Raw genomic sequence first — 144,179 nt, 5'->3', positions numbered from 1 at the left:
ACCTCATTTGTGAAAATATTCAATAAAAATGAAGAAACAAATAAAATTATTAGCATGTTAATCCAGTTAAGGGACCAGAACACACCGGACTTGCATAAACAAAAATGCAAGACAACAAGACAAATGCAACAGCACCCAGTCTGAACCTCAAATGAGCAGTAGACTTTGTCCCTTAACAATGCTAAATAATACATAATCTGATACTTGATCTTTAAAGTAAACAGAAAAAATGGAGCAAAAGCAACATCATCCAAATAAATTACAGGTCCAAGAAAAGTACCTGAAAATAAAATGTTTTCCTTAAATAGGATACAACCATTTAAAAAGAAAATAAATACTATTTTGCTATAGAAACAATAGCATAATTTAGCAGGAGTAGAGATAGCCCCATTAAATTGGAGAACCCTCAAAATTGAATTTAACTGCCGGCAAAGAATATAATTTAAAACCTTTGAAGAAAATTGTCAGCCTATTCCATTCCCTAGTATGAAGGAATGGAAAAAAACCTCTGAAGACACAGAAGATAAAATAAGCAGAAATAAAATGTTAGCTAGTTTTGAAAAAGAACTAGTTACCTCAATATCCAAAATAATCAACACCTTTTCAACAAAAAAAACAAATGTACTCTAATAAAAAATAAAAAAGTAGATTTGTTAGTGTCAATATCTGATGAAGAAAAGTTCTGAAAGAGAAAAAACATCACCAGAGAAGGATAATTCAGTATGTTGTTGGTCATTTGAAACTTCATCAAAAAGAAGTTTGAAAAAGACCTAAACATTTTTTAATAGAAGGCGCAGACAAAGCCTTAACCTAGAATCAGAAAAATATTCTTATAAATTTTCTAAGTATACCTTGTACATAAGATGTAAAAAGAAAAGCAATACATAAAGCATAAATACTAATGGATTCTGCATGTAAAAGTTTATCATGATAACTTATTACAAACCATAGCTAAAAATAAAGATTCATAACATTTAAAATAAATGAACTTAGCTTTGGTAGGACTTCTTAGTCAACAGGAATCCCTCAGTATGTTCTGATCCAGGAATAATTTATGGAAAATCTTGCAATATGTAATAGAAAAAAACAACAACATATAAAGCAAAATTATCAAATTCCTTAAATGACAGTTTCAGGAATGGGGAAAAATGCAAAACAAACAAGCCTCTAGCAACCAGAAGCAACAAAAAAGTGAGACTTAAATAATGTGAAAAAAAGTGGCGCCAAGTATGGCGCCCACATTTTTTGGCGCCAAATATGACGCCCACATTTTTTGGCGCCAAGTATGACGCCCACACTTTTTGGCGCAATAAAACGTCTGTAACACACATGCGTCAAAAATTACGCAACCACGTGTAAACTTCCGGCGTCAACTATGGCGCCGGAAATGACAAAATTTTGCGCCAAAAAAGTTCGCGCCAAGAATGACGCAATAAATTGAAGCATTTTCTGCCCCCGCGAGCCTAACAGCCCTCAAGGAAAAAAGTCAATTAGAAAACTTCTTTAAGGTAAGAAAAAATATTTTATTCATATGCATTTTCCCAAATAATGAAACTGACAGTCTGAAAGAAGGAATACTGATTATCCTGAATCATGGCAAATATAAGTTTAAAGACATATATTTAGAACTTTACATATAAAGTGCCCAACCATAGCTTAGAGTGTCACAGAAAATAAGACTTACTTACCCCAGGACACTCATCTACATGTTGTAGAAAGCCAAACCAGTACGGAAACGAAGATCAGCAGAGGTAATGGTATATATATAAGAGTATATCGTCGATCTGAAAAGGGAGGTAAGAGATGAATCTCCACGACCGATGACAGAGAACCTATGAAATAGACCCCGTAGAAGGAGATCACTGCATTCAATAGGCAATACTCTCTTCACATCCCTCTGACATTCACTGCACGCTGAGAGGAAAACCGGGCTCCAACCTGCTGCGCAGCGCATATCAACGTAGAAATCTTAGCACAAACTTACTTCACCACCTCCATAGGAGGCAAAGTTTGTAAAACTGATTTGTGGGTGTGGTGAGGGGTGTATTTATAGGCATTTTGAGGTTTGGGAAACTTTGCCCCTCCTGGTAGGAATGTATATCCCATACGTCACTAGCTCATGGACTCTTGCTAATTACATGAAAGAAAGAGGAGGGGTTACTGTAGGTATAAAAACTGTCGGGAAACGACACTACGCTACAGTTTTTTTATATTGCTCTTGAGAGGCACAGAAGAAACTAACACAATGCATTTTTGTAAGCTACTTTATTGTGATTTTTTTTAAATATGTGTTTGCTGATACTTTTGAGTATATTGAGTTTATTCTATTAATTGGCTATTTATGAAGCATGGGTTTAAACCGCTACTTTCTAAATCCTCTTAGAGTTGTCAGATTAAAATCACTTGAGACTGATCTGGATGAGATGATTCACAAGCTCTGGTCTCCTGCAACCAATTGCGTCAGCACATGATAAATATGGGTTACAAATGCGCACTGAAATTTGCAATCTTGGGCAGACAGGTTCCCTACCTGTAAACCTTGTCCTTCTGACAATGATAAATCTGCTCATTAGTATTCTCCTGGGTGTATGAACTGCTACAGTATGTCCTGTTTTCCTTTTGCCTGAGGTTACTCACTGAAAGCAACAGAAAACAGCTACCTACAGATAAGTAGATCTTGAAACTGTGGATAATAACTACTTTGGGATTTAATTTATTGCACATTTTATATATTTTGTTTCTTTTTGCTGCTCTCTTTTTATTATTCTTGTATTTTTTTCCCTATCTGCTTCAGTGAATTGAATAGTCGCAGACTTGCTTCTGCTGAGAGAATAAGTACACAGACTGCTCGCTGAGACACAGACACAGGCAGCAGAGAGGAAAAAAGCTGTTGACACAAATTGTGAGCAAGGAAAGCTGAATGGAACCACTGAGCGTAAGTGCTCTAATCTTAACCTTTTTACACAGTGCCAAAAGCTACAAGGACAGTTTTTGGCAGCATTTGGGAACCACAATCTGGTAATCTTCACATGGAATTCTCAGCCACTTTTGTGAAAGACACTGTACTAAGATAAAAAAAGGGCAGCACAAACTATTAAAATATATATTTTCATGAAAAAGGATGTTTACATGTATATTGAAACTAACCAGAAATAATGTGTATGCAAAAATAAGTATCAATTGCTCATCTATAACATAATCGCGTTTGTAATGTGTCCGTCGCCATCGCCAGTTGTGCGTGCAGCCTGCAGCGTGATACAGCTTCAGGAGCTCCAGCTCTCAGCTGTAACATAACAGCTGAGAGCTGGAGCGCCTGAAGCTTCAGGCATCTGCTGCATATGAAGCCGGAGTGCGATTGGTGCTCCGCCTCCTTATGAGGCCAGATGCCTGATAGTTACGGCGATACTGTGTGTGTCACTGTCTGTAATGATCTTCTGCTGGTGCCGGCGGAAGGTGAGGAGGGAAGGGAGTGGGAGTGCCCTACTACAGGAAAAAAAAAAAAGGACAGGGAGGGATGGGGCAGCTACAAAGGGAAGGGGAGAGAGTGGGAGTGCCCTACTACAGAAAGAAAAAAGGACAGAGAGGAATGGGGCAGCTACACTACAGAAAAGGGGGTTTGGAGGTGGGGGGACCACTACACTACAGAAAAAAAAAATAAAAAAAAATAGAAGGCTCGCCAGAAACATGGGACATCAAGCTCCATATGGAGCTTGATAAACAGGCCCCATAGCATTTTCTATAGCTGCAGCAATATAATTCTTTACATCTGCAGGAATAACAGGTATATTAGATGTTGAAGGAACAACAGACAATGTATTTGTACTAAAATAAACATTATCAGCATTCAACAAGCTTGTAATGACAGATGCCACATAATTAAGTTGATGAAATAATATCAGCTAATTTACAACAGACACACTTAGCTTTGGTAGAACTGTGTTCAGGCAGCATGGTTTCTACAGCAACATCAGAGGCAGGATCAGACTGAGACATCTTGTAAAATGTAAAAAGAAAAAAACAAAATTTAAACAAAATATCCAGTTTCCTCATATAGCAGTTTCAGGAATGGGAAAAATGTTTATGCTAAAGTAAGATGCAGGAAAATAAGCATCATAGCTCTTAAAAATATAAAGAGAACCAGAAGCATTAAAGGAAGTGATGCATGACGCAAAAGGAAGTGAACATTTTTTGGCGCCAACGCTAACACCAGAAAATGACGCAACCCGCGTCATAACAAGCACAACTTTGCGGCAAAAGAACTAACGTCAACAAAGACGCAGGAAATTATGAGACTTGCGTCGCTATAGACGCAACTTTGCGCACAAAAAAAATTTGCGCCAAGAATGACCCTATAAAAAACGGTATTTTGCATCCTTGTGAGCCTAATTTGCCCGCGAAAATCTTTGGTAAACAATGTCAAATTAAACTGGAACCCCAGGTAAGAAAAAAATTATTTTCCCAAACATAATTTCCAAACTGAAGCTGATAGTCTGCACAAAAGGGGAAATATACATAGACCTGACTCCTGGCAAATATAAGCAAACACATATACAGTAGTTCTTTCAAAATTTGCAACAACTGTTGCAATACTAAGTTAAAACCCCTTTTCTAAGCAGATCTTTGTATTAACTTGCTAACATTCCAGTATCGTTCTACATAAACGCTTATAAGCAATTCATTTCTGTTCTGTTTTATATATAACTATACAGAATTTTTTCAGAATATTTTCAGTTCTACTCTATATTTAAGACCTCTATATAGCTGTTTTTTTAATTAAATGTTTTATTGATTTTTCAAAGTAGGAAACAAATAAACAAATGAAGAATAAGTTCAGATCACTCACATTTGTCACAAAAATAAACAAAAAGAAAAAGGGTTGAAATCGTACACAATAAATAACATGTAACACATCGTCTTATACAGAGAATTATAAGCTTACATATAGCATTGTCAGAGATATTCCAGATTTTAAGCTTTACATTTCCCCACTTTACAGGTAAATAGATAGAACTCTCACAGGATTTTTTGCTCCCATAAGAAAAAAACATCAGCGAAAAAGTCTTGCTTCCCAATATACACATAATGTAATCTTTCTAGCGCTAAAACATGATGTACTTCAGTTAACCACATAGGTAGTGTAGGGAGCACAGGTTTCTTCCATAGCCTGGGTATTAAACGCTTTGTGCAGTTAAGCATACAGTGGAATAATCGTTCCCTATATATGCAGGATATGTGTGGTGTTTGGTTAAGTAGAATAATAGAGGGTGAAAGTGTTATTGAGGTGCCAAGTACAGTGTTAATGCTCCTAGAGATGTCTGCCCAAAAAGTGCTTAGTAGGGGGCAGGACCACCAGATATGGGATAGTGTACCCACCCCTCCACAGTGTCTCCAACATAGTGATGAGGAATTCGGAAAGATACTGTGAAGGCGGTGCGGTGTCAAGTACCATCTGGAGAGCAACTTATAATTCATTTTGGCTATATTTATGGAGATGGATTACTTTTTTTATCTCATTAAATATGTGGCTCCATTGGGACTCTGACAGGTTGGCTTTTAGCTCGGCTTCCCATTTAGAAATATGGGAGGGCTTCTTATCAGGAAAGGAACCTCTTAGTATTTTGTAAATTATGGAGATATGGGACCTGGTTATAGAGGGGGAAGTACATAAGGTTTCGAAGGGAGTAAATGGTCTGGTGAGGTCCTGTTTGTGGGGGCTAGTGAGTATGGCATGTCTAATCTGGAAGTAAGGAAACTTAGGTGAAAAGGTGGCCCTAGTAGTTGGGAGAGTGCCAGTTGTGGAAGTACTGTTCCTCGGTCTAACAGTATAAACTGTGATATTTGTGGGTAAACCCACAACACATGGAGTCTGAATAGTGTGAGAATCTAACAGACTCGGGTTATTGAGGAGAGGGGTTAGGGGGGATATTGAGCTAGATAATGTTTTGTTTTGGGCTACTAGTCTGTCCCAAACTCTCAGGGTAGTCGCAATAAGATAATTTGTACTAGTTCTAGGGGGTCTTGCGTTAGGGGGAATCCAACACAGGTCACCTATGTTGTGGCATCCTATCAGACTATATAGCTGGTTTTATAGATCTGCTCTGTAGCATAGGCTTCACCGAAGTCACACGATTCAGTCTCCTTTTTCTCCCCCTTAGTATGTTAGCACCCTTGTGGATACTTAGATTTTTTTTTATACTGGTCTTTACAACTATTTTTGGTTAACAATAGGATATGGTCTGGTTTAGTTTATAATTATTCAACTATTCCATTTATTCCTTTGAATTTATATTTTATGTTTTCTACAAGTCCATCTCTTTACTTTGTATGAATTTTTGCATATTGAATGTTTTTAAACACATATGTATATTCATATTTGTATATATAAATCTGCTAACTGGTGTTATAACATTGTCATTTAGTAATTGTTTAGTTCACCTGCTAAAATTGTGTATTTATCGATTTGTTTATTTGCCAATTTATTTAGTTCTAATTTCTTCATTCTCTATTACATGTTTTTCATATACATGCTATATCCCTCTTCTTAAAAGCTTAGAGTAATAAGTTTGTTTTTAACTATGCTCTTTTATACCACTCCCACTTGGGGAGTGGTTAACAGGTACATAAGGTGCTCTCTTAGAACACCTGTTAACTGTCTATGACTACGGCCACGCTGTGCCGAAACCGGTCAGACCTTTCTTACTGTTCTCTTTGCTGAGATTGCTTTGATCATGTTTTATCCCTTGGAATATATATAATAAAGGCTTGCTTTTTATCTTTTTACATTTGGATATCGAGTGACTTTATCCCTTACCTTGGACGAGCATTGGATACTCTTTTTCCCCCACAATTTAACATGTTATATTTTTAATCTTTTTTTAGTAAAAGACTGAATACATTTATAGCATACGCTGTCTCAAATATATTTTATTATTAGCTAATCCAAATATACCCATTATGGATGTATATGCTTAAAGGGTCTAAAAAGTACAATAACAAATCATAGCGTTCAAAACCATCGCTATATATTATTTATATTGCAAGATATTCACTAGATTACAAGCCGTATAATACATACGTACTAAGCCGTTTTTGTGGAGCTCCTTCTTTCAATAACTTTTTTCTTTTTGACTTGAAATGACCACGTTGGGCAGTCGTTTTTTTTAGAAGGTGAGCAAGTACGTCTATTTTTTGGCGGTGTCCACTACGCCTAACCTCTTTACGAAAATCCTTAGTCACCTGCAGATAAAACTTTAAGGCATGAACCACGTCCTAATTGAGAAGAAGCCGTTTCTTCTGAGAAGAAGGATTAGGACACAAGGAAGGAACAACAATCTCCTGATTAATGTACCGATCAGAAACAACTTTAGGAAGAAATCCTAATTTAGAACGTAAAACATAATTTATGTAAGAACTTACCTGATAAATTCATTTCTTTCATATTAGCAAGAGTCCATGAGCTAGTGACGTATGGGATATACATTCCTACCAGGAGGGGCAAAGTTTCCCAAACCTTAAAATGCCTATAAATACACCCCTCACCACACCCACAATTCAGTTTAACGAATAGCCAAGAAGTGGGGTGATAAGAAAAAAGTGCGAAAGCATATAAAATAAGGAATTGGAATAATTGTGCTTTATACAAAAAAATCAAAACCACCACAAAAAAGGGCGGGCCTCATGGACTCTTGCTAATATGAAAGAAATGAATTTATCAGGTAAGTTCTTACATAAATTATGTTTTCTTTCATGTAATTAGCAAGAGTCCATGAGCTAGTGACGTATGGGATAATGATTACCCAAGATGTGGATCTTTCCACACAAGAGTCACTAGAGAGGGAGGGATAAAATAAAGACAGCCAATTCCTGCTGAAAATAATCCACACCCAGAATAAAATTTTAATGAAAAAACATAAGCAGAAGATTCAAACTGAAACCACTGCCTGAAGTACGTTTCTACCAAAAACTGCTTCAGAAGAAGAAAACACATCAAAATGGTAGAATTTAGAAAAAGTATGCAAAGAGGACCAAGTTGCTGTTTTGCAAATCTGATCAACCGAAGCTTCATTCTTAAACGCCCAGGAAGTAGAAACTGACCTAGTAGAATGAGCTGTAATCCTTTGAGGCGGAGTGTTACCCGACTCAACATAGGCATGATGAAATAAAGATTTCAACCAAGATGCCAAAGAAATGGCAGAAGCTTTCTGGTCTTTTCTAGAACCGGAAAAGATGACAAATAGACTAGAAGTCTTTCGGAAAGACTTAGTAGCTTCAACATAATATTACAAAGCTCTAACAGCATCCAAAGAATGCAATGATTTCTCCTTAGAATTCATAGGATTAGGACATAATGAAGGAACCACAATTTCTCTACTAATGTTGTTAGAATTCACAACCTTAGGTAAAAAATTCAAAAGAAGTTCGCAGCACCGCCTTATCCTGATGCAAAATCAGAAAAGGAGACTCACAAAAAAGAGTAGATAATTCAGAGACTCTTCTGGCAGAAGAGATGGCCAAAAGAAACAAAACTTTCCAAGAAAGTAATATAACGACCAAAGAATGCATGGGTTCAAAAGGAGAAGCTTGAAGAGCCCCCAGAACCAAATTCAAACTCCAAAGAAGAGAAATTGACTTAATGACAGGTTTTATACGAACCAAAGCTTGTACAAAACAATGAATATCAGGAAGATTAGCAATCCTTCTGTGAAAAAGAACAGAAAGAGCAGAGATTTGTCTTTCAAGAAACTTGCGGACAAACCTTTATCTAAACCATCCTGAAGAAATATAAGTCTTCCAGACTCTATAATATATCTCTCTAGATACAGATTTACGAGCCTGTCACATAGTATCAATCACAGAGTCAGAGAAACCTCTTTGACCAAGAATCAAGCGTTCAAACTCCACACCTTAAAATTAAGGTTTTGAGATCCTGATGGAAAAAACATAATTTATGTAAGAACTTACCTGATAAATTCATTTCTTTCATATTAGCAAGAGTCCATGAGCTAGTGACGTATGGGAATGACGTATGGGATATACATTCCTACCAGGAGGGGCAAAGTTTCCCAAACCTCAAAATGCCTATAAATACACCCCTCACCACACCCACAATTCAGTTTAACGAATAGCCAAGAAGTGGGGTGATAAAAAAGTGCGAAAGCATATAAAATAAGGAATTGGAATAATTGTGCTTTATACAAAAATCATAACCACCACAAAAAAAGGGCGGGCCTCATGGACTCTTGCTAATATGAAAGAAATGAATTTATCAGGTAAGTTCTTACATAAATTATGTTTTCTTTCATGTAATTAGCAAGAGTCCATGAGCTAGTGACGTATGGGATAATGACTACCCAAGATGTGGATCTTTCCACACAAGAGTCACTAGAGAGGGAGGGATAAAATAAAGACAGCCAATTCCTGCTGAAAATAATCCACACCCAAAATAAAGTTTAACAAAAAACATAAGCAGAAGATTCAAACTGAAACCGCTGCCTGAAGTACTTTTCTACCAAAAACTGCTTCAGAAGAAGAAAATACATCAAAATGGTAGAATTTAGTAAAAGTATGCAAAGAGGACCAAGTTGCTGCTTTGCAGATCTGGTCAACCGAAGCTTCATTCCTAAACGCCCAGGAAGTAGAAACTGACCTAGTAGAATGAGCCGTAATTCTCTGAGGCGGAGTTTTACCCGACTCAACATAGGCAAGATGAATTAAAGATTTCAACCAAGATGCCAAAGAAATGGCAGAAGCTTTCTGGCCTTTTCTAGAACCGGAAAAGATAACAAATAGACTAGAAGTCTTACGGAAAGATTTCGTAGCTTCAACATAATATTTCAAAGCTCTAACAACATCCAAAGAATGCAACGATTTCTCCTTAGAATTCTTAGGATTAGGACATAATGAAGGAACCACAATTTCTCTACTAATGTTGTTGGAATTCACAACCTTAGGTAAAAATTCAAAAGAAGTTCGCAACACTGCCTTATCCTGATGAAAAATCAGAAAAGGAGACTCACAAGAAAGAGCAGATAATTCAGAAACTCGTCTGGCAGAAGAGATGGCCAAAAGGAACAAAACTTTCCAAGAAAGTAATTTAATGTCCAATGAATGCATAGGTTCAAACGGAGAAGCTTGAAGAGCTCCCAGAACCAAATTCAAACTCCAAGGAGGAGAAATTGACTTAATGACAGGTTTTATACGAACCAAAGCTTGTACAAAACAATGAATATCAGGAAGAATAGCAATCTTTCTGTGAAAAAGAACAGAAAGAGCAGAGATTTGTCCTTTCAAGGAACTTGCAGACAAACCCTTATCTAAACCATCCTGAAGAAATTGTAAAATTCTCAGTATTCTAAAAGAATGCCAAGAAAAATGATGAGAAAGACACCAAGAAATATAAGTCTTCCAGACTCTATAATATATCTCTCGAGATACAGATTTACGAGCCTGTAACATAGTATTAATGACAGAGTCAGAGAAACCTCTTTGACCAAGAATCAAGCGTTCAATCTCCATACCTTTAAATTTAAGGATTTCAGATCCTGATGGAAAAAGGGACCTTGTGACAGAAGGTCTGGTCTTAACGGAAGAGTCCACAGTTGGCAAGAGGCCATCCGGACAAGATCCGCATACCAAAACCTGTGAGGCCATGCCGGAGCTACCAGCAGAACAAACGAGCATTCCTTCAGAATCTTGGAGATTACTCTTGGAAGAAGAACTAGAGGCGGAAAGATATAGGCAGGATGATACTTCCAAGGAAGTGATAATGCATCCACTGCCTCCGCCTGAGGATCCCGGGATCTGGACAGATACCTGGGAAGTTTCTTGTTTAGATGGGACGCCATCAGATCTATTTCTGGAAGTTCCCACATTTGAACAATCTGAAGAAATACCTCTGGGTGAAGAGACCATTCGCCCGGATGCAACGTTTGGCGACTGAGATAATCCGCTTCCCAATTGTCTATACCTGGGATATGAACCGCAGAGATTAGACAGGAGCTGGATTCCGCCCAAACCAAAATTCGAGATACTTCTTTCATAGCCAGAGGACTGTGAGTCCCTCCTTGATGATTGATGTATGCCACAGTTGTGACATTGTCTGTCTGAAAACAAATGAACGATTCTCTCTTCAGAAGAGGCCAAAACTGAAGAGCTCTGAAAATTGCACGGAGTTCCAAAATATTGATCGGTAATCTCACCTCCTGAGATTCCCAAACTCCTTGTGCCGTCAGAGATCCCCACACAGCTCCCCAACCCGTGAGACTTGCATCTGTTGAAATTACAGTCCAGGTCGGAAGCACAAAAGAAGCCCCCTGAATTAAACGATGGTGATCTGTCCACCATGTTAGAGAGTGTCGAACAATCGGTTTTAAAGATATTGTTTGAGATATCTTCGTGTAATCCTTGCACCATTGCTTCAGCATACAGAACTGAAGAGGTCGCATGTGAAAACGAGCAAAGGGGATCGCGTCCGATGCAGCAGTCATAAGACCTAGAATTTCCATGCATAAGGCTACCGAAGGGAATGATTGTGACTGAAGGTTTCGACAAGCTGCAATCAATTTTAGACGTCTCTTGTCTGTTAAAGACAGAGTCATGGACACTGAATCCATCTGGAAACCCAGAAAGGTTACCCTTGTCTGAGGAATCAATGAACTTTTTGGTAAATTGATCCTCCAACCATGATCTTGAAGAAACAACACAAGTCGATTCGTATGAGTCCATTCGTAAATGTAAAGACTGAGCAAGTACCAAGATATCGTCCAAATAAGGAAATACCACAATACCCTGTTCTCTGATTACAGACAGAAGGGCACCGAGAACCTTTGTAAAAATTCTTGGAGCTGTAGCTAGGCCAAACGGCAGAGCCACAAACTGGTAATGCTTGTCCAGAAAAGAGAATCTCAGGAACTGATAATGATCTGGATGAATCGGAATATGCAGATATGCATCCTGTAAATCTATTGTGGACATATAATTCCTTTGCTGAACAAAAGGCAAGATAGTCCTTACAGTTACCATTTTGAACGTTGGTATCCGTACATAACGATTCAATATTTTTAGATCCAGAACTGGTCTGAAGGAGTTCTCCTCCTTTGGTACAATGAAGAGATTTGAATAAAACCCCATCCCCTGTTCCGGAACTGGAACTGGCATAATTACTCCAGTCAACTCTAGATCTGAAACACATTTCAGAAACGCTTGAGCTTTTACTGGATTTACTGGGACACGGGAAAGAAAAAATCTCTTTGCAGGAGGTCTCATCTTGAAACCAATTCTGTACCCTTCTGAAACAATGTTCTGAATCCAAAGATTGTGAACAGAATTGATCCAAATTTCCTTGAAAAAACGTAACCTGCCCCCTACCAGCTGAGCTGGAATGAGGGCCGCACCTTCATTTGGACTTAGAAGCAGGCTTTGCCTTTCTAGCTGGCTTGGATTTATTCCAGACTGGAGATGGTTTCCAAACTGAAACTGCTCCTGAGGATAAAGGATCAGGCTTTTGTTCTTTGTTGAAACGAAAGGAACGAAAACGATTATAAGCCCTACTTTTACCTTTAGATTTTTTATCCTGTGGTAAAAAAGTTCCTTTCCCACCAGTAACAGTTGAAATGATGGAATCCAACTGAGAACCAAATAATTTGTTACCCTGGAAAGAAATAGAAAGTAAAGTTGATTTAGAAGCCATATCAGCATTCCAAGTTTTAAGCCATAAAGCTCTTCTAGCTAAAATAGCTAGAGACATAAACCTGACATCAACTCTGATAATATCAAAAATGGCATCACAGATAAAATTATTAGCATGCTGAAGAAGAATAATAATATCATGAGAATCACGATGTGTTACTTGTTGCGCTAAAGTTTCCAACCAAAAAGTTGAAGCTGCAGCAACATCAGCCAAAGATATAGCAGGTCTAAGAAGATTACCTGAACACAGATAAGCTTTTCTTAGAAAGGACTCAATTTTCCTATCTAGAGGATCCTTAAACGAAGTACCATCTGACGTAGGAATAGTAGTACGTTTAGCAAGGGTAGAAATAGCCCCATCAACTTTAGGGATTTTGTCCCAAAATTCCAATCTGTCAGACGGCACAGGATATAAATGCTTAAAACGTTTAGAAGGAGTAAATGAATTACCCAATTTATCCCATTCTTTGGAAATTACTGCAGAAATAGCATTAGGAACAGGAAAAACTTCTGGAATAACCACAGGAGCTTTAAATACCTTATCCAAACGTTTAGAATTAGTATCAAGAGGACCAGAATCCTCTATTTCTAAAGCAATTAATACTTCTTTAAGTAAAGAACGAATAAATTCCATTTTAAATAAATATGAAGATTTATCAGCATCAACCTCAGAGACAGAATCCTCTGAACCAGAGGAGTCATCAGAATCAGAATGATGATGTTCATTTAAAAATTCATCTGTAGGGAGAGAAGTTTTAAAAGATTTTTTACGTTTACTAGAAGGAGAAATAACAGACATAGCCTTCTTAATGGATTCAGAAACAAAATCTCTTATATTATCAGGAACATTCTGCACCTTAGATGTTGAAGGAACTGCAACAGACAATGGTACTTTACTAAAGGAAATATTATCTGCTTTAACAAGTTTGTCATGACAATCAATACAAACAACAGCTGGAGAAATGGCTACCAAAAGTTTACAGCAGATACACTTAGCTTTGGTAGATTCAGCACTTGACAGCGATTTTCCTGTAGTATCTTCTGACTCAGATGCAACGTGAGACATCTTGCAATATGTAAGAGAAAAAACAACATATATATAAAGCAAAATTGATCAAATTCCTTAAATGACAGTTTCAGGAATGGGAAAAAATGCCAAAGAACAAGCTTCTAGCAACCAGAAGCAATAAAAAATGAGACTTAAATAATGAGGAGACTAAAGCGACGCCCATATTATTTGGCGCCTAAATGCTTTTGGCGCCAAAATGACGCCACATCCGGAACGCCGACATTTTTGGCGCGAAATAACGTCAAAAAATGACGTAACTTCCAGCGACACGTATGACGCCGGAAACGGAAATAGAATTTTTGCGCCAAAAAAGTCCGCGCCAAGAATGACGCAATAAAATGAAGCATTTTCAGCCCCCGCGAGCCTAATAGCCCACCGGGAAGAGTCAAATTTTTGAAGGTAAGAAAAAATGGTTAAATCAAAAATGCATTATCCCAAACATGAAACTGACTGTCTGAAAATAAGGAAAGTTGAACATTCTGAGTCAAGGCAAATAAATGTTTGAATACATATATTTAGAACTTTATAAACAAAGTGCCCAACCATAGCTTGGAGTGTCACAGAAAATAAGACTTACTTACCCCAGGACACTCATCTACATATAGCAGATAGCCAAACCAGTACTGAAACGAAAATCAGCAGAGGTAATGGTATATATAAGAGTATATCGTCGATCTGAAAAGGGAGGTAAGAGATGAATCTCTACGACCGATAACAGAGAACCTATGAAATAGACCCCGTAGAAGGAGATCACTGCATTCAAATAGGCAATACTCTTCTCACATCCCTCTGACATTCACTGCATGCTGAGAGGAAAACCGGGCTCCAACTTGCTGCGGAGCGCATATCAACGTAGAATCTAGCACAAACTTACTTCACCACCTCCATCGGAGGCAAAGTTTGTAAAACTGAATTGTGGGTGTGGTGAGGGGTGTATTTATAGGCATTTTGAGGTTTGGGAAACTTTGCCCCTCCTGGTAGGAATGTATATCCCATACGTCATTCCCATACGTCACTAGCTCATGGACTCTTGCTAATTACATGAAAGAAAAGAACCTTGAGACAGAAAGACTGGTCTTAACGGAAGAGTCCACAGCTGGCAAGAGGCCATCCGGACAAGATCCGCATACCAAAACCTGTGAGGCCATGCTGGAGCTACCAGCAGGACAAACGAGCATTCCTTTAGAATATTAGAAAATACGCTTGGAAGAAGAACTAGAGGCGGAAAGATATAGGCAGGATGACACTTGTAAGGAAGAGATAATGCATCCACTGCCTCCGCCCGAGGATCCCTGGATCCGGACAAATACCAGGGAAGTTTCTTGTTTAGATGAGAAGCCATCAGATCTATTTCTGAGAGTTCCCACATTTGAACAATCTGAGGAAATACCTCTGGGTGAAGACTATTTGCCCAGTTGCAACGTTTGGCGACTGAGATAATCCGCTTTCCAATTGTCCATACCTGGGATATGAACCGCAGAGATTAGACAGGAGCTGGATTCCGCCCAAACCAAAATTCGAGATACTTCTTTCATAGCCAGAGGACTGTGAGTCCCTCCTTGATGATTGATGTATGCCACAGTTGTGACATTGTCTATCTGAAAACAAATGAACAACTCTCTCTTCAGAAGAGGCCAAGACTGAAGAGCTCTGAAATTGCACGGAGTTCCAAAATATTGATCGGAAATCTCACCTCCTGAGATTCCCAAACCCCTTGTGCCGTCAGATACCCCCACACAGCTCCCCAACCTGTAAGACTTGCATCTGTTGAGATTATAGTCCAGGTCGGAAGAACAAAGAAGCCCCCTGAACTAAACGATGGTGATCTGCCCACCATGTCAGAGAGTGTCGTATAATCGGTTTAAAGATATTAATTGAGATATCTTTGAGTAATCCCTGCACCATTGGTTCAGCATACAGAGCTGAAGAGGTCGCATGTGAAAACGAGCAAAGGAGATCGCATCTGATGCAGCAGTCCTAAGACCTAAAATTTCCATGCATAAGGCTACCAAAGGGAATGATTGTGACTGAAGGTTTTGACAAGCTGATATCAATGTTAAACTTCTCATGTCTGACAAGGACAGAGTCATAGACACTGAATCTATTCTAGAAACCTAAAAAGGTTACACTTGTCTGAGGAATCAATGAACTGATTGGTAAATTGATCCTCCAACCATGAACTTGAAGAAACAACACAAGTCGATTCGTATGAGATTCTTCGAAAATGAGAAGACTGAGCAAGTACCCAGATATTGTCCAATAAGGAAATACCAAAAAACCCTGTTCTCTGATTACAGAAAGAAGGGCACCGAGAACCTTTGAAAAAAATTCTTGGAACTGAGGCTAGGCCAAACGGTAGAGCCACAAAACTGGTAATGCTAGTCTAAAAAGAGAATCTCAGACACTAAAAGTGATCTGGATGAATCGGAATATGTAGATACACATCCTGTAAATCTATTGTAGACATATAATGCCCTTGCTAAACAAAAGGCAGGACAGTCCTACAGTAACCATCTTGAATGTTGGTATCCTTACATAACAATTCAATATTGATAGATCCGGAACTGGTCTGAAGGAATTGACCTTCTTTGGTACAATGAAGAGATAAAATAAAACCCCAGCCCCTGTTCCAGAACAGGAACTGGCATAATTACTCCAGCCAACTCTAGATCTGAAACACATTTCAGAAATGCTGAGCCTTTGCTGTGTTAACTGGGACACGGGAAAGAAAAAAATCTCTTAGCAGGAGGCCTTAACTGAAGCCAATTCTGTACCTTTCTGAAACCAGAAATTGAGAACGGAATTGATCAAAATTTCTTTGAAGAAAACGTAATCTGCCCCATACCAGCTGAGCTGGAATAAGGTCCGCACCTTCATGGGTACTTAGGAGCTGGCTATAGGTTTTCTAAAAGGCTTGGATATATTCCAAACTGGAAATAGTTTCCAAACTGATACCGCTCCTGAGAATGAAGGATCAGGCTTTTGTTCCTTATTGTGAGGAAAGGAACGAAATGATTATTAGACCTAAATTTACCTTAGATTTTTTATCCTTTGGAAAAAAAGTTCCCTTCCTTCCAGAAACAGTTGAAATAATAATTTATTACCCTGGAAAGAAAGGGAAAGCAAAGTTGACTTAGAAGACATATCAGTATTCCAAGTTTAATCCATAAAGCTTTTCTAGCTAAAATAGCTAGAGACATATACCTGACATCAACTCTAATGATATCAAAAGATGGTATCACCAATAAAATTATTAGCATGTTATAGAATAATAATAATGCTATAAAATTATGATCTGTTACTTGTTGCGCTAAAGCTTCTAACCAAAAAGTTGAAGCTGCAGCAACATCCGCTAAAAATATAGCAAGTCTAAGAAGATTACCTGAACATAAGTAAGCTTTTCTTAGAAAGGATTCAATTTTCCTATCTAAAGGATCCTTAAATGAATTACTATCTGCCGTAGGAATAGTAGCACATTTAGCAGGAGTAGAGACAGCCCCATAACCTTAGGGATTTTGTCCCAAAAAAACTCTAATCTGTCAGATGGCACAGGATATAATTGTTTAAACGTTTAGAAGGAGTAAAAGAATTACCCAAATTATTCCATTCCCTGGAAATTACTTCAGAAATAGCATCAGGGAGATTAAACACTTCTGGAATAACTACAGGAGATTTAAAAACCTTATTTAAACGTTTAGATTTAGAATCAAGAGGACCAGAATCCTCTATTTCTAATGCAATTAATACTTCTTTAAATAAAGAACGAATAAATTCCATCTTGAACAAATACAAAGATTTATCAGCATCAACCTCTGAGACAGAAACCTCTGAACCAGAAGAACCATTATCAGTATCAGAATGATGATGTTCATTTAAAAATTCATCTGAAAAAAGAGAAGTTTTAAAAGACTTTTATGTAAACTAGAAGGAGAAATAACAGACATAGCCTTCTTAATGGATTTAAAAAATAAAATCTCTTATGTTTATCAGGAACACTCTGAAAATTAGATGTTGACGGAACAGCAACAGGTAATGTAACAGTACTAAAGGAAATTTTATCTGCATTAATAAGTTTGTCATGACATGCAATACAAACAACAGCTGGAGAAACAGATACCAAAAATTATAGCAGATACACTTAGCTTGGTAGCTCCAGCAGTAGACAGCGATTTTCCTGTAGTATCTTCTGACTCAGATGCAACGTGAGACATCTTGCAATATGTAAGAGAAAAAACAACATATAAAGCAAAATTGATCAAATTCCTTAAATGACAGTTTCAGGAATGGGAAAAAATGCCAAAGAACAAGCTTCTAGCAACCAGAAGCACTGAAAAAATAAGACTTAAATAATGTGGAGACAAAAGCGACGCCCTTATTTTTTAGCGCCAAATAAGACGCCCACATTATTTGGCGCCTAAATGCTTTTGGCGCCAAAAATGACGCCACATCCGGAACGCCGACATTTTTGGCGCAAAATAACGTCAAAAAATGACGCAACTTCCGGCGACACGTATGACGCCGGAAACGGAAAAGATTTTTTGCGCCAAAAAAGTCCGCGCCAAGAATGACGCAATAAAATGAAGCATTTTCAGCCCCCGCGAGCCTAACAGCCCACAGGAAAAAAAGAGTCAAATTTTTGAAGGTAAGAAAAAATGATTAATTCAAATGCATTATCCCAAATATGAAACTGACTGTCTGAAAAATAAGGAAAGTTGAACATTCTGAGTCAAGGCAAATAAATGTTTGAATACATATATTTAGAACTTTATAAACAAAGTGCCCAACCATAGCTTAGAGTGTCACAGAAAATAAGATTTACTTACCCCAGGACACTCATCTACATGTTTGTAGAAAGCCAAACCAGTACTGAAACGAGAATCAGCAGAGGTAATGGCATATATAAGAGTATATCGTCGATCTGAAAAGGGAGGTAAGAGATGAATCTCTACGACCGATAACAGAGAACCTATGAAATAGACCCCGTAGAAGGAGATCACTGCATTCAAATAGGCAATACTCTCCTCACATCCCTCTGACATTCACTGCACGCTGAGAGGAAAACCGGGCTCCAACTTGCTGCGGAGCGCATATCAACGTAGAATCTAGCACAAACTTACTTCACCACCTCCATCGGAGGCAAAGTTTGTAAAACTGAATTGTGGGTGTGGTGAGGGGTGTATTTATAGGCATTTTAAGGTTTGGGAAACTTTGCCCCTCCTGGTAGGAATGTATATCCCATACGTCACTAGCTCATGGACTCTTGCTAATTACATGAAAGAAAACTACCTTATCTGAATGAAAAATAAGGTAAGGAGACTCTTATTGCAAAGCCGAGAGCTCTGACACTCTGCGAGCAGAAGAAATAGCAACCAGAAATAAAACTTTCCAAGATAACAACTTAATATCTAAGGAAAGCATAGGCTCAAACAGAGTCCCTTGAAGAACTTTAAAGGGACAGTATACACTCATTTTCATATAACTGCATGTAATAGACACTACTATAAAGAATAATATGCACAGATACTGATATAAAAATCCAGTATAAAACTGTTTAAAAACTTACTTAGAAGCTGTCAGTTTGGCTCTGTTGAAAAGGTAGATGAAAGGCCACTGCAAGTGGCAAATAAGACACTCCCCCCTCCCCCTTCTTTTGCATATGAAAAGACCCTTTACACAAACAGGAGCAAGCTGGAGTAGGTAGTCGAGCGTATTCACATAAAACTTTGGGGCTTGGTTAGGAGTCTGAAAATCAGAGCAATGTTATTTAAAAATAAGCAAAACTATACATTAATTTAAAAAAAAAAACTTTATGGGCTATATAAATAGATTATCTACAAAACATTTATGCAAAGAAAAAATGAGTGTATAATGTCCCTTTAAGCACTAAATTCAGACTCCATGGAGGAGTAACTGGCTTGAACACAGGCTTGATCCTGACCAAGGCCTGACAAAATGATTGTACATCTGGAACATCTGCCAGATGTTTGTGTAACAAAATAGATAAGGCAGAGATTTGCCCCTTTAGGGAACTTGTTGATAATCCTCTCTCCAAACCCCCTTGGAGAAATGACAAAATTCTAGGAATCCTAACTCTACTCCGTGAGTAGCCCTTGGATTCACACCAATAGAGATATTTATGCCATATCCTATGGTAAATCTTTCTAGTTACAGGCTTACAAGCCTGAATCATGGTCTCTAAGACCGATCCTGAAAAACCCGCTTGGATAAAATTAAGCGTTCAATCTCCAAGCAGTCAGTCTCAGAGAAACTAGATTTGGGTGAAGGAAGGGCCCTTGAATTAGAAGGTCCTTCCTCAACGGAAGTCTCCAAGGTGGCAGAGATGACATGTCCACCAGATTTGCATACCAAATCCTGCGAGGCCAAGCTGGTGCAATGAGGATCACTGATGCCTTCTCCTGCTTGATTCGAGCAATGACTCCAGGAAGAGCAAACTGAGGAAATAGGTATGCTAGACTGAAGGTCCACTGGACCACCAGAGCATCTATCAGTTCCGCCCGGGGGTCCCTGGACCTCAACCCATATCTCAGGAGCTTGGCATTCTGTCTAGATGCCATGAGATCCAATTCCGGCTGACCCCACTTGAGAATCAGGTCTGAGAACACATCCGGATGGAGTCCCCACTGCCCCGGATGAAAGGTTTGCCTGCTCAGGAAGTCTGCCTCCCAGTTGTCCACCCCTGGGATGTGGATCGCGAACAGACAGCAAGAGTGGGATTCCGCCCACTGAATTATTTTGGTTACCTCATTCATCGCTAAGGAACTCCTCATTCCTCCCTGATGATTGATGCACGCCACTGAAGTTATGTTGTCCGACTGGAACCTGTTGAACTGGACCGAGGCTAACTGGGGCCAGGCCAGAAGAGCATTGAAGATCACTCTCAGTTCCAGAATGTTTATAGGTAGAACAGACTCTGACTGAGTCCAAACTCCCTGAGCCTTTAGGCAGCCCCAGACGGCTCCAAATCCCTGAAGGCTGGCATCTGTTGTCATAATTACCCAAGATGGCCTGCGAAAGATGACCCTGAGACAACCACCATTGAAGAGAATCCCTCGTCTCCTGCTCCAGAAGTTTTCAAGGAGACAAATCTCCGTCCCATTGCCTGAGCATGTTTAACTGCAGGGGTCTGAGATGGAACTGAGCAAACAGGATGATGTCCATTGCCGCTACCATCAGCCTGATTACCTCCATGCACTGAGCCACTGATGGTCGAGGAGTGGACTGAAGAGCTAGACAAGTATTGAAAATCTTTGAGTTCCTGACTTCTGTCAGAAAAATCTTCATTGATAGGGAATCTATTATGGTTCCCAGGAAAGTTACCCTTGTATTTGGGATTAAGGAACTCTTTCCCAAATTTACCTTCCAGCCGTAGAGATCGCAGGAAGGATAACAACATTTCCGTGTGGAATCCTGCTTGTTGTAAAAATGGCGCCTGGACTAGGATGTCGTCCAGATAGAGCGTCACTGCAATGCCCCGTAACCAGAGCACCTCCAACAGCGAACCAAGAACCTTTGAGAAACTTCTGGGAGCTGTGGCAAGACCGAAGGGCAGAGTACCGAATTGGAAGAATTTGTCTAGAAAGGCAAACCTTAGAAAACCTGTGATAATCCCTGTGAATGGGAACATGCAAGTATGCATCCTTTAAATCCACAGATGTCATAAATTGACTCTCTTGGACCAAAGGGAGAATGGAATGAATAGTTTCTATCTTGAAGGACGGTACTCTGAGGTATTTGTTTAGACTTTTGAGATCTAAAATAGGCCTGAAAGTTCCCTCTTTTTTGAGAACCACGAACAGATTGGAATAAAATACCAGACCCCGTTCCTGAACTAGAACAGGAACTATCACTCCCAGGTTGGAGAGGTCTCTTACACAGTGTAAGAACACCTCTCTCTTTGTCTGGTCTACAGATAATCTTGATAGCAGAAATCTGCCTCTGTGAGGAAAACTTTTGATTCAATAGCAGGTTTCTTGGATTGTTTTCCCTTATTCGAAGACTGATTGGGTCTCCATGAAGGTTTAGACTGTTCCTGTTTGGAGGCGGAAGAATTTCCGTTGAAATTTCAAAATGAACGAAAATTACTCTGTCGTCCCTTTTGTTTGTTTCTCTTGTCCTGAGGGAGGAGACCCTTACCTCCAGTAATATCAGAGATTATTTCCATCAAGCCAGGTCCAAACAAGGTCTTCCCCTTGTAAGGAATCGCTAAAAGCTTAGACTTTGAGGATACATTCGCAGACCAAGGCTAACCATAAGGCTCTGTGAGAAAACCATAACGCTCTGTGAGAAACCTGAAATCTTTGCTCCCACTTTGATAACTTGAAGGGAAGCATCTGTAATAAAGGAATTAACCAATTTAAGAGCTTTTATCCTATCCTGGATTTCATCCAGGGGAGGAGTTTATGTCCTAATAGCATCAGACAACGCATCAAACCAATATGCCGCCGCACTAGTGACGGTAGCAATGCACACAGCTTGCTGCCATTGTAAACCCTTGTGTACATAAATCTTTTTGAGTAACCCCTCTAATTTTTTGTCCCTAAGATCTTTTAAAGTACAACTATCCTCTATGGGTATTTCTACAACTACTATGGGTAGTTCTCTTAGCTAAAGTGGAAACAGCTCCTTCCACCTTGGGGACTGTTTGCCAAGCCTCCTTAACCGAGTCGGCTATGGGAAACATCTTTTTAAATATAGGAGATGGAGAAAAAGGTATACCCGGTCTTTCCCACTCCTTAGCAATGATCTCAGAAGCTCGGTCTGGTACCGGAAAAACCTTTATCGAGGAAGATACCTCAAAATATTTGTTCAGTTTACTGGATTTTCTGGGGATTAACAACGACGAGGAGTCGCTGTCGTCCAGAATAGTCAAAACCTCCTTAAGTAACAGACGGAGGTGTTCTATCTTAAACCTGAAGGATACAACTTCAGTATCGCAAAGAGGAATTACACTGTCAGAATCTGAAATTTCACCTTCAGATGCTACAACGTTATCCTCCTCCTCAGGCTTCTGGGAGGGGACATCTGAAATAGCAACAACTGCGACAGAAACCTCGCTTACTGAATGTTTTATTTTCCTCTTACGCTTTCCCTGCAACATAGGGAAAGCAGACAACGCATCTGAAACTGCAAAAGACATAAGAGAAGCGATGTCTTTAAAAGTAACTCCAGCAGGAGCTAGAGAGGAAGCGCAGGGCACTGCATGTGAGGGCGGTAAAATCTGGGACACTTGAGGAGAAAGCTGCGGCATATATTGAACATTGTCATTAGATTTCTGACCAGCATCCTCTTTAGAAAATGTTGGTTCAGCAAAATGTCTATCCCTGCAGCTTAAAGTTCTCTTAATACATGAGTAACAGAAAGGGATTGAAGAATCTTTTCTAACACCTCACTTTACCACTTCCTATCACTAACATAGGCAAAGAGAATGACTGGAGTGGGAGGGAGGGGAGGAGCTATTTGGCAGCTCCGCTGTGGTGCTCTTTGCCGCCTCCTGCTGGCCAGGAGGTGAATATCCCATTAGCAATTAAGATGATCCGTGGACTCATCGTGTCATAAAAAATAAATAAGGAATGAGTGTGGTGGGAGGTGTATTAATAGGCATTTAGAGGTTTGGGAAACTTTTATCCCTCCTGGTAGGAATGTGTATCCCATACGTCACTAGCTCATTGACTCCTGCCACTTACATGAATAAAAGGGAAAGTCTGCCCCTTACCTGATCCAGGACAGGACCGGGGGCAATCCCTTCATGCTCATTTAGAATCCATGGAAGGCTTCTTGGCTCGTTTCCCCTTATTCCAAGGCTGACTGTACTTCCATGAGGTCTTCGATTGCTCCGGCTTGGAAGAAGAGGAGGAAGACTATCTTGCTTTGAAATTACGAAAGGAATGAAAATTAGAATTCTGGCGACCCTTAGGTCTATTCTTCTTGTCCTGAGGTAGGAAAGATCCCTTTCCACCTGTAATCTCAGAAATTATCTCCGCCAGACCAGGACCAAACAAACTAGTACCCTTATAAGGTAAGGACAAAAGCTTGGACTTGGAAGTTACATCAGCCGACCAAGATTTTAACCACAAAGCTCTGCGAGCTAAAACCACAAAGCTAGACATTTTGGTTCACAGCCTAGTCACTTGCATGTTGGCATCACAGATAAAAGTATTGGCCAGTTTAAGAGCCTTGATCCTATCTTGGATCTCCTCTATAGTAGTCTCTTCTGAAATCAGCTTAGACAAAGCATCGCACCAATAAGATGCTGCTCCCGCAACCGTAGCAATAGTCGCAGCAGGTTGCCACTGTAATCCCTGATGAATGTACATCTTTTTTAAGTAAGCCTCTAGCTTCTTATCCATGGGATACTATAAGAATAGTAGTTTTTTGGCTAAAGTAGAAATCGCTCCTTCTACCTTAGGAACAGTGCGCCACGAGTCACAAATGGAGTCAGCAACAGGAAACATTTTTTTTAAAACAGGGGAAGGGGAAAAAGGAATCCCTGGCTTATCCTATTCCTGAGCTATAATTTCGGACATCTTGTCTGGAACAGGAAAAAATTCCACAGAAGAGGGGAAATCATAAACTCTATTTTAGTTTACTTTCCTTTTTAGGGTTGACAACGACAGAAGGTTTGGAGTCGTCCAAAGTAGCTAGAACCTCCCTCAGAAGAAACCGGGAGGTGTTCAAGCTTAAATTTGAAATGAACTTCTTCAGATTCTGCAGAATCTTCCCCTATTATGTCAGAGTCTGAGATCTCACCCTCAGAAGCTACTGAGGTATCCTCCTCATCAGACATATGAGAGAGGTAGACCAGCGCAGATTTAGTGGGGTCAGGAACCTTACTAGCAGAAAATATTTTAGATTTCCTCTTACACTTACCCGTAGCAGGGAAAGCAGATAAAGCTGCAGATACCTCAGAAGTTATCTGTGCAGCAAAATCCCCTGGTAAATAAACACCCCCAGGAGGATGAGAGGAAACACCAGGCACTGTATGTGAAACTATTAAGGCTTGGGACGTTTGTAGAGAAAGCTAAGGCATGTCATGCACAGCATTATCCTGAGAGACACTTGTCCCAGAAGGGAGTAATTTGTCATTAAATTTTAAAGTTTTAGCTAAGCATGAGGAACAAAATTGCATAGGCAGAACAATTTGGGCCTCTGAACATAGAAAGCATTTATTCAAAGTAATAGAAGGATCCTGTTCTGTGTCCATAGTTACAGAAACCAGCTCCCAATAATAATGTCAAGATTAAATTTCAAATAAAAAATTATATATGTACAGTTCCCGCAGAACATTAACGTAACTTTAGATATTAAAAAGTTTATTTGACTTAGGAAAAAAAGTAATCTGTCACGCTTTTAAACAACCTCAGATTACCTGAGGCTCCTACCGTTATGGGAACTGAAAACACCACTAGTAATAGGAAGCAAGACTCTCCAGCTGATCAGAGTTCCTCTCCTCCTAGCAGAAAATCAGATCGTCAAATAACTAGCCGCAAAGCCGAAACTCCAAGACTAACTAAGCTCCGCTCTTCACAAGAACACGGAAGAGCGGAGAGTCACGTGAGCGGACTTGAGAAAAAGAAACTGCGCCACAGGAATTACAAGCACGTGTTTCTAAAAGTAAAAAAAAAAAAAGTAAAAAGTAAAAAAGTATTTTAAATTCCTTAACCCGAATCAGGGCTTTATAAAGAAGGGGGAAATATTAGAACCCCTTAATAACCCTTCAACCAGTGTCAAATAAAGGGAAAACTTTTAGCATAGCTTTTCATTAACCCCTTAAGTCTCTCTCAGTCACAGAAAACATACAAAGTGCCTGCAAAACTTCCCATTAATGTACTCTCAATAAAAAAAAAAGGATAGACTATGTCCCAAAATAGATCCACTTGAGGGTTAACCTCTAAAGTGCTGTCCTTAAGTACCTAGAAGGCAAAGGAACTTACCTGTGGAGTCAGCTGCAGGACAGACAACAGCAACTTAGGTGTGACAGGCACTCCACTCCCTGTCAGGGACCTGTAGGAAAAAGAAAGAACAGAATAACCAACCCTGGCTTTCTGCAAAGGGGTAGCAAAGGTGTTAAAAGTAAAGCAAAGACAACCTCACAGCCTTCTAACTGCTAAAAGCCACCACTACTCTTACTAAAGAGATTTGACGTGGACACAGTTAGACCCCAATCCTTGCTTGCAGGGAAAAGTACCCATTAAAGGATTACATCTTCTCAGACACTCATCTTCGCCATCCTCCCGATCACAGAGGCAAAGAATGACTGGAGGTTATGGGTAAGGGAAGTGACACTTAAAGTGAAGGTCAATTTTCATGTGAAAGTGCCCGTTTTTAAATTTTTTTTATTAAAAACAAGGGCACTTTCATTCATGAAAATTGACATTTCAGGCATTTTTTTTAAATATACCTACCTTTTCTTCTTGAAGCCGCTCCAGTGCTTCACCAGCCCGTCGCAAGCCTCTTCATACGTCAGCAATGACGATTCCGACATCCTCCAATCATGGCTTCCCTCCCGTGGTAATCATTGCTTAAGGCAATGCAGTGATTGGAGGAAGCCGGTTTCGTCACTGCTGGGTAAGTAAACCAGGAAAAAGCAGACGTGGCATCGATTCAGAACGGCGATACAGCGTTTCAGAAGAACAACGTAAGTATTTTTAAAATACGGTGCAATGTCAATTTTCATGAATGAAAGTGCCCATGTTTTTAATAGTTTTTTTTTTAAAAAAACAGAATTTATGTTTACCTGATAAATTTCTTTCTCCAACCGTGTGTCCGGTCCACGGCTTCATCCTTACTTGTGGGAATATTCTCTTCCCCAACAGGAAATGGCAAAGAGAGCACAGCAAAAGCTGCCCATATAGCCCCCCCTCTGGCTCCGCCCCCCAGTCATTCAACCGACGGTTAGGAGAAAAAGGAGAAACCATAGGGTGCCGTGGTGACTGTAGTGTATAAAGAAAGAAATTCATCAAACCTGATTAAAAACCAGGGCGGGCCGTGGACCGGACACACCGTTGGAGAAAGAAATTTATCAGGTAAACATAAATTCTGTTTTCTCCAACATTGGTGTGTCCGGTCCACGGCTTCATCCTTACTTGTGGGAACCAATACCAAAGCTTTAGGACAAGGATGAAGGGAGGGAGCAAACCAAGTTACCTAAACGGAAGGCACCACGGCTTGCAAAACCTTTCTCCCAAAAATAGCCTCAGAAGAAGCATAAGTATCGAATTTGTAAAATTTGGCAAAAGTATGCAGAGAAGACCAAGTCGCTGCCTTACAGATCTGATCAACAGAAGTCTCGTTCTTAAAAGCCCAAGTGGAAGCCACAGCTCTAGTAGAATGCGCTGTAATTCGTTCAGGAGGCTGCCGTCCGGCAGTCTCATAAGCCAATCGGATGATGCTTTTCAGCCAAAAAGAAAGAGAGGTAGCAGTAGCTTTCTGCCCTCTCCTCTTACCAGAATACACAACAAACAAAGATGAAGTCTGTCTGAAATCCTTTGTTGCTTCTAAATAGAACTTTAAAGCACGGACCACATCTAGATTGTGTAACAAGCGTTCCTTCTTTGAAACTGGATTCGGACACAGAGAAGGAACAACAATTTCCTGGTTGATATTCCTGTTGGAAACGACCTTTGGAAGAAAACCAGGCTTGGTACGTAAAACTACCTTATCTGTATGGAATACCAGATAGGGAGAAGTACATTGCAAAGCAGATAATTCAGAAACTCTTCTAGCAGAAGAAATAGCAACCAAAAACAGAACTTTCCAAGATAGTAACTTAATATCTATGGAATGCATGGGTTCAAACGGAACCCCCTGAAGAACTGAAAGAACTAAATTTAGACTCCAAGGAGGAGTCATGGGTCTGTAAACAGGCTTGAGTCTAACTAACGCCTGTACAAACGCCTGTACATCTGGCACTGCTGCCAGACGTTTGTGTAACAAAACAGACAGAGCAGATATCTGTCCTTTTAAGGAACTAGCTGACAAACCTTTATCCAGACCTTCTTGGAGAAAGGAAAGTATCCTAGGGATTTTAATTCTACTCCAAGGGAACCCCTTGGATTTGCACCAACAGATATATTTTTGCCATATCTTATGGTAAATCTTCCTAGTTACAGGTTTTCTGGCTTGAACCAGAGTATCTATGACTGAATCTGAAAACCCACGCTTAGATAGAATCAAGCATTCAATTTCCAAGCAGTCAGTTGGAGAGAGACTAGATTTGGATGTTCGAACAGACTTTGTACCAGAAGATCCTGTCTCAAAGGTAGCTTCCATGGTGGAGCCGATGACATATTCACCAGGACTGCATACCAAGTCCTGCGTGGCCACGCAGGGGCTATTAGGATTACTGAGGCCTGCTCCTGTTTGATACTGGCTACAAGCCTGGGAAGGAGAGGAAACGGTGGGAACACATAAGCTAGGCTGAACGACCAAGGCGCCACTAATGCGTCTACCAGTGTCGCCTTGGGGTCCCTGGATCTGGATCCGTATCGAGGAACCTTGGCGTTCTGGCGAGACGCTATCAGGTCCATATCTGGAATGCCCCATAGTTGGGTTAACTGGGCAAAAACCTCCGGGTGGAGTTCCCACTCCCCCGGATGAAAAGTCTGGCGACTCAGATAATCTGCCTCCCAGTTGTCCACACCTGGGATCTGAATTGCAGATAGGTGGCAGGAGTGATCTTGGATACCTCTCTCATCGCTAAGGAACTCTTTGTTCCCCCCTGATGATTGATGTACGCTACAGTCGTCATGTTGTCCGACTGGAACCTTATGAATTTGGCCTTTGCTAGGAGAGGCCACACCAGGAGAGCATTGAATATCGCTCTCAGTTCTAAAATGTTTATCGGGAGAAGAGACTCTTCTCGAGACCATAGACCTTGAGCTTTCAGAGATTCCCAGACCGCACCCCAGCCTAAGAGACTGGCGTCGGTCGTGACAATGACCCATTCTGGTCTGCGGAAACTCATTCCCTGAGACAGGTGATCGTGAGACAACCACCAGCAGAGAGAATCCCTGTTTACCTGGTCTACTTGAATCTGGGGAGACAAGTCTGCATAGTCCCCATTCCACTGATTGAGCATGCACAGTTGTAATGGTCTTAGATGAATTCGAACAAAAGGAACTATGTCCATTGCTGCAACCATCAATCCTACTACTTCCATGCACTGAGCTATGGAAGGCTGAGGAATAGAGTGAAGAACTTGACAAGCGTTTAGAAGCTTTAACTTTCTGACCTCTGTCAGGAAGATCTTCATTTCTAAAGAATCTATTATTGTTCCCAAAAAGGGAACTCTTGTTGACGGGGACAGGGAACTCTTTTCTACTTTCACCTTCCACCCGTGAGACCTGAGAAAGGCTAGAACAATGTCTGTATGAGCCTTTGCTTTGGAAAGAGACGACGCTTGGATTAGAATGTTGTCTAGATAAGGTGCTACAGCAATGCCCCTCGGTCTTAGAACCGCTAGAAGGGACCCTAGCACCTTCGTGAAAATTCTGGGAGCAGTGGCTAAACCGAATGGAAGAGCCACGAACTGGTAATGTTTGTCCAAAAAGGCGAACCTCAGGAACTGATGATGATCTTTGTGGATAGGAATATGCAGGTACGCATCCTTTAAATCCACGGTAGTCATATATTGACCTTCCTGGATTGTTGGTAAGATTGTCCGAATGGTTTCCATTTTGAATGATGGAACTCTGAGGAATTTGTTTAGGATTTTTAGATCCAGAATTGGCCTGAAAGTTCCCTCTTTTTTGGGAACTACAAACAGATTTGAGTAAAAACCCAGACCTTGTTCCACTGTTGGAACTGGGTTTATCACTCCCATTTTTAATAGGTCTCCTACGCAATGTAAGAATGCCTGTCTCTTTATCTGGTCTGAAGATAAGCGAGACATGTGGAACCTTCCCCTTGGAGGGAGTTCCTTGAACTCTAGAAGATACCCCTGAGAGACTATTTCTAGCGCCCAGGGATCCGGAACGTCTCTTGCCCAAGCCTGAGCGAAGAGAGAAAGTCTGCCCCCCAAGAGATCCGGTCCCGGATCGGGGGCTACCCCTTCATGCTGTCTTGGTAGCAGCAGCAGGCTTCTTGGCCTGTTTACCCTTATTCCAGCCTTGCCATGGTTTCCATGCTGGTTTAGGCTGGGAAGAGTTGCCTTCTTGTCTGGAGGCCGCAGAGTTAGGATTCGGTCCGTTCCTGAAATTGCGAAAGGAACGAAAATGGATTGGATTTGTTCTTAGCCTTGAAAGGCCTATCCTGTGGAAGGGCATGTCCCTTTCCACCAGTAATGTCCGAAATAATCTCTTTCAATTCCGGCCCGAAAAGGGTCTTACCCTTGAAAGAAATATTAAGCAATTTATTCTTGGACGACACATCCGCCGACCAGGATTTTAGCCAGAGCGCTCTGCGCGCCACTATTGCAAAACCTGAATTTTTCGCCGCTAACTTAGCCAATTGGAAAGCGGCATCCAAAATAAAAGAATTAGCCAATTTTAGTGCGTGAATTCTGTCCATGACTTCATCATATGGAGTCTCTTTTTGGAGCGATTTTTCTAGTTCCTCGAACCAAAAATACGCTGCCGAGGTGACAGGAATAATGCACGAGATTGGTTGAAGAAGGAAACCTTGTTGAACAAATATCTTTTTTAGCAATCCTTCCAATTTTTTATCCATAGGATCTTTAAAAGCACAACTGTCCTCAACAGGAATAGTTGTGCGCTTAGCTAATGTTGACACTGCCCCCTCCACCTTAGGAACCGTTTGCCATGCGTCCTTTCTAGGGTCAACCATGGGGAACATTTTCTTGAATATAGGAGGCGGAACAAAAGGTATACCTGGCTTTTCCCACTCCTTAGTCACTATGTCCGCCACCCGCTTGGGTATCGGAAAGGCATCAGCGTGCACTGGGACCTCTAAGAATTTGTCCATCTTGCACAATTTCTCTGGAATTACCAAAGAATCACAGTCATCGAGAGTAGTTAGGACCTCCTTAAGCAGGGCGCGGAAATGTTCTAACTTAAATTTAAATAGTATGACATCAGTGTCTGCCTGCTGAGAAACTTTTCCTGAATCAGAAATTTACCCCTCAGACAGACCCTCCCTCGCTACCAATTCGGATTGATGTGAGGGTACAACTGATAAATTGTCCTCAGCGCCAACCTGCTCATCTTCTGTATTTAAAACTGAGCTATCACACTTTCTAGGATAGGATGGCAGTTTGGTTAACAGATTTGCTATAGAATTATCCATTACTGTTGTTAATTGTTGAATAGTAACAAGCATTGGCGCGCTAGATGTACTAGCCTGCGCGGGCAAAACTGGTGTTGATACAGAAGGAGAGGATGAAGAACTATCCCCACTACCTTCATTAGAAGAATCATCTTGGGCAATCTTATTCAATGTGTCAGGACTGTCCGTACTTTGTTTGGACGCTATGACACAATTTGCACATACATTAACAGGGGGAACCACCTTGGCTTTCATACACACAGAACATAAGTTATCTGAAGGTATAGACATGTTAGACAGACTTTGGCAGGCTAATAATGCAATAAAAACGTTTTTAGAGCAAAGCGTTACTGTCCCTTTAAATAATAAACAGACACACTTTATTTCTGATATGTTGGAAAACAATGAAGGCAATGTCCGATTTTTACAAAATTTTTACCCCAGAGTCCTAATGCCTTGAAAGTATTGCACACCAAGTTTCAAGACTTTAACCCTAACAATGAGCAAACCGGAGCTATTTGTTTAATTTAAACAATTTTAGTACACTACAATCACAGCCACAGCCTTGCTGCGGCTCTTTACCTTCCCTGAGAGTTATTCAGCCCTGAAATAAACCTTCCTGAGTCCGTTTTTTGAAGCCACAAGACCCCTCACATGAAGCTGCATGCACTGCCATGGAAGTAAACTGCGCAATTGAGGCGTGAAAACGGGGCCTCCTTCCTCTGCATACCAGAGTGAAGGGGCCTTTCTGAGAGAAATAGTAGTCTAACTAAATGCCAGGCGAATAAAAACGTTCCCAAAAGTGCTTTTACATACTCAAAAACACTGCCAAACATGAAATAAATCAATCGATTTAGCCCACAATAGTGTCAACCAGTATAGAGCCCAATAATAAGCCTTAATCTGTTATAAGTCTAAGAAAATGGCTTACTTACCCCTTAAGGGAAAACTGACAGTCTTCTAGCATTACCAGGTCTTGTTAGAAATATGATTGATCATACCTGTAGCAGATAAGCCTGCAAACTCTTCCCCCCAACTGAAGTTATCTGGTTTCAACAGTCCTGCGTGGGAACAGCAACCGATTTTAGTTACTACTGCTAAAATCATACTCCTCTTTTAACAGAAATCTTCTTCATTTTCTGTTGTAGAGTAAATAGTACAAACCGGCACTATTTTAAAATAACAAACTCTTGATAGAAGAAATAAAAAACTACAACTAACACCACATACTCTTTACCATCCCCGTGGAGATGCTACTTGTTCAGAGCGGCAAAGAGAATGACTGGGGGGCGGAGCCAGAGGGGGGGCTATATGGGCAGCTTTTGCTGTGCTCTCTTTGCCATTTCCTGTTGGGGAAGAGAATATTCCCACAAGTAAGGATGAAGCCGTGGACCGGACACACCAATGTTGGAGAAACGGGCACTTTCACATGAAAATTGACCTTCACTTTAAGAGCTCTGCTGGGGTGCTCTTTGCCTCCTCCTGCTGGCCAGGAGTTGAATTCCAACTAGTAATTGGAATGAAGTCGTGGACTCTACATGCCATAGGAAAGAAAATGCTTAGTCTGCCGAAACAAACAAAGACTGATATCTACCACAAAAAAATACTGAAATTGATTTGTAGCAAGTGCCAAATGACTTAAACGAGAGTTCTAGCACCAGGGTGTGAAATGCCTTAGCACTCGAGGAGTTAAATTACATCACTACAGCCGAAGCGCTTTACATTAGTCAGCAGAACAAAGAGCTTTGTGCTCACTGCAATTAGTGAGTTAGCTTGTCCCACTCTATGTGAACTTCCTCTTTTCTTTGTGTAATCGCACTGTAAAATTAATGCTAATGATTTTGCAAATTATGGACATGCATTTAAAGTTGTATCAGGAAGACCTGAGACGCATGCAGCGTTTATCTACTAATTTAATACGTTTTTATTTTGTAAACAGCACAGCTTGCATTATTTAACCCCTTAATGACCGCAGCACTTTTCCATTTTCTGTCCGTTTGGGACCAAGGCTATTTTTACATTTCTGCGGTGTTTGTGTTTAGCTGTAATTTTCCTCTTACTCATTTACTGTAACCACACATATTATATACCGTTTTTCTCGCCATTAAATGGACTTTCTAAAGATACCATTATTTTCATCATATCTTATAATTTACTATAAAATATTTTATAAAATATGAGGAAAAAATTGAAAAAAACACAGTTTTTCTAACTTTGACCCTCAAAATCTCCTACACTTCAACAACTACCAAAAAACTCCCATGCTAAATAGTTTCTAAATTTTGTCCTGAGTTTAGAAATACTCAATGTTTACATGTTCTTTGCTTTTTTTGCAAGTTATAGGGCAATAAGTACAAGTAGCACTTTGCTATTTCCAAATTTTTTTAAAAAAAAATTAGCGATAGTTACATTGGAACACTGATATCTGTCAGGAATCCCTGATTAACCCTTCACATATATATATTTTTTAAAAGAACACAACCTAAGGTATTAAACATGGGGTATTTTGACTCTTTCCATGCAACTATTTTACCACCAATCTATGCCAAAGTTTGAAAAAAAAAAAAAAAAAAAGTGGTGATTTTTTGACAAAATAGCAATTCAAGAATACATTTACTGAGAACGTTAAGGGTTACTGCCAAATAACACCCCAATATGTCTTCAGCAGCATCTCCTGAGTACAGTGATACCACCCATGTATAGGTCTGTTGGGTTCTCTGGGGGCTAAAAGGCCTTATTTTTAGGGGGCGCATTCCAGTTTTTTAACTTGAAGCCGGACAATGCAAATTACCCCCATCAAACCATATATTTTTAAAAAGTAGACACCCTAGGGTATTTCAAATGCTGGTATTTTAACACTTTCCATGCACTAATTCAACCACCAGTCTTTGTCAAACTTTTGGGTAGTCATTTTGGTGTGTTATTTTTCACACGCATTGTACTTTAGGCATGGATTCTCAGTTCCTGTTATATGTTACTGACCAAAAACACCTCAATATGTGTTCAACAACAACTTCTGAGTACAGTGATACCACCCATGTATAGGTGTGTCGGGTTCTCTGGGGGCTAAAAGGCCTTAATTTTAGGGGGCGCATTCCAGTTTTTCAACTTGGAATTTTCACATCTGTCATCATGCACCCATGTCCTATTTGGTACATTTCTGAAGCCGGCCAATGTAAATTACCCCCATCAAACCATATATTTTTGAAAAGTAGACACCCTAGGGTATTTCAACACTTTCCATGCACTAATTCAACCACTAGTCTTTGTCAAACTTTTAGGTAGTCATTTTTTTGCATTATTTTTCACACACATTGTACTTTAGGCATATATTCTCAGTCCCTGTTATGTGTTACTGCCAAAAAAAACCTCAATATGTATTCAACAACATCTCCTGAGTACAGTGATACCACCCATGTATAGGTGTGTTGGGTTCTCTGGGGGCTAAAAGGCCTTATTTTTAGGGGGCGCATTTCAGTTTTTCAACTTGGAATTTTCATATCTGTCATCATGCACCCATGTCCTATTTGGGACATTTCTGAAGCCGGGCAATGTAAATTACCCCCATCAAACCATATATTTTTGAAAAGTAGACACCCTAGGGTATTTCAAATGCTGGTATTTTAACACTTTCCATGCACTAATTCAACCACTAGTCTTTGTCAAACTTTTAGGTAGTCATTTTTTTGCATTATTTTTCACACACATTGTACTTTAGGCATATATTCTCAGTCCCTGTTATGTGTTACTGCCAAAAAAAACCCTCAATATGTATTCAACAACATCTCCTGAGTACAGTGATACCACCCATGTATAGGTGTGTTGGGTTCTCTGGGGGCTAAAAGGCCTTATTTTTAGGGGGCGCATCCCAGTTTTTCAACTTGGAATTTTCACATCTGTCATCATGCACCCATGTCCTATTTGGGACATTTCTGAAGCCGGCCAATGTAAATTACCCCCATCAAACCATATATTTTTGAAAAGTAGACACCCTAGGGTATTTCAAATGCTGGTATTTTAACACTTTCCATGCACTAATTCAACCACTAGTCTTTGTCAAACTTTTAGGTAGTCATTTTTTTGCATTATTTTTCACACACATTGTACTTTAGGCATATATTCTCAGTCCCTGTTATGTGTTACTGCCAAAAAAACCTCAATATGTATTCAACAACATCTCCTGAGTACAGTGATACCACCCATGTATAGGTGTGTTGGGTTCTCTGGGGGCTAAAAGGCCTTATTTTTAGGGGGCGCATTCCAGTTTTTCAACTTGGAATTTTCATATCTGTCATCATGCACCCATGTCCTATTTGGGACATTTCTGAAGCCGGGCAATGTAAATTACCCCCCATCAAACCATATATTTTTGAAAAGTAGACACCCTAGGGTATTTCAAATGCTGGTATTTTAACACTTTCCATGCACTAATTCAACCACTAGTCTTTGTCAAACTTTTAGGTAGTCATTTTTTTGCATTATTTTTCACACACATTGTACTATAGGCATATATTATCAGTCCCTGTTATGTGTTACTGCCAAAAAAAACCTCAATATGTATTCAACAACATCTCCTGAGTACAGTGATACCACCCATGTATAGGTGTGTCGGGTTCTCTGGGGGCTAAAAGGCCTTAATTTTAGGGGGCGCATTCCAGTTTTTCAACTTGGAATTTTCACATCTGTCATCATGCACCCATGTCCTATTTGGGACATTTCTGAAGCCGGCCAATGTAAATTACCCCCATCAAACCATATATTTTTGAAAAGTAGACACCCTAGGGTATTTCAAATGCTGGTATTTTAACACTTTCCATGCACTATTTCAACCACTAGTCTTTGTCAAACTTTTAGGTAGTCATTTTTTTTGTGTTATTTTTCACACACGTTGTACTTTAGGCATATATTCTCAGTCCCTGTTATGTGCTACTGCCAAAAAACCCTCAATATGTATTCAACAACATCTCCTGAGTACAGTGATACCACCCATGTATAGGTGTGTTGGGTTCTCTGGGGGCTAAAAGGCCTTATTTTTAGGGGGCGCATTCCAGTTTTTCAACTTGGAATTTTCACATCCCATGCACCCATGTCCTATGTAGGACATTTCTGAAGCCGGCCAATGTAATTTACCCCCATCAAACCATATATTTTTGAAAAGTAGACACCCTAGGGTATTTCAAATGCTGGTATTTTAACACTTTCCATGCACTAATTCTTTGTCAAACTATTAGGCAGTCATTTTTTGTGTGTTATTTTTCACACACATTGTACTTTAGACATGAATTCTCAGCTCCTGTTATGTGTTACTGCCAAAGAAGACCCCAATATGTGTTCACCAACATCTCCTGAGTACAGTGATACCACCTATGCATAAGTTTCTTGGCTTGTTCGGGGGGTGTAATGCCAAATGTCCAACATGCATTTGTGATTTTTTTTTCACATTTAACATATTTTCTTTGCCTATGGTCTTTTTGGGGGTATTTTAACATACCCCAATTTATTTGTTTCCATGAATGTGCATATTTTTGAAATGTTGACACCCCAAGGTATTGTATATGGTGTGCTTTGATGCATTTGAAGTAACTGTTTTAGCTAAAAAAATTGGAGAAAGTGAATGGTGGCATTTTTTCAATTTTCATTTTTACACACACATTGCTTTTTGACTATGATTTAGGAGAGACTGTTGTAAGTTAGTGCAAAAAAATACTTCAGGTTGTTTTCTGCTAGGCACCCTGAGTACACCTATGCCCCCCATGCATAGGTTTGCCAGGATTTTGGGAAGGTTATGTTACAATTTTATGACTTGTGATTTTAGTTATTAAGTGAGAGTATTTCTTCTGATAGGCCTATCTTTAGTTTGGGGCCTATTGTAAACCCCACTTTTATTTATTGCCATGAATGTGCATATTTTTGAAATGTTGACACCCCAAGGTATTGTATATGGTGTGCTTTGATGGCTTTTTAGCCAAAAAAATTGGAGAAAGTGTATGGTGGCAATTTTTCAATTTTCATTTTTACACACACATTGCTTTTTGACTATGATTTAGGAGAGACTGTTGTAAGTTAGTGCAAAAAAAATACTACAGGTTGTTTTCTGCAAGGCACCTTGAGAACACCTATGTCCCCCATGCATAGGTTTGACAGGGGTTTTTGTAAAAAAAAAAAGAACAGCCCCATTTTAGAAAAAAAAATATATTAGTGAAATTTAAAAATCTGGCACATTAAAAGTAAAAAAATAACAACAAAAAATTTAACAGTAAACATAACAAAAAAAAATAACAGCAAATGTATTTTTTAAAAATTGACCATTGTATGGTACCGCTTGAAGCAGTCCCCAATGCAGAGTCCAGGCTGTCCAGGGCAATCAGGACAGTGATATACAGTGTCCCTTCTCTGCCCCCTCTTGGTACAGACTCTGCATTTTTTTTGTGGTCTCTGCTTTGCGGCAGTAGGGGGGGATTTTAAAAATAAAATGAGTAGCCCCAACTCTGCTCTCTCCCATCACCGCCCGGGGAGCAGATGCATCATGGTACAAAATCCCCGAAATGATCTGGAGCTGAAATTGTAAAAAAGTCTGTTTCATTCCGGGGTTTGCTTTTTTGAACAACAAAAAAGTGTTGTGGGTTGCAATCTGCATTAGGTAAATTGCAACCTTTTTGTACCAGGCCCTTGTCTTCCGCATAATTAGGTAGGGCTGCAGCAGCTGATCTGCCAGATCAACCCCACCCATATGCCGGTTATAAGACTTGATGCACACTGGCTTCCTTATGATCTCAGCTCTGCCACGTACAGAGACCGCCACCGTCCTCTCTGTGTGGATGGTGGTAAGAAGGTATACATCCTTCTTGTCTCTGTACTTAAGTGCCAACAGCTCCTCTTGGCGCAGAGCTGAGGTCTCCCCCCTTCGTAGCCGGGTGCGTACAAGTTGTCCTGGGAAACCTTTGCGGTTCTTTTTAATAGTACCGCAAGCTACTGTATCAAAGCAATACAGTAGCTTGAACAAAAGGACACTTGTATAAAAATTGTCTAAGTACAAGTGATACCCTTTGTTCATTAGGGGTAATATCAGGTCCCAGACAATCTTGCCAGTGGTTCCCATATGTTCTGGGCAACCTGGAGGGTCAAGGTGGCTATCCTTTCCCTCATACACCCGGAAGGCCTGAGTATACCCAGTCTCGCTCTCACAGAGCTTATACACCTTTACCCCATACCTGGAGCGCTTGGAAGGAATATACTGCTTGAATCCCAGCCTTCCCTTATACTTCATCAGGGATTCATCAACGCATATATTCCTTCCAGGTGTATAAGCCTCTGCAAACCTGGCAGAAAAGTGGGTAATCAGGGGGCGGATTTTATACAGCCTGTCAAATTGGGGATGCTCCCTAGGGGGGCACAGGCTGTTGTCGCTGAAGTGCATGAAATGAAGAATCATTTCATACCTCTGCCTCGACATACTCTGGGAGAAAATGGGGGTAGAGCAGATGGGGCTACTGCTCCAGTAGGAGCGAACGGAGGGTTTCTTTATGATGCCCATCAGCATAGTCAATGCCCAGAATTTTTTAAATTCTGGCACATTGATGGGGGCCCATTGCTGCTTTGCCAAATATGTTTCAGGCTTTGCAGCACGGTACTGATGGGCATATAAATTAGTTTGGGCGACAATGTTCCCCAATACATCATCACCCAGAAACACCTCCAGAAACTGTTGGGGGCTAAAACCTGCCACATCTATATTTATGCCAGCATTTGCTGTGAAGGGTGGGATATCTGGCCTCTGGAGATGAGGCGTTACCCACTCTTCAGCGGCAATGGCAGCAACACGCCTCCTTCTAGCAAGGGGGCTGGCAGGGGGGCTAGCAGCCACAGATACATCACTATCAGTTGAGACTGCATCTAATGATGTATCTGAGCATATGGCAGGGTCAAAATTGGGGTCTGAGTCAGACATAGAGGCATCTGACTCTGACGCAAGGATGGCATATGCCTCCTCAGCACTATATGTTTTCTTTGACATTATTGTATCTGTCACAGAAAACCAAAATTAATTAATTAACTAAATGGCCTTTGGGTTTTTTTTAAAAAAAGTACAGCTATGCTAATGCCAGTGATTTATAGCGATCACTGGCAAGCTAGGGGTTAAATACTCTTTAAATTAAATTAGCTAAATGGCTCTGAAAGGAGCCTTTGGGTTTTTAAAAAAATTACAACAACAAAAATTAACCCCTAAAAAAATGCACAGACAGCAAAAAAGTACAGCTATGCTAATGCCAGTGATTTATAGCGATCACTGGCAAGCTAGGGGTTAAATACTCTTTAAATTAAATTAACTAAATGGCCTTTGGGTTTTTTTAAAAAAAAGTACAGCTATGCTAATGCCAGTGATTTATAGCGATCACTGGCAAGCTAGGGGTTAAATACTCTTTAAATTAAATTAAATTAGCTAAATGGCTCTGAAAGGAGCCTTTGGGTTTTTAAAAAATTACAACAACAAAAATTAACCCCTAAAAAAATGCACAGACAGCAAAAAAGTACAGCTATGCTAACGCCAGTGATTTATAGCGATCACTGGCAAGCTAGGGGTTAAATACTCTTTAAATTAAATTAAATTAGCTAAATGGCTCTGAAAGGAGCCTTTGGGTTTTTAAAAAATTACAACAACAAAAATTAACCCCTAAAAAAATGCACAGACAGCAAAAAAGTACAGCTATGCTAATGCCAGTGATTTATAGCGATCACTGGCAAGCTAGGGTTTAAATACTATTTAAATTAAATTAGCTAAATGGCTCTGAAAGGAGCGTTTGGGTTTTTAAAAAATTACAACAAAAATTAACCCCTAAAAAATGCACAGACAGCAAAATAGTACAGCTATGCTAATGCCAGTGATGTATAGCGATCACTGGCAAGCTAGGGGTTAAATAGTCTTTAAATTAAATTAGCTAAATGGCTCTGAAAGGAGCCTTTGGGTTTTAAAAAAAAAATACAACAACAAAAATTAACCCCTAAAAAAATGCACAGACAGCAAAAAAAAAGTGCAGCTGTGCTACTGCCAGTGATTTATAGTGATCACTGGCAAGCTAGGGGTTAATGGCTCTGAAAAGAGCCTTTGGATTTTAAATTTTTTAACAAATAAAAGAAATAAATCTCTCTCTGCTAAAATACAGGTCTCTCTCTCTCTCCAACAAAATAGCAAGTGAGGAGAGGGAGGGAGATCCACACTGATCAGAGTCAATATTTACAAATAATGACCTGATCAGACAAATGGGAGATTTTATTATTATTTTTTTTTTTTGTAAGAAGGCTCAGATTGGGTGACCCTAGCTTGCCCCTATGATGAGGCAGGCTAGGGACACCCCCAGAGGCCCCATGATGCACTGGGCATCGCCATTTTGGAAGCCTCATGGGGGAGGGGGGGCTATATGTGGGGGCTTTTTTATTTTATATTTTATTTTTTTTCCCCCATTTTTAATTTCATTTATACACTAACTAAGTGCCTCGACCCACCGAGGCACTTAGCACACTAGCAGAGCATCGGAAGCGTGTCCGATCGCTTCCGATGCTCTGCTGCACTGCCGGGCTCCACGTGGAGCAAAACCGGAAGTGATCACTCAAGGGGGAGTGATCAATCCGGTCCCGGCACTCCGTAACAGCACTGCAGGGATGCCTAGACATCGAGGCATCCCTGCAGTACTGTAATAGTGCCTGGAAGCGATCTTGATCGCTTCCAGCACTCACTTTAGCCGAGGACGTGCAGGGTACGTCGTCAGGCGTTAACTGCCTTTTTTTTTTCAGACGTACCCTGCACGTCCTCGGTCACTAAGGGGTTAAAGGGACAGTCTAGTCAAAAATAAACTTTCATGATTCAGATAGGGCAGGTCATTTTTAACAACTATCCAAATTACTTTTATCATCAATTTTGCTTTGGTCTCTTGGTATTCTTAGTTGAAAGCTAAACCTAGGTAGGCTCATATGTTAATTTCTTAGCCCTTAAAGGCCGCCTCTTATCTGAATAAATGTTTATATTTTTCACATCTAGAGGGCGTTAGTTCATGTGTTCCATATAGATAACATTGTGTTCATGCACGTGGAGTTACTTAGGAGTCAACACTGATTGGCTAACATGCAAGTCTGTCAAAAAAAATTAAATAAGGGGTCAGTCTGCAGACGCTTAGATACAATGTAATCACACAAGTAAAAAGTATATTAATATAACTGTTGGTTATGCAAAACTGGGGAATGGGTAATAAAGGGATTATCTATCTTTTTAAAAGAGATACCAAACCCAAATTTTTTCTTTCGTAATTCAGATAGAGCATGCGATTTTAAGCAACTTTCTAATTTACTCCTATTATCAAATTTTCTTTGTTCTCTTGCTAACTTTATTTGAAACAGAAGTCATCTAAGCTAAGGAGCCAGACATTTTTTGGTTTAGTACACTGGACAGCACTTGTTTAATGCTGGCTTACATTTAGCAACTAATCAGCAAGAGAACTCAGCTTGTGAACCAAAAATGGGCCGGCATCTATAAAGATAGCAAGAAAGGAGGCGGGGCTTAGCCTGTCTGGAAGATGGCTGCGTGATCTTATAGCTCCTAGGCCCTGGCACCCCAAACCCAATAAACTAGCAGACATTGGCATTATTAACCATCCTTAAAAGCAACAACCAGTACATAACAACTGGTAGATATCGGCAGAGAGAGGAAGCTAGGGAAATAAAGTCAGCAGCGGAGGTGAGATTAGAGGACAGAGACACCGGCTATAAAGTGCGAGCTACCGCCTAATCACAGCACCGGACAGCAGATACAATAAGGGAGAAGCACCGACCGAAGACTGTGGGTCCCAGAGAACATCCGATCAGCAGTGGTAGAAAGCGGAGATAGTGAACGGAGAACGGAGCCGCCAAACCACGTGGTCACACGCTCAGCAAAGGCCCAAAATTACAGTGCGCAAGAGGAAACAAGGTCGCATGAGCAGCGATTCTGAAAAAGGAACAAAAAGCACTAAATACCCGCAGTAAGTGTAACACATTGCACCATATGTTGGGGCCAGAGATAAGAGCATTATAAGGTACTATAAAGCGAGCCCCACACGCTAAGCAGACCGTAGAAACAGGCAAATAAACTAAAAACAAGAGGAAACAGCATTACAAGGGGGAGAACTACCAAAACTAAGCAAACACATAGGCTAAGATACGCTGAACCCCGATATATTTATTAAAGGTACACGTCTGACTGGAGTATAAGGAGGGGAAGCATAGCCTTTCTAAATACAAACAGGGCTATAAAGATTAACAATACAGGCAGTCCCCGGGTTACAGACATCCGACTTAAGTACAACTCGTACTTACAAACTGAGAAAATAGAGCTTTATCGCCATCCTTCTTTCCAGGATAACCCAAAATACTCAAAATCAAATTGTCACAAGGACAGAAAGTGATGTGAAAATTTCTGAACAGGGGCACAGATAGCAAAACAAACGTTTCCCTATGCTATCCAAAACTAAAAAAAATGTTTGGCTAGAGTTTCACCTAAAAAAAGTGCCTGTTCCAACTTACATACAAATTCAACTTAAGAACAAACCTACAGAACCTATCTTGTTCGTAACCTGGGGACTGCCTGTATATGAACACCACTTTCAGTTGCAATCAGTGAACCTCCTGCTCCCATTACATAAGCAAAATGCCAGGAAAAAAGATCAATAAAACAGACACTATTCCAAGGTCCAGAATGCTGCAACAATATTTAAAGCCTATTGAACATGTGCCAGACTCCGCACCAGTAGCCACTGAAATAGATAACCCACAGGGAAACATGGCGGAGAACACATCAGTGACACATGACAACGTTGGGCTTACAAAGGAAGATCTATTACCACTATGTACTAGGAATGATCTCAAAGAAATGGTTGCTGAAGTTAAAAATTGGTATGGGGACTTGAAAAGAGACCTATTTAGAGTGACACAGAGAGTAACAACCTTAGAAGAAAGTCATAACATTATGGATACGGATATTCAACACATGTCACGTCAGGCATATGACCAGGAAGAGACCATACAGCAATTATTAGACAAGGTTGAAGACTTAGACAATAGAGGAAGGAGAAACAACCTGAGGATAAGGGGCATTCCAGAAACAATACAGACAGGGGCATTGGAGGGGTGCTTGCAAGACCTATTTAGAACGGTTAAAGGTGATAACTGTGCCCCTGAGATGGAGATTGAGAGAGCACATAGAGCACTACGTGCGAAACCACCACCCAAGGCACCGCCGAGAGATGTAATACTCAAATTACTCCATTTCAAAGACAAAGAAGAAATCATGAAACAAGCAAGAATAAAACAAAACATCACGCACGCGGGAAACCGCATACAAATCTTCCAGGACCTCAGCCCGACCACTCTTCAAAAAAGGAGAGAACTCAGTTACATTACAAACTTCCTAAGAGAACAAAAAATTATATACAGATGGGGCTTCCCAGTCAGTATTATTGCAACTAGAGACAACACCACAGTGATCCTTAAAACCCAAGAAGATCTGCAGCACTTCTGTGAGGCCCTGAAGCTCAATCTACAACATCTGGAAAAGGCGAAGCAAGTAGACAACAGACCACCTCCACATGAAAGAGGCCCTAGCTTTTCCCCAAAGAAAATTTCCTCCACACTACAGAAAGCTCCCCAGCCGGAGAGAGCAGCAGATGCCATATTTGACTCTGAAACACACACTGGCGGACTACCTGCTGTGTAATAACGGCAGAATATACATGGACACTAGACAACTGATATAAGGTTGTATGCTAACAATGTTTAATTTACTGTTTATTTTATACAGGTTGGGTTTGGGGGCAGGGATACTGCCTCTACTGTTTTTTATATTGCATTAAGTTGTACTGTTCTGTAAAACACGGCATTGGGACACAGATTAGTATCTGGGTTCGACACTGTAAAACTGTTGCATTTTACTGAAAAAGGATAGGGTAAGGCAGTTATTTGTAAGGAATATTTTCACTCTATATTTTTCGTTCAACGGAGGTCCAGAACGCCGACATATATACTGGTTCTCATAGCACATAGAAAAGGGAGAGTACACTATACACAAGAGAGCATTACCTATTAGATTACACGCAGACTCATCTCTGGTCAGTATTAGTGATGCACCGAAATGAAAATTCTGGACCGAAACCGAATCCGAAAATCCGGGATGCACTTGGCCGAAAACCGAAACGGATACCGAAAATTTATTTTTTTAAATTAATCTTTTTTATTTTATTTTTTTGCATAATTAGAGCCAATAAAAAAGCCCACCCTTTTATTGAAAGTAACACACTAAAATTGGACAAAAATTATCTTAAAACAATAATATGCTACATAATAATTTTACCAAGAAAATAAAAAACAGGCAAAAAATAATGCAATTTTTGGCCAAAATGTTTCTGCGACCAAAATTTTGGTGCATCCTTACTTAAAACAATTATAAATATCAATATACTGTATTATTCTTCATTTAGTTCTATGTAACAGAATCATATTTAACAGGTTTTTTTTTACCATTATCCAAATAAAGTATAGTCCTAGAAAACTCATTATATGCAGAACAGTAAGTCAAGTAATAAACTTAAAAAGCAGCTCTAGGCTAGCATCAAATTTGAAACATGCTACACAATCTTACCGAAAATAACAGGCAAAAAAAACGAAAAACGAAATAGCCAAAAATGCCATTTTCGGCCGAAACTTTCTGCGGCTGAAATTTCGGTGCATCCCTAGTCAGTATAGTAACTGGTAACTATCCACATAAAGTGCTTATAACAACCAAGAGCTAAATACATACAAAGAACTTGTTCTGGTGAAAACAGGGCAGGGTAACACCACCAGAGACACAGTGAGGGAGAAAACACACAGCATCATGCAGACGAGACAAATAAAATTGTTAACTATTAAAGCAAAAGGCCTAAACAGCCCAGAAAAACGCTCCATAGCCTTTAACCATATACATAAAGAACAGGGAGACATAGTGTACATACAGGAAACACATTTCAAAAAGGGAAAAGAACCAAAGCTTATCCACAATAGATACAAAACGGTTTTTCTGGCATCAGGCCCCACAAAAAAGGGAGGAGTAGGTATATTTATGAAAAACCATATACATTTTTGTCCTTCGCGAGTTATTAAAGACCCTAATAGCGCTTATATAATAGTGATAGGCCTTCTTTTCAATACACAAGTCACACTAGCAAATATTTACTTGCCAAACACAGGGCAGCACTTGCTACTCAAACAAGTCACTCAATTATTATTGGAATATTCTAAAGGTATTCTACTGCTTGGGGGAGATTTTAACACCCCATTAGACCCAATAAAGGACACCTCTTTAGGTAAAACCAGCACACCTCACAAGGTAATAAAGGGAATACACACCCAGATGCAACAACTTCGAATACACGATCTTTGGAGTACAAAAAACCCATACAAAAGGGATTATACATTTTATTCACACCCCCATCACATATACACCAGGATAGACTATATTCTAGCAGACCAAGTAGGGTTAGCATTGATAGAGGAATCAACGATACTACCGACCACATGGTCAGACCATGCCCCAGTAAGATGCACAATTAGATGGCCAAATATACCCATAAAACCATTTATATGGAGACTGGACGAGCACATGCTGGACAATGCACTAATACAGGCAGATTTGAATTCTGTTATAGGTCATTATTTCAGAGAAAATACAAATGCAGACACCGACGCGTCAGTAATATGGGAGGCACATAAATGCGTACTGAGGGGAGAATTTATAAGACACAAAGCCAGGGAAAATAAAAACAATAGACAATTCACAAACTCAATAACCTCCCAAATCAGATACTGGGAAACAGAACTTAAAAAACACCCTAATTCCAATGAAATACTACAAGAACTCACCAAAAGTAAAACCACACTTAACAATCACTTAATGAAGGAATATCAGAGGAAAGCAAACATACTACAGCAGAAATACTTTGATATTAATGACAAAACTGGCTCATCCCTAGCGAAGGCTCTGAAAAGAAAACAACTAGATACCCATATATATAACATAACTGACACGGCAGGACAAACACACAATGACAGCAGACACCTTCAGGCAGTACTATGGAAAGCTGTATAACATATCAACGAAAGGCACACAGGAAGACATAGACAATTTTCTAGATGACATAGAACTCCACCAATTGAATAGTGACAACTCAGAAAAATTAGACTCGCCAATCACACCTGAAGAAATAAAAAAAGCCATTAAAAACATGCCAAATGGGAAAAGCCCTGGGCCAGATGGCCTAAGTATCAAATACTATAAAACACTCATGCACCATTTACTCGCCCCTTTAACCAATCTCTTCAACTCTCTACTCAAGGAAGGGGGCTTCACAGATAATATGTTAGAGGCACACATCACAGTTCTCCCTAAGCCGGGGAAAACACCGGACAGACCTGAAAATTACAGACCCATCTCCCTACTAAATTCGGACATAAAATTTTTTGCCAAAATATTAGCCACTAGAATAAACACTTATCTCCCAGGGTTAGTACACCCAGACCAAGTGGGCTTTGTACCGGGACGAGAAGCACATGACAACACTCTCAGAACCCTCCAATCAATTACATATTCCCAAATAAATAAGATACAAATGGCCCTTATATCAACAGACGCAGAAAAGGCATTTGATAGGGTAAATTGGCAATTTCTTAAATCAATCCTCCACAAAATGAAATTTAGTAGTAGGTTTATACAGTTAATTCTCACACTATATAGAAACCCTACAGCAAAGGTAAAAGTAAATGGATTACTTTCCGAGAAGTTTATAATTCAAAATGGCACAAGGCAGGGATGCCCACTTTCCCCGATACTCTTCGCACTCACAATAGAGGCACTGGCCCAGAAAATTCGAAGCGACAATCTAGTAACTGGTCTTCACATAGCAAACAGACATCATAAATTAGCGTTATACGCGGACGACATCTTATTCACTTTAACGAACATAGACACGTCACTGCCCCGGGTATTAGAGATCTTCAAGGAATATGGGAAAGTTTCTAACTTCCAGCTAAATCTTACAAAGTCTGAACTATTAAACATAACATGTGACACGGCAACAATTACTGATATACTGCAAACATGCCCACTCAGAAGACAATTCACCAAAATGAAATACTTAGGCATCTACTTATCACCAGACCAACAAGAGATTTTTCATGCAAATTATAAACAATTGGAAAAAAACTTGGTAATTGACCTATCTAACTGGAAAAACAAAACAAACAATTTCTTGGCTAGGTAGGGTTAATGTCATTAAGATGAATGTCTTACCAAGACTACTATACCTTTTACAAACAACACCCATACCTCTACCTCCAAAATACACAAAAAAGCTTCAAAGTATAATAGAACTATATATCTGGGGGGACATTAGACCAAGAATCCAAATAAAACGCTCTATCTACCAAAAGACAGAGGAGGGGTAGGACTACCTAACATAGAAGTATATAAACAGGCGATTATGTTACGCACTTTACTTGACTGGTGCTATAATGACCATACTAAAATATGGGTACAACTAGACCGCGCCATACTGGGCACAGGGAATGTAGGAGGCTTGGCATGGCTAGCAAAAAAGGACAGAGCACAGATGGTAGAACAGTATCCATTATATGTAGACTTTTTCACTGCATGGGATAAACTTATAAATACCTCAGAAAAAATCTCCTCACACTTTTCACCCCTGACACCAATTTGCCAAAACCCGGCATTACCTTGGAATTATAGAAGTTTGGAAATAGATCAAAACACTTTGGTAAGCACACGCGTATTCAAGACATTGACTGACAACGGTAAAATGAAACCACTTGAGAACAATAGGGAGACTGAGATAGGCAACAAAATGAGTTGGCTAGAGCACTCACAGATGAACCACTATCTTGCGACACATAGATAAACATAACTTACTCAGACAGCCCACTGCATTTGAAACTCTCTGCTTAGGTGAAACCCCCACAGAACATGCCACATCTATCTTATACAAACTATTGATACCAGAGGACACACAAAGCTTACCCTCATACACTAGAGCATGGGAGAAGGAACTAAACACGGACATTGAACTACAGGAATGGCTAATAGCATTTCAGACCACTAAACAATCATCAATCTCAGCCAGGGTACAAGAGTCAAACTACAAATTCTTATCAAGATGGTACTTGACCCCTAACAGGTTAAAGCAAATATATAAAACAACCACAGGGAAGTGCTGGAGAGAATGTGGACAAGAAGGCACACTAACTCACATATGGTGGGAGTGCCCCAGCTTGGATAGATACTGGGTGGAAATATTAGAATACGTGAGGATAGCAACAGGGAAATCTTTGCAGAACAATCCCAAGACCCTCCTATTTCTTTCGTTACCCAGCCTTGACAGTAAGGCTGCAAAAGCACTTAGGCTAGTCATGTTAAATGGGGCGAAAATGCTGATCCCCAAACATTGGAAAAATAAGGTAGCACCATCAGTTGAGGAATGGAAAAAACAGGTAGACACACTACTACACCTGGAAAGGTTTCACCACATACAACACAACTCATTAGAAACTCACGAGATAATGCTGATGCAGTGGAAGGAGTGTCAAGAATCTTACAGACCAAGGGTTTGCTGAACACACACCACAGTATTATAGAAGTTAGAACACAAGACATATCAAGGAAACAAGATACTGAGGGGTAAGATACAATAGATCTATATGGGCAAAGCTGGAACTCTCCAACAGTTAATAACAAACTATACCACCTATGCATAGCCTTGAACTAATGGTTATAGTCAGTTAGTTGTTGGCAAGGATGTATGATATAAAACTTGACAAGATATCAGTTGACGGAGAACGAACAACTTAGAATTGCCTTATGGACATTGTAAAAAACAGGCAACATGGATGGACACTTGTTAACAATGTTATAGTGAACAGTTAAATGCATAGTTGGATTTGGTAACACAAGGAATGAAAAACTATTTTGGATGACAACTTGAAAGAATTGTAATGAAGGAAGGGAGGAGAGGGATTGTCTCCCTCCCAACCCGAAAAAAAGCATATTGTATATTTGATGTTTTTCTAAATAAAAATTATTTGAAACTAAAAAAAAAAAAAAAAAAAAGATAGCAAGAAAATTAAGAAAAATTGATAATAGGAGTAAATTAGAAAGTTGCTTAAAATTACTGCTCTATCTGAATCATGAAAGGAAAAATGTGGGTTCAGTGTCCCATTAAGCAATAGCAATTCTGGTGTAGACCGTCCCTTTAAATGATCAAATGCTACTTTACTATAACATCCACAAACAGCAAGCGGGAAACAATGATAATCTTGTAAGGTCTGGCATGATAGGCTTAGAAGCCCTGAATGCGCCTCAAAATGACACAGGAAGTAATGAATTGAAATTACTTTTTAAAAAATAAATATTTATTCCAAGATATGTATAAAACGTAACAACAAAACATTTGTACATTACATTTGTTTCACTATTTTGAACTACAGGAGCATGTGACACTTTTTATTTCTTAAATTAGAAACTATACAAAAGTTGTAACTGACAATCTTGAATGAAGTCCCCAAAACATAAGAAAAAAACTATACATATAACAGAAAATACATTTTACCTGTATAGGAATCAAAATGGGCTAAGGTGTAAATATAACCTATTTAGTAATGAAAGAAAGAGAGAAAAAGAAAGAGAGAAAAAGAAAGAGAGAAAAAGAAAGAGAGAAAAAGAAAGAGAGAAAAAGAAAGAGAGAAAAAGAAAGAGAAAAAGAAAGAGAGAAAAAGAAAGAAAGAAAAAGAGAGAGAAAGAGAAAAAGAAAGAGAGAAAGATTGTAAGTGTGTGAGAGAGAGAGAGAGAGACTGACTATTAATTTATCAAGTGTGACCTTTCGGGGACACACTCCCCTTGCTCAGGTCTGTCCCCCAAAACGTCACACTTGATATATTAAAACTCACTTGCTAAAAGACGAGAGAGTGCCTCCCTATGTTCTCTATATTTAACCGTTGGCACCCTGGCAGTTGAAGATTGAGGTGAGTGCTCTCTTATGAACATTGATATATATATATATATATATATATATATATATATATATATATATATATATATATATATATATATGTAATGTGGTTGCACATAGGAATATCCATAAGAGAACTGAACATATTTTTTCATATATGATTTTAATGAGACACCCTGGCCTTTTCGTATTGTTTTACATAAAAAGAAAATTTATGCTTACCTGAAAAATGTATTTCTTTTTTGACACGATGAGTCCACGGATCATCTCAATTACTAATGGGATATTCACCTCCTGGTCAACAGGCGGCGGCAAAGAGCACCACAGCAGAGCTGTTAAATAGCTCCTCCCTTCCATCCCACTCCAGTCATTCGACCGAAGTTAGGAAGAGAAAGGAAAAGCCAAGGTGCAGAGGTGTCTGAAGTTTACAATAACCCACAACCTGTCTAAAATAACAGGGCGGGCCGTGGACTTGTGTCAAAAAAGAAATACATTTATCAGGTAAGCATACATTTTCTTTTTTAAGACACGATGAGTCCACGGATCATCTCAATTACTAATGGGATCCAGATGATACAGGAGGGACAAGACAGGGCACCTAAACGGAAGGCACCATTGCTTGAAGAACTTTTCTCCTAAAAGCGGACTTAGCCAAGGCAAAAGTGTCAAATTTGTAGAATTTTGAAAAAGTGTGAAGAGAGGACCAAGTTGCAGCCTTGCAATCTGTTCCACAGAAGCTTCGTTTTTGAATGCCCATGAAGAAGCAACAGCCCTCGTGGAATGAGCAGTAACTTTTTCAGAAGGCTGATGTCCAGCAGTCTCATATGCAAATCGTATGATACTCTTTAACCAACAAGAAAGAGAAGCAGCCGTAGCCTTCTGTCCCTTACGATTTCCGGAGAAAATCACAAACAAAGAAGAAGACTGACGAAAGTTCTTAGTCGCCTGCAGGTAAAACTTTAAAGCACGGACCACGTCCAAATTGTGCAGAAGTCGCTCCTTCTAAGAAGAAGGATTAGGACACAGAGAAGGAACAACAATCTCCTGATTAACGTTCCGATCAGAAACAACCATAAGAAGAAATCCTAATTTTGTACGTAAAACCTTATCTGAATGGAAAACAAGATAAGGAGACGCATACTATAATGCCGAGAGTTTGGATACTCTTCGAGCAGAAGAAATAGCAACAAGAAACAAAACTTTCCAAGATAACTTAATATCTAAGGAATGCATAGGCTCAAACGGAGCCCCCTGAAGAACCTTGAGAACTAAATTTAGACTCCAAGGAGGAGTAACAGGTTTGAACACAGGCCTGATTCTGACCAAGGCCTGACAAAAGGATTGTACATCTGGAACATCTGCCAGACGTTTGTGTAACAAAATAGACAAGGCAGATATTTGACCCTTTAAAGAGCTTGCTGACAAACATTTCTCTGAAGAAAAGACAAGATTCTAGGAATCCTAACTCTACTCCATGAGTAGCCCTTGGATTCACACCAAGAGAGATATTTACGCCAAATCTTTCTCGTTACAGGTTTACGAGCCTGTATCATGGTCTCAATGACGGATTCAGAAAAATCCCGCTTGGATAAAATTAAGCGTTCAATCTCCAAGCAGTCAGCTTCAGAGAAACTAGATTTGGGTGAAGGAAGGGACCCTGTATTAGAAGGTCCTTCCTCAACGGAAGTCTCCAAGGTGGCAGAGATGACATTTCCACCAGATCTGCATACCAAATCCTATGAGGCCAAGCTGGGGCAATTAGGATCACCGAAACCCTCTCCCGCTTGATTCGAGCAATGACTCGAGGAAGAAGCGCAAACGGAGGAAATAGGTATGCTAGACTGAAGGTCCAAGGGACTGCCAGAGCATCTATCATTTCCACCCGAGGGTCCCTGGACCTCGAACCGTATCTTGGAAGCTTGGCATTCTAACGAGAAGCCATGAGATCTAATTCTGGCTGACCCCACTTGAGAATCAGACTGGAGAACACTTCCGGATGAAGTTCCCACTCCCCCGGATGAAAAGTCTGCCTGCTCAGGAAATCCGCCTCCCTGTTCTCCATCCCTGGGAAGTGGATTGCCGACAGGCAGCAAGAATGGGCCTCCGCCCACTGAATTATTTTGGTTACCTCTGTCATCGCTAAGGAACTTCTCGTTCCTCCCCGATTAATGTAAGCTACTGAGTTTATATTGTCCGACTGGAATCCGATAAACTGAAACGAGGCTAACTGTGGCCAGGCCAGAAGAGCATTGAAGATCTCTCTCAGCCCTAGAATGTTTATAGGAAGGACAGACTCGGACTGAGTCCAAACTCTCTGAGCCTTTAGGGAGCCCCATACTGCTCCCCATCCTTGAAGGCTGGCATCTGTTGTCATGATCACCCAGGATGGGCTGCAGAAGCAGGTTTCCTGAGAAAGATGATCCAGAGACAACCACCATTGAAGAGAACCCCTTGTCTCCTGCTCCAGTAGTATTTGAGGAGACAAGTCAGTGTAATCTCCGTTCCATTGCCTGAGCATGCTTAATTGCAAAGGTCTGAGAATAAACCGAGCAAACGGGATGATGTCCATTGCCGCCACCATCAACTCGATCACTTCCATACACTGAGCCACTGATGGCCGAGGGGTGTATTTGAAGTACTAGACAGGTATCGATAATCTTTGATTTCCTGACTTCTGTCAGAAAAATCTTCATTGAAACAGAATCTATTATGGTTCCCAAGAAAGTTACTCTTGTGTCTGGAACTAGAGAACTCTTTTCCAAATTTACCTTCCACCCGTGAGACTGCAGGAAGGAAAGCACCATCTCTGTGTGGGACTTTGCTTGATGCAAGGACGGCGCCTGGACTAAGATGTCGTCCAGATAAGGCGCCACCGCTATTCCTCTTAAACGAAGAACTGCCAGAAGGGATCCCAGAACCTTTGTGAAAATTCTGGGAGCTGTAGCAAGACTGAAAGGAAGAGCCAAGAACTGGAAGTGTTTGTCCAGAAATGCGAATCTTAGAAACCTGTGATGATCCTTGTGAATGGGAACATGCAGGTAAGCGTCCTTCAAATCCACTGATTAAAGGAAGAATGATCTTGAGATCTAAAATTGGCCTGAAGGTTCCTTCTTTTTTGGGAACCACAAAGAGATTGGAATAAAACCCCTGACCCTGTTCCTGAATCGGAACTGGGACAATCACTCCCAGATCTGAAAAGGTCTTTTGTCTGGTCTGCAGAGAATCTTGAAAGTAGAAACCTGCCTCTGGGAGGAAGACTTTTGAACTCTAGTTTGTATCCCTGGGACACAATCTCTACTGCCCAGGGATCCTGAACATCTCGTACCCAAGCCTGAGAGAAAAGAGAATGTCTGCCCCCTACAAGATCCGGTCCTGGATCGGGGGCATGACCTTCATTCTGTCTTTGGCTCAATGTCAGGCTTTTTGGATTGTTTACCTTTATTCCAAGATCGAGTTGGTCTCCATGCAGGTTTGGGCTGTTCCTGCTTGGTGGAGGAAGAGGAGAAATTTCCCTTGAAATTTTCAAAAGGAACGAAAATTTTTCAGATGTCCTTTTTTGCTTGTTTCTCTTATCCTGAGGGAGAAGATGGTCTTTACCTCCTGTGATATCAGAAATAATTTCCGCTAGGCCGGGTCCAAACAAGGTTTTCCCCTCGTAAGGAATAGCCAAAAGCTTAGACTTTGAGGATACATCCGCAGACCAAGGTTTCAAACGTAAAGCTCTGCGGGCTAAAATAGAAAAACCTGATATCTTCGCTCCAAGTTTAATAATTTGAAGGGAAGCATCCGTAATAAAGGCATTGGCAAGTTTCAGAGCCTTTATCCTGTCCTGAATCTCTTCCAAGGATGTTTCAGTCCTGAGAGACTCAGACAGAGCATCAAACCAATAGGCTGCAGCGCTAGTGATGGTAGCAATGCACGTAGCTGGCTGCCACGGCAGACCCTGGTGAACATAAATCTTCTTAAGAAGACCTTCTAATTTCTTGTCCATAGGGTCCTTAAAAGCACAACTATCCTCTATGGGAATAGTAGTTCTCTTAGCTAAGGTGGAAACGGCCCCTTCTACCTTAGGAACTGTTTGCCAAGTCTCCTTAAAGGAGTCCGCTACGGGAAACATCTTCTTGAAAATAGGCAAAGGAGAAAAAGGAATGCATGGTCTCTCCCATTCCTTTGAAATAATCTCTGAATCTCTCTTTGGAACTGGAAAAACATCTGAGTAAGAAAGAACTTCAAAATATCTGTCCAGCTTACTAGACTTCTCTGGGATAACCATGACTGTGGAATCACAATCATCCAAAGTAACTAAAACCTCTCTAAGCAATAGACGGAGGTGTTCTAGTTTAAATCTAAAAGTGACAACCTCTGAATCCGTCAGAGGCAAAGTACATTCCGAGTCTGAAATTTCCCCCTCAGATACTGCCGTAGGATCCTCCCTCCTGTTCTTGGGAGGGTACCTCCGAAATAGCCACAATGGCGTCTGAACTAACTGAATGTCTGGCCTTTCTCTTACGCTTGCCCTGCAACATTGGGAAGGCAGACAATGCATCAGAAATTGTAGAAGACATAAGAGAAGCTATGTCTTTTAAAGTAACTCCAGTGGGCGCTAGAGCAGAGGTGCAGGGCACTGCTTGTGCGGGTGGTACATTTTGGGACGTTTGGAGAGAAAGCTGCGGCATAACTTGACCCTCATCAATTGAGCCTGGTGCAGAAAAAATATGATCCCTAAAATTTAAGGTCCTCTAAATACATGTGGGACAGAAAGGGATTGGTGGTTCCACATTAGCTTCCGAACCCAAAAAGCAAGAAACATCTTGCAAGGCTCCTTGGTCCATAATTAAACACAATTGTTCCTTATAAACAATAAAATTAATGTTTTATAAAAAACGGTACTGTCTCTTTAAATTCAAAGAGACAACTGCTTTACTTTGTTTAATAAAAATGATAAAGTATTAAAAGATTAATTTTTTGCTACAAAAAATGCTACTTATAAGAATAAAAACACCCCTGCACCTCATAAGCTGTGCTGAGGTGCTCCTACCTGACCAGTAAAAACCGGAAGCCAAATATCCAAACAGCGCAATCTATTTTCTGTATTCGATGCGCTGCAGAGATGAAGGAAGCTTAAATCCCAAACCGGTGCTAGAAACGCATGCCCTTATGCTGACCATGCACTTCTACACCGCTCCTAAGAACGCCTCACTCTCTCGATGTCAACAGAATATGTACCCGACTGCTGCGCAATAAAAATGGTGCAAATCAGAAGCTCCGCCCATCGTGGGCATAAAGAAAACCAACTGACACTCTAACGTCCTTAACTGTTAAAGGGACACTGAACCCAATTTTTTTCTTTCGTGATTCAGATAGAGCATGCAATTTTAAGCAACTTTCTAATTTACTCCTATTATCAAATTTTTTTTGTTCTCTTGCTATCTTGATATGAAAAAGAAGGCATCTAAGCTTTTTTTTTTTAGACTCTGGACAGCACTTTTTTTATTGGTGGATGAATTTATCCACCAATCAGCAAAAACAACCCAGGTTGTTCACCAAAAATGGGCCACCATCTAAACTTACATTCTTGCATTTCAAATAAAGATACCAAGAGAATAAAGAAAATGTGATAATAGGAGTAAATTAGAAAGTTGCTTAAAATGTCATGTTCTATCTGAATCACAAAAGAAAAAAAACAGAATTTATGTTTACCTGATAAATTACTTTCTCCAACGGTGTGTCCGGTCCACGGCGTCATCCTTACTTGTGGGATATTCTCTTCCCCAACAGGAAATGGCAAAGAGCCCAGCAAAGCTGGTCACATGATCCCTCCTAGGCTCCGCCTACCCCAGTCATTCGACCGACGTTAAGGAGGAATATTTGCATAGGAGAAACCATATGGTACCGTGGTGACTGTAGTTAAAGAAAATAAATTATCAGACCTGATTAAAAAAACCAGGGCGGGCCGTGGACCGGACACACCGTTGGAGAAAGTAATTTATCAGGTAAACATAAATTCTGTTTTCTCCAACATAGGTGTGTCCGGTCCACGGCGTCATCCTTACTTGTGGGAACCAATACCAAAGCTTTAGGACACGGATGAAGGGAGGGAGCAAATCAGGTCACCTAAATGGAAGGCACCACGGTTTGCAAAACCTTTCTCCCAAAAATAGCCTCAGAAGAAGCAAAAGTATCAAACTTGTAAAATTTGGTAAAAGTGTGCAGTGAAGACCAAGTCGCTGCCCTACATATCTGATCAACAGAAGCCTCGTTCTTGAAGGCCCATGTGGAAGCCACAGCCCTAGTGGAATGAGCTGTGATTCTTTCGGGAGGCTGCCGTCCGGCAGTCTCGTAAGCCAATCTGATGATGCTTTTAATCCAAAAAGAGAGAGAGGTAGAAGTTGCTTTTTGACCTCTCCTTTTACCGGAATAAACAACAAACAAGGAAGATGTTTGTCTAAAATCCTTTGTAGCATCTAAATAGAATTTTAGAGCGCGAACAACATCCAAATTGTGCAACAAACGTTCCTTCTTTGAAACTGGTTTCGGACACAGAGAAGGTACGATAATCTCCTGGTTAATGTTTTTGTTAGAAACAACTTTTGGAAGAAACCCAGGTTTAGTACGTAAAACCACCTTATCTGCATGGAACACCAGATAAGGAGGAGAACACTGCAGAGCAGATAATTCTGAAACTCTTCTAGCAGAAGAAATTGCAACTAAAAACAAAACTTTCCAAGATAATAACTTAATATCAACGGAATGTAAGGGTTCAAACGGAACCCCCTGAAGAACTGAAAGAACTAAATTGAGACTCCAAGGAGGAGTCAAAGGTTTGTAAACAGGCTTAATTCTAACCAGAGCCTGAACAAAGGCTTGAACATCTGGCACAGCTGCCAGCTTTTTGTGAAGTAACACAGACAAGGCAGAAATCTGTCCCTTCAGGGAACTTGCAGATAATCCTTTTTCCAATCCTTCTTGAAGGAAGGATAGAATCTTAGGAATCTTAACCTTGTCCCAAGGGAATCCTTTAGATTCACACCAACAGATATATTTTTTCCAAATTTTGTGGTAAATCTTTCTAGTTACAGGCTTTCTGGCCTGAACAAGAGTATCGATAACAGAATCTGAGAACCCTCGCTTCGATAAGATCAAGCGTTCAATCTCCAAGCAGTCAGCTGGAGTGAAACCAGGTTCGGATGTTCGAACGGACCCTGAACAAGAAGGTCTCGTCTCAAAGGTAGCTTCCAAGGTGGAGCCGATGACATATTCACCAGATCTGCATACCAAGTCCTGCGTGGCCACGCAGGAGCTATCAAGATCACCGACGCCCTCTCCTGATTGATCCTGGCTACCAGCCTGGGGATGAGAGGAAACGGCGGGAACACATAAGCTAGTTTGAAGGTCCAAGGTGCTACTAGTGCATCCACTAGAGCCGCCTTGGGATCCCTGGATCTGGACCCGTAGCAAGGAACTTTGAAGTTCTGACGAGAGGCCATCAGATCCATGTCTGGAATGCCCCACAGCTGAGTGACTTGGGCAAAGATTTCCGGATGGAGTTCCCACTCCCCCGGATGCAATGTCTGACGACTCAGAAAATCCGCTTCCCAATTTTCCACTCCTGGGATGTGGATAGCGGACAGGTGGCAGGAGTGAGACTCCGCCCATAGAATGATTTTGGTCACTTCTTCCATCGCTAGGGAACTCCTTGTTCCCCCCTGATGGTTGATGTACGCAACAGTTGTCATGTTGTCTGATTGAAACCGTATGAACTTGGCCCTCGCTAGCTGAGGCCAAGCCTTGAGAGCATTGAATATCGCTCTCAGTTCCAGAATATTTATCGGTAGAAGAGATTCTTCCCGAGACCAAAGACCCTGAGCTTTCAGGGATCCCCAGACCGCGCCCCAGCCCATCAGACTGGCGTCGGTCGTGACAATGACCCACTCTGGTCTGCGGAATGTCATCCCTTGTGACAGGTTGTCCAGGGACAGCCACCAACGGAGTGAGTCTCTGGTCCTCTGATTTACTTGTATCTTCGGAGACAAGTCTGTATAATCCCCATTCCACTGACTGAGCATGCACAGTTGTAATGGTCTTAGATGAATGCGCGCAAAAGGAACTATGTCCATTGCCGCTACCATCAACCCGATCACTTCCATGCACTGAGCTATGGAAGGAAGAGGAACGGAATGAAGTATCCGACAAGAGTCTAGAAGCTTTGTTTTTCTGGCCTCTGTCAGAAATATCCTCATTTCTAAGGAGTCTATTATTGTTCCCAAGAAGGGAACCCTTGTTGACGGAGATAGAGAACTCTTTTCCACGTTCACTTTCCATCCGTGAGATCTGAGAAAGGCCAGGACTATGTCCGTGTGAGCCTTTGCTTGAGGAAGGGACGACGCTTGAATCAGAATGTCGTCCAAGTAAGGTACTACAGCAATGCCCCTTGGTCTTAGCACAGCTAGAAGGGACCCTAGTACCTTTGTGAAAATCCTTGGAGCAGTGGCTAATCCGAAAGGAAGCGCCACAAACTGGTAATGCTTGTCCAGGAATGCGAACCTTAGGAACCGATGATGTTCCTTGTGGATAGGAATATGTAGATACGCATCCTTTAAATCCACCGTGGTCATGAATTGACCTTCCTGGATGGAAGGAAGAATAGTTCGAATGGTTTCCATCTTGAACGATGGAACCTTGAGAAACTTGTTTAAGATCTTGAGATCTAAGATTGGTCTGAACGTTCCCTCTTTTTTGGGAACTATGAACAGATTGGAGTAGAACCCCATCCCTTGTTCTCTTAATGGAACAGGATGAATCACTCCCATTTTTAACAGGTCTTCTACACAATGTAAGAATGCCTGTCTTTTTATGTGGTCTGAAGACAACTGAGACCTGTGGAACCTCCCCCTTGGGGGAAGCCCCTTGAATTCCAGAAGATAACCTTGGGAGACTATTTCTAGCGCCCAAGGATCCAGAACATCTCTTGCCCAAGCCTGAGCGAAGAGAGAGAGTCTGCCCCCCACCAGATCCGGTCCCGGATCGGGGGCCAACATTTCATGCTGTCTTGGTAGCAGTGGCAGGTTTCTTGGCCTGCTTTCCCTTGTTCCAGCCTTGCATTGGTCTCCAAGCTGGCTTGGCTTGAGAAGTATTACCCTCTTGCTTAGAGGACGTAGCACTTTGGGCTGGTCCGTTTCTACGAAAGGGACGAAAATTAGGTTTATTTTTTGCCTTGAAAGGCCGATCCTGAGGAAGGGCGTGGCCCTTACCCCCAGTGATATCAGAGATAATCTCTTTCAAGTCAGGGCCAAACAGCGTTTTCCCCTTGAAAGGAATGTTAAGTAGCTTGTTCTTGGAAGACGCATCAGCCGACCAAGATTTCAACCAAAGCGCTCTGCGCGCCACAATAGCAAACCCAGAATTCTTAGCCGCTAACCTAGCCAATTGCAAAGTGGCGTCTAGGGTAAAAGAATTAGCCAATTTGAGAGCATTGATTCTGTCCATAATCTCCTCATAAGGAGGAGAATCACTATCGACCGCCTTTATCAGCTCATCGAACCAGAAACATGCGGCTGTAGCGACAGGGACAACGCATGAAATTGGTTGTAGAAGGTAACCCTGCTGAACAAACATCTTTTTAAGCAAACCTTCTAATTTTTTATCCATAGGATCTTTGAAAGCACAACTATCCTCTATGGGTATAGTGGTGCGTTTGTTTAAAGTGGAAACCGCTCCCTCGACCTTGGGGACTGTCTGCCATAAGTCCTTTCTGGGGTCGACCATAGGAAACAATTTTTTAAATATGGGGGGAGGGACGAAAGGAATACCGGGCCTTTCCCATTCTTTATTAACAATGTCCGCCACCCGCTTGGGTATAGGAAAAGCTTCTGGGAGCCCCGGCACCTCTAGGAACTTGTCCATTTTACATAGTTTCTCTGGGATGACCAACTTGTCACAATCATCCAGAGTGGATAATACCTCCTTAAGCAGAATGCGGAGATGTTCCAACTTAAATTTAAATGTAATCACATCAGGTTCAGCTTGTTGAGAAATGTTCCCTGAATCAGTAATTTCTCCCTCAGACAAAACCTCCCTGGCCCCATCAGACTGGGTTAGGGGCCCTTCAGAAACATTATCAGCGTCGTCATGCTCTTCAGTATCTAAAACAGAGCAGTCGCGCTTACGCTGATAAGTGTTCATTTTGGCTAAAATGTTTTTGACAGAATTATCCATTACAGCCGTTAATTGTTGCATAGTAAGGAGTATTGGCGTGCTAGATGTACTAGGGGCCTCCTGAGTGGGCAAGACTCGTGTAGACGAAGGAGGGAATGATGCAGTACCATGCTTACTCCCCTCACTTGAGGAATCATCTTGGGCATCATTGTCATTGTCACACAAATCACATTTATTTAAATGAATAGGAATTCTGGCTTCCCCACATTCAGAACACAGTCTATCTGGTAGTTCAGACATGTTAAACAGGCATAAACTTGATAACAAAGTACAAAAAACGTTTTAAAATAAAACCGTTGCTGTCACTTTAAATTTTAAACTGAACACACTTTATTACTGCAATTGCGAAAAAACATGAAGGAATTGTTCAAAATTCACCAAATTTTCACCACAGTGTCTTAAAGCCTTAAAAGTATTGCACACCAAATTTGGAAGCTTTAACCCTTAAAATAACGGAACCGGAGCCGTTTTGAACTTTAACCCCTTTACAGTCCCTGGTATCTGCTTTGCTGAGACCCAACCAAGCCCAAAGGGGAATACGATACCAAATGACGCCTTCAGAAAGTCTTTTCTAAGTATCAGAGCTCCTCTCACATGCGACTGCATGCCATGCCTCTCAAAAACAAGTGCGCAACACCGGCGCGAAAATGAGGCTCTGCCTATGCTTTGGGAAAGCCCCTAAAGAATAAGGTGTCTAAAACAGTGCCTGCCGATATTATTATATCAAAATACCCAAATAAAATGATTCCTCAAGGCTAAATATGTGTTAATAATGAATCGATTTAGCCCAGAAAAAGTCTACAGTCTTAATAAGCCCTTGTGAAGCCCTTATTTACGATCGTAATAAACATGGCTTACCGGATCCCATAGGGAAAATGACAGCTTCCAGCATTACATCGTCTTGTTAGAATGTGTCATACCTCAAGCAGCAAGAGACTGCTCACTGTTCCCCCAACTGAAGTTAATTGCTCTCAACAGTCCTGTGTGGAACAGCCATGGATTTTAGTGACGGTTGCTAAAATCATTTTCCTCATACAAACAGAAATCTTCATCTCTTTTCTGTTTCTGAGTAAATAGTACATACCAGCACTATTTCAAAATAACAAACTCTTGATTGAATAATAAAAACTACAGTTAAACACTAAAAAACTCTAAGCCATCTCCGTGGAGATGTTGCCTGTACAACGGCAAAGAGAATGACTGGGGTAGGCGGAGCCTAGGAGGGATCATGTGACCAGCTTTGCTGGGCTCTTTGCCATTTCCTGTTGGGGAAGAGAATATCCCACAAGTAAGGATGACGCCGTGGACCGGACACACCTATGTTGGAGAAAATGGGTTCAGTATCCCTTTAAAAGAATGATAAAAATAAATTAAGTAATAAATAACCATCAGAGCAAATGTTGCTTAATTGCAAAGGTCTGTCCCCAGTCCCTGTACCTGCACCTATGCCGTCATATTATTTCTCCTGAACTAGGAGAGTTAATAAATATGTCAGTCTTTGGGAAATGAAGTGCTAGGACTTTCCTGGGTCCCCCCAGAAATAAATAAGCAGCACTTACCTTAACATCTGCCTGACAGCTAGACAGATCACAGGTTTAAGAGGTCTGCTCCCTCATATTGACCTGTTGAAAAAAAGGTATGCTGAGTAATTCTTTATCTCAGACTAAGGCATACAGGGCAGCAAATATATGGGAGGCGCAGTGAGAATTATGTCCAAGTTCCCATAGCTCTACTGTAGAGACTGATATGGACTACGGCTACACCCTAGAACAAAGCAGCACAATCTTGCACTACTTTAAAATAATAAACTCTTGATTGAAGAATCTAATCCTAACACCTCACTTTGCCACTTCCTATCACTAACGCAGGCAAAGAGAATGACTGGGGTGGGAGGGAAGGGAGGAGCTATTTAAAACAGCTCTGCTGTGTTGCTCTTTGCCGCCTCCTGTTGACCAGGAGGTGAATATCCCATTAGTAATTGAGATGATCCGTAGACTCATCGTGTCTTAAAAAAGAAAGCACATTTATTATATGTATTAACTGAGTGCAAATATTATATGTATTTTTTTTCCTTACTTTTTTAACTTCATTCACAGCTAAAATTTTCATTTTGTTTTTTTTACTGGCGCTGCACAGGCTGACTTTTTTTTGTGTGTCAATATTAAAACGCAAATAATACGGTTTTGCGTTCCTTGAAATGGTTTTATAAAGCCAATGATCCTCTTTCATTGAGATGGTTCAGTCTGTTCTGACAATGCAGTTTTGCTACCATACAAATGCAGCTCTCTCACGCAACATGCGGACTCCAAATCTCTGCCATTCTCGTTGGTAAATCCATAATTCTTGGGTGGTGTCAAGACACGATAGAATTGCGCCTCCTTTCCATACAATTACTCGAGGATCCATATCCTAGGACAAAACAGGAATAAGTATCATGACAAGTGCCAACAAAATGCCATTTTCAAAATAAATGATAATAATTGTTATCAGGAGATGTAGTAAAAGACATGAAACAATTCCCCCCCCCCCCCCATAATTCATAAAGAAAGGCATACAATTTTCTTATTATAGTATATAATCACATTTGCTTTGTTCTCTTGGTATCCAAACCATACCTAGGTAGGCTCAGAAGCAGCAATGCACTACTGGGTGCTTGCTGCCGATTGGTGGCTGCACATATATGCCTCTTGTCCTTAGCTCAGTTGATGTATTCAGCTAGTTCCCAGCAGTGCATTGCTGTTCCTTCAACAAAGGATACAAAGAGAATGATGCAAATTTGATAATAAAAGTAAAATGGTATGCTCTATCTGCATCCTGAAATGGAATCTATTGAGTAAGTTTGAAATCCTTGGAAAGAGACCAATACACATTCTTTTTTGCAGAACGTTCCCAACACTTACTAAAAACAAGTTGTGTGGTCTTCTGAAGGCTGCATACTTCATATATAAAGACAATGAGATTATTTTTTAATATCTTAATATTTGCCAATTTTATATATTGTCTATCATTATTGTAAGCACATTTGCTTTTCTATTATTAATCTTGTTCTCTAGGATTTATATGGCAAGTCAGTGGATTTCATTATCATGTTTTTATATTAAAAATATATATATATGTTACGGGTAAAGTAAGGAGCCCGGGTAATCCTAGGAAAATCCTAGGTAAAACGGCATTATCCAAGAGGCTGTGGGTAAAGCCTGATGTAATGTAATTCCCCCATCTACACTATTTATTTTGCTTCTGACTGGGGGGTTCAAGGAAGGCGTCCCGTTGATCCTCTGGCATCTACCCCAAGTGAACTTTGGGGAATGAGGTCTACAAGGGGGGCTTAACCGCCCCTTGAACCCCCCAGACGGAGGCAAAAAAGATAGTGAAGATGGGGGAATTACAGTGCATCCTATATATGTTTGATACAGTGACTAGATGCACTCAGGAGATTTATCATGTTACATCAGTCTTTACTACAGTCCAAAGAAAGCAGCAGCACTCAACACTTTATGCAAAAAGTTCCATCTTTATTAGGATATTCAATGAAGAAAAGACAACGTTTCGGACCTCTAGTCCTTAGTCATGTCAATACATAAATGCAGGTAACACACCTTGATATAGGGATGGGGGTTAAGAAACCACACCTACTAATTAACAATTTAACTGTGAATACACAAACATTCCTACAGTGTCACCTGGCCTGAAAGAGGATGCGCCCTCTAGTGACAAGCATACAATAATACATGTTAAAAATATCTATTACACATTGTTGCAAAAATAGCAACATTACAGAATATTAGATACAGAAACGAATCTTATACAATTTAAAGAAAAACAGATAGGTCATATTCTTTGTTCATTCCAATAGGAGCCATAGTTTCAAATTTGTTAATTCAGTAGCAAAACACTTTATTCAGGCAGGCCACTGGGTATGTCAACTTAGGTTTCAAATAATTGACCACATTAGTTTACCAAGAAGGGGAGGCAATAGAGAACTTTTTTTAAAACAGAAGGAGGTATTTTGGATTAACAAATTGGAAACTATGGCTCCTATTGGAATGAACAAAGAGAATATGACCTATCTGTTTTTCTTTAAATTGTATGAGATTCGTTTCTGTATCTAATATTCTGTAATGTTGCTATTTTTGCAACAATGTGTAATAGATATTTTTAACATGTATTATTGTATGCTTGTCACTAGAGGGCGCATCCTCTTTCAGGCCAGGTGACACTGTAGGAATGTTTGTGTATTCACAGTTAAATTGTTAATTAGTAGGTGTGGTTTCTTAACCCCCATCCCTATATCAAGCTGTGTTACCTGCATTTATGTATTGACATGACTAAGGACTAGAGGTCCGAAACGTTGTCTTTTCTTCATTGAATATCCTAATAAAGATGGAACTTTTTGCATAACGTGGTGAGTGCTGCTGCTTTCTTTGGACTGTGCTACATGTTTAGGGGTTTTTGTGTGGTACCCCTACAGCCTGCACCACCCACTTATCTCTGTGCTGTACCACCTGGACTGTGTTGACATCAGTCTTTACTCACAACCGCTTGGGTAATGTTCCATTTACCTGGGTAATGCAAGGATTACTCAACATCTGACTTTACCCGCAACAACATATATAAATAAAAAATGTCAGCAAAAATCCTGTAATCAAAATGCACTGGATGGTTTAATGCTTTGGCACATTTATTAATAACTAACACTTCCTGCATTTGTTCATTCTTAAATGACAATTGTTTTAAAAAAAAATTACCAATTCATTTATTTTATTTTGGGTGAAACAAAATTAATTTTACCTTTAGTGAATGTAACATTCAAATATTAACCTCCAGTTGTTAAAGCTTGTGTATTTCCATGTGTGTTTACTGGTATCAATACAGAAATGTTATATTGCAATGCTACAGTCAAATTAGAATGGCAACATTTGTTCAACAGTAACATTCAAATGAAAAAGGAATCAATGTCAAGGAAAACATTTGTTTTCCCATTTTTATGTTAAAATGCAGATATTTGCCCAATCATACCCAATACTGTAATAAAGAAGGTGTAGATTACCTTAGGCCTTGTGATAACTTCAACATTTTCAACTATTCTTCTAAAAGAAGGAGGCATCTTGTTAAGTATCCGATGCTGCAGAAATTGCTGCGCCTTATGGAACATTAAACCCCCGCCGACCACTAGAATAGAACTGTACATCTTCTTTTTGGTATCATCGGAAGCTGAAAAGTAAATCGAAACATCAGAACAGTAAATTAATTATATGTGATGTACAGATAGCAATGTGCAATTAAGTGTAATATTTGAATTACTAATAAAGCTGTAACTTAGAAAAAAAAAAAACACATAGAGGTGAACCCACCAATTTGCTGTACGCAGGTGCGGTAATATGCATTAGCGCTGCGGAATCTGTTGGCGCTCTACAAATACCTGATAATAATAATTTTGCTCCAAAGTAGTACATTACCAATTTGTTCAACCCTCAACCCATTTGCAGGCACAGTTGCCTAAAAATTCTAATTTAATTTCTCTTAAAAAGTCCCCCCCCCCCCCCCCAAGTAAAAAACACCCTCCAATGTTCTTTATCTTTTTCTGTATTTTAACTGCAAACTGTTATTTTCTTCACTACAGTGCATGCTGAAGGATTCAGATCCTCGACTATAGCTGCTTTACAAGGAGTGCTTCACTGGACTGTAAAACAAACATTTAGCTAACAAAAATAAAAGTTTAAAATGTTTTTAAAACATTTATTTTGTATGTAGGATTTTTTATAATGCATTGCTTAATTGCACAAATATTTGAATGTAATTTATCAAAGCAAATATGGTTGGAGGTGATTACATTAGGCTTTACAATAGGATTTAAAGAGACAGTATTAACCAATTGTCATATAACTGCATGTAATAGACACTACTATAGAATAATATGCACAGATACTGATATAAAAATCCAGTATAAAACCTTTTAAAAAAAACTTATGTAGAAGCTCTCAATTTAGTACTGTTGATGAGGTTAGTCTGGGACACCCACTAAAAAGGGCTTGGAAATTAGGAAAAACAGACCCTCCCCTTACATATAAAAAGAACCATTAGACAAACAGGAGCTAGCAGAAATCTTTAGACATCAGTATACATCTATAACTTTGGGACTTGATTAGGAGTCTGAAAATCAGCACAATGTTATTTAAAAATAAGCAAAACTATACATTGTTACAAAAACACTCACAGATGGGCGATATAAATGGATCATCTACAAAACATTTATACAAAGAAAAGTCTAGTGTACAATGTCCCTTTAAGATATGCTTCCTTACCACAGCAGTCAATACTGTGTAGTACGGCTTTATCCAAACCAAGCGCTTTCCCTTCAAACTGAGAGATTGCGGTTTTCCTGCTAAACAGCGCAGTGGGAGGTTCTTCAGAATCATTACCAGATACCATGCTGTCATTCTGAGATGATCCAAGCTCTGCGTCCTGCATATGGGCCCTGTCTGAGCTGTCCATGCACTGTCCTCTAGAATCTTCATACATACCAGGCTTCGGCAGGGCCTTCCGGTCAGCAGCTTTGATGGACTTTAAATTCAGAAATAAACATAATAAATCTAATCAAACGGCAAACTTTATCATCATTTTTAGGAGCTTTAGCAGCAAAATTGATAATACATGTCAATAACACATTTTTATCTTTTAAATGCTTTATTTAAATAGCCCATATTTTTTCAGTGTATAATGTCCCTTTAATATATTCTCGTGATCTTCTGCACTAATAAGAGCCAAATATGTTTTTAAAGTGAAAGTAAACTTTCCCCTTTGTCTAAACAGATCTCGAATGTTAGCGATATTTTAGATGGAGTTAAATTCTTCAGTTGTAATGAAGATGCGCTATAACTTGACTGAGTTTTCAGATATCTTCTATTATCAGATTTACTTTGTTCTATTAGTATCCTTTGTGGAAAAGCATACCTAGGTAGGCTCGACAGCAACACTGCACTACTGGGAGCTAGCGGTTAACTATACACCTAAGCATCTTGTCACTGGCTTACAAGATTTGCAGTGGTTAAACACATAGTTATTTGCTAGCTACAGCGCTCACACATTACAGCACTTTCTCATTGCCCTTTTATGTCCCTATAACTGATGTCTTAAACTTCCTAAAGCAATTCTGCACAGCATGTTGTCCTACAGGAAGGGATTTAGCCATCGTGACCGGCCTTTAAAGGGATAGGAAAGTCAAAATTAAACTTGCATGATTCAGATAGAGCGGGTCATTTTAAGACACTTTAAAATTCACTTCTATTTTCAAATGTGCTTCGTTCTCTTGGTATCACTTGTTGAAAAAGAATACGCACATATCATACACTAGTGGGAGCTGCTGCTAATTGGTGCCTGCACACATTTGTCTCTTGTGATTGGCTAACTAGATGTGTTCAGTTAGCTGCCAGTAGTGCAATGCTGCTCCTTCAGCAAAGCATAAAAAGAGAATGAAGCAAATTTGATAATAGAAGTAAATTGGAAAGTTGTTTAAAATGGTATGTTGTATCCAAATCATGAAAGAAAATGTTGGGGTTTCCTGTCCCTTTAAAGGGACACTGAACCCAAATTGTTTCTTTCATGATTCAGACAGAGAATGCAATTTTAACCAACTTTCCAATTTACTCTTGTTATCTAATTTGCTTCATTCTCTTGCTATCCTCTGTTGAAGGAGCAGCAACACACTAGTGGGAGCTACCTGAATACATTGGGTAATCCATTAACATGAAGCATACATATGCAGCAACCTATCAGGATAAGCTCCCAGTAGTGTATTGCTGCTCCTGAGTCTACCTATGTTTGCTTTTCAACAAAGGATACCAAAGGAACAAAGCAAATTAGAAAATAGAAATAAATTGATAAGTTAGTTAAAATTGCATGCTCTATCTTAATCACAAAATACATTTTTTGGCTTTACTATCCCTTTTAAAGGGATACTAAACCCAATTTTTTTATTTCATGATTCACATAGAGCAGCAATTGTAAGCAACTTTCTAATTTACTCCTTTATCAATTTTTCTTCATTCTCTTGCTATCTTTATTTTAAAAGCAGGAATGTAAATCTTAGCAGCCAGCGCATTTTAGGTTCAGTACCATGGATAGCGCTTGCTTATTGGAGGCTTACATTTAGCCACCAATAAGCAAGCATAACCCAGGTTCTCAACCAAAAATGGGCTGGCTCCTATGCATCACATTCCTGCTTTTTAAATAAAGATAGCAAGAGAACAAATACAAATTGATAATAGGAGTAAATTAGAAATTTGCTTAAAATTGCTGCTCTATCTGATTCATGAAAGAAAAAAATGTGGGTTTAGTGTCCCTTTAACAAGGAATGCTACTGGCGCCATATACAGAGAGTCGCCAGCCCATCACCTGGTCTTGTTTGCTCTGTGTTGAAAGCAAGTAATGCTCATCGTGTGGATCTTCTGGGTCTCCGTGAGATCTATGTTGCAAGCTGGTCATTTTCTGGCCAGCAATGCCGAATGTAGCCGGATAAAACAGAGCCATCGGAGCCTGAATGAGGAAGCGAAACTTGTGTTATAGACCGCACGATACACTGACTAAATACACAAGGTTTATTAGGAGTAACAAGAAAAATGTATACAAACATTTATCTGAAAAAGCTATTAGAGCAAGAGACTCACAAAGAACAACCAAATAAGAAGATCAATGAGACAAAAGAAGGAACACAGAGGCAACATATAGTTCAAATACTTGGCTATGACTTATAAGTAAAAGGGACAGGGTATTGTAAAATTGTCTCCCCTTTAATGTGTTCTCAATGATCCACATTACCTGCTAAAGTGTATTAAATTGTTTACAAATAGCTCTTTTACCTTAATTTTGTCATTTGAAATAACTGCTTTTTTCTGCTGTCAAAGAATTACACACCCGAGGAGTGGGGGAATAGATAGGTATAAAATGTTTATTTTTAATTGCTCTCTCTAAGTACTGACTTTTGTGTAAACTGACAAGAAATAAAATAAAGGAGGCAATTGTGCATCAAAATAAAGATAAGATAATGGTTTTTCCTCTCCCTGAAAGCTCAGCCCATTGAAATGGGATGTGGTTTTAACTAGCAAAACATAGCTTTTTCATATTGAAAAATAAACCAGAACGAGTAATATCCCATACATATTATATTCTGCAGCTGATATAACAATATTAAGGGGTGACCAATTTTACAGTATACTGTCCCTTTAATATAAAACATGAGAAAATAAAAAGGCTCCTCATTTAAAGGGGACAATCTACACCTTGGTCATCTTAAAGTCTTATAATATAAAATACCCAGACCGGCTCGTGCTAGTACGGATATAAAAGAAAGTTCTTTATTTCAAACATTAAAAGTTTTTTAACTTTTGGAATAATAGATACGGTTTTTCTAAATTTATTATATTTTGTTGACGGGGTCATATAGTATAGATCTATAGATCTGAAAGTATTTAATGTGGTCACAATATTACTTATAAAGTGATTTAAACACACATATCTACATATCCTTCCGCTTTATGCGCCCACTGTACCTATTGATTGACTGATTGATTTACTTGAATTATATACTATCTAGGAAGGGGGTAGTTTTTTTCAGTGAGGCTGTGGAGGATAGATTCAGCGCTTCACCCAATCTATTGTTACCAAAAGACCATTAACAAGTACTGCCATGTTAAAAAGTGAAGCTACGACCTCGGCCCGAATGACGTCACTGGCGCGTTTCAGGTGTCTCCGTGATCAACTATGATTACGGGAGACACCTGAAACGCGTCAGTGACGTCATTTGGGCTGAGGTCGTAGCTTCACTTTTTAACATGGCAGTAGCTGCTTAATTGTTAATGGTCTTTTGGTGTATTTGCAACTTTTAATGTTTGAAATAAAGAACTTTCTTTTATATCAGTACTAGCACGAGCCTGTCTGGGTATTTAGTATTATATTTTTGCCGTTCATTAAGGACACCCATAGGGCATCTGGAACCTGTGTGAAAGGAACGTGAGTCACGTAGGAGGCGTACAGGCTGTAATGGATACATGGCCTGCATTGATAACCTGGTGAAACGCCGGATGTTTTTTACGCCAAAATAGCTTGGAGGAAAATAAAGACAATTGAATCTCAGGATTGATATTCGCAGCTACAGAACTGCAAGTGTTTTATTTCTATTCCATGGGAATGGTTTGCTTATAAAAGTTAAAAGTAAATCGAAATATCACAACATCATACCTTTAGACATGGGATTTAGCGTACAGCTTACAATTTGCTGCAGTCATCCGTTTTCCCTGCATTTTTGTGTCTATACTTATCTATGGGCGAGCTACTCCTCTGTTTGAACTTTCATCTTAAAGTCTTAACTTAAAGGGACACTGAAACCACATTTTTTCTTTTGTGACTCAGATAGAGCATGACATTTTAAGCAACTTTCTAATTTACTCCTATTATCAAATTTTCTTGATTCTCTTGGTATCTTTATTTGAAATGCACAAATGTAAGTTTAGATGCCGGCCCATTTTTGGTGAACAACCTGGGTTGTCCTTGCCAATTGGTGGATACATTCATCCACCAATAAAAAAGTGCTGTGAGTTCTGAACCCCCAAAAAAGCTTAGATGCCTTCTTTTTCAAATAAAGATAGCAAGAGAACGAAGAAAATTTGATAATAGGAATAAATTAGAAAGTTGCTTAAAATGGCATGCTCTATCTGAATCACGAAAGAAAAAATTTGGGTTCAGTGACCCTTTAACCCTTTGAGTGCTAATGACGGCTCTGAGCCGTCACAGAGTTTCTCACTCTGGTGCTGACGACGGCTCAGAGCTGTCATGAGCACTCTCCCACCTTGAGGGAGATCTGGGGGCTCCTTACTGCTCCTACCCCGGCAATCGTGCCTGTAGAGTGACAGGCATCGCCGGGGCTTCACGTGATGCGCGGTGACGTCACGCGCAATTACGTGATGACGTCACCGCACAACTTTATTTATACTTAACAATGTTAACTATAGGAGGAGGGGGCATGCTGCTTAGAAGCCTGTATCTCAGGCATCTAAGCAGCTACAGACCCCCAAGACCCATTGTTGGAAAGGTAATTGCTTAACCTTTCCAACAGTGTAAGTCTTGGGGGTCTGTAAAAAAAATAAAAAAGTTAAAAAAACATAATTTATGCTTACCTGATAAATTTATTTCTCTTGTGGTGTATCCAGTCCACAGATCATCCATTACTTGTGGGATATTCTCCTTCCCAACAGGAAGTTGCAAGAGGATCACCCACAGCAGAGCTGCTATATAGCTCCTCCCCTAACTGCCATATCCAGTCATTCGACCGAAACAAGCCGAGAAAGGAGAAACCATAGGGTGCAGTGGTGACTGTAGTTTAAATTAAAATTTAGACCTGCCTTAAAAAGACAGGGCGGGCCGTGGACTGGATACACCACAAGAGAAATAAATTTATCAGGTAAGCATACATTATGTTTTCTCTTGTAAGGTGTATCCAGTCCACGGATCATCCATTACTTGTGGGATACCAATAACAAAGCTAAAGTACACGGATGAAGGGAGGGACAAGGCAGGCTTAAATGGAAGGAACCACTGCTTGTAGAACCTTTCTCCCAAAAATAGCCTCCGAAAAAGCAAAAGTATCAAATTTGTAAAATTTTGAAAAGGTATGAAGCGAAGACCAAGTCGCCGCCTTGCAAATCTGTTCAACAGAAGCCTCATTCTTAAAGGCCCAGGTGGAAGCCACAGCTCTAGTAGAATGAGCTGTAATTCTTTCAGGGGACTGCTGTCCAGCAGTCTCATAGGCTAAGCGTATTACGCTCCGAAGCCAAAAAGAAAGAGAGGTTGCCGAAGCTTTTTGACCTCTCCTCTGTCCAGAGTAAACAACAAACAGTGTAGATGTTTGGCGAAAATCTTTAGGAGCTAGTAAGTAAAACTTCAAAGCACGAACCACGTCCAGATTATGTAAAAGACGTTCCTTCTTTGAAGAAGGATTAGGACACAATGATGGAACAACAATCTCTTGATTGATATTCTTGTTAGAAACTACCTTAGGTAAAAACCCAGGTTTTGTACGCAGAACTACTTTATCTGAATGGAAAATCAGATAAGGAGAATCACATTGTAAGGCAGATAACTCAGACTCTCCGAGCCGAGGAAATAGCCATCAAAAACAGAACTTTCCAAGATAAAAGTTTAATATCAATGGAATGAAGGGGTTCAAACGGAACCCCTTGAAGAACTTTAAGAACCAAGTTTAAGCTCCATGGGGGAGCAACAGGTTTAAACACAGGCTTAATTCTAACCAAAGCCTGACAAAAAGCTTGAACATCTGGAACTTCTGCCAGACGCTTGTGCAAAAGAATAGACAGAGCTGAAATCTGTCCCTTTAAAGAACTAGCTGATAATCCTTTTTCCAAACCCTCTTGGAGAAAGGACAATATCCTAGGAATCCTAACCTTACTCCATGAGTAATTCTTGGATTCACACCAATAAAGATATTTACGCCATATATTATGATAGATTTTCCTGGTGAGAGGCTTTCGTACCTGTATAAGGGTATCAATGACTGACTCGGAGAAGCCAAGCTTTGATAAAATCAAGCGTTCAATCTCCATGCAGTGAGTCTCAGAGAAATTAGATTCGGATGATTGAAAGGACCTTGTAGTAGAAGGTCTTGTCTCAGAGGCAGGGTCCATGGTGGAAAGGATGACATGTCCACTAGGTCTGCATACCAGGTCCTGCGTAGCCACGCAGGCGCCATCAATATCACTGATGCTCTCTCCTGTTTGATTTTGGCAATCGGTCGAGGGAGCAGAGGAAACGGTGGAAACACATAAGCCAGGTTGAAGAACCAAGGCGCTGCTAGAGCATCTATCAGTGCCGCTTCTGGGTCCCTGGACCTGGATCCGTAACAAGGAAGCTTGGCGTTCTGGCAAGACGCCATGAGATCCAGTTCTGGTTTGCCCCAACGATGAACCAATTGAGCAAACACCTCCGGATGGAGTTCCCACTCCCCCGGATGAAAAGTCTGACGACTTAGAAAATCCGCCTCCCAGTTCTCTACACCTGGGATATGGATTGATGATAGGTGGCAAGAGTGAGTCTCTGCCCAGCAAATTATCTTGGAGACTTCTAACATCGCTAGGGAACTCCTGGTTCCCCCTTGATGGTTGATGTAAGCCACAGTCGTGATGTTGTCCGACTGAAATCTGATGAACCTCAGGGTTGTTAACTGAGGCCAAGCTAGAAGAGCATTGAATATTGCTCTTAACTCCAGAATATTTATTGGGAGGAGTTTCTCCTCCTGAGTCCAAGAATCCCTGAGCCTTCAGGGAATTCCAGACTGCACCCCAACCTAGAAGGCTGGCATCTGTTGTTACAATTGTCCAATCTGGCCTGCGAAAGGTCATACCTTTGGACAGATGGACCAGAGACAGGCACCAGAGAAGAGAATCTCTGGTCTCTTGATCCAGATTTAGCAGAGGGGACAAATCTGTGTAATCCCCATTCCACTGACTGAGCATGCATAGTTGCAGCGGTCTGAGGTGTAGGCGCGCAAATGGCACTATGTCCATTGCCGCTACCATCAAGCCGATTACTTCCATACACTGAGCCACTGAAGGGCGCGGAATAAAATGAAGAACACGGCAAGATTTTAGAAGCTTTGATAACCTGGATTCTGTCAGGTAAATCTTCATTTCTACAGAATCTATCAGAGTCCCTAGGAAGGAGACTCTTGTGAGTGGGGATAGAGAACTCTTTTCCTCGTTCACCTTCCACCCATGTGACTTGAGAAATGCCAGAACTATGTCCGTATGGGAAGAGCCACAAATTGGTAATGCCTGTCCAGAAAGGCAAACCTTAGGAACCGATGATGATCTTTGTGAATCGGTATTTGAAGGTAAGCATCCTTCAAATCCACTGTGGTCATGTACTGACCCTCCTGAATCATAGGTAGGATGGTCCGAATAGTTTCCATTTTGAACGATGGAACTCTGAGGAATTTGTTTAAGATCGTTAGATCCAAAATGGGTCTGAAGGTTCCCTCTTTTTTGGGAACCACAAACAGATTTGAATAAAAGCTCTGTCCCTGTTCCGTCTGTGGAACTGGACAGATCACTCCCATAACTAGGAGGTCTTGCACACAGCGTAAGAATGCCTTTTTCTTTATCTGGTTTACAGATAAACTCGAAAGGTGAAATCTCCCTTGAGGAGGGGAAGCTTTGAAGTCCAGAAGATATCCCTGAGATATGATCTCCAATAAACATCTCTTGCCCACGCCTGGGCGAAGAGAGAAAGTCTGCCCCCTACTAGATCCGTTACCGGATAGGGGGCCGTTCCTTCATGCTGTCTTAGAGGAAGCAGCAGGCTTTCTGGCCTGCTTGCCTTTGTTCCAGGACTGGTTAGGTTTCCAGCCCGGCTTGGATTGAGCAAAAGTTCCCTCTTGTTTTGTAGCAGAGGAAGTTGATGCTACACCTGCCTTGAAATTTCGAAAGGCACGAAAATTAGACTGTTTGGCCCTTGATCTGGCCCTGTCCTGAGGAAGGGTATGACACTTACCTCCAGTAATGTCAGCAATAATTTCCTTCAAACCAGGCCCGAATAGGGTCGGGAATGTTAAGTAATTTAGACTTTGAAGTCACGTCAGCTGACCAAGATTTAAGCAATAGCGCCCTACGCGCCTGGATGGCGAATCCAGAATTCTTAGCCGTTAGTTTAGTCAAATGAACAATGGCATCAGAAACAAAAGAATTAGATAGCTTAAGTGTTCTAAGCTTGTCAAGTATTTCAGTCAATGGAGTAGCTGTCTGAAAGGCCTCTTCCAGAGACTCAAACCAGAACGCTGCAGCAGCAGTGACAGGCGCAATGCATGCAAGGGGCTGCAGGATAAAACCTTGTTGAATAAACATTTTCTTAAGGTAACCTTCTAATTTTTTATCCATTGGATCTGAAAAAGCACAACTGTCCTCGACAGGGATAGTGGTACGCTTTGCTAAAGTAGAAACTGCTCCCTCCACCTTAGGAACCGTCTGCCATAAGTCCCGTGTGGTGGCGTCTATTGGAAACATTTTTCTAAAAATAGGAGGGGGGGAAAACGGCACACCGGGTCTATCCCACTCCTTAATAATTTCTGTAAACCTTTTAGGAATTGGAAAAAACATCAGTACACACCGGCACTGCATAGTATTTATCCAGTCTACACAATTTCTCTGGCACTGCAATTGTGTCACAGTCATTCAGAGCAGCTACTACCTCCCCAAGCAATACACGGAGGTTCTCAAGCTTAAATTTAAAAGTAGAAATATCTGAATCAGGTTTCCCCGAATCAGAAATGTCACCCACAGACTGAAGCTCTCCTTCCTCAGCTTCTGCACATTGTGACGCAGTATCAGACATGGGCCTTAAAACATCTGCACGCTCTGTATTATGTCTAACCCCAGAGCTATCGCGCTTTCCTCTGAATTCAGGCAGTCTGGCTAATACCGCTGACAGGGTATTATCCATGATTGCCGCCATGTCCTGCAAAGTAATCGCTATGGGCGTCTTTGATGTACTTGGCGCCATTTTAGCGTGAGTCCCTTGAGCGGTAGTCAAAGGGTTCAACACGTGGGGAGAGTTAGTCGGCATAACTTCCCCCTCGTCAGAATCCTCTGGTGATAATTCTTTTAAAGATAACAGCTGATCTTTATTGTTTAAAGTGAAATCAATACATTTAGTACACATTCTCCTATGGGGTTCCACCATGGCTTTTAAACATAATGAACAAGGAGTTTCCTCTATGTCAGACATGTTTATACAGACTAGCAATGACACTAGCAAGATTGGAAAGCACTTTAAATCAAGTTAACAAGCAATATAAAAAAACGTTACTGTGCCTTTAAGAGAAACAAATTTTGCCAAAATTTGAAATAACAGTGAAAAAAGGCAGTAAAACTAACGAAATGTTTACAGTGTATGTAACAAGTTAGCAGAGCATTGCACCAACTTGCAAATGGATGATTAACCCCTTAATACAAAAAACAGATTAACAAAACGAAAAATATGTTTTTTAAACAGTCATAACAACTGCCACATCTCCTACTTTTGAAGCCTTTTGAGCCCTTCAGAGATGTCCTATAGCATGCAGGGAACTGCTGAGGGAAGCTGAATGTCACAGTTTGTAATTTTAACTGCACCAACTGTAGCTTTTATAATATAACAGTGGAAAGCCTCAGGAAACTGTTTCTAGGCAAAAATAAAGCCAGCCATGTGGAAAAAACAAGGCCCCAATAAGTTTTATCACCAAAGCATATATAAAAACGATTAAACATGCCAGCAAACGTTTTATATTGCACATTAATCAGAGTATATACCTCTGATAGCAAGCCTGATACTAGTCGCTATTAAACACTGTATTTAGGCTTAACTTACATTAATCCGGTATCAGCAGCATTTTCTAGCAAATTCCATCCCTAGAAAAACTTAACTGCACATACCTTATTGCAGGATACCCTGCACGCTATTCTCCCTCTGAAGTTACCTCACTCCTCAGACATATGTGAGAACAGCAGTGGATCTTAGTTACTTCTGCTAAGATCATAGAAAACGCAGGCAGATTCTTCTTCTAAATGCTGCCTGAGATAAAAACAGAATTTATGCTTACCTGATAAATTACTTTCTCCAACGGTGTGTCCGGTCCACGGCGTCATCCTTACTTGTGGGATATTCTCTTCCCCAACAGGAAATGGCAAAGAGCCCAGCAAAGCTGGTCACATGATCCCTCCTAGGCTCCGCCTTCCCCAGTCATTCGACCGACGTAAAGGAGGAATATGCATAGGAGAAATCATATGATACCGTGGTGACTGTAGTTAGAGAAAATAATTCATCAGACCTGATTAAAAAACCAGGGCGGGCCGTGGCCCGGACACACCGTTGGAGAAAGTAATTTATCAGGTAAGCATAAATTCTGTTTTCTCCAACATAGGTGTGTCCGGTCCACGGCGTCATCCTTACTTGTGGGAACCAATACCAAAGCTTTAGGACACGGATGATGGGAGGGAGCAAATCAGGTCACCTAGATGGAAGGCACCACGGCTTGCAAAACCTTTCTCCCAAAAATAGCCTCAGAAGAAGCAAAAGTATCAAATTTGTAAAATTTGGTAAAAGTGTGCAGTGAAGACCAAGTCGCTGCCTTACATATCTGATCAACAGAAGCCTCGTTCTTGAAGGCCCATGTGGAAGCCACAGCCCTAGTGGAATGAGTTGTGATTCTTTCAGGAGGCTGCCGTCCGGCAGTCTCATAAGCCAATCGGATGATGCTTTTAAGCCAAAAAGAGAGAGAGGTAGAAGTTGCTTTTTGACCTCTCCTTTTACCAGAATAAACAACAAACAAGGAAGATGTTTGTCTGAAATCCTTTGTAGCCTCTAAATAGAATTGTAGAGCACAAACTACATCCAAATTGTGCAACAAACGTTCCTTCTTTGAAACTGGATTCGGACACAAAGAAGGCACAACTATCTCCTGGTTAATATTTTTGTTAGAAACAACTTTCGGAAGAAAACCAGGTTTAGTACGCAAAACCACCTTATCTGCATGGAACACCAGATAAGGAGGAGAACACTGCAGAGCAGATAACTCTGAAACTCTTCTAGCAGAAGAAATTGCAACCAAAAACAAAACTTTCCAAGATAATAACTTAATATCTACGGAATGTAAGGGTTCAAACGGAACCCCTTGAAGAACTGAAAGAACTAAATTGAGACTCCAAGGAGGAGTCAAAGGTTTGTAAACAGGCTTGATTCTAACCAGAGCCTGAACAAAAGCTTGAACATCTGGCACAGCCGCCAGCTTTTTGTGAAGTAAAACAGATAAAGCAGAAATCTGTCCCTTCAAAGAACTTGCAGATAATCCTTTCTCCAAACCCTCTTGTAGAAAGGATAGAATCTTAGGAATTTTTATCTTGTTCCATGGGAATCCTTTCGATTCGCACCAACAGATATATTTTTTCCATACTTTATGGTAAATTTTTCTAGTTACAGGCTTTCTAGCCTGAATAAGAGTATCAATGACAGAATCTGAGAACCCACGCTTTGATAAAATCAAGCGTTCAATCTCCAAGCAGTCAGTTGGAGTGAGGCCAGATTCGGATGTTCGAACGGACCTTGAACAAGAAGGTCCCGTCTCAAAGGTAGCTTCCATGGTGGAGCCGATGACATATTCACCAGGTCTGCATACCAAGTTCTGCGTGGCCACGCAGGAGCTATCAAGATCACCGAAGCCCTCTCCTGATTGATCCTGGCTACCAGCCTGGGAATGAGAGGAAACGGTGGGAATACATAAGCTAGGTTGAAGGTCCAGGGCGCTACTAGTGCATCTACTAGAGTCGCCTTGGGATCCCTGGATCTGGACCCGTAGCAAGGAACCTTGAAGTTCTGACGAGACGCCATCAGATCCATGTCTGGAATGCCCCATAATTGAGTTATGTGGGCAAAGATTTCCGGATGGAGTTCCCACTCCCCCGGATGAAATGTCTGACGACTCAGAAAATCCGCTTCCCAATTTTCCACTCCTGGGATGTGGATTGCAGACAAGTGGCAGGAGTGAATCTCCGCCCATTGAATTACTTTAGTCACTTCTTCCATCGCCAGGGAACTCCTTGTTCCCCCCTGATGGTTGATATATGCAACAGTCGTCATGTTGTCTGATTGAAACCTTATGAATTTGGCCTTTGCTAGTTGAGGCCAAGCCTTGAGAGCATTGAATATCGCTCTCAGTTCCAGAATGTTTATCGGGAGAAGAGATTCTTCCCGAGACCATAGACCCTGAGCTTTCAGGGGTTTCCAGACCGCGCCCCAGCCCACCAGACTGGCGTCGGTCGTGACAATGACCCACTCTGGTCTGCGGAAGCTCATCCCTTGAGACAGGTTGTCCAGGGTCAGCCACCAACGGAGTGAATCTCTGGTCCTCTGATCTACTTGGATCGTCGGGGACAAGTCTGTATAATCCCCATTCCACTGTCTGAGCATGCACAGTTGTAATGGTCTTAGATGAATTCGCGCAAAAGGAACTATGTCCATTGCCGCAACCATCAAACCTATTACGTCCATGCACTGCGCTATGGAAGGAAGAAGAACAGAATGAAGTACTTGACAAGAGCTTAGAAGTTTTGATTTTCTGGCCTCTGTCAGAAAAATCTTCATTTCTAAGGAGTCTATTATTGTTCCCAAGAAGGGAACTCTTGTTGACGGGAATAGAGAACTTTTTTCTACGTTCACTTTCCACCCGTGAGATCTGAGAAAGGCTAGGACAATGTCCGTATGAGCCTTTGCTTGTGGCAGAGACGACGCTTGAATCAGTATGTCGTCCAAGTAAGGTACTACTGCAATGCCCCTTGGCCTTAGCACCGCTAGAAGGGACCCTAGTACCTTTGTGAAAATTCTTGGAGCAGTGGCTAATCCGAATGGAAGTGCCACAAACTGGTAATGCTTGTCCAGAAAGGCGAACCTTAGGAACCGATGATGTTCCTTGTGGATAGGAATATGTAGATACGCATCCTTTAAATCCACCGTGGTCATGAATTGACCTTCCTGGATGGTAGGAAGAATTGTCCGAATGGTTTCCATTTTGAACGATGGAACCCTGAGAAATTTGTTTAGGATCTTGAGATCCAAAATTGGCCTGAATGTTCCCTCTTTTTTGGGGACTATGAACAGATTGGAGTAAAACCCCATCCCTTGTTCTCCTAATGGAACAGGATGAATCACTCCCATTTTTAACAGGTCTTCTACACAATGTAAGAATGCCTGTCTTTTTATTTGGTCTGAAGACAATTGAGACCTGTGGAACCTTCCCCTTGGGGGTAGTTCCTTGAATTCCAGGAGATAACCTTGAGAAACTATTTCTAGTGCCCAAGGATCCTGAACATCTCTTGCCCAAGCCTGAGCGAAGAGAGAGAGTCTGCCCCCCACCAGATCCGGTCCCGGATCGGGGGCCAGCATCTCATGCTGTCTTAGTAGCGGTAGCAGGCTTCTTGGCCTGCTTACCTTTGTTCCAGCCTTGCATCGGTCTCCAGGCTGGCTTGGTTTGAGAAGAATTACCCTCTTGCTTAGAGGATGTAGAATTTGAGGCTGGTCCGTTTCTGCGAAAGGGACGAAATTTTTTTTATTTTTAGCCTTAAAAGACCTATCCTGAGGAAAGGCGTGGCCCTTTCCCCCAGTGATGTCTGAAATAATCTCTTTCAAGTCAGGGCCAAACAGCGTTTTCCCCTTGAAAGGGATGTTAAGCAATTTGTTCTTGGAGGACACATCCGCTGACCAAGACTTTAGCCAAAGCGCTCTGCGCGCCACAATAGCAAAACCTGAATTTTTCGCCGCTAATCTAGCTAATTGCAAAGTGGCGTCTAAGGTAAAAGAGTTAGCCAATTTAAGTGCTTGAACTCTGTCCATAACCTCCTCATAAGAAGATGCTTTATTGAGCGACATTTCTAGTTCTTCGAACCAGAAACACGCTGCTGTAGTGACAGGAACAATGCATGAAATTGGTTGTAGAAGGTAACCTTGCTGAACAAACATCTTTTTAAGCAAACCCTCTAATTTTTTATCCATAGGATCTTTGAAAGCACAACTATCTTCTATAGGGATAGTGGTGCGTTTGTTTAGAGTAGAAACCGCCCCCTCGACCTTGGGGACTGTCTGCCATAAGTCCTTCCTGGGGTCGACCATAGGAAATAATTTCTTAAATATAGGGGGAGGGACAAAAGGTATGCCGGGCCTTTCCCATTCTTTATTTACAATGTCCGCCACCCGCTTGGGTATAGGAAAAGCTTCGGGGGGCACCGGGACCTCTAGGAACTTGTCCATCTTACATAATTTCTCTGGAATGACCAAATTGTCACAATCATCCAGAGTAGATAACACCTCCTTAAGCAGAGCGCGGAGATGTTCCAATTTAAATTTGAATGTAATAATGTCAGGTTTAGCTTGTTGAGAAATTTTTCCTGAATCTGAAATTTCTCCCTCAAACAAAACCTCCCTGGCCCCTTCAGACTGGTGTAAGGGCATGTCAGAACCATTATCATCAGCGTCCTCATGCTCTTCAGTATCTAAAACAGAGCAGTCGCGCTTTCGCTGATAAGTGGGCATTTTGGCTAAAATGTTTTTAATAGAATTATCCATTACAGCCGTTAATTGTTGCATAGTAAGGAGGATTGGCGCACTAGATGAACTAGGGACCTCCTGAGTGGGCAAGACTGGTGTAGACATAGAAGGAGATGATGCAGTACCATGCTTACTCCCCTCACTTAAGGAATCATTTTGGGCAACATTATTATCAGTGGCATCATTGTCCCTACTTTGTTTGTCACATTCATCACATATATTTAAATGGAGAGGAACCTTGGCTTCCGAACATACAGAACATCGTCTATCTGATGGTTCAGACATGTTAATAGGCATAAACTTGATAAAGCACAAAAAACGTTTTAAAATAAAACCGTTACTGTCCCTTTAAATTTTAAACTGAACACACTTTATTACTGAATATGTGCAAAAGTATGAAGGAATTGTTCAAAATTCACCAAAATTTCACCACAGTGTCTTAAAGCCTTAAAAGTATTGCACACCAAATTTGAAAGCTTTAACTCTTAAAATAACGGAACCGGAGCCGTTTTTACATTTAACCCCTATACAGTCCCTGGTATCTGCTTTGCTGAGACCCAACCAAGCCCAGAGGGGAATACGATACCAAATGACGCCTTCAATAAGCTTTTTCAGTGGATCTGAGCTCCTCACACATGCATCTGCATGCCTTGCTTCTCAAAAACAACTGCGCATTAGTGGCGCGAAAATGAGGCTCTGCCTATGACTAGAAAAGGCCCCCAGTGAAAAAGGTGTCCAATACAGTGCCTGCCGTTTTTTTAACAGAATTCCCAAGATTAAAATAACTCTTCAAAGTTATAAACCATTAAATATGCTTATAAAGTAATCGTTTTAGCCCAGAAAAATGTCTACCAGTCTTTAAAGCCCTTGTGAAGCCCTTTATTCTTATATTTAAAACTAAGAAAATGGCTTACCGGATCCCATAGGGAAAATGACAGCTTCCAGCATTACCAAGTCTTGTTAGAAATGTGTCATACCTCAAGCAGCAAAAGTCTGCTCACTGTTTCCCCCAACTGAAGTTAATTCATCTCAACAGTCCTGTGTGGAAACAGCCATCGATTTTAGTAACGGTTGCTAAAATCATTTTCCTCTTACAAACAGAAATCTTCATCTCTTTTCTGTTTCAGAGTAAATAGTACATACCAGCACTATTTTAAAATAACAAACTCTTGATTGAAGAATAAAAACTACATTTAAACACCAAAAAACTCTTAGCCATCTCCGTGGAGATGTTGCCTGTGCAACAGCAAAGAGAATGACTGGGGAAGGCGGAGCCTAGGAGGGATCATGTGACCAGCTTTGCTGGGCTCTTTGCCATTTCCTGTTGGGGAAGAGAATATCCCACAAGTAAGGATGACGCCGTGGACCGGACACACCTATGTTGGAGAAATAGTACGACTCCGGTACCATTTAAAAACAATAAACTCTTGATTGAAGAAAAAAAACTAACTATATTACACCACTTTCCTCTTACTACGTCCAGCTATGTTGAGAGTTGCAAGAGAATGATTGGATATGGCAGTTAGGGGAGGAGCTATATAGCAGCTCTGCTGTGGGTGATCCTCTTGCAACTTCCTGTTGGGAAGGAGAATATCCCACAAGTAATGGATGATCCGTGGACTGGATACACCTTACAAGAGAAAATATGTTTTCAAAAATTTCAAAAATAAAAACAATAAAATAAAATATTAGCACCCAGGTGGGAAATGGCTTAGCAGCCAAAGGGTTAAGCTGCAAATAGCCTCCTGCACCTTTTCTATATCATGCAGCAGGAACAGTAAAAAAAATATTTTAAAATGACTATTGTTTCCGGCCACTTTGAAATGGCTACCAAGCTCAGCCCAGTGATGACATCACAATCTGGGCTACATCTAGGCCCTCTGCTGAATAGCATTGATAGTCTGTTTAATCTAATTTGTGAGCCTTTTGTGTTTGGATGCCATATGTAGCCCAGATCATGATGTCATCAGTGGGCTGAGCTTGGCAGTTATTTCAAAGTTGCCAAAAGCAATACTCATTTTTAAATAACTTATTTTACCATTCCTGCTGCATGGTATAGAATAAGTGCAGGAGGCTATTTGCAGCTTAGTCTAAGGTAAGACTATAAGATGACCAAGGTGTAGACTGTCAATTTAAAGATGTGTGAGAATTGAAGAAAATCGGTAAGAAGCAGTAAACGTATTGAAAAACGCTCATGACAGAATCAATGTGCTAACATTTTCATTAGAAATGATTCTATAGCTCTGTCAATAGAATTTACTACCTAAACTTACTATAATATCAGTCAGATTGAAATTATTTATCCGACATAACTTAAAGGGATATGAAACCCAAATTTTTTCTTTCATGAGTCAGATAGAAAATACAATTTTAAACAACATTCCAATTCACTTCTATTATCTAATTTGCTTAATTCTTTAGATATCCTTTTTTGAAGAAATAGCAATGCACATAGGTGACCCAATCAAACGAGGCATCTATGTGCAGCCATCAATAAGGGTCTACTGAGCCTATCTAGATATGATTTTAGACAAAGGATATCAAGAGAATGAAGCAAATTAAATAATAAAAGTAAACAGAACAGTTGTTTAAAATTGCATGTTCTTTCTGAATCGAAGAAAATGTTTTGGGTTTCATGTCCCTTTAATTTATAAAAATGTATTATCTGTTTATTACCTGGAGCTTTTCATCTCCTAATCGCAGTTGATAAAGCAGTGCTGGGGAATCAGGATGTCGCACTTGAAACTCATGATCCTTCAGTCCACAAATGTCCTGTAATAAACAGCAAATGAACACTAAAGTCAAAATTAAACTTTCATTAACTAAAGCACAAAATAAAGGGCTTTCCAATTTACTTCTATTATCTAAATGCAGGGTGGATAAAAATCAAAGAGGTAATTCTATTTAAGATACATTATAATCTAAAGGTTACTCATCCTGAAATATAGCTCAGTACATGCATCTGCATTCAAACAACATGTCTGCTCAGACAGGCAGCGGTGTCATGTATGATGTCAGCAAGGGCAATTTGTATCATACACTTCACTACACTTTGTCTGAGCAGGTGCATTGTTCAACCCCAAGATGCCGTTAGCACATTCCATGGCGTCCTAACAGTGCTGGGATTAAACGCCGTTAGGACAGCATGGAATGTCCTTCCTTTTTTTTTTGGTGTCCTGCACCCTCCTCCATTTAGTATGTGCCTAGCATCGTAGGCAGTCCCCCATTATGCGATCCCAGCCTTTAATCACGTGATTGCATCAACGATCACGTGATATCATTTTTCAAGAAAGTGTTTACAACAGAACTTTGTTGTGACCTTTAACACTTGCCCCAGGCATGCAAGGTTTACATGTATATGGAAACATATATGTAAATATGCCTCTAAAACATGAATATATAAAACATTGCATGAACAATCATGTGATTTCGATTTTTACTTATTTGTTTACTTCAGAACTTTGTTCCGATGTAGACAAATGAGTCCAGACGGGAAATGGGTTCAAATATTAGTTTCATAAGAAGTTCCACGTTGTTCAATGACTGGAGAAAAAATAAGGTTAAAAAGAAAGAACCTTGGGGGCGTGTCCTGGCAACTGCAGAAGCTGCTGAGGATACACTAGTTACCTGCTGATTATTAGCCATTAATTACAGCATCCTCAAATTCAACCTTTATTTAAAGCTGCTCTACATGTTGTAGAATTTATTAATTCCATTATGGCTGTGTTTATGACCCCAGCACCATGGACTGAACTGCTAGGGCCTAAAGCAGCGGCCTTCTTACTGACTCAGAACCCTCCTCTGGTAACCCGGTTAACAACTTCACTACAGGACTGTCATCTGCAACTAAGCCACACTATATCATCCTCTCAATCCAACTATGTTCCAATAGCAAATACATTTAAAAATGTTTACTTGTTCCACTTTCTCCCAGGGAGACTTGGGTTAATACTTTTTTTAGCTCAATTTCTACGAGCCAGTCTATCCCTCTTATCCATTCTCAGCTTGACTGTACTCATTTGCTCTTTTAAAGGGACAGTCTAGGCCAAAAAAAATGTTCATGATTCAGATAGACAGAGCATGTAATTTTAATCAATTTTCCAATTTACTTTTATCACCAATTTTGCTTTGTTCTCTTGGTATTCTTAGTTGAAAGCTTAACCTAGGAGGTTCATATGCTAATTTCTTAGACCTTGAAGGCCACCTCTTTTCAGATTGCATTTTAACAGTTTTTCACCACTAGAGGGTGTTAGTTCATGTATTTCATATAGATAACACTGTGCTCGTGCACGTAAAGTTATCTCGGAGCAGGCACTGATTGGCTAAACTGCAAGTCTCCCAAAAGAACTGAAATAAAGGGGCAGTTTGCAGAGGCTTAGATACAAGATAATCACAGAGGTTAAAAGTATATTAATATAACTGTGTTGGTTATGCAAAACTGGGGAGTGGGTAATAAAGGGATTATCTATCTTTTAAAACAAAAATTTTTTTGGTGTAGACTGTCCCTTTAAGGTTAATTATTAGACATGTGCGTTTAGTTTCAAATCAGAATTCGGACAAATTTGTCAAATTCGGAGCTTCGGATAGATTTGAATTTCCGAATTACCCTAGCAACTAAACTAATCCGAATGCATTTGTAACGAATAAATCCAAATTAGTTCGGATTTATTTGTTACATTTGAATGGCCATGGACTAATCACAATTACACTAGTATTGTACAGTATATTAGGTTATATCACTTTGCAAGCTCTGTGCAGGGCGCATTATGTAGCTGGTACTTGTGAGGTTGGTACTTAAGTGGGATGTGCTGTATATTACACTAGTATTATGTACTGTATATTAGGTTATATACCTCTGCTAGCTTTGTACATATTGTGTAGCTGGTACCTATGAGGTTGGTACTTATGTTGATTCAGATGGGTTACACCTAATATACAGTACATAATACTAGTCTAATACACAGCACATCCTACCTAACACATACCGAACTTCTGAATTTACGAATCGAATCCAAACCGAATACATCCAAATGTATTCAAATCCTAATGTATCCGAAACTAATACATTTGAATGTATCTGAATTTGAATCGATTCAAAAACGAAATTCAAAAAAATCTGAATCGGTCCGAAACAAATTTTTCCGCACAAATCTACCGATTATCAGTTTTGCATCAACATCAAGACAGGAAACACATCCTTTGTTATAGCAGTGGGCATATTAAAGTAAATGTAAAGTTTCATGATTCAGTGCCCGATTTTTAAAAACAAGCACTTGCATTCATGAAACTTTACATTGCAAATTTTTTATTTTTTTTAAATACTTACCTTTTTCTGCAGCAAAGTAGGATCGGTGATCCCCCGCCCGCTTCTCATGCTGTACTTAGCACCTCAATGACAAAACCGGCTTTCTCCAATCAGAGCGTGGCCTCACGAGAAGGACGCTCTGGGGTGCACGCCATGATTGGAGAAGGCCGGTTAAGTCATTGCTGAGGTAAGTACAGAGGAGCTGTGGGCGGGGAATCGCCGATACGGCTTTGTAGCAGAAAAAGGTAAGTATTTAAAAAAAAAAAAAAGGCTGTAATGTAAAGTTTCATGAATAAAAATGTCCATGTTTTTAAAAGTATGTTTAAAAACCAGGCACTGATTCATGAAAGTTTACATTCACTTTAAGTATTTTAGCAATGAATATTATTGTGTATATACAGTACAAATATGTTTATTTTGAGCGATTAGGTGGAGATTAGAAAGGAATAACGCCCCAAAACCATTTGTACCTTCTTCGCCAGCCTCTTCTGCTCTTTTGGTTTCTTCAACAGCGCATCACTGTTGCGTTGTCTAATCACAGTGCAATCAGTCGTCCCGTTGTACTACATGTAGTGCGCTCCTGCACTGGGTAAAGCAGCAGACAACTTTATCCAGCGCAGGAGCACACTACATGTAGTTCAACGGCTTGCCCTGATGCTCTGTGATTAGACAGTGGACCTGTGACGCGCTGTTGAAGAAACCAGAAGATCAGTAGAGCCTGGCGAGGAAGGTAAGGTAAGTACGGGTTTGGGGAGGTGTTAAATCTTTAGTATGTGTCGCTAGGATAATAGTGCAGAATTATGTAACATAAAAAGGACAGGAAACCCCCCATATTTTCTTTCACGATTTGGATAACACTTTTACATATTTAAAAAACTTTTAAATTTACTTCTATTATCACTTTTGCTTTATTTTATTGTTACCATTTGCTGAAGGAACAACATTGCACTACTGACAGGAAGCTGAACACATCTAGTTAGCCAATCACAAGAGACAAATGTGTGCAGGCACCAATCAGCAGCAGCTCCCACTAGTGTAGGATATGAGTGTATTTTTTTTAAACAAGGGATACTAAGAGAACAAAACACATTTGAAAATAGAAGTGAATTTAAAAGTGTCTTAAAACGGCATGCTCTATCTGAATCACGCAAGATTTATATCGACCTTCCTATCCCTTTAATTTGACTGGCCCTTTAAGTGATGAGACGAGGACAAGCTAGAAGTCCATGCTGTATCTGCATATTAGTTTGTGATTGGTTAGCAATGGTTCTTTTGTTCTGGGGACAGGGAAATCAGTAGAAAACAAACAAAACAAAAAAAAAACATAAAAAAAAAGACAAATAAAACTGCATTAATCATCGTAAAATTCTTCTCAGATATGAAGGTACATTATCATGCAGCTTACAATCTGTGTTTAATGTCCCTTTAACATAACTATTCAAACCTTCCCTTGAGAAATATGAGAGAGATTTGCATTATTTACCTAGTTATTCTTTTGTCCTTAGCTACATACTATAATGTTTATGGTGTTGGTAAGTTGCTACTTCTAGAATAATCTGAGTCTAAGAGTGGCCCTATTTTTTCCAATCTCCTGTAGTTCTCACTAATTAGAAAAATACTGAGATAGGTGTTCCAAATAGGCCACTGTTTTTTTGTGGTGATGGGGGCAATCCATATTATTTGACATTAGATTATATAAAAACGTATGGTTATGATTAACTCCTATTTCAAAAACATGAGGTTTATAAAGCTTTGGGTAATTTGAGCCATGATTACAATTTCCTTAAAGGGACATTATACACTAGATTTTTATTTGCATAAATGTTTTGTAGATCTATTTATATAGCCCATACAGTTGTTTTTTTTAATGTATAGTTTTGCTTATTTTTAAATAACATTGCTCTGATTTTCAGACTCCTAACCAAGCCCCAAAGTTTTAGGAGAATACTGACTTATACCTACTCCAGCTTGCTCCTGTTTGTGTAAAGGGTCTTTTCATATGCAGAGGAAGGAGGAGGGGGGGAGTGTCTTATTTCCCACTTGCAGTGGGCTTTCCTTCTACCTTTTTAACAGAGTTAAACTGGGAGCTTCTAAGTACATTTTTATACTGGATTTATACTGGATTTTTATATCAGTATCTGTGCATATTATTCTTTATAGTAGTGTCTATTACATGCAGTTATATGAAAATTTGAAGGATGTGTTTCCACAACTTGCCACTAATTAACAAATCTCTAGCATGTTGGTGTGTTTTTGGTATGCTTGTACAGAGAGTGCACGAGAGAGAGAGTGTGCGCGAGAGAGAGAATGTGCGCGTGCAAGAGAGTGTACGAGAAAGTGCGCGAGAGAGAGTGAGTGAGTGAGAGTGAGTGTGAGTGAGTGAGTGAGTGAGTGAGTGAGTGAGTGAGAGAGAGAGAGAGAGAGAGAGAGAGAGAGAGAGAGAGAGAGAGAGAGAGAGAGAGAGAGAGAGAGAGAGAGAGAGAGAGAGAGAGAGAGAGAGAGAGAGAGAGAGAGAGAGAGAGAGAGAGAGAGAGAGAGAGAGAGAGAGAGAGAGAGAGAGAGAGAGAGAGAGAGAGAGAGAGAGAGAGAGAGAGAGAGAGAGAGAGAGAGAGAGAGAGAGAGAGAGAGAGTGAGAAACAAAGAAAAAAAAAAAAATAGGAGAGAAGAAGAAGAGAGATATTTCCGCTAGACAATAACACTGTTTTTGATTACTTGTAATTATTTGCATTCCGAGAGTTCTGAATTAGGTTAAGCTGACCTGGTCAAGATGCGCATAAGTCTCTTTAAGATGCTGCAGAAGAAGACAATCCAGTTTATTAGATAGCTGGCACTCTCTGTATGGAAACCCCGCTCTCTGCATAAGCCAGAAAAGACACCGAGTGACATCTGAGCCACCATATGCCAAACACAACCTGCAGAATAAAAACATAGTTAGTGAGAGATAACTGCAAAGTGTAAGAAGAACAGCACTCCTTAAAGGGACATTGTACACTAGATTTCTCTTCGCATAAATGTGTTGTAGATGATCCATTTATATAGCCCACCTAGGAGTGTTTTTGTAACAATGAATAGTTTTGATTATTTTTTAAGAACATTGTGCTGATTTTCAGACTCTTAACCAAGCCCCACAGTGTCTGATGCATACATGCGTTTACAGACTCTTGCTGGCTCTTGTTTGTGTAATCTGTCTTTTCATATGCAAGGGAAGGGGGGGGGGGTCTGCTCTTCCAGCTTTCCCAGTCCCTTACAGTGGGTGTCCCGGCCTAACCTCATCAAAAGTGCTAAACTGGGAGCTTCTAAGTTAGTTTTTAAAAAGTTTATGCTGGATTTATATATCGGTATCTGTGCATATTCTTCTTTATAGTAGTGTCTATTACATGCAGCTATATGAAAATTGGTGTATACTGTCCCTTTAATAGCATGCAAACACTAATGTTTATTAGCCACCAATGTGTTTGTCATTATGACAAAATTCTTTAAAAGGGACATAAAACTCTAAATTCAACTTACTGTTTACATGGGGCATACGTTTTTAAGAGACTTTTTAATTTACTTCTAATTGTAAAATGTTCTTGGCTCACTAGATTTGTTCCGCTTTATATAGGTCTGCCTTATACATTAAGAAAATATTTAAAGGGATACCCAAGTCAAAATAAACTTTTATGACTCAGACAGAGCAGCACTTTTAAGCCACTTTCCAATTTACTTCCATTATCTAATTTTGCACAAGCTTGTTATATTCACACTTTCTGGGGAACAAGATCCTACTGAGCATGTGACCAGCTCACAGGGTATACGTATACTAGTCTGTGATTCGCTGATGTCTGTCACATGATAAAGGGGGCCAGAAAATGGGAGAAAAAAAATTGAATTTCAAATAAGCAGTAGATTTCTTTCTGACAGAAAAAGTGCTATTGCATTGTCTTTTTATTATGTACTTATTAATTATGTAAGTCTACTGCATTGAGTGGTCCTTTTAAGGAGAGAGAAAAAAAAATCCAACATAATAAAAAAATGGGTTTTCAAACATATTTTATAAAAATACTTGAGATCTTTCTACTTAAAAGAGACATTAAACCCAAAATGTAACCCCCTTAAAATGTTTAATTACTGAGTTTGACTTGCTCCCCCTCTCCTGAGAGGCTGGAGTGTTGTTATAGTACAGAGAAATATAATTAACTGCAGCATTCTACGCAGTGCTTAGTTTAGAGCACAAGCTCACTAGCATGTGTCTGTTATTAGCCACAGGAATACAGATAAGGAATTTGATTTCAAACAGGCGTTTTTAATGGGCGTATCTGCTAACTGGTTTTTATGCACATAATCATGTTAATTGTGGTAACAAAATGTGCTTTGTAAATGGATCTTGTGCAGTGTGGTGCTTAATTGCTGATGTATTCTAAGCGCACATTAAATAAAACATGAATTTCCCTTTAATAGAAACACTACGTCCTATATAAAAGTGTTATGTCACATTATCAATTGCTTAAACTTTAAAAATGATTCATAGGAGCGAGTCAGGATGCAATACTTGCACACATGAAAATGGTCTGAGCTTAAAGGGACAGTCAACACTAAAATTTTTATTGTTTAAAAAGTTAGATAATGCCTTTACTACCCATTCCCCAGCTTTGCACAACCAACACTGTTATATTAATATACTTTATAACATTTAAAACCTCTAAATTTCTGCCTGTTTCTAAGTCACTATAGAAAGCCTCGTACATGCTTCTTTATTTGCTTTTCACAACAGGAGACTGCTAGTTCATGTGGGCCATATAGATAACATTGTGCTCAAGCCTATGGGTTCTGCACAACACAGTTAAAATGCGAGTCAATAGATAATAAAGTCATGTGATCAGGGGGCTGTCAAGAGGCTTAGATACTAGGTAATCAGAGGTAAAAAGTATATTAATATAACCGTGTTGGTTGTGCAAAACTGAGGAATGGGTAATAAAGGGATTATCTACCTTTTTAACAATCTACATTTTTGAGTTGACTTTCCCTTTAAAGTGACGTTTATTGGACGAAAAGTACAAGCTCTTATTCCTTAGAGCATGACATTTTTGCACTATTGACTCTCCAATTATGGGTGTATAACCCCATCAAATAGGTTAAACACATAGTGAAAATACCACTTAGGAGCTTGCAGAGAACTGCTGGTCCTGAACAGGAAACAGTTGGTGAGCCAATTAGCAGCCGCAATCACGCAACCCAGACAATCGGCAGTTGAGTTTAGTTTGGCAGTTGCAGAGCTCATTCAATGTTTGCACTAGAATATCCCTTTAATAAATAATCTATGATCACCCTGACATTATCAGGAATGTTACCTGGTGTTTCGTTGAGAAATTCCATCCTCTACACAGCACACACTTGTCTTCTGATCGCCAATATCAACAACACATGCACTGCTCAGGCCACTTCCGTAAGCAGCACAGACAGATTCCTGATGTACGATAATACCTTGAGTACAAAATACATTAAAAAAAACATTCAATTTATATAGGCAATTTCAGAGGAAAAACAATAACAATGAGCAATTTATTTCTATTATCCAATTTGCTTCATTCTCTTTGTTGAATAGCATACTCAGGTAGGGTCAGGAACCACAGTGTACTACTGTGAACCATCAGCTAATTGGCGGCTGCACATATATGCTTCTTGTCACTGGCTCATGCAATGTCTTCATTTAGCTCCCAGTAGTGCATTGTAGCTCCTTCAACAAGGGATACCAAGAGAATGAAGGAAATTTGATAATATGAGTAAATTGGAAACTTGTTTAAAATTGTAACTTCTATCAGAATCGTGAAAGAAAAAGTTAAGTTTCACGTCCCTTTTAAATAAAATGTGAACTTCTATTCCTTTAAATGGTAAACAATCTAGTCAAAATTAAACTTTCATGATTTAGATAGAGCATGCAGTTTTAATCAACTTTCTAATTTACAGCTATTATCAATTTTCTTCGTTCTCTTGGAATCTATTTGAAAAAGCAAGAATGTAAAGCTTAGTAGTCGGCCCATTATTGGTTCAGAACCTAAGTTATGCTTGCTGATTGGTGGCCAAATGTACCCACCAATTAGCAAGCGCTATCCGGGGTGCTGAACCAAAAATGGGCCGGCTCCTTAGCTTAGATTTCTGCTTTTTCAAAAAAAGATAGCAAGAGAACTTAGAAAATTTGATAATAGGAGTAAATTAGAAAGTTGCTTAAAATTGCATGCTCTATCCGAATCATGAAATAAAAATGTTGGGTTTAATATCCCTTTAATTGGGGATGATAGGTATAAGCAGAATTCATATTGGGATATATTTCTATTACTAATACTTCCTATTTAAACAAATTGGAATATTTGCAGTTGTAGCATTATTTTGTTTTTAGCAGTATTGTTATGATCCTGCTATTAGATATTACTGTGTTAAATATTACCAGATTAATGTAGAGGAGCCTATATGGAAGCAGGTAAAGTGAATAAATTCCACCACCCCATGAAGAACGAAACTTATTAGGTAATTTGTCCCACCACGGCCACCGTACTTCACTCATTAACATCATGGTAAGATGTTTATACTAATCTGAAGTTCTGAAGATTAGAGGAAATACAATGTACGGCACTATTGGGTACTGGTTTATACCATTCACACAAAGTGATACGCTTACTACTTCATTTATTCTGTATATGTCTGTCTTTATTGTTATTTGTCAACAAATCTGTTTTGCCCTTAAATTGCAGGTTGTGCTGCTCTTTCTGTTCATTATTTATTGTATCCTCTTTCCTGTAATATAAATCTGAAAATTCTGTCTTTTCCACTATTATGTTAGAAGCTGGAAAGCATCCAGTAAATTCCAGAACTCTCACCCTGCAATATGCTACTCACTGATTGCTTGATCAGTTCAGGAGCTCACTCAAAGGGACATTTATCATTTTATATCAACATCTCAAAGTGTTTAATTTAATTATTTTTATATATATATATATATATATATATATATATATATATATATATATATATATATATATATATATATATAAAATTCTGCCATATATTTTCATTATTTATTTTTTCCCCTTTTCCTGTAAGTCCATTCTGAAATTGTGAGCTTTTCAGTTCCTGTTAGAAATGGAAGTGCAGAACACTGTTATATAACACACGGCCATTGGCTGCACATTCTAGTGACCTATTTATAACTGTCCCTAATTGGTCACAGCAGAGAAGGGAACCTAAGTTACAAAATGGCGGCTTCCATTGTTTTATAGACACTAAAATGTTACACTTATTGTGTCAATATTTAAACAACTAATGAAACTTTAAATAAAAAATCTACATGGTATGCTCAGACTAATCTTTTATTTGAATGCATCATTTTATCTAGAATTTATTAAGTGTTTAATGTCCCTTTAAAGCTGACGGCTCTGAGCCGTCATTAGCATTCAAGGGGTTAAACAATTTTCTAATTTACCCCTACAATCAATTGTGTCTTCATTCTCTTGGTGTCTTTATTTGAAAAAGCATAAATGTAAGCTTAGGGGCCAGCCCATTTTTGGTTCAGAACCTGGACAGCGCTTGCTAATTAGTGGCTAAATGTAGCCACCAATCAGCAAATGCAACCTAGGAGCTAAACCGAAAATGGGCCGGCTCCTAAGCTTACATTTATGCTTTTTCAAATAAAGATACCAAGAGAACAAAGATAAAATGATAATAGGAGTACATTAGATAGTTGCTTAAAATTGTATGCTCTATCTGAATCATGAAAGAAAAAAAAATTGGGCTTCATATCCCTTTAAATCGGCCCCTAATTGGCCACAGCACAGAAGATAGGAAACACATACATAAGAGAGGACCGGTGTGAGACAGCAAGACAATCAAAATGAAAGGCTAAATTCTGGTAAAAACATAATTTATGCTTACCTGATAAATTTATTTCTCTTGTAGTGTGTTCAGTCCACGGGTCATCCATTACTTATGGGATATATTCTCCTTCCCAACAGGAAGTTGCAAGAGGATCACCCAAGCAGAGCTGCTATATAGCTCCTCCCCTCACATGTCATATCCAGTCATTCGACCGAAACAAGACGAGAAAGGAGAAACTATAGGGTGCAGTGGTGACTGGAGTTATAATTTAAAATTTAGAACCTGCCTCAAAAAAGACAGGGCGGGCCGTGGACTGAACACACTACAAGAGAAATAAATTTATCAGGTAAGCATAAATTATGTTTTCTCTTGTTAAGTGTGTTCAGTCCACGGGTCATCCATTACTTATGGGATACCAATACCAAAGCTAAAGTACACGGATGATGGGAGGGACAAGGCAGGAACATTTAAACAGAAGGAACCACTGCCTGTAGAACCTTTCTCCCAAAAACAGCCTCCGAAGAAGCAAAAGTGTCAAATTTGTAAAATTTTGAAAAGGTATGAAGTGAAGACCAAGTTGCAGCCTTGCAAATCTGTTCAACAGAGGCCTCATTCTTAAAGGCCCAGGTGGAAGCCACAGCTCTAGTGGAATGAGCTGTAATTCTTTCAGGAGGCTGCTGTCCAGCAGTCTCATAGGCTAAACGTATTATGCTACGAAGCCAAAAAGAGAGAGAAGTAGCCGAAGCCTTTTGACCTCTCCACTGTCCAGAGTAAACGACAAACAGAGAAGAAGTTTGCCGAAAATCTTTAGTTGCCTGTAAGTAGAACTTCAGGGCACGGACCACGTCTAGATTATGCAAAAGACGTTCCTTCTTTGAAGAAGGATTAGGACATAATGATGGAACAACAATCTCTTGATTGATATTCCTGTTAGAAACAACCTTAGGTAAAAACCCAGGTTTAGTACGCAGGACTACCTTGTCTGAATGAAAGATCAGATAAGGAGAATCACAATGTAAGGCAGATAACTCAGAGACTCTTCGAGCCGAGGAAATAGCCATCAAAAACAGAACTTTCCAAGATAAAAGCTTAATATCAATGGAATGAAGGGGTTCAAACGGAACACCCTGAAGAGCTTTAAGAACCAAGTTTAAGCTCCACGGAGGAGCAACGGCTTTAAACACAGGCTTAATCCTAGCCAAAGCCTGACAAAAGGCCTGGACGTCTGGATTCTCTGCCAGACGCTTGTGTAAAAGAATAGACAGAGCAGAAATCTGTCCCTTTAGCGAACTAGCGGATAAACCCTTTACTAAACCCTCCTGTAGAAAAGACAATATCCTAGGAATCCTAACCTTACTCCATGAGTAACTCTTGGATTCACACCAATATAAATATTTACACCATATCTTATGGTAAATTTTTCTGGTCACAGGTTTCCGAGCCTGTATTAATGTATCAATAACCGACTCCGAGAAACCACGCTTCGATAGAATCAAGCGTTCAATCTCCATGCAGTCAGCCTCAGAGAAATTAGGTTTGGATGGTTGAAAGGACCCTGAATTAGAAGGTCCTGCCTCAGAGGCAGAGACCATGGTGGACAGGACGACATGTCCACTAGGTCTGCATACCAGGTCCTGCGTGGCCACGCAGGCGCTATCAGAATCACTGATGCCCTCTCCTGTTTGATCTTGGCAATCAGTCGAGGCAGTAACGGAAAAGGTGGAAACACATAAGCCATGTTGAAAACCCAAGGGGCTGCTAGTGCATCTATCAGCACCGCTCCCGGGTCCCTGGACCTGGATCCGTAGTACGGAAGCTTGGCGTTCTGGCGAGATGCCATGAGATCCAGTTCCGATTTGCCCCAACGAAGAATCAGTTGAGCAAATATCTCCGGATGAAGTTCCCACTCCCCCGGATGAAAAGTCTGGCGACTTAGAAAGTCCGCCTCCCAGTTCTCCACGCCTGGGATGTAGATCGCTGACAGGTGGCAAGAGTGAGACTCTGCCCAGCGAATTATCTTTGAAACTTCTAACATCGCTAGGGAACTCCTGGTTCCTCCTTGATGATTGATGTAAGCTACAGTCGTGATGTTGTCCGACTGAAACCTGATGAACCTCAGTGTTGCTAACTGAGGCCAAGCTAGAAGAGCATTGAATATTGCTCTTAATTCCAGAATGTTTATTGGAAGGAGTGTCTCCTCCTGAGTCCACGATCCCTGAGCCTTTAGGGAGTTCCAGACTGCGCCCCAGCCTAGTAGGCTGGCATCTGTTGTTACAATCGTCCAATCTGGTCTGCGAAAGGTCATTCCTTTGGACAGATGAACCCGAGACAACCACCAGAGAAGAGAATCCCTGGTCTCCTGGTCCAGATACAGTAAAGGGGACAGATCTGAGTAATCCCCATTCCACTGACTTAGCATGCATAATTGCAGTGGTCTGAGATGCAGGCGCGCAAATGGCACTATGTCCATTGCCGCGACCATTAAGCCGATTACTTCCATGCACTGAGCTACTGATGGGCTTGGTATGGAATGAAGGACACGGCAAGCATTTAGAATTTTTGATAACCTGGACTCCGTCAGGTAAATCTTCATCTCTACAGAATCTATAAGAGTCCCTAGGAAAGGGACCCTTGTGAGTGGAAACAGAGAACTCTTTTCCATGTTCACTTTCCACCCATGCGACCTCAGAAATGCTAGAACTATCTCTGTATGAGACTTTGCATTTTGAAAACTTGACGCTTGTATCAGAATGTCGTCTAGGTACGGAGCCACCGCTATGCCTCGCGGTCTTAGTACCGCCAGAAGCGAACCCAGAACCTTTGTAAAAATTCTAGGAGCCGTAGCTAACCCGAAGGGAAGAGCTACAAACTGGTAATGCCTGTCTAGAAAGGCAAACCTTAGGTACCGATGATGATCTTTGTGAATCGGTATGTGAAGGTAGGCATCCTTTAAGTCCACTGTGGTCATATACTGACCCTCTTGGATCATGGGTAGGATGGTCCGAATGGTTTCCATCTTGAACGATAGAACCCTTAGGAATTTGTTTAAGATTTTTAAGTCTAAGATTGGTCTGAAGGTTCCCTCTTTTTTGGGAACCACAAACAGATTTGAGTAAAACCCTTGCCCTTGTTCCGTTCGCGGAACTGGGTGGATCACTCCCATCACTAAGAGGTCTTGTACACATTGTAGAAATGCCTCTTTCTTTACTAGGTTTGTTGATAACCTTGACAGATGAAACCTCCCTTGTGGAGGAGAAGTTTTGAAGTCCAGAAGGTATCCCTGAGATATAATCTCCAACGTCCAGGGATCCTGGACATCTCTTGCCCAAGCCTGGGCGAAGAGAGAAAGTCTGCCCCCCACTAGATCCGTCTCCGGAAAGGGGGCCCTGTCTTCATGCTGTCTTAGGGGCGGAAGTAGGCTTTCTGGCCTGCTTGCCCTTGTTCCATGACTGGTTGCCTTTCCAACCTTGTCTGTAACGAGCAGTAGTTCCTTCCTGTTTTGGAGCGGAGGAAGTTGATGCTGCTCCTGCCTTGAAATTTCGAAAGGCACGAAAATTAGACTGTTTGGCCTTTGATTTGGCCCTGTCTTGAGGAAGGGTGTGGCCCTTACCTCCAGTAATGTCAGCAATAATTTCCTTCAATCCGGGCCCGAATAAGGTCTGCCCTTTGAAAGGAATATTCAGTAGTTTAGATTTAGAAGTTACATCTGCTGACCAGGATTTAAGCCATAGCGCTCTGCGCGCCTGTATGGCGAATCCGGAATTCTTAGCAGTAAGTTTGGTTAAATGCACTACGGCATCCGAAACAAACGCATTAGCTAGCTTAAGCGTTCTAAGCTTGCTCAAAGTCTCATCCAATGGTGCTGTGCGAATCGCCTCTTCCAGAGACTCAAACCAGAATGCCGCTGCAGCAGTGACAGGCGCAATGCATGCAAGGGGCTGTAATATAAAAGCTTGTTGAACAAACATTTTCTTAAGGTAACCCTCTAATTTTTTATCCATTGGATCTGAGAAAGCACAACTATCCTCCACCGGGATAGTGGTACGCTTGGCTGAAGTAGAAACTGCTCCCTCCACCTTAGGGACTGTCTGCCATAAGTCTCGTGTGGCGGCATTTATAGGGAACATTTTTCTAAATATCGGAGGAGGGGAAAAGGGCACACCAGGTCTATCCCACTCCTTGCTAATAATCTCTGTAAGCCTTTTCGGTATAGGAAAAACGTCAGTACACACCGGTACCGCATAGTATTTATCCAGCCTACATAATTTCTCTGGGATTGCCACCGTGTCACAATCATTCAGAGCCGCTAACACCTCCCCTAGCAACACGCGGAGGTTCTCAAGCTTAAATTTAAAATTTGAAATTTCTGAATCCGGTCTCCCCGAATCAGAACCGTCACCCACAGAATGAAGCTCTCCGTCCTCATGTTCTGCAAATTGTGACGCAGTATCAGACATGGCTCTCGTGTCATCGGCGCGCTCTGTCCTTAACCCAGAGCTATCGCGCTTGCCTCTTAACTCGGGCAGATTGGATAATACTTCTTTCATAACATTAGCCATATCATGTAAAGTGATTTGTAAGGGCCTTGATGTACTTGGCGCCACAATCTCACGCACCTCCTGAGCGGGAGGCGAAGGTACTGACACGTGAGGAGAGTTAGACGGCATAACTTCCCCCTCGTTGTCTGGTGATAATTTCTTTATCGGTAAAGACTGACTTTTATTTAAAGTAATATCAATACAATTGGTACACATATTTCTATTGGGCTCCATATCGGCTTTTAAACATAATGAACAAGCAGATTCCTCTGTATCAGACATGTTTAAACAGACTAGCAATGAAGCTAGCAAGCTTGGAAATTACTTTCAATAAGTTTACAAGCAATATAAAAAACGCTGCAGCGCTTTTAAAAAACACAGTTGAATAACAATGAACTAATTCAGTTATAGCCAACAATTTTTAACAGTAAATGTATTAAATTAGCAGAGGATTGCACCCATTAGCAAAAGGATGATTAACCCCTCAATACCCAAAAACGGATAATCTAATTAAGATTTAACGCTTTTATCACAGTCGAACACACTGTCACAGGTCTGCTGTGACTGATTACCTCCCTCAAAAACGAATTTTGAAGACCCCTGAGCTCTCTAGAGACGTCCTGGATCAAGGAGGAAGAAGCAGGAAGACTGTGCTTGAATTTTAACTGCGCAACAAGGCGCTAAAAAAAAGGCCCCTCCCACTCATACTACAACAGTGGGAGACCTGATATAACGGTTTCTATGCAGAAATATACGTTAGCCATATGGAAAAAAATCATGCCCAAAGGATTTATCACCAAAGTACCTCACAAAAACGAATAACATGCCAGTAAACGTTTTAAAAACAAACTTTTTCAAAGTCATGCAAAGTTATCACTAAGCCTGCTACCAGTCGCTTCTACTGCAGTTAAGGCTTTAAGCATTATTTCAGTATTAACAGTATTTTCTCAGTCAAATTCTAGTCCCTAGAAAATAACTCAACTGCGCATACATTTATCAGCCTGATACCAGTCGCTACTACTGCATTTAAGGCTGTACTTACATCATATGGGTAACAGCAGTGTTTTCTTAGTCAATTCCATTCCCAGAAAATATTGTACTGCACACACCCCATTTGCGGGGGACCCCGCATGCTATTCCCATTCTCTGAAGTTACCCCACTCCTCAGAATGTCGAGAACAGCCAGTGGATCTTAGTTATGTCTGCTAAGATCATAGAAAACGCAGGCAGATTCTTCTTCCAAATACTGCCTGAGATAAAAAACAGCACACTCCGGTGCCATTTAAAATAACAAACTTTTGATTGAAGAATAATTAAGTAAAAAAACTCCAGCTCCTCTCGCGACCTCCTTCTTTGTTGAGGGTTGCAAGAGAATGACTGGATATGACATGTGAGGGGAGGAGCTATATAGCAGCTCTGCTTGGGTGATCCTCTTGCAACTTCCTGTTGGGAAGGAGAATATATCCCATAAGTAATGGATGACCCGTGGACTGAACACACTTAACAAGAGAAATCTGTATTTTCAGTAGATCTTTTGATATGCTCAACCTCTTAGCAAAATACCCATGTGAACTCTGTGCCAAGCTCCTACAATACTCCCTGAATCCTGCTAAATCTTTAATAGCCAAACGTTGGAGGCCTCACAATGTTCCCCCACGGCCTGCGTGTGGATGATGGACATTATCTCTAGGGGAACACAGTTATTATAGACTAAATACATTGGACACTTTTTAGGATATTAAATTTACTGGGATTCCTATAAGTATAGGATTGACTCTTCACTAGACATTATATAGATACTGAAACAGGAGGGTTCAGAACCCAGATATTTATATATGTTTCCACCTCGTTACACGATAGTATGATGATCGGATGCACCTGTATATCTTACGTTATGGATGTTACTTGTAGTTTCATGTTTGGTTTTCATTACCTATGGCACATGCTAATTAAGTTGGCTTCAAAAATGTGTTGTGGAATAACTTGTTATTTATATATAATAAAGCTGTGAAATCATAAAAAAGGTTAAAGTTCATTTATAACAAAACCACTACATAAGATTAAGATACAGACACAATATATTAACAGAGACATTACCTGAAAAACCCATTTTCATTAAGATCATATTAACAATTTCCTTAATGTTCTGTCGATTATAAATATCCGGGATCATTAATATGCACCTGTAATACTGAATGAGAAAAAAATAAAATAGCGTTTATATCTTGAAAGGTTACTTTATTGAATATAAAAAGAAGAATCTCTATATGTACAACAAGAACATCTCTAAAGTGAATGTTTCTTACCAATATATTAGATTTTGCAAATTGCTATACGTAACTTGATGCTCATGTCATAATAAAACACAGATTTAATAACTATTTGTGACACCTTATTGCACAGTGATATAAATAATGCCCATCACTAGAATATAAGAAAAAGCTTCTGCGTGTTAATTATGCATTTTACCTTTCACAATTAGGGCACAACATACGATAAGAGAAATATACTATATTATTATTACTATTATAAGATACTAAACTATATACTTGTTAGATGCAACCCACCTTCAAATCTTTCAGAGATATTTCTAATATTTTCTGTATAACATGTGACCATATGGTTTCCAGATCAGTCAACACGGCAGTAAGAGTGCCCCCAGGACCCGAGTGAAGATTCAGCTGCCCTCTTCTGATAGGATAATGAATACTATAGCAGTCGGTGGGATTTACATTCAGTGCCTACAAAAATAATCACATCTTACTGATTTACTATGAAAACAAATATGATGTGCTTTAAAATAACAAAAATACACATTACAGGCTATAAAAGGCAGAATATTCAATATTTTTTTCTTTTACCAAATTAACAGTTATGGGGTCTATTTTTAATAAAAGGTTAAATGTAGTGCAAAAACACAAACAACAAGCTGGAGAGTGACTGAATAGAAAAGATTTACAAACCTCTTCTCCTACAAGATATTCTGGACAGTGTGAAGTGTTTGTCCATTTTACACCAGAATTGTGATCCAAGATTGCAGGTCGCATTTGTTTATTATATGCTCGTGTCTAGAAATGAAAGAAAAATTACAGCAGGGAAAATAAACGTGCGACTACTTACGTAAATATAAAAAATGAATGACAAGTTCTACTGATGCAGGAAGACTTACCTCTTTATGCCTTACAAGAGAACAGCTTAATCAGACATTTAATTTCAAAACACCCTAATACATTTTGTAAAGTTCTCTTTCGGATGACAGAAATAACAAAATAAACTATAATGCCCTCTAATAATGAGCAATTTAACAAGAGGCTATTTTAGCCCCTGCCAGTGCTACAGCCTTAAGGGACATGAAACCCATTTTTTTTCTTTCAGGATCCAGATAGAACATGCAATTTTAAACAACTTTCCAGTGTATTTCTATTATCTAATTTGTTCCATACTCGGTTGAAAAGTATACCTAGGTAGGCTCAGAAGCTGATTGGTAGCTGCGCATACATGCCTCTTGTCATTGGCTTTCAGCTACCCCCCAGTAGTGCATTGCTGATCCTTCAACAAAGGATAACATAGAAGTAAATTGGAAAGTTGTTTAAAACTGTCGGATCTGTCTGAATCATGAAAGAAAAATCTAGGTTTCATGTCCCTTTAATTCTGATATATTTCAGGCTTGTCCATTCTAAGGCCCTGAAATGCAAATTACATGTTATCTGGCTCCGGCTACTTCAAACTTAAAGGGACATGCTGTGGTGCTCTTTGCCGCCTCCTGCAGGGCAGGAGTGATATTCCCAATAGTAATTAGATGATCCGTGGACTCATCGTGTCATAAAAAAAAAAATATATATTTTCCTTCATGATTCAGATAGAGAATACAATTTGAAACAACTTTATCATTTACTTTTATTATCTAATCTGTTTCATTCTCTTAGTGTCATTTGTTGAAGGAGCAGCAATGCACTACTGGTTTCTAACTGAAAACATGGGTGAGCCAATCCCAATCGATATATAAATGCAGCCACCAATCAACAGCTAGAACCTAAAGTACATTGGAATGTTGTTTAAAATTGTATTCTCTATCTATCTGAATCATGAAAGAAAAATGTTGGAATTCAAGTCTCTTTAATGCTCTATGAAACACTGTGCACAACACAATATAATATGTGCCTCAGAAAGTGTGCAAATAAAAAAAGAGGGTGCATATTTTAATAATGGAAGTAAAGTGGAAAGTTTTTAACATTTCACGCTAGATCTGAATTATGAAACTTTATTTTTGACTTTAGTGTCCCTTTAATTAAACTTACAATGACAAAAATCATCTAATTTATTTATACACTATATAAGATATAAACAGATGGGGATACCTATATTTATCTATCTGTACATTGTTAAACAATGAAGCTACTTACATACTGTAAAAATTATTATTATTAAAATTATTATTATTATCGGTTACTTGTAGAGCGCCAACAGATTTTATGTAAACATAGGAAAGATTTACACTTGGATTAACAGTTATGTGGTGTACCTGTTCTGGTAACACAGGGATTCGCCTGGTTCCGTTAGACATCTTTTTGGACCAGATCGCCTGATCCACCATTTTGAGGCCATTTTGTCTTTGCTCGTTGCTCTCAGGTCTCTAAAAACAGAAGTGTATCTTATAAGAAGCGGTGTGCCATGGTGTTCAGAAAAGCAAAACAGACAAAAAGAGAGGCACTCAACTGGGCTCAGAACAGAATCTGTACGTACAAAACAGACAAATAGAGAGACGCACTCAACTGGACTCAGAACAGAAGCTGTACATACAAAACAGACAAATAGAGAGACGCACTCAACTGGGCTCAGAACAAAAGCTGTACATACAAAACAGACAAATAGAGACGCACTCAACTGGACTCAGAACAGAAGCTGTACAAACAAAACAGACAAATAGAGAGCCGCACTCAACTGGGCTCAGAACAGAAGCTGTACATACAAAACAGACAAATAGAGAGCCGCACTCAACTGGGCTCAGAACAGAAGCTGTACATACAAAACAGACAAATAGAGAGCCGCACTCAACTGGGCTCAGAACAGAAGCTGTACATACAAAACAGACAAATAGAGACGCACTCAACTGGACTCAGAACAGAAGCTGTACATACAAAACAGACTAATAGAGACGCACTCAACTGGACTCAGAACAGAAGCTGTACATACAAAACAGACAAATAGAGACGCACTCAACTGGGCTCAGAACAGAAGCTGTACATACAAAAAAGACAAATAGAGAGACGCACTCAACTGGGCTAAGAACAGAAGCTGTACATACAAAACAGACAAATAGAGAGACGCAGTCAACTGGACTCAGAACAGAAGCTGTACATACAAAACAGACAAATAGAGACGCACTCAACTGGGCTAAGAACAGAAGCTGTACATACAAAACAGACAAATAGAGACGCAGTCAACTGGACTCAGAACAGAAGCTGTACATACAAAACAGACAAATAGAGACGCACTCAACTGGGCTAAGAACAGAAGCTGTACATACAAAACAGACAAATAGAGAGACGCAGTCAACTGGACTCAGAACAGAAGCTGTACATACAAAACAGACAAAAAGAGACGCACTCAACTGGGCTAAGAACAGAAGCTGTACGTACAAAACAGACAAATAGAGAGACGCACTCAACTGGGCTAAGAACAGAAGCTGTACATACAAAACAGACAAATAGAGAGACGCACTCAACTGGGCTCAGAACAGAAGCAGTACATACAAAACAGACAAATAGAGAGACGCACTCAACTGGGCTAAGAACAGAAGCTGTACATACAAACAGACAAATAGAGAGACGCACTCAACTGGGCTAAGAACAGAAGCTGTACATACAAAACAGACAAATAGAGAGACGCACTCAACTGGGCTAAGAACAGAAGCTGTACATACAAAACAGACAAATAGAGAGGCACTCAACTGGACTCAGAACAGAAGCTGTACATACAAAACAGACAAATAGAGACGCACTCAACTGGACTCAGAACAGAAGCTGTACAAACAAAACAGACAAATAGAGACGCACTCAACTGGGCTCAGAACAGAAGCTGTACATACAAAACAGACAAATAGAGACGCACTCAACTGGGCTAAGAACAGAAGCTGTACATACAAAACAGACAAATAGAGACGCACTCAACTGGGCTAAGAACAGAAGCTGTACATACAAAACAGACAAATAGAGAGACGCACTCAACTGGGCTAAGAACAGAAGCTGTACATACAAAACAGACAAATAGAGACGCACTCAACTGGGCTAAGAACAGAAGCTGTACATACAAAACAGACAAATAGAGACGCAGTCAACTGGACTCAGAACAGAAGCTGTACATACAAAACAGACAAATAGAGACGCACTCAACTGGGCTAAGAACAGAAGCTGTACATACAAAACAGACAAATAGAGAGACGCAGTCAACTGGACTCAGAACAGAAGCTGTACATACAAAACAGACAAATAGAGACGCACTCAACTGGGCTAAGAACAGAAGCTGTACATACAAAACAGACAAATAGAGAGACGCAGTCAACTGGACTCAGAACAGAAGCTGTACATACAAAACAGACAAAAAGAGACGCACTCAACTGGGCTAAGAACAGAAGCTGTACATACAAAACAGACAAATAGAGAGACGCAGTCAACTGGACTCAGAACAGAAGCTGTACATACAAAACAGACAAATAGAGAGACGCAGTCAACTGGGCTCAGAACAGAAGCTGTACATACAAAACAGACAAATAGAGAGACGCACTCAACTGGGCTCAGAACAGAAGCAGTACATACAAAACAGACAAATAGAGAGACGCACTCAACTGGGCTAAGAACAGAAGCTGTACATACAAAACAGACAAATAGAGAGACGCACTCAACTGGGCTAAGAACAGAAGCAGTACATACAAAACAGACAAATAGAGAGACGCACTCAACTGGGCTAAGAACAGAAGCTGTACATACAAAACAGACAAATAGAGACGCACTCAACTGGGCTAAGAACAGAATCTGTACATACAAAACAGGCAAATAGAGAAACGCACTCAACTGGGCTCAGAACAGAAGCTGTACATACAAGACAGACAAATAGAGAGACGCACTCAACTGGGATCAGAACAGAAGCTGTACATACAAAACAGACAAATAGAGACACTCGACTGGGCTAAGAACAGAAGCTGTACATACAAAACAGACAAATAGAGAGACGCACTCAACTGGACTCAGAACAGAAGCTGTACATACAAAACAGACAAATAGAGAAACACACTCAACTGGACTCAGAACAGAAGCTGTACATACAAAACAGACAAATAGAGAGGCGCACTCAACTGGACTCAGAACAGAAGCTGTACATACAAAACAGACAAATAGAGAAACACACTCAACTGGACTCAGAACAGAAGCTGTACATACAAAACAGACAAATAGAGAAACACACTCAACTGGGCTCAGAACAGAAGCTGTACATACAAAACAGACAAATAGAGAAACGCACTCAACTGGGCTCAGAACAGAAGCTGTACATACAAAACAGACAAATAGAGAGGCACTCAACTGGGCTCAGAACAGAAGCTGTACATACAAAACAGACAAATAGAGAGACGCACTCAACTGGGCTCAGAACAGAAACTGTACCTACAAAACAGACAAATAGAGATACGCACTAAACTGGACTCAGAACAGAAGCTGTACATACAAAACAGACAAATAGAGACGCACTCAACTGGACTCAGAACAAAAGCTGTACATACAAAACAGACAAATAGAGACGCACTCATCTGGGCTCAGAACAGAAGCTGTACATACAAAACAGACAAATAGAGAGACGCACTCAACTGGGCTCAGAACAGAAGCTGTACAAACAAAACAGACAAATAGAGACGCACTCAACTGGACTCAGAACAGAAGCTGTACAAACAAAACAGACAAATAGAGAGACGCACTCAACTGGGCTCAGAACAGAAGCTGTACATACAAAACAGAAAAATAGAGAGACGCAGTCAACTGGGCTCAGAACAGAAGCTGTACATACAAAACAGACAAATAGAGAGACGCAGTCAACTGGGCTCAGAACAGAAGCTGTACATACAAAACAGACAAATAGAGATGCACTCAACTGGGCTCAGAACAGAAGCTGTACATACAAAACAGACAAATAGAGAGACGCACTCAACTGGGCTCAGAACAGAAGCTGTACATACAAAACAGACAAATAGAGAGACGCAGTCAACTGGGCTCAGAACAGAAGCTGTACATACAAAACAGACAAATAGAGAGACGCACTCAACTGGGCTCAGAACAGAAGCAGTACATACAAAACAGACAAATAGAGAGACGCACTCAACTGGGCTAAGAACAGAAGCTGTACATACAAAACAGACAAATAGAGAGACGCACTCAACTGGGCTAAGAACAGAAGCAGTACATACAAAACAGACAAATAGAGAGACGCACTCAACTGGGCTAAGAACAGAAGCTGTACATACAAAACAGACAAATAGAGACGCACTCAACTGGGCTAAGAACAGAAGCTGTACATACAAAACAGACAAATAGAGAGGCACTCAACTGGACTCAGAACAGAAGCTGTACATACAAAACAGACAAATAGAGACGCACTCAACTGGGCTCAGAACAGAAGCTGTACATACAAAACAGACAAATAGAGACACACTCAACTGGGCTAAGAACAGAAGCTGTACATACAAAACAGACAAATAGAGAGACGCACTCAACTGGGCTAAGAACAGAATCTGTACATACAAAACAGGCAAATAGAGAAACGCACTCAACTGGGCTCAGAACAGAAGCTGTACATACAAGACAGACAAATAGAGAGACGCACTCAACTGGGATCAGAACAGAAGCTGTACATACAAAACAGACAAATAGAGACACTCGACTGGGCTAAGAACAGAAGCTGTACATACAAGACAGACAAATAGAGAGACGCACTCAACTGGGATCAGAACAGAAGCTGTACATACAAAACAGACAAATAGAGACACTCGACTGGGCTAAGAACAGAAGCTGTACATACAAAACAGACAAATAGAGAGACGCACTCAACTGGACTCAGAACAGAAGCTGTACATACAAAACAGACAAATAGAGAAACACACTCAACTGGACTCAGAACAGAAGCTGTACATACAAAACAGACAAATAGAGAGGCGCACTCAACTGGACTCAGAACAGAAGCTGTACATACAAAACAGACAAATAGAGAAACACACTCAACTGGACTCAGAACAGAAGCTGTACATACAAAACAGACAAATAGAGAAACACACTCAACTGGGCTCAGAACAGAAGCTGTACATACAAAACAGACAAATAGAGAAACGCACTCAACTGGGCTCAGAACAGAAGCTGTACATACAAAACAGACAAATAGAGAGGCACTCAACTGGGCTCAGAACAGAAGCTGTACATACAAAACAGACAAATAGAGAGACGCACTCAACTGGGCTCAGAACAGAAACTGTACCTACAAAACAGACAAATAGAGATATGCACTAAACTGGACTCAGAACAGAAGCTGTACATACAAAACAGACAAATAGAGACGCACTCAACTGGACTCAGAACAAAAGCTGTACATACAAAACAGACAAATAGAGACGCACTCATCTGGGCTCAGAACAGAAGCTGTACATACAAAACAGACAAATAGAGACGCACTCAACTGGGCTCAGAACAGAAGCAGTACATACAAAACAGACAAATAGAGACGCACTCAACTGGGCTCAGAACAGAAGCTGTACATACAAAACAGACAAATAGAGACGCACTCAACTGGACTCAGAACAGAAGCTGTACATACAAAACAGACAAATAGAGACGCACTCAACTGGACTCAGAACAGAAGCTGTACATACAAAACAGACAAATAGAGACGCACTCAACTGGACTCAGAACAGAAGCTGTACATACAAAACAGACAAATAGAGAAGCACTCAACTGGACTCAGAACAGAAGCTGTACATACAAAACAGACAAATAGAGACGCACTCAACTGGGCTCAGAACAGAAGCTGTACATACAAAACAGACAAATAGAGAAGCACTCAACTGGACTCAGAACAGAAGCTGTACATACAAAACAGACAAATAGAGACGCACTCAACTGGACTCAGAACAGAAGCTGTACAAACAAAACAGACAAATAGAGACGCACTCAACTGGGCTCAGAACAGAAGCTGTACATACAAAACAGACAAATAGAGAAACGCACTCAACTGGGCTCAGAACAGAAGCTGTACATACAAAACAGACAAATAGAGAAACGCACTCAACTGGGCTCAGAACAGAAGCTGTACAAACAAAACAGACAAATAGAGACGCACTCAACTGGACTCAGAACAGAAGCTGTACAAAGAAAAAAGACAAATAGAGACACACTCAACTGGACTCAGAACAGAAGCTGTACATACAAAACAGTGAAATAGAGACGCACTCAACTGGACTCAGAACAGAAGCTGTACATACAAAAGAGACAAAGAGAGACGCACTCAACTGGGCTAAGAACAGAAGCTGTACGTACAAAACAGACAAATAGAGAGACGCACTCAACTGGGCTCAGAACAGAAGCTGTACAAACAAAACAGACAAATAGAGAGACGCACTCAACTGGACTCAGAATAGAAGCTGTACAAACAAAACAGACAAATAGAGAGACGCACTCAACTGGACTCAGAATAGAAGCTGTACATACAAAACAGACAAATAGGATAAAGTTTAATAACAGAGAATATAGATTTCTTCTTACATTTAAGCCATCTCTGAGAAGCCACTTGTCTCTGTAGACTGGTTGTCCCGGCTGCTTGTGCCGCCTCGCAATCACATGAGGAATGCCGGCAGGGTGCGTGTCTGTGGCTCTGCCAATGCGCAGGTTGCATGATCCAGGATGTATCACCAAAATATAATCACTCTGCACATGCTATTAGATACAAAACTTTATGTTAATTTTGCGTCCATTTCTTAACATGCAAAAATTAGGTTCAGGGTTTAATAGTCAAATAGTATTGCTAGTCCTTTCTATATTAATAGAATATTGGCCAGATTACTACCCAATAGCACATCAGCTATAGTATAAATCTTTCAATATATGTACATTGCCAGGTTCTGTGCTATAAAAAAAAAACATTAAAAACACATTGACCTCTAATAACTTTAAAGGAACAATCAAGGCAAAATAACTACAGGGGGCCAGAAAATGGGAGGGAAAAAAATAAAATTTGTCAGAAATAAAATCTACTGCTTATTTGAAATTCAGAGTAGGTGTTAAATCATTGTCTTTTTATTATGTGCATGTTAATTATACAACCCTACTGCATTGAGTGGTCCTTTAATGAACAAGCAATGGAACAAGTCTTAAAATAAGAATGCCCACATTAAACAGAATTTGACAAAACCCTACACCAAACTAGAAGTAAAATGATAAATAACACATATGTGACAATACACCTGCAAAAGGAACTACTACTACTAACAACTTATATAGCACTTTATCAGGGATGGACTCAAAGCGCTGTACACAAGGGATATTTACTTAAGTGGGTTAGAAGTTACAGATTTGATTATTGAAAGGCTTATGTAAACAGCTAGGTCTTGAGTCTTTGTTTGAAAATGTCCAGAGAAGTGGTGCTGGGGACAGTGTTACATAGACATGGGGCAGCATGGCTAAAAGCTTGCAAACCACATTTATTGTGAACTCTCTGCACTTTTACCTTCTGGGCATGTGCTGATCACAGAGTGTGAGTTGGGACATAGGGCACCAGTAATTCTTTTAAATAGCTTGGTCTCTGATCATTAAGAAATTTGTAGTATATCAGGCCTATCTTGAATAGTATGCACCATTTTATTGGCAGTGGAAGATGGGTGCTACATGGCAATATTTAGTTTGCCAGTTAGCAGCCTTGCTGCAGCGTTTTGTACCAACTGATGCCAGTGGAGTAGTTTTTCTGGGAGACCATAATAAAGTGCATTGCAGTAGTCCAAACGCAATGTCACCAGTGCATGGATGGTCATGGGAAGATCTTCTGTAGGAATCAGGTGCTTGATCCTGGCTATATTCTATAAATGAAAGGATGAGGCTTGTACTGTGTCTGATTTATGATATTTCAAAGAAAGTTCCCTGGCAAGCATAACACCAAGAGTTCTTACTAGATCTGAGGTTTGTAGTTTGCTGCAGCTTAGTTATCATCATACTTCTGTTTTGTTTGGGTTACGTTTCAACCAACTGGCACTTATCCAATCCAAGAGATCGGCAAGACATTAATTTATTTTACTGGAACATTTGCGTTTGGCTTGAAGGAGATGCAGAACTGTGTGTCATCTACATAACAGTGGAAGCTGAGGCCATGCTGCCTTATGATATCACCTATTGGAAGCATATATATGCTGCAAATAACATGGGCGATAAGATGGAACACTGTGGGACTCCACATACCAAGGAGAGAGGTGCAAATTCCGGATGAAACTCTGGGTTCTGCCAGACAAAAATAATTTGAACCATCTTAGAACTGTACCTCTCACCCCACAGACATCCTGCAGACAGTTTAGTAAAATGCCATGGTCCACGATGTCAAATGCAGCAGAGAGGTCAAGTAGAATTAGTATCGAGCACTCACCCCTGTTTTTTGCCATCAGGAGATAATTTAGTACCGGTACAAGCGCAGTTTCAGTAATATGCCTTGTCCTGAAACCTAACTGGAATGAGTTCTAAATATTGTTTGCCGAAAGCCATGCTTCTAGTTGGGTTGCAACAACTTTCTCAATTACTTTTCCTAGGAAAGCAAGGTTTGAGATAACTAAAAACAATACAACGCTTAGAGCTCGATTTATCAATCCATGGCGTACACATTCGCCCCCCGCCCAAGCTCTCCTCTGGCTGGCAGCAACCCACTGCTGGAATTTAACAGTGCAACCGCCCCCCTGCCCACCCACAGCCAATCAAGCACGGGCAGGAGCTGTCAATCTGTGAAGTCTCGTCCAACAGTGGAGATGGAAATTGTCCACCTAAGAGGTGGAGAACAGGGTAGCGAAGCAGCAGTCATGTGTAATCTATATGGTGGTACTCCCAATGGAAATATCTAATATGGCATGTGTAATCTATATGGTGTTACTCCCAATGGAAATATCTAATACGGCATGTGTAATCTATATGGTGTTACTCCCAATGGAAATATCTAATACGGCATGTGTAATCTATATGGTGGTATTCCCAATGGAAATATCTAATACGACATGTGTAATCTATATGGTGGTATTCCCAATGGAAATATCTAATACGACATGTGTAATGTATATGGTGGTACTCCCAATGGAAATATCTAATACGGCATGTGTAATCTATATGGTGTTACTCCCAATGGAAATATCTAATACGGCATGTGTAATGTATATGGTGTTACTCCCAATGGAAATATCTAATACGGCATGTGTAATGTATATGGTGTTACTCCCAATGGAAATATCTAATACGGCATGTGTAATCTATATGGTGGTATTCCCAATGGAAATATCTAATACGACATGTGTAATCTATATGGTGGTATTCCCAATGGAAATATCTAATACGACATGTGTAATGTATATGGTGGTACTCCCAATGGAAATATCTAATACGGCATGTGTAATCTATATGGTGTTACTCCCAATGGAAATATCTAATACGGCATGTGTAATCTATATGGTGTTACTCCCAATGGAAATATCTAATATGGCATGTGTAATGTATATGGTGTTACTCCCAATGGAAATATCTAATACGGCATGTGTATGTATATGGTGGTACTCCCAATGGAAATATCTAATACGGCATGTGTAATCTATATGGTGTTACTCCCAATGGAAATATCTAATACGGCATGTGTAATCTATATGGTGTTACTCCCAATGGAAATATTTAATACGGCATGTGTATGTATATGGTGGTACTCCCAATGGAAATATCTAATACGGCATGTGTAATGTATATGGTGGTACTCCTAAGGGAAATATCTAATACGGCATGTGTAATGTATATGGTGTTACTCCCAATGGAAATATCTAATACGGCATGTGTAATGTATATGGTGTTACTCCCAATGGAAATATCTAATACGGCATGTGTAATGTATGCCCACCCACAGCCAATCAAGCACGGGCAGGAGCTGTCAATCTGTGAAGTCTCGTCCAACCGTGGAGATGGAAATTCTCCACCTAAGAGGTGGAGAACAGGGTGGCGAAGCAGCAGTCATGTGTAATCTATATGGTGGTACTCCCAATGGAAATATCTAATACGGCATGTGTAATCTATATGGTGTTACTCCCAATGGAAATATCTAATACGGCATGTGTAATCTATATGGTGTTACTCCCAATGGAAATATATAATACGGCATGTGTAATGTATATGGTGTTACTCCCAATGGAAATATCTAATACGGCATGTGTAATGTATATGGTGTTACTCCCAATGGAAATATCTAATACGGCATGTGTAATGTATATGGTGTTACTCCCAATGGAAATATCTAATACGGCATGTGTAATGTATATGGTGTTACTCCCAATGGAAATATCTAATACGGCATGTGTAATCTATATGGTGGTACTCCCAATGGAATTATCTAATACGGCATGTGTAATCTATATGGTGGTACTCCCAATGGAAATATCTAATACGGCATGTGTAATCTATATGGTGTTACTCCCAATGGAAATATCTAATACGGCATGTGTAATGTATATGGTGTTACTCCCAATGGAAATATCTAATACGGCATGTGTAATGTATATGGTGTTACTCCCAATGGAAATATCTAATACGGCATGTGTAATGTATATGGTGTTACTCCCAATGGAAATATCTAATACGGCATGTGTAATCTATATGGTGTTACTCCCAATGGAAATATCTAATACGGCATGTGTAATCTATATGGTGTTACTCCCAATGGAATTATCTAATATGGCATGTGTAATGTATATGGTGTTACTCCCAATGGAAATATCTAATATGGCATGTGTAATGTATATGGTGTTACTCCCAATGGAAATATCTAATACGGCATGTGTAATCTATATGGTGGTACTCCCAATTGAAATATCTAATACGGCATGTGTATGTATATGGTGGTACTCCCAATGGAAAAATCTAATAGAGCATGTGTAATCTATATGGTGGTATTACCAATGGAAATATCTAATACGGCATATGTAATGTATATGGTGTTACTCCCAATGGAAATATCTAATACGGCATATGTAATGTATATGATGTTACTCCCAATGGAAATATCTAATACGGCATGTGTAATGTATATGGTGTTACTCCCAATGGAAATATCCAATAAAGAATGTGTATGTATATGGTGGTACTCCCAATGGAAATATCTAATACGGCATGTGTAATCTATATGGTGGTACTCCCAATGGAAATATCTAATACGGCATGTGTAATCTATATGGTGGTACTCCCAATGGAAATATCTAATACGGCATGTGTAATCTATATGGTGGTACTCCCAATGGAAATATCTAATACGGCATGTGTATGTATATGGTGGTACTCCCAATGGAAATATCTAATACGGCATGTGTAATCTATATGGTGGTAGTCCCAATGGAAATATCTAATACGGCATGTGTAATCTATATGGTGGTAGTCCCAATGGAAATATCTAATACAGCCTGTGTATGTATATGGTGGTACTCCCAATGGAAAAATCTAATAGAGCATGTGTAATCTATATGGTGGTATTACCAATGGAAATATCTAATACGGCATATGTAATGTATATGGTGTTACTCCCAATGGAAATATCTAATATGGCATGTGTAATGTATATGGTGTTACTCCCAATGGAAATATCTAATACGGCATGTGTAATGTATATGGTGTTACTCCCAATGGAAATATCTACTACGGCATGTGTAATGTATATGGTGTTACTCCCAATGGAAATATCTACTACGGCATGTGTAATGTATATGGTGTTACTCCCAATGGAAATATCTAATACGGCATGTGTAATCTATGGAAATATCTAATACGGCATGTGTAATCTATATGGTGGTACTCCCAATGGAAATATCTACTACGGCATGTGTAATCTATATGGTGGTACACACTAAGGGAAGTATCTAATACTAATGAATAGTATCTACAGGTCTGCTTTGAGTTAATATCCTGTAATTTGAGCTGTATCTTTTTACCCTGGGCTACTTGCCCCAATAAAGCTGTTATTTTATTCACCTATGGTGGACTTTAGACTTTCTTGTTGCTAAGTATCTGATACATCATGTGTAATGCATACGGTAGTACACACTAAGGGAAGTATCTAATACACAAGCCATGACTGACTCTCTGAGAAGGTGCTGTATTTGAATGCTAGTGCACGTGCCCTCACAGGATATGGGTGTATGCCACAGAATACCATTAATAACTTTTACTAGAGACATTTTTGATAATGGAAATATATTGCAAAAAATGCTTTTTCAAATTGGCATGCGCATTTAAATTTTGACCTATACCTTTAATTATAAACAATAGTATATTTAGATAAGGCACTGCACCCTTTTGGGAACTATAATACTTATTACAAAGTGAATGGGAGCAGAAATATTACTGAGATACAGGGAGACATCACACACCTCTTGTAAGGGCTCAGGAATGGCGGCTGGAACTATGGGCCGCTTCACCCCACGCTGCTCTCTTTCACGTTCCTTCTCCTTCCCATTCTCCAGTTCTCCCTTTTCAGCCTGGGTCATTGCTGGTGGTGCTGCTGCTGGTAGCCACTGGGCATGCGCACCCTGGAGACTGACACCTGACAGCGTTCGGCCAATCCTGAGAAACAGCAACAACTGAAGCTAACTGGGAAACGCAAGACCAGTCATGAGCTTGCTCTGGGAACCAGGGACTAACCCAAGCAAACAGTGACAACTCCAAAGTAGTCGAGCTGCAGACTGGAGCTCTACTCTACACAGGAAACATGTGACCTCCACTGACTCTAGACTGGAAACATGTGACCTCCGCTGACTCTAGACAGGAAACATGTGACCTACACTCAAAGTTTTTTTTTTTTTTAAATCAACTTTAATGTAAACAAACAACCTATAGACAAGACAATCATTCTGAAAACGAAACATTTTGCAGCTTTCTTGTTCTTCTTAATGTGCACTCACAGTGGTTTATGCTGATTGTCATTTATAAGGTAACCACTGTGAGTGCACTTTGAGAAGAACAAAAACGACCCTTCTCGACAACTCGGGGCTAAATCTAACGGAGAGTCGGAGACAACCAGAAGCTAACCCTGTGTATGAGGGACAACCAGAAGCTAAACCTGTGAGATAGGGACAACCAAGAGCTAACTATGGCAGATTTTGGTGGTTTCTCTGTTGACCCAGAGACAGTGTCAATAATAAAATGTAAAAAATAAATTTCCTTAACGATGAGGTATTATCCATGAGTGACAAGCTGCTCTAAAGGTCCTTAGAATTCTAGTGTATCACACGTCCAATCAAAGCGCATACAATCAGTGGGTGTGAATTCGCACATATACAAATAAAAGGGTAACTTGCAGTAGACACTGAAATACCTAATGAGGAAGAATTAATAGCTGATACTATATTTAATACCAGTAATTGTAATTAGCATAACATTTGCATTATATGTAAACATGAAATAAAATGAACAGCTTCAGCAGCCTTTGTAAATAAATGTACTTTTAGATTTCATTCCCTTGCATCATATTTACAAACTCTTTTTGTCTAGGGGTTAAAGAGTTACATGTTGGTCGTAACTATGGCAATGCAGTCCAAATTACATTTCTGCCAATCAGCAGCTTCCACCTCCCTGCATGGGGTCCACGTGACCCGGATATCCGTCAGTTCAGCAGTGACTCACCAGGAGCAGCCGTAGTTCCAGCTGCTGAGAGTAAAAATGGTGTATATATCTAATGGTGAGACCTATGTGTGTTTTATAGTATATATATATATATATATATATATATATATATATATATATATATATATATATATATATATATATATATATATATATATATATATATATAATGGTGATACCTATGTTATTGTTATAGTGTATGTATATATATATATATATATATATATATATATATATATATATATATATTATCTATCATCTATCTAATGGTGCGACCTATGTGTGTGTTATAGTATATATATCTAATGGTGAGACCTATGTGTGTGTTATAGTATATATATCTAATGGTGAGACCTATGTGTGTGTTATAGTGTATATTTCTAATGGTGATACCTATGTTATTGTTATAGTGTGTGTATATATATATATTATCTAATGGTGAGACCTATGTGTGTGTTATAGTGTATATATATATATATATATATCTAATGGTGAGACCTGTGTGTGTTATAGTATATATATATATATATATATATATATATATATATATATATATATATATATATAATGGTGAGACCTATGTGTGTGTTATAGTGTGTATATCTATCTAATGGTGAGACCTGTGTGTGTGTTATAGTGTGTATATCTATCTAATGGTGAGACCTATGTGTGTGTTATAGTGTGTATATATATATATATATATATATATATATATACATATACACACACACACACTGTACTCTATATATCTTGGCGTAGATAGGAAGGCAAACGCCCTAGTGCACTGCTTTAAATAGTATACAGAAAGTTCCAAGGATCCCACTCACCGCAAATGCGTATCGGGAACCCCAAAGCAGGCACATTAAACAAGGATTTGTATCAAACAGCTTTTAATGGAAATGCAAAAAAGCCCAATCCAAACGTTTCGGCTCACAACAGAGCCTTTTCAATGGGATCCAAGCACTCACTGTAAGGGTGTATTGCCTGGGTGCACTCTATGGTAGATAGGTAGAAACTTCAAGGAAAGAAGAGGCACTCACAGGACTTGGCTAGCACACATTTTATTAATTGTTCATCAATTCAGTCATTCATCGTTTCAGTCCTCACAGGGATCTTTGTCAAGACTGTTTCTCAATACGAGAGTGTATGCTATGTTCAGCTGTTTGAAGAGAACAGTCAAATACAGATCAGCATTGCAAAACAGCAGCGCATTGATTATGACATTTTCACTAAAAAATACACTACTGTGCAAAAGGTTTAGGCAGGTGTGAAAAAATGCTGTTAAGGAACAATGCTTTCAAAGATAGAACTGTTAATAGTTTATTTTTTTATGAATTAACAAAATGAGTGAACAGAATAAATCCAATCAATATTTGGTGTGACCACTCTTTGCCTTCAGAACAACAACAATTCTTCTGCACGTAGTTTTAAGGAACTTGGCAGGTAGGTTGTTCCATACATCTTGGAGAACTAACCACAGGTCTTCTGTGGGTTTAGGCAGCCTCAGTTGCTTATGTGTCTTCATTTAATCCCAGACAGACTCAATTATGTTGTGATCATGGCTCTGCGGGGCTATAGAATTTTCCAGGACTTTTTGTTATTCTTTATGCTGAAGATAGTTCTTAATTACAGTGACTGTAAGTTTGTGGTCGTTGTCATGCTCCAGAATAAATTTGGGGCCAGTTGGATACCTCCCTGATTGTATTGCATGATGGATAAGTATCTGCCTGTATGTCTCAACATAGAGGGAACTGTTCATTTTTAACTAAATCCCTAGCTCCATTTATAGAAATGCAGCCCGAAACTTGCAAGGAACCTCCACCATGCTTTACTGTTGCCTGCAGACAGTAATTTTTGTGCCGCTCTCCAGTCCTTCTACAGCCAAATATTTCAAACTTTGCACCCCAGTTCCTGTGTTTCTGTGAATAGTTGAGTCACTTGGCCTTGTTTCCACATCAGAGGTATAGCTTTTTGGCCGCAAGTCTTCCATGAAGACCACTTATGAGCAGAGTTCTTTTGGACAGTAGATAGGTGTACCAGGGTCCCACTGGTTTCTGCCAATTCTGAGCTAATGGCACTACTATATATCTTCCAATTTCAAAGGGAAGTAGGCATCGTGTCTTTCAACTGCTGCACTGTTTCTTTCACCCACAACTGCGTCTACGGTCCTCAACATTGCCGTTTCTTTGTGCTTGTTCAGAAGAGCTTCAACAGGATATCTGGAAATTTCTTCCTTGGAGAGACTGTTGGGAGTATAATTACCTTGTGTCTTGTTGCTGTGCTCAGTCTTGCCATGGTGTATGACTTTTGACGTTAAAGTGAAACTAAATCCTAGAGTTTTACAAATGTTAGGATTGACTTTTGAAACAAATAAAGGGGACTTTCATTCATGAAGTAATAAGATACCTCCTTAGCAAACAATTTTTTTTAGCCGTGCGCTGCTGTAGCAGCTAAGAACGGTGAACAGTTAAAACAAAGGAGCTTTCTACATGAAGTATCTTATACTTCATGAATGAAAGTCCCCTTTTATTTGTTTCAAAAGTCATTCCTAGCGTTTGTAAAACGCTAGGATTTACTTTCACTTTAAACTGTCTTCAGAAACCTCACCTTGTTAGCAGAATTTGTCTGTTCCTCACCCAGTTTTTTTTCCTCCTACACAGCTGTTTTTGTTACAGTTAATTATTGTGTTTCATCCAACATATAAAATTGATGATCATTAGCACCTGTTTGGTACAATTGTTTAATCATGCACCTGACTATATGCCTACTAAATCCCTGACTTTGCTCAAGTATACGTGGAAGAATCAATGCTGTTTTTAAGGCAAAGGGTGATCACATAAAATGATTTGATTTAGATTTTTCTTCTGTTCACTGACTTTGCATTTTGTTAACTGAAAAAAAAAAAAAAACATTTACATTTCTATTTTTACTTTACAGCATTTTTTTTTTCACACCTGCCTAAAACTTTTGCACAGTACTGTATATGTATCTAATGGTGAGATGTGTGTTTTATTGTATACAGCAGGGCTCGACAAACCTGGGAGCCACTGGCTCCTAGAATTTTACCCCTGGCTCCTAACTTTTTGGGTTATTCTCCATATATCTATATACAATTCCAACTGTCTGGCTCCTAAAAAATATGCCTGGCTCCTAAATATTCTTACTGGCTCCTAATTTTTGAACATATGCACTGGTATACAGTATATCTAATTGTGAGACATGTTTTATGGGGTATATATTGAACAGTGAGATGTCTGTGTTATTGCATAGGTAATTAGGTATGTGAATATTTTTACATAAAGCATGTGTACTGGGTGCTGTATATTGGAGTGTGAGATAAGTTTCAGATATCTTTTAGTCAGACTATTAAACCCCCTGATTAAGTTTTACTTTTGGGGCATTTCAATTAATGAAATTTTTTTTTTTTTTTTAGGACAAGTGTTAAATGGCCAAAGATCGCCATGGCGGCTGTCATTTATATCAGATCTTTTTTGGGGGGTTGCAGACTTCGTTGTCATGTTGTGAGTATTTTAATATTGTTTTTCAAGTTTTGAACATGAGTCCCTTTTAGAAAAATGAACTTTTATTTGAAAACCCATTACCGACCCTTTCCGATTCTAAACTAATTCTGGTGCAATCAAGATTTAATTTTTATGCTGATATTTGTGTTTATTATTTTGCAAGGGCAATTAAACCAAATATGCAACTTAAGCTTACTGTTGGGTTTCGTAGAGTAACTTTAGGCCCAATGTACTATTTAGTGGACTGTCAAGGTTACTGACTTGGGAATAGCGTCCGCTGTCCGGCTCTCTTGTGACCTGTCAATCAAACAAACGTGCTAGCTACTTCTTACATTACAGTAAGAATACCCACACGGTTCTAACTGCTGCTTAGTACATCAAGCCCTTTTTCTCAAACTAGATCATCCTTAGAAAATACTAGAGGCTGGTTGAATTTCAAGTGCAGGTTAATGGGGTATTCCATATTTTTCTCACATTCGTAAGCATTGTGTAATATCGGTCTTGTTTGCCATTTATATCCTTTTCAAAATTCTCTGCTTTTTAAGTAAGTAGTTAAATGTACCAGTGTTACCACTTCCCAGGGCTTATGTGCAAGTTCAGGGCTTGTCTGGAATGACACCAGCATCACCTTCAGTGATTGGAAATTTCAGACCAGTGCCAAAATAAGGTGTTTCCTTTTCAAATTTTGCATAAATTATTTAGGGCTAGATTACAAGTGGAGCGCTCTGAGTATGGATCCAGTAGTTTGTGTGTTGCACAAAATCCTCAGGTTTTGCTGTCTTTAGTATTAGAAACTTCCAAACACCTCCAAGCGCTCGACAATGGTAACAACCTCAAGACATCTCCCTCAGCTAATACACAGCCTCTTCTGGCTTTGTGTTTCTTTCCATGGTTATTGAGTCACCAACGATTGGAATATTGAGGGTGTTACCATTGGAGAGCGCTTGGAGGTGTTTTTTTGAATTTTTTAATACTGTTACTGACTTGGGAATAGCGTCCGCTGTCCGGCTGTCTTGTGACCTGTCAATCAAACAAACGTGCTAGCTGCTTTTTACATTACAGTAAGAATACCCACACGGTTCTAACTGCTGCTTAGTACATCAAGCCCTTTTTCTCAAACTAGAAAATGCTAGAGGCTGTTTGAATTTAAAGACAGCAAAACCTGAGGATTGTGTGCAACACACAAACTACTGGATCCATACTCTGGGAGGCAATCAATTATACACCATCTACTTACCTCATATCGATTGAGGTCCTTTAAAGTAAGTGCACATCTGAATGGGTACAGGAGTACCATTTGCTGGAAGTTTTTATTCATTGGGACTAAGAACTCTTAAAAGAATGGTTCCCAGCAACCCAGGCAGTTAACCCCAGAGCAGTCTGGGTGACAGGCCCGCAGAGAAGCATTATCAACACAACACGCAGAAAACCTGGCACTCGCCAGCAGATTCACAGTAATGTTTAAAAGCAAAACTGGGGCAAGTCAGTTACATTTGGCGCCAAAGGATCAAGCCCAGGACCACGACAAGGTCTCCCCCTTCCTGGGACCCTAAACCAGCACCCACACATACTTCCAAACAAACCAACTATAAATTAACCTAACATAACTATTCTAATAAAATTAAAAAAATCTAAATTACAAAATTTAAAAAAATCTAACACTACGAAAAAAATAAAGATAAACAAAAATAAAAGCAAATACACCTAAAAAAAAAAAGCCCCCCCAGAATAAAAACAACCCCTAGCCTATAATAAACTACCAATAGCCCTTAAAAGGGCCTTTTGTAGGGCGTTTCCCGAAGTTAAACAGCTCTTTTACCTGTAAAAAAAAAAAATTAAAAAATACAAAGTCACCCCAACAGTAACCCCCCCACCCAATCAACCCCCCAAAATAAAAAAAAAACTAACTCTAAAAAAAACCAACTTAGCTACCCATTGACCCTAAAGGGGCATTTGTATGGGAATTGCCCTTAAAAGGGCATTCAGCTATTTTATAAAAGCCCAAGCCCAAACCCTAATCTAAAAAAAACCCCTAACACTAAACCCAGAATATCTACTCACGGTTCCTGAAGTCCGGACATCCATCTTCATCCAGGTGGCGACACCTTCATTGATTTTTTTTTTTTTTTTTTAGGTGGGTTATTTTTTTTTAGATTAGGGCTTTGGGCTTTTGTAAAAGAGCTGAATGCCATTTTAAGGGCAGTGAAAAAGAGCTGAATTTTTTTTTAAGGGCAATGCCCATACAATGGGTAGCTTAGTTTTTTTTTTTATTTTGAGGGGTTGGTTTTGTGGGGGGGTTTACTGTTGGTGGGCACTTTATTTTATTTTTTTTCCAGGTAAAAGAGCTGATTAACTTAACCTTTTAAGGGCTATTGGTAGTTTATTGTAGGTTAGGGGGTGTTTTTATTTTTATAGGGCTATTAGATTAGGTGTAATTTGTTTTTATTTTTGATTATTTCATTTTTTTTATTTTTTGTAATTTTAGATTACATTTTTTTCGTAGTGTTAGGTGTATTTGTTTTTTTAATATAGTTATATTGTAATTTTAATTTACAGTTAGGGTTTAGGGGTTAATAGTTTAATTTAGTGTTTTGCAATGTGGCGGGCCGGCGGTTTAGAGGTTAATAGGTTTATTTAATGGCGGTGATGTTGGAGGCCGGAGGTTTAGGGGTTATTAACTTTATTATAGTGGCGACTATGTGGGAGGCCGGAGGTTTAGGGGATAATAACTTTTTATTATAGTGGCGGCGATGTCGGGGAGCAGCAGATTAGGGGTTAATATATTTAAATTATGTGGATGGCAGATTAGGGGTTAAAAAGTTTTAAATAGTGTTTAAGATGCAGGAGGGCGGCGGTTTAGTGGTTTATAGGTAGTTTATGGGTGTTAATGTACTTTGTAACACTTTAGTTATGAGTTTTGTGAAACCTATTTGTTTCGCTAAATCCATAACTACTGCTCTCCAGATGACGGTATGGATCGTGTCGGTATAGGATGTAACACAAGCATTTTAGCCTGAAAACACAACTTGCAATACTGGCGCAATGAAAATCCCACACAAAAACGTCTTATTTTTTTTATTTATTTTTTTTAAGTGCAGAATGGACGTTGCTTTACATGCTAAAATGTTTGTGGTATAGCTATACCGACATGTCCTGGCCATTATGCAGCGTTAAAAGCCGTACCGCAACACTTGTAATCTAGCTGTAAGTTAGATCAGTGTTTTTCAACCAGTGTGCCGCGGCAGACTGACAACAGTGTGACATATTTTTTTAAACTTTGCTTGTTTTTTACTCCCAGTGCAGGGGTAGTTTGTAGGAGGCATGGCATAACAGCACAATACATACAGTATATGTGTGTGTGTGTGTGTGTGTATATGTATATATATATACACACTGTATTAGGCTACAATGTGTGATTTTTTTTTAAAATTTTGGGATGGTGGTGTGCCACAGGATATTTTAATGTAAAAAAGTGTGCCACGGCAAAAAAAAGGTTAAAAATCACTGAGTTAGATAATAGTTGTATATTGGAATGTTGTTTAAAATTGCTTTCTCTATCTGAATCATGAAGGTGTTTTCTTTATTTCACTATCCCTTTAAAAGGATGTTTCAATGCAAATATTATGTGCTCTAATTCATTAGGGCATTTTTTTGCCATACTGATTCTAGATAAATGTGTTTTTAACCTTCTTAAGCACATAAGTAAAGTCCAACTTGGGAGCTGCAAGCCTTGCAGCTTCTGAGCTGGCTGACCAGTCACATCCAATCAGGAGCAGCAGTTTCATGAGCCTGCCAGTGATCAACTATGTCCTGCCTAAAGCCTGCACGGCTTGCAGGTCCCAAGCGGGACTTAAAGGGACATTAAACACTCTGAGGTGGTAATATAAAATGATAAATTGTATATAATAAAACAACTGTGCAATATACTTTCATTATTTATTTTGTCCTCTTTGCCTGTAATTCCATTCTGAAATTGTGAGCCTTTCAGTTCCTGTTAGAAATGGAAGTGCAGAACACTGTTAAATCCAGCACAACCATTGGCTGCACACTCTAGTGACCTATTTATAACTGACCCTAATTGGCCACAGCAGAGAAGGTAACCTAAGTTACAACATGGCAGCTCCCAGTGTTTTATAGACACTAAAACTTTACACTTATTTTGTCACTTTTTAAAGAACTAATGAAACTTTAAAAAATACATCTACATGTTAGTCATGGTCTAATCTTTTTTTTTAATGCATCATTCTATCTAGCATTTATTTAGTGTTTAATGTCCCTTTAACTTTTGCGAGTGTTAAACCCATAATTGTCTAGGGTTATTAATATTTGCGTTAGAATGTCCCTAAGCAAATGCAAGACTTTATTACTGTATTAAACATGTAGTGCAGTTTCCAGACTGATTTCTGTGTTTTTGTTCATGTGTGTTTTGTACAAAGATAATACACAATTTGCTAATGTCTGTATTGGTTTTCCATAGCTTCCAGAGCATAATTAGACCCGACGTGACGAGAAGGGGATGCGTGAACTCCTCTTCCAACACAAGATTTGATGATGGCAGAGGGTATTTTTTATTTATTTTATTTTTTGTTATAGAACTGCTTGGATTCTATTCTAAAGTTAATTATTTAATATAAAATATAAATATATTTATTAATAGTGCCACTAAAACTGTACAGGCTTGTATAGATCTTTCTGGTTAAAGGGACACTAAACCAAAAAATTTGCTTTCATGATTCAGATAGAGCAATCAATTTTATGCAACTTTCTAATTTACTCCTATTATCAATTTTTCTTTGTAATCTTGCTATCTTTATTTTAAAAGCAGGAATGTAAGCTTAGGAGTCGGCCCATTTTTAGTTTAGCACCCTGGATAGCGCTTGTTTTTTGGTGGCTACTTTTAGCAAAACAATAAGCAATCATAACCCAGGTTCTCAACCAAAAATGGGCCGGCTATTGAGCTTTACATTTCTGATTTTTAAATAGATAGCAAGAGAACAAAGAAACATTGATAAATGGAGTAAATTAAAAAGTTGCTTAAAATTGCTTGCTCTATCTGAATCATGAAAGAAAAAAAATTAGGTTTAGTGTCCCTTTAAGAGGTCCACGGTTTCTGATTGATTTTTTTTTTTTTTTTTTTTAAATCGCATGCAGACCACCTGGACTGCCTCGTCGAAGGATGGGTCGAATAAATCATGGCGCAGGACCCAGCCCTCCTCCAATGGCAGGAGGTGGATGAGGAAGGTATGTTTTAATTTTCCGCCTTAGAACATCTCGCACACTGTTTTGCAGCTATGTTATGTTCATCTTTGTATCTTTTCATATTTTTTGTTAACCAAGATACCTAGTTAGGTAGTGTGCACATGGTAAGAGTACTAGTCCTGGGGGGCGGAGTTTGCCATCATAGCAAGAGGTCGCATCTAAGCAGAGCTCTGCAGACCAACGCTGTTTTTTTTCCTTTTTCACATCCTTAAACCCTTACCCAACTATTTTATTTATCCTACTTTATCTCCCTAACCCATGGGGACTACCTCTCTACAAGTCTAAAGATCGGATTTCACTCTAAATCCTACTTTTTTAACTGAAACAAAAAAAGAAAGGGCGCCTCCTAGTGTAGCCAATTTTTGTAAGTAGATAATATATATTAGCAGATTTTGTACTCACATGTAGTGAAGGCAACGATAATGCCTAGGTAGATGGTCTGGAAACTTATCAGTGTCCCAGTTGACTGTGCACCATGAGAAGGGCTGCTCCTCTTGAATGGAAAAGATCTGGAAAACTGGAAAAATATACAGAGGGCGACTCCTAGTGCAAATCAGTTGATACAGTTGTAAGCCCCAAATGATCCCTTTAGAGAGATACTCACATATTATGGAGCACACTATAGTGCTAATGAGGCAAGCTGGGTATATTATGGTGGCCCAGCGCACATAACACTCTGGCAAGCAGTGGATCAATGTAGCAAATAAAAGATAGGAGACTCCAGAAGTATATCAAAAATGAGTTTTATAAAAATAAATAAATGAACATAAAAACAATCAGTAAAACATGTTTTACTGATTGTTTTACTGATTGTTTTTATGTTCATTTATTTATTTTTATAAAACTCATTTTTGATATACTTCTGGAGTCTCCTATCTTTTATTTGCTACATTGATCCACTGCTTGCCAGAGTGTTATGTGCGCTGGGCCACCATAATATACCCAGCTTGCCTCATTAGCACTATAGTGTGCTCCATAATATGTGAGTATCTCTCTAAAGGGATCATTTGGGGCTTACAACTGTATCAACTGATTTGCACTAGGAGTCGCCCTCTGTATATTTTTCTACTTTTTTAACTGACTTAAGAAAATTTCCTTGCTGCGTCACACTCCCTTGTGGCGCTCCTGATACTCTACTTCCGGACTTGTTCCTCCAAGAAGCCCAAACTACCTCAGGCTTCCTGATCTCACCACCCTTGATCTCCAATTGATCCAGCTGCCTCCCGGACGATACTCACTCCACCCGGTCTCAACAGCCGACCCCACACAGTATTTCAACATTTACAGCTGATTACGCTCACCGGAGGGAAATCCCTTCTCTACCGCTCCCTTGCCGGGTATACCAGCTTCACCAGACGCAGTGTACCTGCCGGACCCTTCACCACCTGGTCTCAGCGGCTACCCTCACACAGCCTTTCAGTCACCGCGGCTGTATGATCTTACCGGAGGGAGGCCACTTCTCTACCGCCCCCCCGCCGGGGATACTACCGCTGCTGGGCATAAGTGATACTGCCTGACTTCTCTCATCTGCTTTCCCTGACACGCGGCGTGTCACAACCGAGGCCAGAGCTCACTCCTCCACTTGCTGAACCCCAGTGAGACCTGGAGAAAACATCGCAGTCCGGACATTAAGGGTAAGCTACCCCCACGTGGGATCCACATACCGTATGCTTGATATACACAATTCTGGGGCCACTATATCTACCCAACTTACTTTCTAAAGCTACAGACCCCTCAGACCATCTATGGCAGAGGCAGAGTACACTGTACTACATTGCCCCATAACTTATTTATTCTGGGAATCTACGTGCACAGATCCATCTCACTGTGTCTCACTTTAATTTTGACTACCCTCCATAGGCTGCCTAAGTCAGTATACTGTGTTTGCAGACTAGTGACAGAACACACCACATTTAAAGCTGTGACATTACATTCCAAGATTTTCACTACTTCAGTGCTTCTCAGCAATGTATTGAGGAAAAATTAGTCTCTATTTCCTTATATATGAGGTTGTCCCTTCCTGAGACCCCCAAAGTTTACTACAGCATATTCCATGTTTACTTCATATATATGAACACTGCAGCTTCTATTCAAGCCAGCTCTAACCTAGAGTTTGAGGACTAACTGCTCTGTTATCTGTGGACACCTCCAAATTCTTACTTGCTCTCCACAGGTGTTACTATTCTCCTCAGCCACCGTACCTCACCAACACCCTTCCTGGAGTACTTGCTTGCCTCATAGCGTGAATCTCTCTGACATTGTCCTCACCTGACCTCTCTCCCCCCCCCTTTCCTGCAGGCCCACTGTGCCCGCAGGTCATACCCCATACTCCCCTTTTCCTTACTCGCTCGGCAGAGAGCAATCCCCTGGGGAGAGAGTCACTCAGTATTCAAGCCTCCCACTCCACGTACTTAACCAAGATCTATGTGAATCCTGAGAAGACATAAACCAGTTTTAGTGAGAGACCACCACCAGCTCACTCACCTGCCTACCCGTTTCTAACCAGCTGCTCACTTTTTCATGCTAGGCTAGGCACCGCCACCTGGGGGGTGCCTGATATATTATCTCTGCTCCACGCTCTACCACTACAAGCGCCTTCAGAGTCTCCCCAAGTGAGTTCCTTGTCCATAAGGTCAACCATGAGTAAAATGCCTCACTCACAAAGAAAAAAACCGAAACACGGAGATATTCCGACACGGACACTTTCAGATCATTTCTCATACAAGAACACTACCGACCAGGACCTCTCTGATGACGACTCTAGAGACTCTACCATCTTTCCCAAGGAATCTTCCCGATCCCTCTCCCTCTCTACAGAAAGACTAGCCCATTCCTCCTCCACTATTCTTGACTCCATTAAAGATCTCTCAAACAAAATGGACTCCCACTATACTTCACTAAAGCAAGAACTTAAAGCCTCTGTTTCCGAATTGAAGAGAGATATCTCCCTTCTGGGGGAGAGAACAGATTCTCTAGAAAAAAAACAAGAAGACCTACATGTTGATCACTCCAACCTTCTAAGTTATACCCAATCTCTAGCCGAAATGATATCTGGTCTGGAGACCAAACTTGCAGATCAGGAGGACAGGTCACGTCGGAATAACCTCAGAATACGAGGCATCCCTGAGGAAATTACCCCAACGGAATTATCTACCCATTTACAATCCTTCTTCACAGAGCTACTAGGCCCTACCCCTCCTCAGGAAAGTCTAATTGACAGGGCCCACAGAGTTCTCAGACCGAGAAATGCACCCATGGGGTCCCCCAGAGATGTAATCGTGAGGTTACACTACTTCACATTTAAAGAAAGAATTATTAGGACCTCATTCCAGAAAAAGACTTTGAAGGAGCCATTTAGGGATATACAGATTTTCCCAGACCTTTCTGCCCATACCCTGTCTAGCAGAAGACTTTTCCACCAAGTCACTCAATGTCTTCGCAATAACAACATCAAATACCGGTGGGGCTTCCCTGTCCGTATATTTTTTCAGTACAAAGATACAGCCTATACCATCACTACTCTTGAACAAGGTTTCCAAATTCTACAATCTCTGAAACTCCTCACGACTGACAATCTTCCCCAGGCTCCTCAGAACACTTTCGGGAAGCTCAACGCTGCAACTGTCTCTGGGCAGCCTCAACGCCAAGTTTTCAACTTTCAATCTTCTAGAGCAAGACCCCCATCACCATCGCCCCCACAACTGCAACTACCTCTAATATGAAGAGAGACTTCTGATTTCTAATGTACTGTGATATACCCTGCTAGACCCATATGGGCCTACTCATACCGGACTGCCCCTCTTCTGCCCACTTTTGTCCACTCTGGTTCTTTATATTTAGCTACCACTTTTACCTGTTCCCCCCTCCTCCTGAAGTCCCCCCCCGAACGGCACTGTTTATCCTCATGGGACTCTTAAACAACAGTGTCTAGAAGAAGCTGGAAGGGTAATGTAAATGTAAATCTTATCTGTAAATGTTGTGCTTTTTCTATTTGATCATGTGTTTGGTTTCTGTTTTTCTTTTTCTCTCTCTCTCTTCTTTTGTTTTTCTCCTTCTTTTTTCCTTTTTTTTTTTTTTTTTTTAATTTATTTATTTAACTATAGTCGATTCTACACTGGGGATCTTTCCACAAGTACGCTCCTTACGACGCATCTATTAGCTTTGACAACTTACTAACTCTGAACATCTCACCTTAGACCTTAAAATACTCAGGCGCCACTTTAACATAGTGAGACACACTCCCTCATGGTAGAACCTACCCTAATCTCAGTGTGACGGCTCGACTTAACTTATTAGTTATCATAGACGGCAACTTTTAACTAATCATACTAGACCCTCTGGAAGATAACTGGTGTTTTTGCTTAGTCCTCAGGTTCTCATAGACTATCTATCATATCTTATAACTCGTATATCATGTTAAGATTATTGACTGGACCTTAGTAAGCCAAACCTCTCTCTATCCCTCACACAGTGAAAACAGCTCTCTAGTTATTATTTACGCACTCCTAGTCTATTACAGACAATACCGTTGTGATGTTCTACATATGATAGAGATGTAATGTTGTCAATCTCCTCCGAGATCTCTTATATAATTTTACTGTACAGCTCACCTATTTGCAATGTTTGACAAGATGTTTTTGTTTTGTTTTAATTTGATATAGTTACAATGTTTGAAATGTTATGTATGCTGTCTTTACTCTACTTTTCTAGTATTGTACAGATTCACCTCCCTCAATAATTATCACCCTCCATATGTTTTACTGCCCCTAAGCTACTTCCCTTAGTTACTCTCCCCTTATTCATCTTAATACATTGAGTGAAGCAGAACCCTAATCAGGCATCCCCCCCCCTTCTCCCTTAGTTCTCCATATTATACTAACCTTGTCCCCTCCCTCTTGCACTTAGACCCGCTCACACTGCTCTCGGTAGGACTTCACTTTTTTGAAATCCAACTGATAATAGTTGCTACGGATAGCACACCACAGTAAATACCCCTTCCCTCCCCCCTTTCAGTACTAACCCTTCTAGTGGACACTCTCTTACCTCCTCCCTCTTTTTAATCTTTTAACCTCTCCTTCCACTCTTAGGTCTGCATCTCTATCTCCACACCACGAAAGATCCTAATTAAAGGTTCCTTATTTAAGCAACTCCAACCCCCCATTGCTCCCCCCCCCCTATATTCCTTTATCCCCCAATTTGAGCGGCTTTCGTCCGCTGCTTCCCTCTCCCCTCATTCCAATAAGTGGGCTCTTCACAATTAAACTAGTGTCCCTTCTCTAACCATACTGCTCTCATAGTTACACAAATTAGGAATCGGAGACATATAGTTCTGATCCCATGATGTCAGAATTGAAATTTTTAACCCTTAACGCTCAAGGGCTTAATTCCCCTACCAAACGTAGTTTAATGCTTAATATGTTATCACGCAATAAGATTGATGTAGCTTTTTTTTTTTTTTTTTTTTGAAGATATTTTTTTATTGAGGATTAAGCAATACAGCAGGTGTCACAACGCAGGTGACTACAAAAAAATGCACATATATGCAAACAATATATTGTTGTGATGACATAGTAAATATAGCTGTTGATGGGAATACAGATCATTTAAATCAGGCATATCAAGCATGAAATAAAATATCTACAGCATAAACCTCATTTTTAATTATTTTGAATATAAACCTCATTTTTAAATAGTGTGAACAGACTGTAAACACAGGGGCAAACAAGTACTTCAGTACTATCAATTAACTTAACTTTCTAGGGACTTCATAAAGTCAGTTTAGGAATCATCTCCTATAAGGATTTCAATTTTCACATAGAGGATGATGAGAAGAGCTAATATTGAACAGATGAACAAAGAGAAATCAGAATAAAACACTAAAGACCAACTATTCAGTTCAGACAATTTAATGGGTGTCTTATAGGTTTGAACCGAGTGTATCAGTATTAATCAGGTGAGGTTTTAAATACTTTATCAGGTATGGTGAACCACAGGATCACCAAAAGGAGAAGTGTATCTAGATACGAAACTGACTTCTCCAGTCCCCGTAGAAGGGGATAACACAAATAGAATTTGTGTCTAAAAGGGGGGGGGGCGGAGCCTAGTAATATAGAAACATACTAGGAGAGAGAAAATTAACAACTAACCTAATTAAGTAAGCTGATGGGAGCTCAGGCAGAGATAAGTTTGCAAATATACACTGAGCAAGAAGCACTGGTTCACTGATGCTGTTGAAACTATGATATGTGGTAATATACATACACATGGCTATAACATATGACGTAGCAAGTGGTGGGATACCTATCAGGGCAGGTAGAGACATCACATCAAAATAGTACAGACAATAACTAAAGCCCGTGTAATTTAGATCTATCATCATAGAAAAGGGGGACCCATGTAGACATCTATACCATATCAGACCCCCCTATCGTGTGGACATGGGCCCTATGCCACACAACAGGGTGAATCACGTGTCTAAACCTGGACAGTATTAACATAGGGAAAGGGGGTGGGGGGGACGTAGCCTTACCTAACATAAACCTGCAAGTTTTCCTTTTCTGGTGTCATGATAGTATACGGGTGTATAAAATGTTACTTTAAGCAAACTAAGAGCCCTAAACCTATATAATTGTAGCCCCACAGGCATGTCCAATAATCTCCCCCAAACATTGAAAATACAAAGCAATTAAACAGTATATTCTTGATGAGAACATAAGGCACAAAACATTGGGCATAGCAAAACATTAAAACTTAGCATTGGTCTGTAGTACCCAGAGGAATTTGTACTGAAATATTAGGCAATACTATAGCTAGGTATGTAAGTCAGGGATCATATTAGACATATAGAAACAATAAACTCCCCAATATTAGGCACATAGATATTATCAAAATAAACATAACAGAACTATCTTAGCACTAAAAGGGGAACAAAAAAAAAAGAAAGAGCTTTAGAGTCCAAATATATTATTACAGTCCCAGGGCCAGGACAGCATTTTCATGAATAAATAATAAAAACATAAGATTGATGTAGCTTTTATTCAGGAGACGCATTGGCTAGTTAACAAAGATTCCATATACACATACAGAAAATTCCCAACTGTAGTCACATCATCTTTCCACTCCAAGTCCCGAGGGGTCGCCATCCTAGTCAGCTCCTCTACCCTATATGAAGCAATTTATATTGAAAAAGACTCCCAGGCACGCTTTATCATCTTAATCTGTAAACTCAACCACAGACTATTCACACTAGTAAACGCATATGCACCTAACTCAGGGCAAATTCGATTTCTTAGATCACTGCTGGAGTCGGTAGTTGCCGTGACCCAAGGTGAACTGATTTTAGGTGGAGATCTCAATCTTATCTGGAATCCTTTAGCAGACAGGATAGGCCCCCCGATCTCCACTTCTGAGAGGACATTGCGCCCACTATCTTGTGCCTTCCAAAACCTAGTCAAGCAGTATGATCTCTATGATGTTTGGAGAGCTATACATCCAAACAGACGAGAACACACTTTCTATTCAGCCCCTCACAAGTCCCATACACGGATTGACTTCTTTTTCTCAAGCTCACGCCTCTTAGATATGGTCTCAGATGCGACGATATCGGCAATTTCTTGGTCGGACCATGACTCCCTGACAATCGAACTAGGTAACCCTCCTTTACATGGAGTAGGCTTGTCGTGGCGTCTCAAAGATTTTCTAGTAACTAACCCTGAAGTTAGAGCGGAGACTTTATCCACGCTTGCCTCTTTCTTGAGCACTAATCGCACTCCCCTTATTTCGGAAGAATTGTTATGGGCTACACTTAAGTCATACCTCAGAGGTTTCTATATTGACAAATTTACCCAGATTAGAAAGGCGCGAGGAACCTCTCTTGCTTCACTTAACTGTCGACTTAGGACCTTGAAACTTGAGTTCTCTCACTCTTATTCCGCTACAATTAATACTCAACTATCGGAGATCACTCACCAGATCAAGGACTTGGAAGTTGGTGAATCCCAACGCATGTTAGACAGACTTAAACAGGTCTACTATCATAATAACAATAAGGTTTCTACCTTGCTAGCCAGAAAGCTAAGACATCGGATGGCGCAAGCCAAAATCACCTCCATAAAAACTACGGGTGGTCACGTAACCTCCCCAACAGCTATAGGGGAGGCTTTTAGATATTTTTACCACCAGCTGTACAATTTGAGCTCTTCAGATCCCACGACAACTCTTGATCCTACTAGTATTCGTGAATACCTCTCCTCTCTAGATCTCCCTCGGCTTGACCACAACGAAATATTGACTCTAACTTCCCCTATCTCTCTTCAAGAAGTCACCCTAGCCATTAAAGACCTTAAACTTGGGAAGTCTCCAGGTCCTGATGGCTTCACAAGTCGATTCTACAAATCCTATTCCCTTCAAATTTCCCCAATTCTTTGTAAGGTCTTTAACGAAGTGTTTATCAAAGGTAGTTTCCGAAAAGAATTTCTTGAAGCCTCTATCATTACTATTCTAAAAGCTGGCAAGGATCCTCAGGAGTGTGGGAGCTATCGCCCAATCTCTCTGCTTAATATCGACACCAAACTCTACGCAAAGATAATTGCAAATCGACTTGCCCACATCACCCCCGCTCTGATGCATCCAGATCAAGTGGGTTTTATCCCTCGGAGAGAAGGTCCAGACGCCACAAGGCGCATTCTAGATATTCTAATGGAGTGCGCAAAGGGAGATACCCCCACGTTAGCCCTATCATTGGACGCTGAGAAAGCTTTCGATAGGGTGAGGTGGGAGTACCTATGGGAAACTCTGCGGGTCTTTGGGATCCCTGACAAATTCGTTGTTGCTATTCAGGCTCTATACTCCAGTCCATCCGCGAGAGTTAAGGGTATAGGGTTTCAGTCTAAGAGCTTCGACATAACCAATGGGACGAGACAAGGCTGTCCCTTTTCCCCGCTCTTATTCGCTTTCTTCATTGAGCCATTAGCTCAAGCCATAAGGATAGCCCCGGATATTCTTGGCGTTACCGTAGGCCCACACCAGCACACCATCTCCCTATATGCGGATGATGTAACCCTCCTGCTGACTAGTCCCCTTAAGTCCCTCCCTCCCGTCTTCAAGATCATCTCTCAATTTAAGGTTCTAAGTTACTATAAATTAAATGTTGCCAAAACTGAAGCTTTACATGTTAATATCACACCCCATGATCTCCTCATTCTACGTGAAAGGTATCGATTCCAGTGGTCACCCCACTCCTTAAAAATTCTGGGTATCCACCTCTCTCCAAATGCCTCCACTGTCATTCTTAGGAATTTCACAGAGAAACTCCCCGATTGGAAAAAACTACTAGAGTCTTGGGACTTTCGAGATATCTCGTGGACTGGTAGGATTGCCGCCATTAAAATGTCTTTTATCCCGAAAATTATATATCTATTCCGCACTATCCCATTGAATCTGCCTCGTCCAATCCTGAATAAGCTTCAGAGTCTTATTACAGGTTATGTCTGGAAGGGCAAGCACCCACGAACATCGAGACAAACACTCCAAAGAACATGTGATAGAGGTGGCCTTGGAATGCCCAATATCATTCTTTACTATCAAGCCGCACGCCTAACCCACTTGATTGACTGGGGACACTCTGATGACTCTCCACGTTGGAGAGATATTGAACGGTCTTTACTTCCTTTGGGAGTGAGGCTGTGTGACCTCCCTTGGATCCCCTCTCACTATTGGAAAAACCTGGGTACTTCACACCCAATAATACTAGACACCCTCAAGTTCTGGGATCAGACGAGACACTTAGATTCGATTACCCCCCACCCTTCCCCTTGTCAAACCATAACTAGTGCTCTTTTCTGTCTTCCTGATACTCATATCTCCAGATGGTCCTCCCTTGGAGTAGACCGAGTTGCTGACCTCTATGGACATACCGGAGGTATCTCTCATACATCGATTTGTAGTAAACTTCGGATCCCAACCCAGTTGAAGTTTGAGGCCTTCCGACTCTCCTCCATTTTCAGATCATGGGGTTTCCCCAGAGAGTACCTCAGAATCAACACAAAATGGGAACAACGATGGTCCCTTCCTCACAAACTTAAGGGAACCTTATCGTTTCATTACGAGATACTATTAGATCCCTCCTCTCAGCACAAAGTCTCCCAGTTTATAGCCTGGGAAACTGAACTTAACTTCACGGTTGACGCCGACTCCTGGTACAGTGAACTCGAGTTTACCAGAAAGTTATTACACTCCACATCCCTTTGGGAACTTCACTATAAAATCTCAGTGAGATGGCATCTGGTCCCAGTTACCCTTCATAAGATTTATACTCCTCAATCTCCTCTCTGCTGGAGGGGCTGTGGACAAACTGGTACCCAGGCACATATTTGGTGGTTTTGCCCGAAACTCTCCCCCACATGGTTATGGGTAACTAACTTACTTAACTCCCTAGGCATATTTATACAGCTTAACCCCCAAATTGGTTTACTTCACCTCAACTTCCCGGCCCTCACACCTACACAGAAAGCCTTGTCCATTTATGTTTTGATGGCCACTAAGTTAGAAATCGCAAAAGCCTGGAAACAAGCTTCTCCTCCTAGCACCCCACAGATCTTAACTACTGTCAACTACATATCTAAGATGGAAGCCCACTCCCACTCAGTCATTAATAAACTAGATTTCTATCATGCTACTTGGGCCCCTTGGTGGGAAAAATTCCCTAACTAAACCTAATCCTACGTTATTAGGACCTTAACCACCTATATCTGACACCATATACCATCAATATTAGATATTACAGCCCTATCATAGTACTCACCCTCTCCTTGGTTCCTTCTCTAACCCATTACTGACTCCTCATCCTCTTCTCCGTTCCTCGCCCCATTACGCCTCGCCAAACTACCCTATGAGAGCATATATATATCCCCACTTACTTACTATTAATATAAAATTGAGGAAGATACTCTCTCTTTCTTCTCTTCGTTTCACGTGAAATGTTATACAACATTAGATTCTGATGTTGATGATTGCTGTTATTTCCTTGTATTCATACCTTTTAAAATGTTGTCTTTGTATGATAATGTTGTATTATGTGTTTTCCTCAAACAAATAAAAATATTTATAAAAAAAAAAAAGAGTACTAGTCCTGTGCAAATAAATAACATTGTTGAAAGCTTTCTTGCACAACTGCTGCCATATAATGCTTCCGATACATTTTATTTATTTATTTTACACTTTATCTGAATCATAAAAGGAAAAACTTTGTGTTTCATGTCCCTTTAACCAAAAATGGGAGTAAATTAGAAAGTTGCTTAAAATTGCTCCTCTATCTGAATCATGCGAGTTTAATTTTGACTACACTATTCCTTTTATGTATAGTGATATTGTGTCATTGTTCATCAGCTTGACAAGAATGAGGTGTAACAATTTCCACATTTGTTATTTTTTTGCAGAACAATAGCTTAAACGTAATTAAACATATCTGTAAAACTAATAATGCTTAATACCTTGTGGAAGAACATAGCAACTCCAAAATGATGGAGTAAAAGAAAACAAATTTGCACCCACCTCTCATCATCAAAGTATAATGTGTATACCTTGGACCCTAAAACAGCCACACAATGCAAGCTTTCAAATCCAAAGAACTGGGAACGAGAATGAGACTGCAGTTCCCTTCCGTGTTTTGTATATGTCTAGGGTGATTACATATTCCTGTGCACCCTTCCCTTGTTCCCAGTTTGTTTGGATTTGAAAGCTTGCATTGTGTGGCTGTTTTAGGGTCCCAGGTATTGGAAAGGACCTTGACGAGGTACCTGGGCTTGTCCCATTTGGCCAGATGCGGTAACTAACCTTTCCATTTTTGCTTTTAAATCCTTAGATGAGAGCTTGTAAGTGAGTGCTGGGTTTTCTCTGTGTGTTGTATTAATTTGTTTTGTAATTTTCCCTATGGTTCTTGCACCCAGACCTGACTGGGGTTAACTGCCTGTGACTCTGGGAACAGCACAGCTTCCTGTGAGTGCCAGTGAGCATGTTGCAGGGTCATGGGATGTGTACCCGGTCCAGTATGAGAGTGCAGTTCCCTTCCGTGTTTTATATATATATCTATAGCTATATCTATCTCTGCAACTAACTATTATTTTCATAATTGATTAATCTGTCGTTTTTTGTTTTTGTTTTTTTTTCCTTCGATAAAAAAAAGAATCAGTATGTGGATTTTATATAAAATATAGGAAACAATTATTGAGTGTTACAACTTTACATTAAAACAACCATTTGTCCAATTTTTAAGGAGCAGAGCACATTTTTATAATTAAGCAAAACAAAACCACAAACTGTTTGAAAAGAGGTAGAACTAGAAAGAGTTAGACAATCACCGTTTATAAAATTCTGTTATTCACTCTCTCAGAAACTTTTCATTGGAATGTCAACATGACCACATGCTCCTGGCTGAGGCTGGCTCGCTTTTTCCAAGCTATTTTGCCTGCAGCAGAGAAGAGGTGCTCAGATGCTGTTGAGGTGCCTGAGATGCATAAGTAGGGTTTTGTCAATTTTGCCAAAGTGGGATATTTATCTTTGTTAGCTTTTCACCAAGGCAAAGTGTTTTCCACCTTGGCAAGGTGCCTCTCAACAAAGTAAGCCTGGACTTCATTCTAACATAAAAAATATCTTGAATATCTAAATGCAATGGTAAATAGCCATCTATAAGGTTAGGGAAATATATCTAGACCGCTCTATAAATAACAGATATATACTTATAGAGGTTGAATCCGTTACATATTATCACAATTTATTAAAAATATAATTTTTATTTTTTTTACATAAAAAAAAAAAAAACTAAGGACTTTACATCAATAACAGGACAAAGCCTTACACATTTATCTATACAGTACATATAATCAGCAATACCAAGCAATCCGCTAATAATTGTGCAAACAGATAATAGTGCACATCAATTCAAATAATTCACGTCAATGTAGGGCTAGGTGTAAATAACAAGCTCAGCACATAAGCCAGGAATAGTTGTAAACTTAGTGTCCTGAAAAAGTGAAAAGCAAATGTCTGTAGACGTCCTTTAGGCTAAGGGCATAACCATAAAACACAATATCATGTGCAGGAGCTCATTGGAGTGAAGCAGCTGGTGCTGTGCACAGACCAACTAATTGCAAACCAACTAATCGATTATGAGATTCGTTGACAACTATTTTCATAATCAATTTATTATCAATTATAATGATTAGTTGTTGCAGCTCTAATAATAATATATTCTCTCTCTACATGTATCTAGTAAGTTACCCTATCTTTAAGAGATGTTGTTTGTATGACTTTACATAAATATATATGCATAATATGATTAAGTTCATCTTCTAGATACAATGTAAAGTGATTCAATATGGTGATATATATTTAATATTCTTTCATTCTTCAATACCTCTTCAAGCTATTTTTCCCTTTTAATATTTCAGGTAAACACCTGCTGTTACAAGCAGGCAACAAGGGATTGCATTCACAAGCTGGATAAGAAGATGTGAATGTTTGTCTCTGCCTATGAACTGCTCTGCACCAATGCAGATTTATGATGTTGTACTGGGAATTCCCTCTCCAGGATCCAGTACCGACTGATGAGCACATGTAAAACTGTAAATGTTTACTGTCTTTGTTTTGTTTGTTTCTTTTGTAAAATGTCGTCTGTACTTCAAATTGACCACAACAAATGACAAACAGAAATTATAATAAAGTTAGGGAATTTTGTGGGTTGTGGCTTATTAACACAACCCTGCATCATTTAAAGGGACATTCCAGTGCAGATGTTTCCAGAGTATACAGCCCCAGAACAGTTTGCTAAGCATGTTTGCAATACACCTTTTTTATCTAATTTCTGGCCTCCTCATGGAAGAGCTCTCTAGCAGCCGGTTTAAGAGCATTATATTCTTCTGGTTGGTGAATAAGCTTCCATGCCAATCTTGGACTTTTTTTTTTTTTTAATAAAATTGGGCTTATAGCCCTTGAATCATTTTGTGCTGTAATGTTCCATTAATATACGAAAACAATATACTGACATCTTCCCTTGATACTGAGATGATTATGTCATTGTCCTCAGAATTCCAATTTTCTTGGCATCAACACATTCATGTGCAGTAAGATTTGGTTGTGATCACCTTTATCATGTTTGTGAAAGTTGTGAATTGGCTATTTTGAAACAACCTTCAGTTTATATTTAATGTGAAACAATGGCTGTAAAAGGGGCCTATTATCACTGGCAGCCTCTACTAAAAACAAACAAACGTCTGCACCAAAAAAAAGACAATTCTTCAGTCATGCTTGGTTTTCTCATGTCAATCACAATTTCTTTCATATTGTTTTGCATTTAGAAGTTCTCTCTCTAGAAAACAAGGGGTTAAGATAGTCCCGTTGGCTAGCAGAAGCCCCATATTACCTGTATTTATGTTGTTTATAAACATTGGCATTTGTTTCATAACTGCGCCTATTACGGTTTCATCTATAACGTTAGAGAATTTATTTCACGTATTCTGTCCATTTTGAATGAGTGAAGATATCTTTTAATGATGTCTTAAATTTATTTCCATTCATTTCATGCTTTGTAAAGGATTTTGATATTAAAATAAATATATGTACCTTATATTTAAATAAATGTTGTTTCAGGAAGGTCTGCTGAAGCAATTTTAATAATTGTTTGTGTTTCTCAAGTAACTTAATGTTTTAGCTGGAGTGCTTATTTGCAATTTTCTTGTTAATTAACTTTTTAATATAGTACTGTTTCAAAGAAGTATTTGCACACTGAACCCATTATTATTCAGTGTAATTTTTTTTCTTTTGGGTTCTAAGATCAGGTACACACTCGCACAGAAATGGACTGCAGTCTGAAACAGGAGTGGGTGCACACACCCCTGCCACTAAGAATTTACAGCCATGGGTACTCACCAGCATTTACAACTGCATTTGCCCCCTATTGATTAAGGCAGTTAATTCCAGTTAAGCATAGGTGCAAAGCCCATAGGAATAATTAACAGTACTTCTTTTGATTTGTGTCTAGGAAAATGGCAAAAACCTGTAGCACACTTGTTTGTATCTCCAATTTGTTTGATTGAAAGTAAACGTGTGGCTGTAGGTTAGAGACCCAAGGAGGGAGAGACGTTCATAGAATCCTGGGCCTATCAACAGGCGTCTATATATAAAAATCTATTTTAACAGAAAAGGAGAGAGGGACAAAAAGAGGAACCTCAAGATTTTTTTCTCTCATTCTAATCTATTATCTCCATAAATTATAATAAAATTAAATAGAAACAGTATACCTGTACTAAAACTAATGGCCACTCTTAGACCATGAACACTACATTAGCAAAACATAGGGGAATAATTCGGGAAACACAGAAAAGGGACACTTTGGGACCCAAGAAGTACTGTGAAATTGGTTAATCTTCTGGACACAGCAATATATGTAATAAGACAAAACTAGATATTCCACTCACACATATACTATGCATTTATAGTTTCTGAAAATGCTAACCACTTGCTAAACATTATCACTACTGCTAGGTCTATAAATGACACATAGGAAAAATTCTAATGCAGACCATCACAACAAACACAGACAGGACATCTTATAAAGTAGGATAAGTATTTCCGATGAGGACTCTATAACTAACTAATATGGATGGGATAAACCTCCCCATGATTTATAATAAAACGTGTCAAAGATGGTCAACATCAAATTAGCTAGTACAATAGTAGCTTTAAAATAGGATAGCAGAAAATAAGAGCTCAAAATGAGGGTTAAAACAGCATTGTAACTTTAACTGTTAACCACAATATATATTGTTAAGCTCAACAAGGGTATATAATGAACGTATAAGAAAAAGGGACAGCTTTGTATAATTAGTGGGTGCATAGATCCCCATAGTGACAGTCATTACTCTTATGAAGCGTTTACACTGAATTCGCTGACTCAAAAGAGCTAAGCCTCAATTATGGTAAGTAAATCGCAGGTGAAAATAAAATTATAGTACTGCACAGTTTTGTTAAGGCACCTGCCTACAACTATATGTGGAATGTGACTTATTACAATATTCTAGATATAGTGGGGCTAAGCTTAGTAGGTTCCCTAGTCAGCTAACAAATGGTACAAAGAACCAAAACAAACTAATCAGTATTAATATTTACAAATCTTGGATATCGAATAGCATAAGATAAGAGTGACTACCAAAGGCTTCTCACAATAATTATGGCCGTAGTTCTATAGTCTCCTAAAGATCATTCTCTTCTAGACCAGCATCTACGGCAGGAAAACCTAAGTTCTAGGAGGGAGACAGTCCAAATGTACACATAACTTCTATAACTTTCATGTCCCTCAAGGAGGTGTCCCACATAGCTCTACACTGATTGATTTTTCACTTGGAAGCAGCTTAGGCTATCAACAATGTCGGCTCTCTATAAAGCTGCTTATTGTGAGAAATGCCCCATAAATCAATTTCCATGATGCAGATAGCGAGCTGATTATGTAGTTTGTAATCTCTTGCGTCGGCTCTATTAGGGTGGTGTACCATTGGTGCACAGCATATGTATTCTGTTTCAAGTATGGTAGTCAGTACTGTAAAACCACCATGCATTGTAGAAGAGGAGTCATCAGACAGGTTAATCCCGGAATACCATGATTCTCCTCCTTCATTCTCACACAGGATTCCACTCCTTCAACCTTTTTACCTCCATTGGGACATGGTCTAAACCATCTCTTGCCTCATAAGTCAAAGGGGTCTCGCTAGCTCAACTTTCAGCTCCAATTTGAATGTAGGGGCCTAAGTGTAGCGCACGTTCACAGAACACTTCATAGCCGAAAATCTTAACCGTCCACACATCTTCTCCCCTAAAGAAGATAAATGCTGTACTAGCAGTCATTCCAATGACTTTAGGATCTGTTTTTCCATTGTTACTATAAAGTTAATATTACAGCATTGCTTATTAGTTATATAGCAGGCTCTCTATTGCTCCGATTTAAGTGTTGAGAGCTGGTCGCTATCTTTGAAATATAATAACTCAATGTTACAGTGAATTTCTTGTCCAATATTTACTTGAATAGCCAGAAACTCAAAGCTGCGTCTAAAATCTGTGCTCTGCAGTATAGGTAGTTACTATCAAACTACAATATCTCTCATCGAGAGGGGGGTAGGATAGAAGGTTGCCTGCTTGCTGTCTCTAAAGATCCGGGCCCCACCTGTTACTATACGCTGTCTGCGATGGTGCTGTGTATTGCTGCAACAAATATATTGTCCTGGCTGCAGAAAATGTTTAGCTGTCATGAAAGAAAATGTTTTTGATTTCTTATCCCTTTATTGTAAACAATTACAAAATCATATTTATATTCTCTGTATTATATGAAGTCTTTCATTATAATTCTTATTAATAATTGTTTGATTACATTCATAATTACTAATTCATCATACAACACTATTTGCATAGACTTTGAATTTCATCATAAATAAAATTGTGTACTTTGCGTCAGTTACTTAGTTCCAAACATCAATGTTATCAAAATGTTTTAACTACATTATAAAGTAATAATTTATGTATTAAAAATAGTAATCTTAGTAATGTGAAATATTATGTGACAATATTCTTACATTATTTATAAAAATGGGCAATTTTAAATCAAAGTAATTTTAAAATAGAAAAATAAATACTTATGTATGAAACATTTGTATAAATCTAAAAACATTATGCATTTTAATGAAACGTTTACATTAAATTGTTGTTTGATGTTCAAATTGAAAAATATATAACATTGTTAACTCATATGAAAATAAGTTAAATCAAGCTAGGGACTGGCAGTGTTTATTCTAATATAACAAAAAAAGGTTGTCACTTGCTCCATTATAAAAAAAACGGAACCTTTATTAATCACATTAAATTAATTTAGAAGCGTGGCCGTAGCGCATAAGGTATTTCAGTGTGCGGAATTATAGTTTCAGATCTTTCCTTGCCACCATCGTTTCAGCAAATACCAAGAATAGCCTATCTCTGAGCTCACAACTTGAGAGATCGTTTAGTAGACACAGATCCTATACAAAGCTACAAACATCATGGCTCAAGAGCAAGAAATTGGGATCATACAGGTGTGTCTCTTGTACCACCTGTAACTCAATGATCCCTGGTATCATATTTTGTCATCCTCATACAAATCAAAAATTCCAAATAAAACATCATCTTACATGCACCACAAAAGTACGGAGTGTACCTACTAAGCTGCCCATGTGGGTTATGTTATGTGGGCAAGACAGAGGATAACGCCAGAACAAGACTGGCGAATCAACGCTCATGGATCAGGATGGCATTAAGGACTGGCAAGAGTGAACTCCCAGTAGCTCGCCACTTCCTA

At 39.8% G+C, this 144,179-nt stretch overlaps 2 protein-coding genes across 2 annotated transcripts; one reads left to right on the top strand and one right to left on the bottom strand.

The window, feature by feature from the left end:
* Nucleotides 1-61,560: 61,560 nt before the first annotated feature.
* On the bottom strand, nt 61,561-116,087 carry ACTR8 (actin related protein 8). The gene is made up of 13 exons (XM_053720743.1): nt 115,778-116,087; nt 109,905-110,075; nt 103,634-103,744; nt 102,075-102,179; nt 101,679-101,852; nt 101,209-101,302; nt 92,056-92,188; nt 89,484-89,637; nt 84,097-84,192; nt 68,680-68,820; nt 66,591-66,849; nt 65,336-65,499; nt 61,561-62,694 (listed from the first exon to the last, which is right to left on the bottom strand). Exons 1-13 carry the CDS (start codon nt 115,892-115,894, stop codon nt 62,551-62,553), a joined length of 1,863 nt encoding a protein of 620 aa, XP_053576718.1. The 5' UTR covers nt 115,895-116,087; the 3' UTR covers nt 61,561-62,550.
* Nucleotides 116,088-116,987: 900 nt separating this feature from the next.
* On the top strand, nt 116,988-140,479 carry SELENOK (selenoprotein K). Its single transcript, XM_053720742.1, has 5 exons — nt 116,988-117,084; nt 120,463-120,550; nt 125,028-125,111; nt 125,702-125,791; nt 139,255-140,479. Exons 1-5 carry the CDS (start codon nt 117,066-117,068, stop codon nt 139,256-139,258), a joined length of 285 nt encoding a protein of 94 aa, XP_053576717.1. The 5' UTR covers nt 116,988-117,065; the 3' UTR covers nt 139,259-140,479.
* The last annotated feature ends 3,700 nt before the right edge of the window (nt 140,480-144,179 follow it).

This window comes from Bombina bombina, chromosome 7, assembly GCF_027579735.1.
Source record: "Bombina bombina isolate aBomBom1 chromosome 7, aBomBom1.pri, whole genome shotgun sequence".
Classification (NCBI taxonomy): Eukaryota; Metazoa; Chordata; class Amphibia; order Anura; family Bombinatoridae; genus Bombina; species Bombina bombina.
This window is presented reverse-complemented; position numbering and strand designations above follow the sequence as displayed.

Bases quoted from the DNA above. Each gene is read 5' to 3' on its own strand.
- ACTR8 (XM_053720743.1), bottom strand. From the start codon at position 115,894: ATGACCCAGGCTGAAAAGGGAGAACTGGAGAATGGGAAGGAGAAGGAA. The intron at 102,180-103,633 runs GTACACCACATA...TTTCATTTCTAG, and splicing joins TCCCTGTGTTACCAGAACAG to ACACGAGCATATAATAAACA. The intron at 65,500-66,590 runs GTAAGGAAGCAT...TTTACTTTTCAG, and splicing joins ACACAGTATTGACTGCTGTG to CTTCCGATGATACCAAAAAG.